Source organism: Calypte anna, chromosome 6 (assembly GCF_003957555.1).
Source record: "Calypte anna isolate BGI_N300 chromosome 6, bCalAnn1_v1.p, whole genome shotgun sequence".
NCBI classification, from domain to species: domain Eukaryota; kingdom Metazoa; phylum Chordata; class Aves; order Apodiformes; family Trochilidae; genus Calypte; species Calypte anna.
In genome coordinates, this window is record NC_044252.1 from 18652501 (window position 1) to 18775814 (window position 123314).

General features: G+C 38.2%; 3 protein-coding genes and 2 long non-coding RNA genes across 7 annotated transcripts in view; 3 read left to right on the top strand and 2 right to left on the bottom strand.

Moving 5' to 3' along the window:
• Positions 1-26848, top strand: part of HECTD2 (HECT domain E3 ubiquitin protein ligase 2) — a 38521-nt gene extending 11673 nt beyond the window's left edge. Inside the window, exons 3-21 of one of the 3 annotated variants that reach the window (XM_030453522.1) lie at positions 813-951; positions 2158-2260; positions 3105-3194; positions 3796-3860; positions 5275-5320; positions 6358-6467; positions 7825-7973; positions 9446-9569; positions 11742-11838; positions 12492-12599; positions 14054-14186; positions 17600-17688; positions 18619-18777; positions 19226-19300; positions 20414-20501; positions 20755-20861; positions 21939-22054; positions 22673-22816; positions 24999-26848. In XM_030453522.1, the coding sequence (XP_030309382.1) occupies positions 813-951; positions 2158-2260; positions 3105-3194; positions 3796-3860; positions 5275-5320; positions 6358-6467; positions 7825-7973; positions 9446-9569; positions 11742-11838; positions 12492-12599; positions 14054-14186; positions 17600-17688; positions 18619-18777; positions 19226-19300; positions 20414-20501; positions 20755-20861; positions 21939-22054; positions 22673-22816; positions 24999-25119 (2063 nt within the window). In that variant the 3' untranslated portion in view covers positions 25120-26848. Of the gene's footprint in view, positions 1-812; positions 952-2157; positions 2261-3104; positions 3195-3795; positions 3861-5274; positions 5321-6357; positions 6468-7824; positions 7974-9445; positions 9570-11741; positions 11839-12491; positions 12600-14053; positions 14187-17599; positions 17689-18618; positions 18778-19225; positions 19301-20413; positions 20502-20754; positions 20862-21938; positions 22055-22672; positions 22819-24998 lie in introns of those variants that run through there. The other 2 variants (XM_030453524.1, XM_030453523.1) reach the window with 2 other exon arrangements.
• Positions 26849-55287: 28439 nt separating this feature from the next.
• On the bottom strand, positions 55288-67621 carry LOC115598511. Its single transcript, XR_003987706.1, has 3 exons — positions 67611-67621; positions 62978-62984; positions 55288-55402 (listed from the first exon to the last, which is right to left on the bottom strand). It is a non-coding gene; the product is annotated as an uncharacterized LOC115598511 (long non-coding RNA).
• LOC115598512 lies at positions 55392-60696 on the top strand. Its single transcript, XR_003987707.1, has 3 exons — positions 55392-55629; positions 58045-58053; positions 60683-60696. It is a non-coding gene; the product is annotated as an uncharacterized LOC115598512 (long non-coding RNA).
• On the bottom strand, positions 62218-66443 carry PPP1R3C (protein phosphatase 1 regulatory subunit 3C). The gene is given in 3 exon segments (XM_030453091.1): positions 62218-64237; positions 64240-64766; positions 66168-66443. Coding segments are annotated over 2 exon segments (942 nt in total). The 5' UTR covers position 64766; positions 66168-66443; the 3' UTR covers positions 62218-63821.
• Positions 67622-86006: 18385 nt separating the features above from the next.
• On the top strand, positions 86007-114997 carry TNKS2 (tankyrase 2). Its single transcript, XM_030453300.1, has 27 exons — positions 86007-86354; positions 92252-92476; positions 93416-93511; positions 93815-93851; positions 94182-94257; positions 95359-95453; positions 96635-96701; positions 98269-98455; positions 99393-99514; positions 100019-100110; positions 100202-100280; positions 101385-101556; positions 102173-102252; positions 102652-102797; positions 103185-103350; positions 103626-103845; positions 104249-104358; positions 105075-105263; positions 106031-106283; positions 106918-107000; positions 107569-107689; positions 108833-108930; positions 109172-109246; positions 110289-110394; positions 111486-111672; positions 112206-112362; positions 112637-114997. Exons 1-27 carry the CDS (start codon positions 86153-86155, stop codon positions 112697-112699), a joined length of 3504 nt encoding a protein of 1167 aa, XP_030309160.1. The 5' UTR covers positions 86007-86152; the 3' UTR covers positions 112700-114997.
• Positions 114998-123314: the final 8317 nt, after the last annotated feature.

The following is a 123314-nucleotide window of genomic DNA, read 5'->3' on the forward strand; positions in this document are numbered from 1 at the left end:
TGCTTAGCTTGAGTTCCTCATAGGTTGAAGTGGATGTGAGGTCCAGAACAGGCACTTCCATTATGAATCTAACTTTAGAAGGCACTTGGCTTAACATTCAGAAGTTTGATCATCTATGGCTACAAATAGATTTAATGAAAATTCTGCAGCATGAGTTATGAACTTGAGTTTTTTTCATATGCTGTGAATGCTGCTATGGTACTGTGTATAACCGTGTAGTGTTAATGATGTACTACCAGTGCATCTTAACTACATACATTATCTTGCTACTGTCCCTAATAATCATTTGGAAAAGAGATCACCAATGGCTTTTTTTTTTTTTTTTTTTTTAGTGCCATCATTATGCCAACAATTCAGTTGTGAAAATTTGTCTTGTTTTTCTTCGTTTTTGTAATAGACAAATATTGTTTGCAACTTTGTCCAGCAGCTCAAGTTAATGTATAAAATAGTAGACACTCCCCATCTCTCAGAAAGCCTTACATAGGAGAGAGAAGGGCCAATTTGCCTCCCTTGGCAGAGGAGTACATTTTGGTCACAAAGACTCCCTTACAAGCTAGGGACAGTTTTTTTGTTTATAGGGTTTTAGTTCTGTTAAATCAGTGGAAGTTTCCATCTTTCCTGGGATGAGCACAATGGAAAGAAAAGTAATTGGATGAATAGACTTTAAAGGTATAGAATCAGGCAGTGAGGGGTTGGTTTTTTTCCTCATATATATCTATATATATTCTAACTCTATGTCTGAATTTTAGTAGTTATCTATTTGTTATTATTGCATTGCATGGATTTTTTGATGGTTTTTTTTTTTTAATAAGTGAGAGACCTACCACCTATTTGCCTGGATGTACGACAAAAGCAGCGCATCTCTATAGATACCCTACCCCAGGAACTGAAAGCACCAATTCCTTCTGAACCTTCCCTCCCCATCCGAACCAAAACTGAGAAAGATTTTCAGTAAGTTACACTGGTGTTTCCAAAAGTGTACTTTATTTTCTTCATTTACCTTCATTCCTTCATTCATACATTTGATTTTTTTTTTTAATCTCAAAAGAAGAATTCGGTAAGACTGAGAAGTAGTAGTAGAACTTTGCCTGGTTGTGATGGTGGGGTTGATACGTCTTACTGTGAACAACAGCAAAATACTTTCTCTAGCTTCAAGTGTTCTGGTCAAGAAATAGCAAAGCTTGCATTTCAGAGATAGAAATTCGGTTCCTAACACTCAGTGGATGTTTAGTTTTGAGAAAAACTGTGTATGGATTATTGCAGGCTGGAAAATCCCTCTCAGTCCTAGGTATTTTGTTTGTACTGCCAATTATGGTGTGCCTTGTCCATTGAGGTACTGGGCATGTTTCCCAAAATTGCTATATTTAGACTATCTTTTGAGGAAATGGCATAATCTGGAGTGGTGATTATGTGGACTGCACTATTGCTAACTTTTAGAAAAAGTGCAGATGACATTTCTTCGTGCATTACGTTAAAAAGAATTAATTTTCAGTGTTAATTTTATTGCAAAAACTTACTAGTGGGATGTGTGTCAGCAGTATTGTAGTTAGCTAAAATAAAACTTTGTATCAAAGGTTGACTAGGGTTTGTTGTTCTTGTTTTTCCTTAAGGTTTGATATTATACAAAATTTCATATACAGATATTTACTTTAAGGTCCAGTACCTAGAATAATTTGAAGAGTAAATCCATAGATTTTGTTGTCCTTTTATAGAATGTATATACACATTCTTTTATATGTAATGACATGTGTCTTTACATATAAAGATTAAATATTATCTTAAAAATGTCATGAGAAATACAATTTTGTACAAATTGTAATAAATTTTGCTGGTTTAGGAGCCTGAATACTTAAATTAGTCTTAGAAAATTTATCATGTCAGTGTATCTGCAGTGTAATTCTGTCCTGCTAATTACTTGTATTAACATACTGAACTATGACACAAAGAATTAATGTTTTGAATAACAGATATTGTTAAGGTGTATCAAAGACAAACTGTGCTTTTGCTCTCTTGCCATGATCTTAAAATTACAAGGAAGGTGTTAGAAAGGCACTGATACTATACTTGTCTGTCTAAGTCTGCTGTATTTGTCTAAGTCCTAAGTGGTTGGGAAGACTGAACTAATATATTAGCAATATTTTAATATATTCTTTCTAGGGATGATGTGGAAAAGGCTAAGTCATCAGGAGATTGGAAAGCTGTACATGATTTTTATTCTACAACATTTGATTCATTCCTGGAGATAAATGCTGCATTTAAGGTAGAAAATTCAAAATACTTAAGTATTTTAGTAAATATTAAGTACTCTAGTACTTAAGCTGCTTTGTGTCTTTGAAGTGTCAAGGCCACCAAGATCATTTTGATATTATCTCACCTGCCTTTCATAGACAATATTATTGCTTTGATTTATTCATTTCAGTTTAGGAAACTACATTCCAAGTGTATGTACTTCATGTTACTGTGTAGATACTTTTTACACAAACCACAGTTTAAAAACATGCAAGCTAATGTACAGGCCCGGGTAAATCTGGAAACAGGAATTCCTTGTCCCTAAAAAAAGTGCAATATATGCTTAAGTAATATAACTGTTCTTGTGTTGTGATGGCATACTCCATTTTCTGTGTAAAGGATCAAATTTGTCTGTGGAAACTTTCTGAATTCATGTTAAGTCAGTATTTCCTTCCTATTCCAGAAATGTGCATGTGATATTTAATATGGACACTAAGGCCTGAACTGAGACAAAATAACCTGTGACTTCTAGTAACTTAAATATTGAATGCTTATGATTTTGTTGCTCTGATGATGGATCAACAGCAAAGACAGAAAATGAGAATTCAGTGTAATTTATAATTTGAAACCCTCTCACATGTTTAAAATAAAACAAGGTAATGTGTGAATATTGACAACATGCAGGATTATTATTGTTTAGTTGAATCACCTATTAATAAAAACAACTTAGATTCTTATGTTTTGATAAGGAAAATAAATAATTGTATCTGTATATGTTTTGTTTAAACTTAGTGCAAAAATTTTATGTTCAAAGATAGCAAATATATTGAAAACATTTCAAAACCAAAATGTTTAATTTTATATCTAACTTACAGAAAGATATCAGTTCTCCATTTAATACCATTGAGGACTCTGGAATCAATGCAAAATTTGTGAATGTTGTCTATGATGCCTTATTAAATACTGTAAGTAAAAAAAGAATCAATGTTTTAAAGCATTGTAACAATTATTTCAGCAAAGACATATGCTAAGAAACAATTTAACCCAAAAGTTTTTCTCAGAGAGCAGTGAATTCTGAAGAATCTCTCAAAACATACTTAAAATGGTCCCATGAGAATTTCAGTAGAATCCTGACAGCTGCTCTAGTAAAAGAGGAGAAAATATTTTCTGTTAGTAATGCTCAGTTTATGCTTTGGTAGATCTCAAAAGACTGCTTGCAAGTTATGACATTGCTGTGATTGGACACTGAATGGTGGAAAATAAGGAAAATGTGAAGATGGGTGTAGGAAAAAGTAGGTACTGTGCCTGGTAAACAAAGGGAGGGAATAATCTAGAAATTATATTCACAGTTTTTAAGTTGTGAAGTTGAAAGCCACCATTGGAATAACTCCAGGCCTCAGCTAAGAGTCTGTGAGGAGAGGTACTTAGGAGCTCAGCATCATAGCAACAAGATATTTTAGCTGGCTTGAATCACAAGCAAATCAAACTTCGTTGTTTGCACAGTATTTTGTATAGAATATATGTAACAACATCAGGTTTGTTTTTTTTCCTCTCCTTTTCCCATAGCCTCAAGATGTTCAGAAGTCAGTCTTAAAAGGAATAATTAATGGTCTGCTACAAGAATGGAAAGGGTAATTATAATAAACATTTTCATTAGTGCTGTGCCAACACTTAAAGCTGGTATATTTTTTGTCTTTATTGTTGTCATAGTATAACATTGGACTGGCAATTAAACTAATGAGAGGTGCTCTCTATTAATCTCTATTAATTTTTCTCTACCACTCCCTGGTAGAGAAAGGAGAGATGCTTACGGGTTGGAAGCTAAACTACACAGCTTTAATGAAACAGTAATGAAGAAAAGGAAAAGTGATTCAATATATGCAAATATATGCAAAAGCGATACCCATTCCTCTTCTGTTTTCCCCAATAACTCTCAGGTCCCCACCAAGGCTGCAGGACAGGCCCTGGAAAAGTCCCAGGCTGGGCTGCTGGAATCAGCAGCAGATGGGAGCTGGATGCAGAAACACACAGATAAAGGAGGGCATGGACTGGGATCAAAGGCAGACAAAGGGACAGAATCCTTCCAGGATGCTGGCCATGAATGAAGAGGGCTTGACCCTCATGATCCCTCAAATTTATTCTGAGTATGATGCATATGAGTACTTCATTTGGTCAGTTCTGGCCACCTGTGAGCTCCACTCCTCCCTAAAGGAGGGTTGCTTTCCACAGCATAAGATGTTTCTCGGAACCAAGCAGTGGCCTTGGTTCTGCAGACCATTCTCTAGCCATACCTATAAAAATCAAGTGTTACCAGTCCTAGAAGCAGACACTGACTGAGAAACTTGCTGTTAACTTCAGCAAGTACTGCTGCTTAGAAGAGGCATAGCTGAAAGTAAAATAACAATAAAATTAGGATATTTGTTTTAGCCAAAGAAACAAAATGTTCTGGTACAACTTATTTGACTTATAAGAACTTGTGTCCTTTTGGCAGGCAAATCTGCTGAAGTGTATCTTAAACTTTATAAGCTGACAACTTCTGAGAAGCAGACCCAGACCCAACTATATGTTCCTCCACAAAATCTCAGCTGCTTGTTGCCAGGGTAATCTTTCAGGCATCTGAAGTTTTACGTGTATTAAGGATTTTCTCTACAGTAAACATACTCTCTCTGCCCTCACCTCAAGACCAACTAGGGTGTTCTAACCTAAAAAAATTCCCTGATCCAAAGTTTACTTCACATCTGTGGCAATGGCATCAAAAGGGCAATGCAGGATGTAGAAAGGAATAGCCCAAATGCTTTATTTTTTTTCCTTCTCTTTTGTATTATGCCACAAAATACAGATGCTAAAATAGCCTACTACCTTTAGAGAGTAGTCAGATTCTTTAAGCGACCTTTGCAATTCCTGAGAGCCCTGAAGGAAGGACCTTAAGTACGATATTCAACACACACTGGCTAAGCAAAGTTAAATCATAGGGTGCATGATTTCATGACTCTTAAAGTGTGTGAATGGTGCCTACATGTGGTTCTGCTTATTATTTTTTCATAGACCACGAACAAAAGATGATCTTAGAGCATACTGTATACTTTTACAGGTAAGAAAAATGCAGTCTTTTTATTTAGGTGTATGTGCTTAACACATAAAATATTAACCAGTATACTGTGTAAAGAAGATACTTTGTGTACCAGAGATACTTGACATATAATTTCCTATTATAAGAATGTATTAAAATATGGAAGAAGTGGAGGATATGCATGATGGGGATGGGAGCTTAATAGAAGATAGTTGGTGGGAAAAGGTTGCATAGATTAAAACTATGAACTACCAGTTAGACATGTAATTGTTTCCCATCGTTCTGTGGGTGAAAGAAAAAATGTTTCAGTAGATTATTATTCTTTATTTCTTCCTTATTTCAGGATTTTTTTTATTGCTATGTTCAGCTGATTTTTCCAGAAAGTTTTGGTATATGAATTTTCATATGTTGTTGTACCTTTCTCCAGTGCTGCATTTTGTCCATCAGACACTCTCCAGTCTGTCTGGCTGGCTACATTATCTGATTTCTGTCTATGGTAACCTGTTACCTTTAGAACTGCAGTTGATTTGCATTTGTAGAAATTAAATTTTGGCAGTGTAGAAAAAGCCTCTCCACACAAGGAGAGATTTCCACTGTTAATGAAAAGATGATTTAATTTTTTGAGAAAATATTTTTCTTCTCTGGGGTGGTATGATAGCTGTGAATTGTAAGGAATATATCCTGCTGAAAATTCAGGAAGATAGGTGCTATGAAAATCCTTATTACTGGTATGGAAAGAATATGACTCCGAGGAGTATCATTTATGGGCTACACAGTAAATGATAATCCAGAAAAACATATTAAATCCTGCCTTAATTACCTATGAGCTTTCCTTTAAAACAAAAAATAACTCACTTTTACAATATGGAAGTTATGTGTTCTTTAAGTTGCAAATCTTTGTTTTATTTTTTTTCATAGTTTCACCATTGTCACAGCAACTTTGTGAATTCCTTTCCTATGTAATTGTACTGGCAATAACAAATATAAGAAAAAATACTAATGACTTTTTTCCTTTTATGCAGCATGTTAACCTAACACATCTTTTTAATCTTTTTCAGAATCCTCAATTTAGTAACACTTCTACTTACGTCATCTATGCTCACTTGTTAAGACAGATAGCAGCCTTAACAGAAGCTGACCATCATTTCCTAGTGCACTGGTCTAAAAAGTAAAAAAAATTAGAAAATTTAAAATTCCATTATTAGGATTACAACTGTTACTGTATTTTTGTTGATACTGACTGTTTTATAAATTCTATGAAAGTGTATTAAGTTGACTAAAGAGATTGTATTTGTTATTTTCAAAGCACATTTGGACATAGTCTGCTACGTGATACTGATTTATAGATGCAAACTGTATATAGTATAAAAAATTAATGTCTTAAAGCAAACAAAACCTTAATTGTAAAATAACATATTACTTTACTACAACACAGGCAAAACAACTTATGCATGTAAAATTTTTAGGTAAATGTTAAACAGTATTATTAATGCAAGAATCTTTATGATCTTTGTTTAAATAAAGGTTTCTTGCATAATTTGCAAAGATACTTTACGGTATTGTATGCAAACCACATCTGAAATTGGGTCCCTGCTTTCTACTGTAATAGAGGTGGTGAGAGAGCATAGTTAGATGCCTAATTAATTAAAATAATTCTAATAGTACCTCACTAGTAAAGTCATACTGGGGGTGCTTACCCAAAGAGCAACTTCTAAGTTGGTGTGCAGGTTGCTTCCTTATAACAACTGTACAAAAATGTTCAGTCTGAGGTAAAAAAGAAGTTTTACTGTCCATATTCACAATTACCTTATCTCCTATACAATATGTTAGTAAAGAATCTTATTCTCTGCAAGGATAGAAATTATGTTTTCCTCCCATGACCCCATAGTATGTCTAGATATACAAATAAGATTTACCCTCTTGGTTAAGGATGCAAAAGCCATATTGATAGTTTTATTCCTAAAAAATGTATTAGCAATCTAAACCATTAAAACAGGAGCAGTCTTATTTAGAAAAGGGTGCTTTAATATATCTACACATATGTGTGTACTGTTGTGATATTGTGAAAGTGGTGCAGCATGTAATTTAAAATATGTACCTGTCACAAGCTTATGAAATAGTTGCTACTCTTTATTCAATAGAATCAAGTATCTCAAAATAAAAAATGGTAATTCCTCAGTATTCAGAATTTGGAGTGAAATAGTTTTTATTTACTAAAAGGGCAGAACAAGTAATGGTTAAATTGCAGCATTTTTAAAATCACAGAGATTAAAAAGCATAGCTAAGGGTGCACTGAAGGACATTGCTGAGGGCTAATATTTAAAAGCATCCTTCTCAAAGTTTTTATTTGGAGTTTTATTTACATATAGGGAAAAAAAAGCATGTTTTTTAAAAAGTCTGATATATATAAACTTTAGTTTATGATACTGAAATTATAATTAAATATTAATTTTATAATCTTGAAATCTGATTATATAAACTGTAGCATGCAGTCATGAGAGTAACTGCAGCTTTTTTTGGTTTAGGATTTCACAGAGGAGGTTCAAGCAGCTGGTGGACAGGTTGCTACAATTTATTTCTTTACGCCTGTTTCCTGCAAAACCTGAAGAATTTCCACCTATGGTGAAATGTACCTGGTGGATTCCATCAGCAACCAAAGTCCTGGCTTTATTTAGTAGGTATTCTTGAGCTATGGATGCATATACATATGTGTGTGTGTGTGTGTGTGTATATGTACGTATAGAGGGATATTTTATACATCTCCTCTTCTAGGGGAGACTGACAAAGATGGTACCATATTATGAACTCAAGGACATGGCAAAAAGCAGTAAGCAACAAAAAATACCTTTTATTGGCAAGTCTTTGTACTTGCTTTCCAGTAGAGAATAATTATTAGGAGTCTTTTTCCTGCAAGAACAACTGAAGATCATTTAAACTAAAATCCATAGAAGTAACCAATGGTTCAAATTTCCCTTGGATTTATAAAATAAACTCTTTCAAATGTGTTATTGCTTGAATTTCTTCTGTTAACTGGCTTACCTTCACAGAAGCATTTAGCATTGAATAGAATTTAGGAAATGCATATGCCTCTTAAATCCAAAACTACAGCTTAAACAAAAAGTAGATCCCTGTCCAGTTCACCACAGAGCACAGCAAATCTGACTGTTGGAATTGCAAACCTTCTCCTTCATTCAGCCTCATTAGCTTAGTGAGTAAAGCATTTCCTTTGGAAATAGGAGGCTGAAGATCATTCCTCTTTTCTTGAGGGGTAAAAACCCATTTTCCTTTCTAGCAGAAAATGAAGCCATCAAGTAAAAACTAATTTCAATGTGAGAATTTTCTTTTTGCAGTCAGCTTTACACTTTTATTTAAAAGCATTCTAGAGCAACAGTTTAGACCCATAAGCTCAGCTGAATCTAAACCCAAGTTATGTGTCATTAGTCATCTCTGAAAGAGTTGCTCATCCTTAATTCTGGAAAACATGGTACTTAGTAATTCACTAACTTTGACTGTTCAAAATTGTTATGTTTAAGTGCAAACACAATAGCTGTTTGACATTATATGAATGTTACATAAGGAAACAGCCTAAATGTGAATTGATTTTGTTCTTTTGGTCAAGTAATTTTTGTACTGGAAAGTCTAGATTGTACAGTAGCTACCTGGGTAAATAAGCATATCTTTGCATACTCTCCCTTTTCATTCCTTTCGCAAGCAGGCATCAAACACCACTGGATAACTGTTAAATTATTAATTAAGTCTGTGTAGATTTTATGACCATAGCTATGCTTGAAATTAAATGAAGGTGTTTAAAAATCCATCTGTCAAACTGCTTTTTCATTGATTTCAGCAGAACATAACATTCTTTATTCATGAAACCTTAACTTAATGTATGTCATTAAGTGAGTTCGCATCAAATGGAAATTCTCTTACCATAACTGGGCTGAACTAGACAACAATTAACATAATGTTGTATTAATATTATGTTATAATATATGTAATATATTACAGCTGTAATTATGTGGCTAAGACTGAGACAAAGTTACTAATAGATGATTTGGCTTAAAGTTTCTGAGCTCACTGGTGACTAGAGAGCAGATGCAGTGAATACAGGCAGTGTTTTAAAAGGCTTCTGTGTTTTCTTTGTAGATGCTGCAAACAGTCTGATCAGTCCTCCCATTATTTCATATACAGAGTTCTATAATTCTACACTTGATCATATTGATCTTATGGAAGAATATCATAATTGGCGATGTTATGGAAATTCTCACAGGTAAGAGGAATAACTTGGTTGTTAAGCAGTGTATCAAAGCACTGTATCTACACTATGTATATCTACCATATATAGGTCTATAGGGAGTGTATATTTGGTAAACGTGTCCTTTATATGTGTGTATATATAGCCACATTAGGTGCTGTATTTTCTTGGAAAACCTTAGTATAGGTACTGTTTGTTATACTTGCTATGCATGGGTACTAGATTGACTGTAATAAATCCCATTCTGCCTTCGCAAATAGAGAAAAATATGGATGATAATAACATGGGTTTATTATTCATTAACATATTTTGTCTTTCTAATTTTGTCTTTCTGCCAACATATTTAAACCTCCAGTATATTCAAAAAAAGTTGTGTTGTGTGCATACTTACCACTTAAACTTGAAAATGTATCTAAATTACCTTATGTATTTGTGGCTCCAGTCATATTTGGTCCAGTGAAAGGAATTGTGCTGTTTCTCCTAGATGAAACACAGAAGTTAAATATTTACAGACTCAAAGCTTGCAAAGGTATTTCTTTTCTTGTGAGAGGCAGCCAGCAGTATGATTTAGAAACATCTAGAGAAACAGGCATTTCATCTTTCTGCTGAAGTTTAAAGTCTTATTAATATTCTGTTAATAAAAATGTTACTTGTATAGATGTATTTTTGGCATGTCACTATGTATCATTTAGTCTTTACAACTTCAACCATAAGCTTAATTAAAATTTTGCCATATTCCAAAACTTTCAGACTAATTTAAGGTATCAGACATTCAAATGTAGGATTTTAGTTTGTTGCATGTGCAGTTTTCCTTGCCTGCAGCAGCAGGAAAACTTGGAGACTATAATTTTCTCCACCAAAGCAGATATTCTAGGCTAGGCTTCTGTCTGATACCTGATACTCTGTTTGGGGAAAGAAGAGAAAAAACAAACAAAAAAGCTGCCAAAACCCATGACATACAATAAATGTATAGTAGGCTTTGTATAGCCTCAGTCAAAGCACTGAAACCTGAATACTGCTGGGCTTTAAAAGCTTTTTATTTTTTTGCCCTTGGCACCATCTGGCTGTTTTGGCACCTGCATCCAAACTTAAGAAGCGTTGTGAGATTTCCACTTCTTTGCACTTAGCTGGGACACTGGGAATTCAATATATATCAAAACAAAGTTTGCTTGATACATAATTTCTGAAGCAGCTGAAGTGCAGTCTATCTGTATTACTCCTAAAGTAAATTAAATTCTTTTACTTTGTCACAACCACATTTTGTTTCCAGTTTTACATCTTTTAATTCTTTTTTGTTGGACTTTAAAAAGAAAAGAACCAACGGAGAATCACAATCAAGACTAAATGCTTAAAAATAAGGAGACCAAGTAGGAGAAAATCCTGGTTTTCCTTCCATAGGAAATACTTTGAAATACATAATTCTTCAAACTAAGTCAACACGTCTTGGTAAAACATTTTTAATTAGGTTTTCTAGGAAACCAAAGGAGAATATTTTCCCTCATTTTCTTTCTTAAAGTCATTAGAATCCAGAGCTTCTCACAGGCAAGATTTAGGTCTGTGTTGAAGAAAAAGTCTGAAGGTACAGGTATTTAGATATTAACTTCTGCCAGCTGATACATAACCTAAATTGACAAAAAACTTAGCAGAATAACCAGTAATCTTTTACCTTGATTATTTCCAAGGGTTTTCAAAAGTATTTGTATTACTTGATTTCAGTGTCATGCAGCTGTGATCTAATGCAAGTCTTAAACAATTGCAAACCTGAGTGAAATCTAAGGACCTGTGGAAAATCAGTTCTCTTGCAAATCAGTTCTTCAGCAAATAAGCCAAACCAGAAATATTTCTACAGTGTGCCTAAGAATTCTGCACTGATAGCTGCTCTTCTTGTATTTAATTAGATATTTTTGGTTTCTTTAATTCAGTGTAGCAATTAATATTTAATACTTAAAGCAGATGATTACTGGTTTTTATTAGCTCTATTGGTAAAAAAGAGCTTTCCTGAGGATAAGTATTATTACTAATTACAGTTTCTAGTAGTATTTGCAAATAACATTTTTTTCTGCTGATTTGAGGATGTGTGCATACAACAGGTAGCTACTGAATAATAATGCAAATATTCACTCTCGTATTCTCTAAAGAAAATACTATGCTAGAAAGGAAATAATTTATCTTCTTTTCTCTTGTTAGGTTCTCTTTCTGTCAATACCCATTTATTATTTCCATAGCAGCAAAAAAAGTTATTATTCAAAGGGACTCGGAACAACAGATGATTAGCATTGCACGGGTAAGTCATTTTGTGGTAAAAATTTGTCTCATCCATTGGTATTTTATAAGTCTTGGTTAGATTGATATTAAATACACTCTTTCATCACAACATCTGGTATTTTGGACTAATCTGAAAGAGAACTTGAACAATTTTGCTATCACAAGTCTACAGATGTCCACAAGGGATTCTCTTGCTATGCTTGATTTCAAGATGTTTTTAAATACCAGTGTTGTGGAGAAAGACTTAGAGTTTTTTTGTTTGTTTGTTATTTTGAGAAACTAGCAAAATGTGCTAGCATGTTAAATTGGCAAGGTAATTAAGGAAGAAAAATTCCATGAGAATTTTGGAATGATCCCTGTTTTATTCCATGAAGATTGTTGTCATGGAAGACCAGGTTACAACTGTATGTTCATGTCACGGTACTTGGAGATTTTAAAAGGTCAGTGCACAATTGCTACCTTCTTCCTAAACTTCCTGCTAAGTTTGACTGTGGTATAAATGCTGTCTGCAGCAGGAAAGAAATTGCTCTCTATCTCTTAGAAGATACTGAAGCCAATTTCTTACTAATGTCTTAATGCAAGACAATAAGGACTTTTTGAATTTAACAAGTGTGGTGCTTGGTTTTGCAAATGAAGGTATTTATATGTTATGTTTCTCTTTCATTTAAATAGCAAAGCCTTGTGGATAAAGTCTCTCGCAGACAGAAACCTGACATGAATATGTTGTTTCTAAATGTGAAAGTGAGGAGGACTCACCTTGTTAGTGATTCACTTGATGAGGTAACAAAAAATGTAATTAAATGCTGTGTTGATGCTAAGTAGATTTCAGCTTCCTGAGTCCTATTTAAATCTTTCTGCACTAAGAGATGGGGAATATATAACTGTATAATATGAAAAACATAAATGACTGAATTACTGTCATAATAGCAGTGCAACAGCAGTGCTGCAGAATAGATTAGATGTTCTGAACTTTATTTTCTGTCTTCAGATCTCTGTAACTAAGTCCATAATGAAGATGTATGCTTGCATGTGATGCAGTATATATGTGTTTGCAATTTTTGTCTTATGAATGCAGTGCATAATTATCAGGTTATGTAGGACTTTGTTCCATGAGAGGAGCATGAATAGTAAGTGACTAATCACTAATGAGTTTGTTCTGTTCTAATTCTTGGAATATTTTTATTCTTTTGCTTCACTAACTTCTCTATCCTATGACAATTACTTTAGGCTTTTTTTTCTTAACTTCTTATTTTATTTTAAGTTGTACTCTTGAATGTCATTTTTCCTTTTTAAAAAATGAAACAGGTGTGTCCTTTAAAATCAACACTTCCACGGTATCCAATGAACCCTGCTAATAAACATTCTCAACACCAAAACCAGCCTATTGGTATTGAATAATAAGTCCAAGTGGTGAAAGCAAAACAAGAATAAATAACTTCTGATTGCTCATGTTAACAAAACAGAAGCTTATACTTTATTTCCTAGATTAAAGTCTGCTTCTTTTGGCTTTTTCTCCTAGGATATAATAAATATTAGTGGTCATACTGTTTTCTATCAGGCATTGTAGGTTTTTATTTGCCACACTTAAATAACCGAGAACAACTTCAAGGTTTCTGAAAACCAAAATATATTTGTTCCTGAAGTTTTCTTCTCATCTAAGAGAAAAATAAGAATGTATTATAATCTCAAAAGTGTGGGGAGCAGATGGTGAGAGAAAGATGTCTTAATTGTATTTCAAATCTGAGACAGTAATTTGCAAATGAGAAATCACTTCAGCAAGTAGTTTATGTCAAATAATAGAAATACCTATAGTTATAAAATCTGTGCAAAAGAAATTCACTTTACTATTTCCTTATTCCTAAATATCTCCAAGGGATGTCCAAATTATTTTTTTATTATTATTATTTTGTCTTGGCAGAATGTCTTCTATGTTGGTAAAAAATTTAATAGACCCAAAGTCTTGTGGACAGACTCAGTTCACTGGATCTAGTAGCTGTTTGCATACCACTTCTGTTCAAGTGTAGAGACAGGCACCATGTGCCAGGTAGTTGATTTTCAAGTAGTCATCACCATCTTGCTTTTGCAGTTCAATTGTTGTTTTAATACAGTTTTGAGCTATTAGCTGTAGATGATACAAATTACTACTTTAAAGAAAGCAAGATTGGTGAGACAGATGTGTCCAGAGGTATTGATAAAATGTTACAACCTCCTTAATCTTCTTTGTTTTGCAATAGCTAGCAAGGAAGAGAGCAGATCTGAAAAAGAAGTTGAAAGTCACATTTGTTGGGGAAGCTGGACTTGATATGGGTGGCCTGACAAAAGAATGGTTTCTTCTTCTGATTCGCCAGATTTTTCACCCAGATTATGGTGAGTCCTCACAAATATTCTGGAGTACAATGTGAAAATTTGCTCATTTTAAATTATCAAAACAGTGATGGATAAGAATTCTTCATTGTTATATTAGATACTAACTGATGTAAGAACAAAAGTGGGCAAATCAGAACTATATAAAGATGAGAAGTTTTGGTTTAGAGAAAGGTGGAAGAGAGTGGAGAGTACTTAAAGTGTTTTGAAGATCTCAACTTTCAACACGAAGTCTTAAGCATTGCTGAGAAGCAGATTTTGCTTTGCTGATATGACAAAATTAGACAGTGAACAAATCTCATTAACAGAAAGTTTTATAGGATTCAGATTTTTAAGACTTCAGTAATGCTAAATCTTTCCTCAGAAACTGGAGGCTCAATGTTTATGGTTGTTAGTATCCCAAGGCTAGTGAGGATATTGGATACAAAGCAGAGTGATTCAAGACTAGCAGTGGATTTTCCTTGATTTTATGGAGTAGGACAAGGATAATTTAAAACTTAAAAATGGAATCAGGTCTTTGAAAGAGTTGTTTCCATTTCTCTTCTGAGTAGAGAATTCTTAAGAGCTTTTTCTGAGTGTTAGTGAATTGCTGGAGTTTCTAACAAGCTAAGAAGAATAAGCAAAACTGTGCAAACTGTTGAAGCACTGACACTTGCATGCTCTTGGAAATGTTTGAGAATCCTCACAATATATGTGATTTAAGAATAAGTTTCTTCCATTTATCTTAATATATTGTTTGGTTGCAATTGGAATATCATATTCCTGTTCCAGAATAGGAAGAGATACAAAACAGCCTCTGAATAGATGTCATAGCAAACAGTCAAAAGGAGATGAAGTCAAATGTATTTGTTTGTCACCTACCATCCTTGCCTTTTTCTTGCCATGCTGCATTTCCTGTTTTCACACTGCACTCTGCTGGTTTCACTATTAGTTTAGGGAGTTACTTAGTTTAGGGAGTTTTCCTGGGTTTTTTGTATGTAGCTACAGCTGAACGCTGTTACTGTGCTCAGCTCTGGCAGACTGCTGACTCTGTCCTCCCATATATCAGTAGTTCCCATTTGCTCTAACAGTTGCACTGATAGTGTCTGCAAGGTCTAGCACTGTGTATTCTCTTTGGAGTGTCTCTGTGAGCAGTATTCTTAAAGCAGTCTGAAGTGCTCTCAGGAGGGGGAAAGTCCTTCATTCAGGTGCAGAGACAGCATAGGCAGATGTGAGACTGAATGAAATAGCCTACAGGCCTGTGAGCCCATAATGATATTTTCAGGCTCAAGGGGAAGAAATAAGATTATTTAAATAAATAGAAAGCTGGAAGGCATTAATGAGCATTCATAAACAAGCAAATCAATCTGCTTTTATATTGCTGTAGGTGGATCTGGGTGGGGATTTTTTCTCCCATTCTAGTATTTATCAAATGAGTCACATTGCTTCAGCTGTGCATGGATATATTACTGATGTTATAATGGGCTAAAATGTACCCAGGCTGGCTTTTAAATTAGAAATACTGATTTCCTGGGACTTTAGCAAAGCACCTTATTGATAGAATGCAAGAACTTGTCTGTCTTCTAGAAGTGTTCATGTCCCTTAGATGCATGGTTCTCTGTTGTTTATAGGACCCCTCCTAGAGGTGCAGAGTTATAAGATATAAATATGTCATTAAATCTATGGAGATTATTTGCATATAGCCCTTTCTCTAGTAAAAAGAGGTCGGTGTGGAGAGATGACATTTGGTGGTAACAACCTTAATAGGTAACAATTTATCCTTGAGAAAGTGTTCCCTAAGTTTGACAGTTCTAATAGATGTTTTGTCAACAGAGCTTGGTAACTGAGGAGTTTAGAAACGTTTGAGAGTAGATTTTTATTCATCAGCTCTGGCAGGCTTCCTTGCTTTAAAGTATAAATGCTTTCATTTATATGACCATCAGCAAAGTGTCAGAAGAGTTCAGAAAGTGGCTGCATTCTCTGCTGTCTGTAAGTTGCAAATAAGGAATGTCAGAAGCTTGGAAGGAAAAACAGGAAAGCATCACTGTCATGACCCATTTCAGGTTAGCTGATGCTGCAGGTCTAACCTGTGAAGCTAAAGAACTCAGAATTAACTCTGCCCTCCTGTGTATGTTACGATGCTTTCTTCATCTCTGTGCAGTTAATTGATTAATGGGGTTGGAGACCACTTTGTTCCAGCACCACTGACATTTTTCAGTATGTGAACCTTGCTCTGCCTTACACACAAGTCTTCTGTTGCTTCTGGTAAAAGCACTGTCAGCATCTCTTGTGATGAGCACCTTTTTGAGCTATAGTTCAAAAGATAAAGCCAGATTGTTCTGGAGAGTAGCAGGGAGGATATGAAGGCAGATTTTTACATGTATTTTTTCATAAGAACTAGGTGTCCTTGAGACATCAATTGGCTTTTTATTTTTTTAATCAGAAGGAGTTTGATTCTTTGTTTACATCTTACTTTTCTTCAAATTCATCTTCGTCTTCAAATGTGGTGAGCTACTGCATACAAGAACTTCTTAGATCTAATCAGTGCTTTGTACACGAACAAAATCAGTCATCATGTTTTATCCAATTTGCTTTCGCAGTACTGAAGTTAATTTCACTGTTAGTGCACACTTACCTAAAGTGTGCCTTGCTTCTCTCATCAATACTTCCTAGGCATCTTAAAGCTGTTATGGAGTTTCTCTACGTAGGCTTCTACTTTCTGTTACTCTTAAAAAGAATACTCTGTATCTGATGCAAATAGCAGTCAAATTAGTCTCTGGTTAAATTAGCTATAGGATTTACCTTGTCATTTAGACCAATGTGTACCTACTTGTATTTAGTATTTGTGGTTTGGATTTGTTGGGGTTTGTGTGTTTTGTTTTCTTTATCTTCTCTGATACATTTTTTTGACAGAAAATACAAACCAGATCCCTTTGTGACTAGTAAGAGTACACCATAAACCCTTTGTGGGTTTCTAAGGTAAAGCTCATGATATTTGTATCATGGAATTCATGCCAGTATTTTTAAAGATTGATCATAAAATCTGCTATTGACCCAGAAAGGGAGGCAGAAATGGGTTTCTGTTGCAGCAAAGAATATATTTAGTAAGACAGTTAATGTTTCTGGCTGTACAGATGATGAAGTACAGTGAGGAAACAAACTGCAGAATATCTGTGAGGAGAGGCACAGAAGGATGCATCACATCAGCATGCAAGAAGTGGTGAGCTTAGACCTGTTTTGCCCTTGGTGGTCCTTGCCCAAGCACCTCCAGGTGCTGCTGTGGATGAGAAGACAGGGCTGAGAACAAGGATGTTCTCACATGAGTTAGGAGCACTGCTAGGAGCACTTCTAAGGGTGTGTATGTTAGAATGAGGAGATTTTGTATGACTTTTAATTGACGATCAGGCTTTGTAAAGGCCACCATTCCTCTTCCTCAGGCATGTTCACCTACCACAAAGACTCCCACTGCCATTGGTTCAGCAGTTTTAAGTGTGATAACTATTCTGAATTCCGATTGGTTGGAGCTGTATCCTTTTATGTCTGCTAGACAGTATTAAATGAGCAGCCATTTAATGAGTTGGTATGGGGTTGAAATAAGGCATGGATTAAAACTCATTCAGGTGTTGTGTATACAAGTGCATTCTATCTTAAATGTATAAAAAGGAAGTAAATTAAAAATAGGAAGAAAAATGTTGTATGTGTGTACATGGTATGTTTTACTATCAGAAATAAGTTGAGTTAAGATGACACATGCAATTTTTCTGTGTATAAGTTGTGATTTTTTTACATACATAACACCTCTGAATTTCACTTAGTAAGCATAAGCAAGCCTATATGCACTATTATTTCATTTAAGTCCTTCCCCCTTAATCAGTGTGTGGCCTTTATTTATTATTTGGTTGTTGATTTTTATTGAATGAAAACCACGTGCTGTTTTGAGCATTTCCTAGGTTTTCTCTTTTGCTGACTTAGTAAGTCTTCAGACAAATGACTAATGATAATATATGCTAATAAGCCCACTAAGATGAGGTGATGGTACCCCCATTCTACTGATTGAAGTGGGACCAGATGATTGTTCCTGGAGCCTTCCAATTGAACTGTTCTACTGTAGTGAGAAGCTGAATCACAAGCTGAAATCTTTTAATTATTGGTGTGATTTCAGATTTGTTTCACCAGATACTAAAGTGTGATTGCATAGAATGTTATGATGAAGATTCTTGAATGTTCTGTCACTTGATCACAACATGCATAATTTTTACCATTTTGCTGCTTGTTATACAAAACTACATTTGAAATCATCAATCCAAAAAAATAAAATAAATTTGATTTCTTCTGTTTGTTTAGCATGTATTAGAGTATTCTCAGTAAAATTTTTAAATACTTTTTACAAGTTACTTAAAATATTAACTATATAGAAGGATGTCTGGAGTTGGCCCTTAACATTTGGCACGTATAGCTTATGGGACTTGCTGTATATAATAGCATCACCTTGGATATTCGGTTCCCACTTTGCTGCTACAAGAAATTACTGAGTCCTCCAATTGTTCCGTGCAATCATAACACCCTTGTAGGCATCTGTGATGTCACATTAGATGACTTGTTTCAGATTATGCCTGTAAGTATTATGGTTTTTTAAGATGCTAAATTACTGATTTAAGACCTGTTTTATTTATATTTAATGCTTGAATTACAAACTGTTTGAAAGCAGCTTTTTTCAGGGCAGGCTGATAAAGTGTTCTTTTCTTCTGTTGAAAACAGAAATTTTCCATGCTTTCCAGCATAGGGGAATTTTTGTTGATCTGCTTAAAGTTAGAGTAATGAAATCTGAAATAAGCATTTAGGGACATTTTCCATAGTAAAATAAGAAATTTAACAGTTTACACTGAAATAACAATAATTTATGCACACACATTAACTAAGAAATGAGTTTTCCTTTGTGTATGTGTTTTGCATATCTACAGCCTTTTCTAAGGTACTCTCTGTATTAATGATGTTGGCACATCCTTGCAAAAAACATCACTTCATTTTGTAGATTTACTAAAGAGTTTTTACTCATGTGGTAGGAACTGGCCCATGGACTAAGTGAACTTCTCTCCTATGAAGGCAACGTTGAAGAGGATTTTTACTCAACCTTTCAGGTCTTTAAATACACATTTATAAGTGATTTTTAACTCAGTAATTTTTACCAGTGTTTCTCCAATGGAGTAGCCTAATGCTGATCATTTGGGATGTAATTGCATGGATGTTAATGCTTGCTTCAAGAATCAGTCTGGTCAGGGGGGCTCAGGGCATGAGAGGCTGTTCCTTTATTGAGTTTTAAGTGTTTGTCCTCTGGCAGTGAGGGTGGATCTGAGTATAGGCTGCCAGGGTGGCATGGCCAACTGCTGGTGTATTTCCAGCTCTTATGAAAGGTGATGGTGTCAAAGCAAACGATCAGTGACCTGCTTTTTGGAATTCATCTGGCTGCAAAAACAGTATCCATTCTGTCTAACCCAAATGCTACTCAAAGCTCACTCTGGTGATTTTATATGCTTTTTCCAAGAAATCTCACTTGAAAAGCTATTGTTCAAGTGACAGTTTTGCCATACCCATATGTCTAACTGCTATTTCAGTCATTAAATTCTTTATAATTTATTCATTTTCTTAGAACGTGTACTAATCAGTTAAATTTCATGCTGGTTTATGGATCACAAAATCACAGAAAGTTAGGGGATGGAAGAGACCTCCAAAAATCACGAAGTCCAACCCCTGTGCCAGAGCAGGGTCACCTGCAGGGGGTCCAGGTGGGCTTTGAATGTCTCCAGAGAAGGAGACTCCACAACCTCCCTGGGCAGCCTGACTGGGACCAGTATTGACCTTTTTTTCTCAGTTTTGAATTACATTATTGTCAGAGCAGATGAGAATTTTTGTGAAGTGGGTAATTTTAAATTCCTAGTGAGCTACAATGGAACCAAAACCTTCTTAATTGTATTTGATGCTCATAAATTTTTCTTTCTACATGAAAAACTGTGGCTCCAGAACCCACAGGTCTGGGTGGCTCCAGAACCACTGTGTAACATTTTTTCTACCATTTGTTTGAACAATTTGTTGAGAATTGTAATATTTAAGTTCTTAACACCCCACAACCCCCAGAATTACAGCGTGGGCTAAAGAGATAGGGGAAGTACATGAAATAATTAATACAAGCTTTGTAATTTGTAAGTATATGAATGTATTTTCAAGTACTGACTTCGGCTCCTCTTTTTCTCCAGGTTTTTCAAGAAGAATTTGGTGTTATAAAATCTTATAACTTAAAGCCAAATGGAGATAAAATTCCAGTCACAAATCAGAATAGAAAAGGTACTTCAACATATACTAGCCACACATATTTGGCAGATTTAAGTATATCCTTTTCTTCCTTCTCATAAACTTAGGTTCTCTTTAGCAAAGTGTGAAACTGAAATTACTATAATCCCACCTAGTTTGCCTACCAATTTTATTGCATCTAAGATTGCATGTATTAATTTTTCTTAATAAGGTATATATAGTTTGGGAGTGCAGCAAATTATTGTCTAAAATGATTATGATGAAACAAAATGTTTTTCTTCTTTAGAGTATGTGAAGCTCTATGTTGATTTTCTTCTCAACAAAACAATCTACAAACAATTTTCAGCTTTCTATTATGGATTTCATAGTGTCTGTGCTTCATATGCATTACTGGTAAGAATAAAATGAAACAACTCATTACTTATGTTCAAATATCTGACATCTAAATTAAACACGTTCCACTGCATGATTGTAGAATTTGTGAGGAGTATTAATTAGTCAGTGTAGTTGATTAATCCAACACAAGAAGAAGAAATTAAGAGAGTAATCAACTATTCTCTGTAGTGTTCCATTGAAGCTCCACAGGTTAGCTGTGTCAGAATGCATTCACCCACGCTTCACGGGCTCTGGTGTGAACGTGAAGGATTCTGGTGTGAAGGATTCTGTGCAATCCCTGCAATTGTGAGCAGCAGAGCAAATGTGCCCATCTGTTCCTGACTGACCCCTCTGAAAACAGCTATGACTTTTTGCAGGAAGAACACTTGGTGAACTTGAGTTTAAACATTCTCCTGTATCCAGTTCTGTGTGTCTGTTGGAAATCCTTTTATAATTTACACCATCTTTTTTTTTAATGAGATTTCCTTCATTCCTCTGAAATTAATCAAGTGTGACACACTTGCAGTCAAGTGAGAAGTTACTACTTACACGTAGTTTAATGTTGTAGTACATGAACAAGTAGCTTCTTGTTAAGTGTATTTGCTTTGCACAGCACTGTGTACAAGTCAAGTTTTCTCTGCCACTGCTGCTCATCAACCTGCATTGGGACTTCCCAGTGTAAATGAAATCTAAGTTGTAACTAAAATTGAGATCAAGACCCTACCTCTGAATTCCCTGTGTAGTAGCATAATTTTCTTCCTGACCCATTTGTAATTTAATCAGATGACCAGCAAGTCAGTGTAATAATTTCAAGAACAAAAAAGATGAAAAAGAAGTGAGGAACAAAATAAATACACTAAAACACGTTGTGTGTGATAACACATTGTTATCCAATAATTTGCTTTTACTACATACAGTAGGACAAAATTCTTCAAAACAATGAGGAATTCATTAGTATGTATCTAAGTAATAGATTTCTATCAAATTTTATTCCAATAATTTTTCTAAAATGCCAAAAGAAAAAAATCATCTCAATCTAGTAGCATAATTTCACATCTTAAAAGAAAATTAAAAATTATCCTTAATTTCTGACAGCTACTTCGTCCAGAAGAGGTTGAAATTCTTGTCTGTGGCAGTCCTGAGCTGGACATGTCTGCTTTACAACGAAGTACCCAATATGAGGGCTACCAAAAAACTGATCTGACTATACGGTAGGCTCAATTTTTTTCATTCAAATTACTGAATGTAAAACCATAATAGAACAGTAGACTGGTGGGAATAATCTCTCCAAGGATAATACAAGAATGACTGAAATTAAAAATATTTATTTTCAAATAAGACAAGGACACTCTTTAAATTTTCTATAAGTAGGAAGAGTTAGGTCCTTAATGGCATAATGTATTGCTGAATACTTCTGAAAGGTTGTGATCAGGTTAAAATGGAGATAGTTTAAAAAGAGTGGCTTCAAATCCTGTATACTGAAATCTGAGTCTTCATTATCCAGTCTTCTTAAAATGCTTTAAAACTTCCAACTCTATTTGATACTAAGGACATTTATATTAGTGAGTGAAAGCATTTATATTTTTATAGAAAAGTGGGTTTGTGCATCATTTGACAAGACATCATTCCACAACTCCTATAACTTGTCAAGTCCTTAAGAATTTATTTAACCTTGCTTATTAGCATACTATTGATGGTTTCTGTGTTACGTTAATTAAATTGTCAGTAAATTACATTCATTATATTGTACATTTGGTTATTATCCTTACACTGTTTTGTCATGATATTGGGTGTTATATAGTTTTCTGCTCCCTCTGCCCTGAACATAGATACTTTTGGGATGTAGTACTTGGATTTTCTCTTGACCTTCAAAAGAAGCTGCTACATTTTGCTACAGGAAGTGACAGAGTCCCTGTGGGAGGAATGGCTGATTTGAATTTCAAGATTTCGAAGAGTGAGACATCCACTAGTTGGTAAGTACTTTTCTGGGTTTTTCAAAATGTTGTCAGTCATTTCCTGAAAGCCCTTGCCACAATTGAATGTCTTACTAAAGGCAGAGCAAGCTAAAGTGTAAGGAAGAAGCTGCATGGACTCCTTCAGTTTGTCTTTAAAATGTTGTTATACCCATTTATTGATTGCATAAGTTTTACATGTGACCCTCTAATAAAAAATTTATTATCTGGTAAATATTTACATTTAAAGCTAATAATTGCTTATTTATAGAGGCTTCTTACATGTTTTCAATTCAAATAAATTATTTCTTCAGTTTTTCTTCCCATGACAGCTGAGCTAATGAAATTTATGGATTAATTCATTAATATTTCATTAATGGAATTAATGGAAAAATTAATTACTATGAGTTCTGAATTCATTGAGTCTGTTTGTCATTATATATTAAATATAGCATCCCCTGCAGTTGTAGAAAATGCTTATATTCTTTCTTGATGAGTAAGTATTTTAACATGTGTGGCTGAAGATGTAGCACTCCTTTAGGGTCTTGGTGAGTGAGTGTATGGCAGATACTTATGCCAAATTATTATGTTTCTGGTAGTGCTTTATTTTCTATTGAGTTGACTTGAGAAATTCCACATACTTTCCAGCTAATATTTTCCTTCTCAAGACTGGAGCAAGTAAACATAACACATTTTGAATACTTTTTAAATTGGGTTTATCTCATTACTATGGGATTTGTAATGCTTTATTCAATGAGCTAATAACTGATCCTTGTAACGTTAAAGGAACCAAAGGATCTGATAAAAAAAGAAAAATAGTCAATGCTGATTCTTTAAGTTGTTAATTGTTCTTTTTCTTAAAAATGGAAAAGTGTATTTTGAAATAGTGTGCCTTTTAACATTATGCAGGGGTTTGTTTTGTAAGATAATTACTGCCAGTCAGACTGCCAGTGCAGGGATGAGCAAAGACATGCTGGCATTACATGGCTCACAGAGTAGGATCAAAGATTGGAACAGCAATAAGAATTGCAGTATTAATATGCAGTTTCCCAGCTTTCCAAATCCTGATGCATGTCTCCATTCTGTGTAAGAGACATCTTCTTGCTTGTTTGGAGTTTCCAGATCTAGGAGGACTCCACCCCCTCTCAGAAACATTTGCAAGTAACCGATGGCCAAAATGCTGCCGCTTAAAAGGCTCTAAAGGCTGCAGTGAAAACAGACCTAGAGAGTTTTTCAGTCATGTATTAGAATGTAACTTTTACATTCTAATTGCTTTTAGAAATTTTTCAGTGTGTTGGGTTAGTTCCAGATGTCAAGCTGAGCTTCAGCTCCTTGTCTCTCTCCTCTCTCACCCCAAGTAATCAGTTGTGGAGCAACATCCTCAGTGCTGTCCTGCATGTCCTTTGAGGATATGAAGGGCAAGAAGATCCCATAGCCTCTTATTGCCTGTGGCTGTGAGACAAGATGTCAGTGGCATCTCATACTGATGGCAAAACAAATGCTTCTGCTACTGAAAAACAATTTTCATCAAACTAATCCATTCCTGTGAGCAGCAGTTTCCAATATTGCAATCGGGCAACCCCAAGAGATACCTGAAATACATACTCAAACTCAGCTCTCAGAAGAAACTCAACTGGAAGTGTTGTCATGGCTAAGACCAAAATTTGTGAACTACTTTTTTTCCAAGGCTTTGCCAGCTCCTCAGTGCCCTGCACTGAGACAAATCTCTGTAAGGATGAATTCTACCAGGCTGAACTTTTTGTTCTCTATCCTTACTGTGGGTAACTTTGGAACTGTGGTTCACCTAGCTGTCCCTATACCTAATCCAGGACCCACCTTCCCTCTTCATGTTATAGATTCTGTTTATACCCAGATTTTTTATTTAGAGAAAAACTGATTCTGAAGACATGTGGTAGCTGGAGTTTGCACTATCTGGAAAGAGATGTTTCCAATTTAACAAAAAAAGAAAGAGGGCAGGAAGGAGTTGCAGGCAAACAAATTTACCTGAGGTGTGGATGGCCAAAAGTGGTGGCATTTATGTTCAACACAACTTGAATCAGCAACATTAAGATAAATGTTGCTTTTACGGGGTTTCTCATTTAAGTAATGTATTTACTGAAAATATGTAGGCAGTTGGCAGTGTCCTGCTTCTGTTGTATAATTATTCAATGCATTTTATTGTGGGGTTTTTTAATCACTTTAGGTTGCCTGTGGCCCATACCTGCTTCAACCAGCTTTGTCTCCCTCCTTACAAGAACAAGAAGGAACTGAAGCAGAAGTTAATCATTGGAATTTCAAATGCAGAGGGGTTTGGTTTAGAATAAAAATTCTTCAAGAACAGCATTTTTATGTAGCATTCACTCTCTTCTAATTGTGCCTTTAAGCTTTTTGTTATGTCTCTTAGTACCGTGCCAGTCTTACACAACTTAGATATATATTTTTTTTCAAAGTAAATATGAAGGGTATGGGGTTTTTTCTGAATGGCAATACATTTACTGCTTGCTTTGTCACAAAAATTAGCTTTCTACATTAAAAAGGTAGTCTATTTGCTAAGTACCATCTAAGACAAGTTCTCAATTACAGTTTGTTTCTGTTTTTCTTTAATAGCACTTTATCATTATCATAATTCCTTTACATCACAGGTATCCCACTGGGAGATAATATACAGAATTTTTCTTTATTAGCCAATCCCAATGGTAGAATGTTTTCAACTAATATGAATAACAGAAAAAAATCTAATGTGCAGCTTGTAGCCATATTTTCACAAAGTCAAGTATGAATTTTAGTCTTTATAAAATATATGAAGTTTTAATATTCTGATTTTTCCTTCTCAATTAAACAGGCTATCTAAGCTACAGATTTTTCTTTCAGCTGAATGAGGCCCAGATCATTCTTGTCTCCTCAGCATCTAATTCACAGTTTTACCCTTTTAATTCTGCAGGGGCATGGATGCTTAGTGTCTTCTTGTGTCTATACTCAGTTACTTTTTGCAATAAGAGTAAAATGTTATTCTTGTTTTCCCTCTCTGTATATTTTGCATACAGCCAACAGATTTACACTATGAACATATTAATCTGTCCTATAGTTTCAAAGCTGTTGCAGATATTCTTCAACAGCTAAGTGTAAATTTATTCTATTTCCTAAAGAAAGTACTAGTGATTTCACTTTTATTAAAGCAGAGATAAATAGAAGGATATTTTAAAATACGGGGCCGTGTAAGGTCTCCTTGGAATCAGTAATGAAATGTCCATAAACAAGATAGGTTACCACAGAGAGTGTTGAAAGCAGCACTTCAAACTTGTGAATTTTACAATGTTTCTCCCAAAAGGAGAATTTAAAATTTTGATTTACAGTATTTCAGATGTTTAGAAATAAATGGGACTTTCACCATTGCACTGAATGGACTACTTAGTTTCAACTGATGTTGAATTTCTGGCAGCTGAATGTGGATAGGAAGTAAAAAATCTGAAACACCTTTCCCCTTCCCCTCTCAGTAGAACTGAATTCATGGAAGGTTGGCTGATTAATAAATAGCTATAAAATTTATCTTAAAAACATGGCAAATTAGCCAAAATATTTTTTTATGGCTTAAGCCCACTTTTAATAACTACTTAGCTATTATTTTTAAAAGAAAAGCTTTATCTCCTTATTTTCACTGAATTGCACTTTGCCTTTTAGTTTTATTTATTGACGCTTTTTTGATTTACTGTGTAATATTACCTCAGAATTCTAAAAAGGCTATTGTATTTGCATCAGTTTTTAAATAGGATGGTCATTTAATGACATTTTATATATTTCCTGATGTTGATAAATTAAATAGTAAATTTTGTATTTGTTAAATGAAAGCATTGCACTGTATTTATGAAATAAGCCTCTGAACATTCTATAACTCTTCCTCAGTGATGTTTTGTTGTTCTTTCGTCTTGCCCTGTAATAGAGGAATTTTTTTTAATCTCTATCATTGTTTTGTACTGTACAAAAAAAATCTGCTTTGTTTAAAATTGTTCATTACTAAGTATCTATTTTTAGGTATTAAAATTGTGAAGTCATTAAATCAGATACTTAAAATTCTGGCCTCATTTGTTTCATTTCAGAAATCCCAAACTGATCATAATGGGTCCCAAAATATTATTAATATATCTGGCTTTGTCTTATTTTTCTTTTGAAGAGTTTCCTTTACAGTAACATCTTTGTTAAACCATTGCTTGGCTTTCTGAGTTTCATCTATCAGACACATACACCCAGAGGTATATTCCATATTAATAGTCAAAATCAGTGTAAAGTAGCACGGGCCCTCCATCTTCCTTTTTAAAATATTATTTAGTTTCCTCTGCTGCACGATTACTTTGAGGTACAAGGAGAGACAAAGCCAAGATGTTACATATTTTAGATTTTTCTGCCTGATTTTAACATTAAAAGCAAGTAAGAAGAACATTATGCTTTCTCATGGGCACAGGTCCTGATCTCAGGGCTGATCTCTGGCCGGATTCAAACCTTCTCCTCTGTATCACTGAAGTTACCTACAGATGGCAGCAAAGATGAGGATTGAAACCACTTAAATGTCAGACTTTCCTCTTCAATAACCTAGATACTCCAAATAAAAATAATGGAAAAAATTATATATTATAAATGTACGTCGTACATAGTTTCAATTCACAAAATCAGGGAATATAGAGGAGGGAGAAGCAGTTGCATCTGTCTAGGGCTGTGCTTTGAAAATACCTTCTTTTTTCCCAAATCTTTCTGGATGGAAGAGTATCCTGGTGAGATTTTAAAATTCCCTGACTCGGCATCCTCTGTGACAGTAACTAAATCACATTCATTGTTAAACATTTCACTTCATTAATAAAAATATTGATTAGTCATGGCAGATAAATGTATGTATGTATGTATGTATCTATGTAAAACAGAGATGAGCACAGTAAAAATTTGGTTAGTGAAAGAGAAAAATCTGCTCTCCTATACAGTAGATTTATAGAACTGCTTTAAATTGCAAACATCTAAATTTATTCCCTTAGCTGATAAAATTTAATTTTTCCAATGATTAATCTCTTGGACAGTATTAGAACTGAAATTCCTTTTCTTTAATTGAATCATTTATGTTAGAGCTAAAACTTGTGTAATATTTTCCCATGTGCACAGCTGTACCAGTGCTTACTGCATTGTCTCCTACTGAAATCAATAGATTTCTTCATCACTTTTCTTTCAGAATTCTAACTTTTTTTACAGTGAAAGAAAAACCTTGATCAAGCATTGAAAGCACTTGCTGTTCATTGCAGTTTGGTTTGAGTGGTTTTGGTTTAGGCTTCAGAATGTATTCAGTATCATATTACTGCATATTGATTGAAATGTTTTAAGCTATTATATCAAATGGCACATTCCAGAGGACTCTTTCTGGAACTTCCAGTGCTTCTGGAGGTTACCGTAAATATGTGAAAAGGATTCAAAGTTAATTATTTCTTCCTTTGCTCTGTTAGTTGCCAGACAGGGAATGAAATCTCCTGGGGTAAAACAACCAAGCTGTGTTTGAATTACCTAGGAGGTGTTTGCTTTCATCCTATTGATCATCTCCTAGCTCATGCTCGTCCACTTTCTATTGGTGATGTGTTTCACAAGCTTACAGATTCTTTAAATGTATTTCTTAAACAGAAATATTCAATACCCATTAATTCTTCCTTTAAAAAGTGAATTCCATTTCTTCAATAGTCTATGATCTTGCTTAAGAACTCTGTGGAACAGAACTGAAATCTCAGCGAAATTAGTTTAGAAGACCTGGTTTGATTTTCCTGTTCTTGATTTAAGAATGTTTAAGAATTAAACCTCATCCTTTAATCAAAGCTATTCAGGCAGCATCAACCTAACTATGCTGAGGTGTGTGCTGTGTTCCTCCTTCCCTGCCCGCTGTACTTGGGGGTGGTTTTCACTTGTCACTGTGTTGCAAGTTACTGCGATTTTAAATCTGAAGATGTTGCTGGTGTCATTTTTCACATCATTAGATGTTCAAAAGAAAAAGCTAACTTCCTGGGTTCACCTTCCTTGCCTCTGCACAAAGTGATGCATCAAGTCTCTTATATTTTGTGGAGCAAAGGTATTCTTAGTCTATCCTTTTGCCCTTGAAGTTTTCCTCAGTTTATTTGTTGCTGACTTTATTGGTAGAGCTTATTAATTATATATGACCTAAGCATGGATGTGATGCTTAATCATACATTTGGTTACCATTGTAATACTTGCAGGTGTACTATGAAGGAGAAATTACTACTTTGATGCAGCACAACCAACCCCTGATTAATTTCTTTTATCATTACTTGTAGCAACAACCTGCATCCTTTGCATAGTAGTATTGTATTTCACAATGTTCAAAAAAATCCACTGTCATTGATAATAGAACAGATAAATAATTGCAGAAAGATAAAGAAACAGAAACTTCTGCTTTGAATTAAGAAATTATCCCCCGGGCCATTTGTGACAAAATTTTTCTCCTTATTTGTTTGTTTGTTTTTTAATAGAGACTGCAGATTTTATTTTGTATTTTCTCAAAACACACGGTAACTTAGATTTTAACAAACTTTTTAGAATCAAGATGTCACTTGCATAAATAGTTTGACTAGCTCTCTTGTCAGTCCTTCTCTAGCTACACACAGTGTATATCCTTTTTTGCCACACATTTTCATAAATCAAAGTGATTATAGTATTAATGAACATGTATAAAGCTGCTGGGGAGGGTTAAAGAGATACCGTGTGTCTGGGGTGCAACTTGTAAAAGTGTCTTTGTCTCTTCAGAAAAAAAATACACTAGTCAAAAGCAATGGTTCAGACAGGGGGAGGGAGTAACTATGCTCCATCTGTCATTTCAGAGGAGCTACACAGAGACTATATATTAAAGACAACCTGTCCGGAGGAAAAATCCCCACAGGATAACACTGGGAGTTTCAGATCGGTCACTGGAATTTGATCACCTTTTCCTTTTTCTCACATTTAGCTTATTGTTTGAACTACCTTGAGTATGTTTGCTTTTTTCCTATTGATCTTGTCATAGCCTATGCTTACCTGATTCCTACATGTGATGGGTTTCATCTGCTTTCATATGGTCAGAATTCAGATTTAAATTGAGCAATTGAACTTGTGAAAAAGAAGCCAAGACTTGCCTTGGACCATATGAAATCTTTCCCTATTTTGACAGTATTTAGAAAGCTGAAGAGTTGATGACACACATCTCAAGTCTGTCTAAACAGACCCATTGTTACCCAAGCCTGATTCCAATGCTACAGGGAGGTGCTGTGTTTGCTCAACTGGTGCCACAGGCACTGCTGCCTGGCAGCATCCTTGGGGTGGCAGCAGCATCCTTGGGGTGGCAGCACTGTGCCAGGGGCCTCTCACTGGCTGCAGAGGCGGCAGCCCTGTACTTAAAGCTCTGTAAATGCTTCTCAGTTTTTCACTTTGCAGTCACTGCCTCTTGTTAATGTCAGCCAGTGAAGGCTTGATCCCAGATGAAGTTCCCTGAATATCTTGGCCCTGTACTCCACAGTTGATTTCTCAGCCTTGTTCAAACAAGTTTTTCTAGAAATTGATAAATAGAGGTGAACAAAGAAATTTAAAATGTAGGTTTATTAGTAGGAATTAGTAGGCCAAGTGCCAGTCAATTTTTTTAAAGAAAATAATTATGGGGGAAAAAAATCTGGCTCTTTTTAGGGTTCAGTTACTCACTCTTTTAGCATTCAGACATACAGCTGTCCTGACAATGTCATAAATGCTAAATCCTGATGTGTTAAGTTTCTGCAATGGTATTTCTTCTTTAATTAGTAGCATGTAGATATATCTGTGATAACCTCACTTGATTTGCACCCCAGTGTCTTCAACTCAGGCATCAAAGGAGCAAAACAAGAAGGAGGAGATACTTGTATTCTGTATGGATCACATAATGCTACCAAGCTGTAAGCCCAAGTGGTTGGTGGAATCAAGGCAGTTCTGGAAATGTGCAATGTTGGCATCATACTGTCACTTGTTTTAATAACAGCAGATTAGAAGACAAAAATCTGCCACAAACACTATCTGAGAGCTTTTGTTAGTAAATAATAGAATTGTGTTCCCTAGCTTATCAAACCTAAAAACAGTGGCATAAAAAGAATGTGGAAATGTACCACTTAGATCAGAGCTTCATCACAGTTATTGGATATTACTAATGCAAAGAAGCTCAATAAAGATGTCTCGTGTTATCATATAAAGAACATTAGCATAAGTGGCTTGTAAGGAGACAACCACAGAAATTGAACCACACATTGGCAACTTGCATATAATGAAAAGAATTATATTTATCTTTGCATTAAAAAGAGTGAGGTTTTTTTGATTTTTTGTTTGCTTATTATGGTGGGGTTCCCAGACTGCCAACAAGTAGAGCACAGGATAGCTTTGGCTGAAGGGAATTAAAAAATAAGTGGTAATTTTAGGGCAACCTTCTAGTTTTCAACCAGTCCCTAACCTCAGTTTTAGATGTATCAGTTGTGAACACTGTATTGAGCTCTAGCTTTTAACTTCTGTGGTTGCTCTTGCTAAACATCTCTGAGTGGAATAAAAGCCTTGTTTCTAATCCAGAGTGAATCAGGTCCTTCTGCTTCCTCACCTCAGTAAAATAAAATAGTCCCCACTTGTCACATCCCATGACCCGACCCAGATGGGATATTATTTGACAAATGACACAAGCAAAGTGATTTAACCCAGTGAAGATGTGGCAGATGTGTGAGGCAAAAAAAGAGAGAGAGTACAAAATGTGTTGATGAAGTTAAAGGTGATGAGTTAGTTACACAAGCCCATGTTGAGATGCCAATGCAAACCCATACCTTCAGAAACTGCATGTTCTGGCCACTGATTTACTTTATTAATGCAATCTGATTGATTCAAAACTGAATATCCAAAGGTAGACAAGAGTTTTGAAAGACAGCACTCATATGGAAGGTATTACCTGCAGATTATTGATGGGGTCTGTACACTCTGCATCAGATGCATCCTTAGGATCATTACACAGGAGACAGTGCTGTTCATATTAGGAAATTATCAAACACCTTGGGGAGAATCTACTCTGGAGCTAGGGAAATTACAGCAGGAAGTGATTAGGCACAGTTTGAACCCAAACACAGAACTGGAATAGCTGATTTATGGTACTATTAATTCTTACCAAATAGGATGTATGGTAAAAAGTTTAAATATGTGCTGCATAAATAGCAATGGGAAATAGGTGCACAGTTGCTTATGCAGGGTTTTTTTCTTTTTTTTTTTTTCTTTTTTTTTTTCTTTTTTTTCTTTTTTTTTTTTTTTTTTTTTGGTTTTTTTTTTTTTTTGTTTTTTTTGTTTTGATGATTTTTCTCCTTAGTTTAATCAGCTCATAGTGATCCATCCCCACAGACTGGAGAGTTATAAGAGCATTTCAGTCTTTTTCATTGCTTGTCTTGAAAATAATCGGTTCATCTAAGAATGAGAGGCCTCTTGAAAAAGAGACCTAATATTCAGTGAAATAATACTTCAAGTCAGGGGGAGAAACCTGCAGGAACACTATTTAACTTCTAATACACAAAACCAAACACGTCCTTAATTAAAACAGTATTTGTGTTTCAAGGGTATTCTAAGAAGAAACTTAATAATAAGGCAATTTAGGACTATTCAGAAAGGATAATGGCTTTATGTGTTTCTGATGTGCTCTATTCACACTCACAAAATAGCCAGTCTTGATAAAGGGGGAAAACATCATAAATTAAAGCTTCAGAACTGCTTTTTCATTGCGCAGATTGCAATCCTTGACACAAAGTTATGTTTTTCATAAATAAGGAAAGAATTAATGATCAAAGTGTTAAGGGAACATATTTTGTACACTAGTGAGCAGATAAATAGTTGTATTAAAGCCTTTGCCAATCATGTTGACAAATGGAAATTTTTAGCAAAACTTGAGTTCTACATTGATAGCATTTTTACAAGTTGGCAAATATGGGGTTCATCCAAAGCCTGCTGAAATTAGAGTTTTCAAGGGCTTGAATAAGGACTTTAACATTTGCTTCATAAGGTGAACAACACAATGTTTAAGGTTTTTTGGGGGGTTTTTTTGGTTTGTTTTTTTTTTTTTTCTGGTTCTTGTTTTCTGTTGACAGACATACAGAGTAAGTGTGAGCAACTTGATGAGAAATTAATGGGTTTTCTGAGGAAGGCAAGCTAGAGCTCTGGACTCAACATCTGGGTCTGAACTGTGGTTTCTGTGTGACCCAGAGCAGGCAGCAGCTGGCACAGCCCTGCAGGGCATGGGGAGCAGAGGGGACATGTGAGGAGCTTTCCTCTGGGCAGGGCTTGGTGGCTCCACAGTTCCCCTCCCTCAGAGCCAGGAGACCCAGCAGCAGCCCACCCGAGCCTGGGGGCACTGAGCTGCTCCTGGCAGACCCACACCTCAGGCAGTCTCAGCAGCATCCCCTGACCTGGCCCAGCTCCTCACACAGGTGTCACCTGCAGAACCCACACACCACCCACCCACTCTTGGTAGAGTGTGGGGGGCCTGCCCCTTCCCCAGGGATTCATCTCAGGTGTAACAATTTTCCACTCATTCTCCCACAGCTTTTTCTAAAGCCTAGTGAGGATCTTTTCATCTCAAAGCCCCTCTCATTGCAGCTCCCAGGTAACTCGCTGCACAAATGGAGGCAGCCGTGGATCCCTTTCTAATAAGGTAAATGTGATTATTCTGTTTTTTAGTTCAGTACAGCCAACTCATTCCCTGAGCTATGGAATTTCTGTGTGGCTTTGCTTTTGTAAACATCTGTGGGCTTCCTTGTTGTCCTGTTTTGAAAGCGAATGGCCTTGGCCTGGGAAGCATGGTGTGTTGTAAATTTTTTCAAGTGAGATTCCAACAAGACTGGCATTATTGACCTTACAGTAAATCTGACAATCTATTCAGTTTCCCAGTATGAAAAAGGAGAGCAATTAAGAGTTGTAGGAATAGCTCTGGATACTGAGGGACACCGGACGGTGAAGAGCTGCAGAAATTGCCCTGTTGCTTGCAGAGCAGTCAGGTAACTTCATCAGAATCTACAAAGACACCAACCCTAGGCACAAATGATTATTTGTGTTAAGGCTACATGTATGTCTGAAAGGAATGATAGTACACTGAGTGAAATGAAGATAATTCTGCACTTAGCACAATGATAGCTGAGTTTCAGCTGGGTTGAAGGTGTCTTCATGTCAGAATAAACACACCCTCATTTTTCTTTGGCCTGTCTGTGGAAAATCTAGCTGTGTACACGTAGCTGCCAACTTCTGTTAGCTGAGCTGGCATGGTTCTAACAAATACAGGTTTAACTCAGCTGGCGACTACAAGAGACTTTCTTTGCCTTTATATGGTTGTTTCATATTTTTCTCCATCTGTATCTAAGCCTACTCCCAGTTATTACTTCATAAAGTAAGAAACAGGCTTTGTATTTCTGGGAATCCTTTGTAATTTCTTAAAATGGTGTGGCACTGGTGCTTTTTTTACTTAAGGCCTGACCTCTAATAAGTTGTTGAAACCTGATGACATCAATAAAGAATAGTTATGCCAAATTGTTATTGGAAGAAGCTCCCTTTTCACCCCAAAAATATGTTGTTCTTGATCATTCCTCCTTAATGTTAATACATAATCAGCTTTTTAAAGTGTTCTTAAATAAGCAGCAGATTTTGTTTATACATGGAATAGTTCTTTGTCTAAATCTCCACCACATTTAAGCAGTTAGGTGTTCATATTCCCTAAAAAAAGGGCTTTTTCCAGAACATGGCTTATCAGCTTGGCATTAGCAGAACAAGTCTGGAAGCTGAAACATCCATCTCTGTGCTACTGACCTCTCTTTACCTGGAATGAATAGATGTGCAAAATAGTATCTGACTATTGAGCCATACTCAATGTCTCCCCACGGCCCTTGATTTCCACTCTCTGCAATGATAAGTACCATTAGACAGTGCTTTTTGTCTCCAGGGTTAGAACTGTCAGAAATTCAGTGGTTACCCCCTCTTTGGCAGCTGCAATAGATGGAAGGGGAGACACAGCCCAGCAGAAGATGCAACAAAAGCAGATAACAAGTAGTACTGGGAAATGCTAATAGGATGTAAGCAGTACCAGTGTTTGTCACCAGCATCTTCTTCTTGCAATAATATATTGTTACCTTTTCCATACTGATAATATCAGTGTGGTCCCAGCCCAGTGCCCATGTTACTAATTCCAGTGCACTTATAGAATTAATCTAAACCAGGGTATCACAAGGAAGATACATACCATGCCTATTTGTCTGGCATGTGTTAGATATTTTTTGTTATCAGTTATAAAGACTGCAGTGCTTTCAAAAAATTATTTTTGTGGTATTTTTAAAATTCAGGTATATTTCACACAATAATAACTAAGTTGAAGTCCATTGAAAACCTGGGTGCATTTTTGTAATTCATAGTCACATTTAAAATTCAAGACAAACTAAGGAGGCAAGAGCAAAATAATATATTGGCCAAAGTAAAGAATTGAAGTTCTTTCTCCACATTGGAAACACTTCCTTCCATGGCAAGTACTACCTTGCCCTCTTTTGGTTTAGAGATCAGTACAGACAATTACTTAGTTTGCTAAGTAAGTAGGAAAGTGCATGCAGTCTCTCCATATTTGAGTGGTTTTCTGCTCTAAGCCAGCATTATCTCAGGAGACTTATTTCTTCATGGGAAGCTTTGCAAAGAGCAAATAAGATAATGCCCTGAGCCTGCAGTAGTCAGCACAATAATATCACAGATTTCCAGTCAGCCTCAGTCTTTGCTATTCTTGTGTCAAAGCGATGTGCTGGGTGCCAAAAGTGTTGCTCTCCTTTTGCTTTACGAAGTTGCCTTTGTTTACTGCCACTTTTTTACTGCAGTAGCCCTTTTTTCTCTTAAATAATAGGTGGAAAGGTGCAGTCATGTTTGCACTGTCTGGCATCCCACTTGCTGCATCCCTGGCACAGCTGATAGGAGCACTAATACCACCAAAATTCCTTCTTTGTAGTCCCAAAATTCCTTTAAGAGGGTTAAACAGAACCAGAAAACAATGTTGATGAAGACAGCAAAGGGCAGACAGGCTTGGGGCTGTCTAGGGACAAAAATCCTGAAGCTGCTTTAAGATGGGAATGCTGTGTCCAGGGAAGACTCCAGCTCCTGTTTACTGAGCAAGAGTTCACCTGGACTTTCTACATTGGCAATTTGCTCCAGATTTTTATGCTTTCAGTACCCTAGGTGACTAGGGAAAAGGTAAAAGAGCCAGAAGTGACATGTGACCAGGCTGGCCCAGCCCACAGTCAGGCTTATCCACACACAGAACAGGACATTTTGATCCCAGAAGCATGGGATGGGTGCTCCCAGCTAGCTTTTCTACACCTACAGAGGCTGAGTATTTGCACTAGCTCTGTCTTTTTCTTTCTTTCAGCAATATCAATATACCTCACATTAAAGTATGCAAATAGCTCACTTAGATAACATAAGCTTTATCAGCATGTTATCTTCTCAACATAGTAAGTAAATGCCAGTCAGAGATACCAAGTCCACTACTGGAATAAGACATGGAAATTTCTAACTATACAAATTATGCAGAATTATGATTATGTCACTGGAAAATATATTACCTGTGAGGATTATACGTTTTCCTACTTTTGCTATGAATGTTGTAAACTACAGGCACAGAGTTTTGCTTAAAAATAATGTCTTTTTTTTTGGTTTGGGGTTTTTAAAAATATTATTAACAGATTCTTGTGGGATTGTAATGACAATAGGACTGCCTGGCAATTAATGAGTCCCAGGATATTTCTATATTTAATTACTAGTAGGTATGAAGATAGAATGAAAGCCCCTGATTTCATTTTTTGAAATATTGCCTTTGAATTTTTTATGTTTGCTTAGAGGCCAATTGAAATGCTTGCTTGGAGAGGCCAGAGAGAAAGGAAAGACCTCTAATTTATGACATGATTTTAGTTTGTTAAACTGCAGTGTGTTCTACATTTTTGTTTGCTAAACATAGAAACAGCCCCTGCTTCAGCTGAGAGTAGCATCTGGGAAAGTGTCTTGAAATCTCAGAAGTGCAGAGCAAAGTAATGCCTATATAGCTGCAGCAGGGCTGATGTTTCTGGAAGACATTCATGGGAGAATGGGTTCTAAAATATATTAAGAAGAATCTGGCATTTCATAAATGCTTCACATTGTTCCTGGCAACATTAATTTTGGCAAGAGTTGTGTTTCTCCCATGAGTGAGCTCTGCATTCTGGTGGAGCATGAATTGAGCAGAGGCCACAACAAAGGGTTATGGCTTTGTTATTACTTCCTTACCTTACTTTGATTTGGTGATATGACACTTAAACAATTAATCTAAGTGTACAGATGCTACTGAACAGGGCGGATGGAATTCAGGTTCTCTGTATCTGCTGGGACACTTGGTTAGTCAGGGACCATTTTACTGAAAACAGAGGCTCTTAAGCCCGCTGGAAGTTTGCTTCATGGCATCCCCAAATATGGACCAGAGGCTGAAATTCACTGCAGGGCTTCAGAGTAACACCTTGGTGATGCCTGTGGGCCCTGTACCTGAGCTAGAGGGCAGAGTTCATACTTTCAGTTCTGGGAATAAAATCAGCACTAAATTATTGTAAAAACAAACTGAGAGGAAGACCTTTGATATCTATACTCTAGCCTCTAAAAACATGGAAAAGCTGTCCACTGCCAGCTGTTTTCTGAATTGATAATGACCGGATTTACATGTGAAAAGACTTCTCTAACAGGATAACAGGAGAAATCTGTGTGGTACACAAGGATGGGGTGAATATTGACATTAACAATGGCAACAAGTAACCACTTCAAATATTTGCGTTAAAGGGACACTGACACTTAGGTGCTTCCATTGTTTGAAAGGAAAACTTGAGGTGGTGTTTTTTGCAAAAACTAAGCACAAAGCAGCAGTGATGTGTCTCAGGATTATCCAAAGTAGGCTGGGGATGCGGAGGAAGCATGCAGGGCTTCAGCAGCACACACCAAAATTGCCAAGTGCCAGGACCTTGCTCCTTTCCCTGAAGCAGGAGAAGCAACCTTCAGAAGTTTAGAAAAGAGTGCTACAAAAGAAGGTACATGGCTGTCCTGAGCTCCCAAATGAAACCTCAGATCTGTGCACTGGCACAAACTGAACTGAGGAAAATGGCCAAAAATGATGCTCCTAGTGCTCCCCTTCACTTTCCCAGCAGCGAAGAAAGGTATGGACAGTGCACAGTCTGACTCCCATTTGAAAAAAGTAGTATCTATACCAGACATTTAGAGATCACTAAAATTCTCTGTTGCACAGTTGTATCCATCTACATCTGGGCATTGTGGAACTTTCAGCACAAGCTGCATACCTAAAAAAAATTGGACTGTCGCATGTGGGGAAGGAGGGATAAAAAGGGAATGAGAATGCCAGTGCCTTTACACCCCAGGTCCAAGCCAGCAAATCTAACAACCTTTATAAACTATCTTCAACACTCTAAATTCATCAAAATGGAGCTGAAGAAGGTCTGGAAGACTGATTTCAGCAGCAATGGCAGACTTAAAGAAAAAAGATTCTGCTTTTGATTGTTTGGTCCCATTTTGATGTCTCCAACTTAGCCCATCAGACAGTTATTTATTAATACCATGCTAGAGTAAAGCATAAAAAGGACTTGTGCAATCTCCGTTTTAGGTCTAGACTTATCACTAGGGTAAACTTCACTGAAATTCTGTGTTGGTTTTTTGTTTTGTTTTTTGGGTTGTGGGTTATTTTTTTTATTGACTTGGAAGGTGCTCAAAGAGCAGATCCAAGAGATATTTCACCATGCTCAAGGCAGATGTGATCAAAAAGTATCATTTGTACTGGCAGTCCTACAGAGTTTACCTTCTAATCATGCACAAATCAGGTCAGTCCCATGGAGAACTCCTGCTTTATTTGGGCATGGTTTCAAAGTCTCCAGACACAGGTTAGATGACTGTTAAATTTTAACTGACACTGAAGTTTCTTTCTGATCTATTAAACTCTGGGAACCTGTAATAGGTAAATGCATATTTTTGTACATCTGCATGTTAGTAAACACATGGTAGCTGATCAAGAAAGCTCGACTCCTCTGGGTTTTGAATGCAACTTTATTAGGAAAAATTTGGAATGGTTTCATCTTTAATGGATTGTGAGATTTTTTTTCTCCATTGGGAGTTAAGTTTTTTATGCTGGTGCATTTTAGAAAACTAGCAGACTTTTTAGGTTAGCAGTATTTTTTACTTTCTTTTATTTTCTTCTGTTCACCCAAAAATGGGAGGAATTAAAAATAATAATAAAAATTGTTTTTCACACTTGTAAGTTAATCTCCTAACTCTGTGTTGGGCAGACACATTTATCAGCCTGTGAAACTGGTCCAGGCTTCTGCCAGTCAACAGATTTGTATTTTAAAAAAAATAAAAATGGCAGTGCTTGCTTGTTTGCACTTTAACAAAACTCTGTCAGAGGATCACATAATTTTATAGGGCTGGTGGTTTGTTTAAGTTGGGCTTTTATTTGCCCTCACCGGTTGTTTAGGAAGTTTCTTACGTAAGAGAGAAAGTTATGCCCTTTCTCCACTCTTATGCCAAGTTTCTGCAGCTTCCACAGCACTTTTTGCCTGGGGACTAGGGAGTCTGAGGTGAGGGAATCTGAGACTTTCATTGCAATTTTAACCATGAGAAATGTTACTTATGTTTAATTTCTCTTTTTTCTTTTTTTGTGTGTGTGATTTCTTTTTTCTGTTAGTGAAAGTTGAGTGAAAGGTTCAGGGGGAGGCTGGTGGGATGCACTAGTAATTTCTGGGTCCTGATTCATGCAGATTGAGGGTTCTATTCTAGGATGCTCCATAGCAGTAGCAATGTTGCTTCAGTGAGATGGATCTGCCCTTCAGTCCCATCTAGGGGCAGGTCTCTGGCCATGTCAGTTAGGGTGGAAGACTGGAACCAGGTGCATTACAAATGTCATCGTCCCCATCTCTAGAAAGGGATAATATACCACAGGGAATAAGTTCTTTTTATATTCTTTTCACACGAGGGAAACCTCAGCTCAAGCCTAAGATTTTGCTTTCAGGGGAAAAATCTAAAAGGTAGTTGTTGGTTTCAGCCAGTTAAATGTTTCTTCTCTTTTTGGAAAGGTTTAGCACACATTTTACATGGCTGCGTAAAGCTGAGAATGCTCTTTCCCTGCTATCACTTGTCTGCCTTCCTGAGCAGCAATTTTCTGAAACCCATCCCTTTGGCATGTCACTGATTGAACACTACTTATTCTAAAAATGCCCTCTTTGTGTCTAAAGGGATTTGGCCTGGCTGCCTGAAAGCAGGCTGCAAAAAACAGCTCCCGGTGCTCTGTCTGCCACATGCCAGTGTGGAACCCAGGCTGGCACCACCCAGGCATTTACAGTGCCTTCACTTTGAAAAGTGCTGGAGTTGAAAGGAGGAATGGGAAGAATATTCTGCTTCTCATAGAAGCAAGACACTGCTGGGCACTGTGCCCTGAAGGGTGGCAGCAAGATACAGATGGATAAAGAGGCTGCACAAACAATGTACGATCTACAAAATATCTGAACTGAAGCAGGCCTCTCAAGGCACTCTTTTCACGTGCAGCACGTTTCATGCACTGACTGCTGTCCCAGTGACACAGTAAACTAGAACAGGCACCATGCAGAGGCACATGCCCTCATGTTTCAAGCTAGCTTAAATTCCAAAAGGTCTTTGAAATCTTCAGTTCTGTGCCCATGATACCTGATCATCCTCTGTGGTCAAATGGAGTTGGGGCACATTTTCTATATTTTACAAGTACTGAAATTTGGCTTCATGGTTACAGTTGTACATTAAGAGACTTCTTAATTCTAAAAAAAAAAAAAAAAAGTAAAATTAAAACAACAGCCTAAAAAAGACACCAATATTTTTATCTCCTATAAAGACCACTACTATAGGGCACCCTAGGGAGAAATATGGGTGGTGCAGTGTTCTCCTGTGCTATATTTTTATTTTAAAATATATTTTTGTTTATGCAGTAAAAAAATATATCACCATAGGAAAAGACTACAGTGAGATGCTATGCAAAAAAAAAAGTAAAAAAATAAAATACTTTTATATTCCTAATGCCAAAAGAATGTAATGCAAATCATGAACTAAAAGGTTCACCAAGTTATGTCCTAGTTGAATAAAATGGGGTTGCTTAGAATTATATCTAATTTGAGTTCAAAATTTGCATTGATGGAATATCCACCACTGTCTTTAGCTAATTGCTCCTGGAAGTCAAATGGTCAAAACTTTGCAGTTCACTTCCATCATTTAGTATCAACCACTTGTTTCTTGAATGCTGTCACATTAGTAAGTTTCTGGTCCTTCTGTTCCCATATTTGTGATCTTGGTGTAGATACTGAAAAGCCACAGTTGACTTCTCACAGAATGACAGAGAGGTGGATGCTGGCAGGGGTCTCTGGAGGTCATCTTGTCCAATGTCTCTGCTTCAAAGCAGGGCCACCTACACCCAATTGCTCAGGGCTCTGTCCTTTTAGGCTTTGAATATCTCCAAGGATGGAGACTCCAAAACCTCTCTGGGTGACCTGTTTGATTATTCCACAGCAAAAAAAAAATCCTTATGTTTAAGGAGAATTTTCTGTGTTTCATATTTAGCCCATTGCCCCTTGTACTGTCACAGTCCTGTCACTGCAGAGAAAAATCTGGCTTGTTTGTTCCTCCTCACCAGGACCATCAGGTATTTATAAATAATGCTGCAATTGTTTAGAATTGTTTAATTACTCCCTGTGATCTCAAATTCTTTTTAGAATAATTCTCTTCCCCCTTCAGTGACTACAGCTTAGCTTCTTCCATTCTGGACAAATTCATTCCTATTTGAAATGTACATTAATCACACAGCTTGCCAGATCACGCAGACTGAATGGCAGTGGGATGGCTGCTTTACAGTTTGCCAGTTCTGCATCTTTATGGTGAGATCTCACACTTGGATTTAAATTGTTCCTTTGAAATCTGCTAAAGTTGTTCAATGACTCCATGTGAAATTGCTTTTGCTCTTGCTCGGAAGTCTGTGTTCCTACACAAAGCTAACAAGAGAGAAGAGTGGGAACAGAAAGAGGCAGAGGAAGGAACACTGCTTGGATGACCTAATTTGGTCAGGGATTTGGAAGTTCATAATCCACAGTTATATGCTACTCTTACTTGGTATTTCTATACTAAACAGTAGATGTTACTTGCATGATCTGGCAAAGGGAAGATTACTGCTTATTAATACAGCTTTGTTATTCAAAAGAGAGATTAACATAGAAATTAATTGATTCTACCCACAGTTGTACTGCAGTGCATGAGCAGGAACAGTCTATTCTATAAATTTTCTCAGGTTCCACAGATCTATGAATCTTGCATAGACAGGGCAGTGACTCAAGGCAATCCTGCTAAAAGATGCTGTACTCATGGCTCACAAAAGCCCACTAAAGTCACGACCAAAAAGTGTGAGTCATGTCAGTGCACGTACCCTGCCCTTCATCCATGCAATGGGCTTTTATCTGACTGCTCTCCTGTCAGTGGGAACTTGAGACGGGCCTCATCTCCCAGGAAAACTGTAAGCTGCTAATATGCAACCTTAGGTTATTGAACTCAGCCTGGTCCCTATTTATTTTTACCTCTGCAGAGAGGACAAGAATCATCCTTCTGACACCAGATCTGAGTAAGTAGATGCACTCCATGTGATCACATTCTTTCTATTTCAAGAGGTGCTGCACAGTCCTGTGCTTCCTCTCAGAACTCTGTTCCTATATATATTACTGTGTGGCATAGATATGCTTACATGGTCATGTGGGAAAAGGATCCTGTAGCCTAAGAAAAAGTGTGCAGGAAAGAATTGTTCTCAGAGAGAAGAGTCCAAGTAGTTCACAGCTGAGCAAAGCTTCCAGATCTTAGCTGAAAACAATCCACAAGTTGCACACAGTCTCCTGTGCTACATGCAGTAACAACACAAATTATATTTGGTCCCCAAAATGTCCAAAATTTTGATTCAGACAAGTGAAAGGCAGATTTTATACACAGGAGTATCACTCCAATGTAAATAGTGGACTGGTACTGTTTTCAGCCCTTCTTCAAACTTGAATGACATTCTGCTCTCAGTTTTCTAGCTGCAGGAGCTTCTCTCACCCTGTGTTTCCATCATGCCTGGAGGATTCACTAGCAGCTGGGGAGCCTGCTCACTGGGATTTGAGCCTGTCTTGTGTAAATGGTGCCTTGGTTTTAATTTAACAGTAGAGCCTGAGGTAAAGGCAAGGGGCAACTCTTTCCTCCTGAAAGAAGCAATGTAAGACTTACTTCTGGGGTGGTCACTACATCTTCAGCAAACGAAAGAACAGAAACCTTCTTCAGAGGCATTATAAATCCTAACAGAAAGTGATGCAATGTTGCTCATTTAGTCAGCTGTCAGGAAAGCTCTTACTGTCAGATGTGATGTACTTCAATTAGATACTCAGCTTATCAAGAAGAGTGCTCTTCAGATCGCAGGGCTGGTTCCCACAATTTATTGGGGCAGGTCTTGCTGCTAGATTTTACCCAGACAAGCAAATAGACTGTCTTAACCCAGACTGTCTTAACACCTCCCTGAGTAGCTCCTAGCTTTTTGTTTCAGTGGGTTTTTTTATGTCCCAGGAGGGAGATTTCAATTCTGCTGTCAACTCCAGTCATTTCTCAAGATGCTGGACAACAGTCAACCTTCCTCTAATTCTCAACCTGGCTTTCTCTGTCCTTGCAAAATTTTTTGCTGCTGTTCATAAGGGGTTTCCTGATGTTTGTCCCATTTTAAAAAAATAATCCAAGAGAGTTATGTATACAAACTCCAGAAATCTCCAGGTCTTTTGGTGGTCTTGAAACCTGATTCCTTTAGTTCTGCACTGCTGCCGCAAAATAAATAAATTGATGTCTGAAAGGAAGCAAAATGAAACTATTTATTTGGTCAGGATTAAACCTCACTTGTAGCATAATGCAGCCCTTCTATTCAGGGCTGACCACAATTCACAAAATAAGGAGTAGTCTGTGCAGCAGCACAGTGGCAATGGCAAGTCTTGCCAGGGCTTGCTCCCAGCCAAGGGAGAAACATTGGAAATGCACCATGTGGAAAAAGAAAAGCTGCAAGAGAATGGAGGGAAAAGAGATGATGATGAGTATAATCAGAAACACTTGAAAATTGTACAGATTTTATCAAAAGAAGAATTTTTTTAAAATTAAGGCAAGAAGGGGGTGAGGCAGCATGAAAAAAAAAACCAAAACAAAACAGCAGGTTAGCAAAAGGTGGACTGAATTAGCTGTGTACACACAGTGTCTGCCAGAGGAAGAAGGAAGCAGAATGCAATGTTCTTATGAGGCAGCAAATGGTGTATTTACACATAGGTGACACTTGAACAGAAGAGAGAGGTAGAATTTCAACATAATTTTACCACACAAGTGCTGAATTATACAGTCTGCAGGTGCCACATGAGTATGGCAGCAAATTGCATAATTCTGGGTTTTGATAGTTATTTAGGTACACCTTTAGATTTGTACATAAGGATACATGAGCTATTGCTGTCAGAGTATATAAAAAAACCAAACTATGGTTGTTCTTAAATGTTCCAATTTGAGTAGTTATTAAGGACAGACAATCATCTCAGCCAGCCTACAGCTTGCTAATCTGTGGATTGCCATCCAAAAAGAAAATGCAAAAATACCCAGAACTGCACAAAGGGGTAATGTGTTAAAGCGGAGGGAGATGCAAAATGAACTCCATGTTTCAAAATCCTTCAGGGAAAACCCATGTTCTTCTTGTCCCTTTCAGAGAGTTGCTACTATCCTTTTTCATTTACATGGTCATGAAAAAAAATGGAAGGGAAGCACCAGCGTCAAGGTGGTGTTTGCTGGAGTATATTTGGTGGACGCATTACATGGAAACTTACTAATTCCAAGGGAGATGGAATATCTGCTTTGGTTTATCCCCGTAATGCTGATGCCAGGACCCTGCACTGCTAGAACTGAGAATGCCCAGGGGAGGTCCCAACACTCCTCTTAACATTAAACCTAGTCCTAAATGATATTAAGAGTTCTCTCAAGGCAGATCCAGATCAGTTTTAGCCATCGCATCACAGATTGCTGAATTTTAAGGTGTCTGTTGTTTTTTTTTTTTAGAGAGACTATTGTGAAGTTGATCACTCAGCCTAAAGGTTCCATGCAGCAAAACTATTCCCATGTAGCTGGTTTGTTTGGTTTTTGGTTTTGTTTTGTTAATTTACTTGTGCAGTAACACTATTACAGTTAAGGCATAACAGCAGCTCTTTAACTAAAATACACCACCTGAAAGTTTATTTTTTCTCCAAGCACTTGTCATATTCAAGACCAAGTCTGCCCAGTTATAGTTGACTGCAAACAGACTGTGCAGACTTAGTATTAAACAAGAACAACCCCCTGTTGATTAACCACCATTGTCACAGTGTTTACAGTGCCTCTGTTTCTCAGTTAAAAAACTGAAGCTGCATTATTTACCCTAGAAACTGCCATCAGCTACATTAAACAAAAGCGCATTTTAGAAAAGTGTTGCACTGATCATAAATATTTATACCAGACAGACCATAACTAGAAATTTTAATGCTATACCCTGTTTATATAAATCCCTCTTAATTTGGAAAATATTTCTTTGACAGACTGAGATATCCATATCCAACAAATGTACATTGGAGAAAACTGCTATATGGTCTCCACCAAAGTTTTCCCATTTGTACCACATTCAGCTTTTGTTTTAATCAGAAACAAAGTCTTGCTGGAAAGTTTGGTCAGGCCCAGACATTATAGCTGGAAGCGTACACACAGGTCCTTTCAGCTCTGCTCCCATTCCTGCAAAGAGGGTATTCAAGGCATTCAACCTTGACAGGCTTGAGAAGTGGGATTCTGTTGAAGTTTAACAGGGACAAGTGCAAAGTTCTGCACCTGTGTCAAGGCAATCCTGTGCAAAAACACAGGTTGGGAAGAGAAAGGATTGAGGACAGCCCTGAGGAGAAGGAATTGGGGGTGATGGAGGACCAGAAGCTGAACATGAGCCATCAATGTGCACTTGCAGCCCAGAAAGCCAACCAGGTCCTGGGCTGCATCAAAAGCAGCACAGACAGACGGGAGGGAGGTGATTCTCCCCCTCTGCTCTGCTCTTGTGAGACCCCACCCGGAGTATTGTGTCCAGTTCTGGAGTCCCCAGCATAAGGACACAGAGCTCCTGGAATGTGTCCAAAGGAGAACCACTAAAATGATCAGGGCGCTGGAGCACTTCCCCTGGGAAGCCAGGCTGAGGAAATTGGGGTTGTTCAGCCTGGAGAAGAGGAGGCTCTGAGGTGACCTTATGGCAACCTTCCAATATCTGAAGGGGGCCTACAAGAAAGGACAAGAGGCAATGGATTAAAATGAGAAGCAGGGAGATTTAGATTGGACATTTGGAGGAAATTCTTTACTATGAATTTGGGAAGGCACTGGAACAGGTTGTGCAGGGATGTTGTGGGTGCCCAGTCCCTGAAAGTGTTCAAAGCCAAGTTGGATGGGGTCTTGAGCAACCTGGTCTAGTGGGAGGTGTCCCTGTCCATGCATGGGGATTGGAACTAGATGATCTTTAAGGTCCCTTCCAACTCAAACCATTCTATGATTCTAAGAGACCATTGGCAGATGCAGGGCTTCAGGCTGCAATCTGTAGGCACCAGGAACTGTGCATGGCTGTGTAGTTATCACATTGGGATCCCATCCTCTGGAGCTACAAACCAAATATAAACCAAATTATTCATTTACAGCAATAAAAAGTATTTGAATTGTACATGGCTCAAAAGCACTTTTTAAATTAAAACTGTTGGTCTGGGATTATCCCAGCCTGGACTGCTGAAAATGAACCCAGCAAAGAGTGAGTCTGTTTTGCAGGTAGACAGGTGTCCTAATCTGGTCACAGTCTGGTTGCACAGGCCCAAAAGAAGGGAGGAAAAAAAGGGAGCAGGCAAATTTTTTTGTGGCACCTTACAATTGGATTGACGTAGAGCTGTTGAGATGCCATCATCCTAGAAAAGAATCCTCTAAAAGCGTTTTTAAAACTTGATAGTGGTCTCAGGCCATGTAAATCTCATTTTCTGGCCAGGACAGATTATTATCTCTGCAAATACATCTGCCATCCATGGGGGCCATTTTCAGAAGTTCTTAACCCAAAAATATATAATTATATGTTGGTTCTGTGTATAGGCTGTATAGGCAGAAAAGCAATGCTGTTAAAAATCCTTCTACTTCATCTGCAGATTACAAGAGATGGTGCAGCAGTGATGTCCACTTAAAATAATTCTTTATTTTCACAGAGTAGATCCTGTGACTGTCCTTTTCTGATCAAAAGGAGAGGTTACCACACCCCTCACCTGTGAACAGATTCCAACCTGGGGTGTAGGGAATAAGGGAGCAGCTGAGTTTCAGAATCTACACCCAAGCTGCCATCAGTAATGGCACTGGACTTCCCCAGTTATAATGAGGCCACATTCCCTAAAAAAAAAGTATTATTTATCTAATATTTCCTATCCTGCAGCAGAAAACAAGAACCAAGTTGACCAAAAACCTTGCTGATGAAAAGTTATTTGCCAAGTTGCCACGTCACATTAAGATGGCACAGTATTTTATACACTTGGGTTACTGTAATTTTTTCCCCAACCTGAGCCCCGTTTCCTGATATGAAAGAAATTTCATTTAAAATGTCAAGGCATGATGTCAGCAACAGCAGTTGAGGGTTCCAGATGCAAAAATACCAGTACTGCATCTCATTTTTGTGACACAGATTGGTGGAAAGGGCAGCTTTTCCAGAAAGATTCTTAAACTTACATGATGGGGCCAAAAGGTAACTGAGCTACAACAATTTTTTTTTTCTCTCGTGTCCAGACTATGTTGAACTGTCCTTGGCCATGTTCTGTGCTGTAGTATTATAACAGTTTAACAACATTCTTAGCAAATTTACTTAACCCAGATACAGCCAAAATCCCAAGAACATAATGGGGTTGGTGATTTGCTGAATCTGTGTTTTTATCAGAATGTGTATTTTGGTACTTTGCCCATCTGCTAGGGCTCTCTGGTTACTTTTTAACTGTTACTGCTTTGCATTAAATCAATTATGGCATGGTATGGTTTTGACAGCCAACTTTTTCTAAATATGCCTGGTTTATATGGGATAAATTGAAGTCATTGAGTGGAATAATGAATTCTCCAGAGAACTTCCCAGATAGTTTCTGAAGGAGCAATGAGGCTCTGCAGAAGTAGTTCCTTGAATGCTGCTGTCTCACTGGCTTGATTTTCTTTACAAAGGATGGGTGTTTCTTACTGCATAGCACTTGGCTTTCACACATCTTTACTCCTTCATTACTAAAAGCCATAAAACCCCCAGAACTCCAAAACGTTCATCTGGGATTCAAAGGAAGATCAGGGAGGTTTTGGACTTGTATGCATGGAGTTTAGGAATATATAGGGGAATTAGTCAGAAGGGAAGGGTAGTATAAGGGAGGACCAGGGCTTATTTATAAGAGAGGACCATTGTCACTGTCTGCAATGGATCTCAAAATTACCTATTGTATCTTGGGGTTGGAAAATACCCTAATATCATAGGCTCTCACCATTACCCTAACACTACCAAGTCTGCCACTAAACCATGTCCCTAAGTGCTACCTCTACATGTCTTGAAAATACCTCCAGGGATGGTGACTCAGCCATTTCCTGGACAACCAGTTCCAGTGCCTAATAATCACTGCAGTGGAGGAACTTTACTAATACCCAATCTAAACCTCCCGAAGCACAGCTTGAGGCCTGCTGAGCAAGGAAACTTTACTAACCCCTTTCATGTGTTGCCATCTCTTGCAACAAAGCTTTGGCAATCTTTTGGTCTGTGACCCCTATCAATGACTTATTCCCGGATCAGATCCTCTTAATTGACAGTCCTTTAATGCCAGCTATGCAACTCATGCTGGTGAGATGAGTATGTGGGATGGATAGCTTAAATACAACTGTGCTTGCTGCTGTGAAGAAAAGCTGAAGCCTAGAGCATAAGTGCCAGCTCTGAACTCTGAGGTTCTCTACGTAGCACTGTCCCAAGAAACACAAAAAACTTCAGACTCCATGCATAGATATTTGGCCATTTTTGTTTGCTGTTGCTTTTCCCCTGAGAGGATCCTGGCCTGTCTGTGGTTTGCAGGTTGAAATCAAGTCACTTTATTGAGCATAAAAAAGCACCTTCTGGCAGTGGGAATATGAGCTTGGGGTCTAGCTTTGACATGGGCATGTTGAATCTTCCTCATGGAAATCATGCCCAGGACAGAATGTTTTTAATACAGCTCCAGCAAGGAAAACTTACCACTGCATTTCTCCTCAGCTCTTAAACTGCTTTTTTCTTTAAAGGTACATTTAGGACTTCTGAGAAATTCTGACCATTTTGACCACTAGATCCCAGAAGCACCCAAAGTACAAAATACAGACTTGCAAAGCCCCATACCCTTTGTTTTCCAAAGATTTAAAGCCAGACACACATCTGTCTTCTGAATCTGCAAGAAGTTAAAATTATGGTTAAAATTTTGGTTCCTTTTTCATGCTCTTCATATCTATGCTTTTAAAGTCACAACCTGATGCTGCATTTTTGGGGGAAGTTTTTCTGCTATATAGGGGCCTGACAGAGGACTCACATGCTCCCTTCCCTCCTCTGCTTGTGCAACCTTATGTAGCCATGGTGCCTAACAGCCTGCCCTTCTGCTTTGGCCCTCTAGTCCCACACGTGAAGCTGTGAATCAGGCTGACCTCAGCAAAGGTCTGGAACACAAGCTGAATAGTCAGAAACGTGGCCCCACAACATCCGAGCAGTCCACTCTGTGGGTCAAGGCCACAATTCATGAGAGCAGCTCCTCGCCTTGCTTACAGTAGAGCCAGATCCAGAAGCTGTAAACCTGGCTTAGTGCACTCTTAGCTCTCTTCAGTCTCCCTGAAAGTCCCTGGGAAGCTACCTGGGGTAAAATCTTTGCCCAAGATACAATTTCTTCTTCATTACCTGATCCTGATATAGGCTCACCTCTCAATTACCCGGGAAAAGGATGAGGTGAGATAATGTAGATAAAGCAAGGCTAATGATATAAAACATATGTGAATGGGGCTATAAGAACATGCTGAGTGTGTTCATCCTTGCCATCAGCTTTCTAAAGGGAAGGGCTTTCACTAAAAGTAGGCAAAGATGTGTCTGAGGTGAGCATAAAATATTCTCTGTTATGAGCTCTGTAACAGAGGCATCAGCTGAAGCTGAATTGATTAATTAACAGGGTAAGTGTATGTACCTTTGAGATTATGTCCCGTTTTTAAATTAAAAAAAAACCACTGCTCATTCAACATGAAGCCAGAACATTATTTAATACAGGATCTGTTGTGGGATCTCCTTGGAAACACAGTAATTGTTCTCCTTATGGTACTTTCTGGTAAGGTGAATTTATGAATACATATTTTGCTACAGCAGCATTACTGAAATCAGAAATACATGAATACCCTTTGTCTCTTATAAGGGAAAATATTTTGTGGCATCTCAGCCATGTTTGTAACATAGTTACATGTTCTGTTTTTAATCAACAGAATTAGGATAAATGTTTCTGTGTAGACTGTTCCTAGCCATTGTAAAATGCTCAATAAATGTATACATACTTGGAAAAAATACATTTCACACTGAAGAACTGTTTAAGAACTTAGTAACACCATTTAAAGAAATAAGCTGTAATTTTTTTTTTTTTTTTTTTGGAAAGGCAAATACTGTATACATTTCAGAGAGGGATTCTGACATTTCCTCCCTGAAAATCAATTTCCTCCGAGTATATACAAGCTATCCACGAATCCCCTTTACCTCTTCAGCTGCTCTTTCAAGCATTATCAGGTGAATATGATAATGGTGGATAAGGTGAATATGATAATCCTATTATACATCTACCTTTATTCTGAAAGTGAAGGGAGGATCAGAGGTCAAATAACAGACCCTTTGTTGAAAGCCAGTGGAGGCTTCATTACAGTGAGATCCAGATCTGGAAAGGAATTTTGGCATCCAAACCCTTTTGCCTCCCCCAACTCCATTTAGCTGTTGCTTAAGCCTGCAAGGAGATGCAGCCTATAAAATCTTCAGGTTCTGTTGTTAATGTTTCCCAATTTCCTAGTTCTGTGACTGTGTGCATCAAAGGTACTTCAGCTGTGAGAAACTCCAGCAACTGAGGACCTACGTTGAGCTGATTTCTAGTGCAGATACATTACTTCCTGGATGGATTCAGGAACTGTTTGTTCATTTTATTCAATGGCAATTTAAAAATAATTCAGTGTACATAGGGAAAGGCATGGCAGATTAATATTTTAAACAGTAAAGGCTGTTAAGATATATCCAGTTTTTATTATATGCAAGGAAGTTTGGTGTCTATGGAGTACAACAGAACACCTTAAAAAAGATGTTTCCAAGGACCGCTTCTCAGGTCCAGAGGAACCAGCTCATGGGCTGAACACTCTTCTACAAGACATTACTTTTATTTTTTTAGATGTAAGAGGGAATCCAAATGTATGTTGAGGTAGCTAGTGATAATCTTGCACAGAAAGAAGGGTCCAAGACATCAGTGGCTGCAAGAACTCCCGCAGCCTGTGCACCACTGGCAGAATTGTCACCTGAATTATTCACTGTTCTGTGTGGTCTCAGTGGAGTATCACAGCCATTTCCTTTTAATCTTAGTGTGTATCTCTCTCTGCTCTCTTTCTGATTCTATTCTTTAACAGAAATTGGAACCTTGAAAGGAGATAGGTAGACCTTGATTCAGACTTTTAAGAAAGGAATTAAAAGGGAGTTTACCAAAACTCTATACCAAAAGTATAGAGGCATTTGGCAGTACTGGATTAAGTGAAATTTAAAAATTAGAATTAAATGAAGTGCAAAATAAATTACTGAGAAGAACAAGGGGTGACACACACTTTCATATTGGCTGACTTGAATGGTTTCCATAATCAGGTAGCTTTTATGAAAATATTTTTTTTTAAATGCCTTGTTTCCCCTTAGGAAGAGTACAAGCAGACTCAGTTCTGAGCTCAGGGAAAATCTGTTGCATGATTAACACCCAGCTACAGACTTAGGAGCCTTTGTGTCTGCTCTCAGATGTGACTTCACCAGCATGGCCACAGCACTCTCAGTCCACTCGCAGCTTTCGCTGCTTGGCATTCAGATGTTCTCTTCTGCTTACATTAAAACCCCAGCACTTCCATTCTAATATACCTTCAAAATATTGTCAGCCTTAAAGAAAATATTTTCAGAATGCATCATCTTTATACTGTGTAAACAAAAAATGTAATTTTGTAAAATAGAACATTCATAGAAAATACAGGGGTTTTTAGCAGCTGCAAATGCTTTCCAGGGTATTACAGATAACATAGTTAGCAGATAAGGAAAGATTATCCACTTGGCCATATAAAGCACAAAGAGGACAGCATGTCATTGCTGTAAAATACTTATATGTTAAGCTTTGCATTCCTTAAGCCATAAACCAGGAGTTTCTTGGTCTCATGCTGACTTCTACAGATACATCTTTTACAAAATATCACATAACAAGTAGGCTTTGTTTGGAAAGGTAGACAGAAGGGGAAGTTATCAAATAACTGGGTCAGTGTGCTGGCAGGGCTGCCAAGGAAGCTTGCAGATGTACACATCCTGCAAAACAGTCTGTGTGCTCACTCCAGTGATGGTTCATCTTTAGCCTTATAAATGGCTACCCCAAGCTGTATATTTTTTAAAAGAAATTATAATTTGTTAAATTTTGGAAGAAATGTCTTTGACTTTAGTTTGCGTTGCCAATTGCTGTGATTTAGAGCAAATGCTAACCCAGGCAATCACACAATTAACTGCTGGTTCCTTTTATGATATTGGTATCCAGTGCTGTTTTCCTCTTCTTTCAGTAGATGCTGGGATATAACCACATGGTGGATTCATTATATAAATCCAATCTTTTTTGTTCAGAACATAGATTTTAACTCTACAGTTAGCCTTGTATCAGTATGGCACAACCCTGTGATACCTGATAGACCATCTGCCTCCAGCTCCTTCAGAGCAAGTAAGCCAGCAACACATGAGAACTGGCAGTGAATGAAAAGACAGAACAACTGGAGTATAAGGTTTAATTGCTAGTGCTTCAGTTGTGCCAGGATAATACTATTAGTTCTGACTCATCAGAATAAACTCATTTCTAACTAAAGTACTATGTTTTTTGAGAGTCAAGACAACAGCTGACAGGGTAGACTTATGCAGAATTGCTCATGGCTTTTAGGTGCCATCCCTGACCTTTCACAGTGCTTTAATTTGCAGTCTGTAGGTATAATGGGATAGAATATTTCAGGATGCTAAAAAAAGCCTTTAGGTTAACTATCTATTTCACAATTGCCTTTGTGAAGGTTGGATCTGACTCAAGTATGATGACATCCAGTGTGATATTGCTAATTAAGTGTTCTGCTGAATCACCTTCAACTCCTTCACCACTATACTTCCTAAAGATGTAATTACTGCTGTCACACACCAGCACACACTGCCTGTGGATTTCAGGCAGGGCAGAAGGTGAGAATAGAAAGTTTAAGGCTTAAGGATGCATGAGAGGAAAAATTGCAGGGAGTCCAAGAAGGGAAGCAAGCACAATGGCAGAATAACTGGGAGAAATCCTAACTACTTGCAGGGTGGAAAATTTAGCAGGTTTGCAGTAACATGAAAATGGGCAAATTGGTTTGGATCAGCCACACCTTCACACCTCCATCTTCTACTCCACTCACTGCTAAATTAAATTCAAATTTGGTTTCTAGCTCTAGCTTTTACTGAATGAAAGGAGTAAAACCCCAGTGAAAATAGAGAGGACTGAAATATAAGCATTTCTCAGCTACATTTCCAAATCAGTTAAATTAGCCAGAGGCTTTCAGGACTCATCTCCCCATCACTGCTCCATCTGTCAAATGTGTGAGTAAACAGACATTCAAGAGGAAACAGATGCTAGCAGTAATACTGTTTCAGTGTCTTCTTGAAGCCAAGGAGTATTTCCCCCAGCATGACTGAGCTGCAGCTCAGCCCTTGCTCACCCAGCCTCTAAGCTGGCTGGGCTCTTCTTGGCAGCTCAGCATGGGAAGGGAGGAACTCTGGCAAGCAGTAAGGACCGGATGGTGGAAAATATCCAGGGACTCCAGACCATGGTCTGTCCTTTTCACTTTCAGAGTGTTTTGCCAGTTTGAGAGGCAGTCACACAGGTCCCACATTTGCTGAGGGATAGAGACACTTAATTTGCACCATTATGTGAAACTAAATCTGTGCTGTCCAGGAAACCACATGGGCTCAGGGTGCTGAAAAGGAATGCCCTTCGGAGAAAAAAAGATGCTTGAGTATAATGGGCCAAAGGCACTGTGGAAGGACTGGCATTAATTTAAGAGCAATTGTCCTACAGATACTTCTCCCACACCAGTGTTGTCAAATTGTGCCTGTTGTGTAGTCACAAAAGCAGCAAACTTGTGGTAACATCAAAGATCAATTGCAGGAAGCGGGAATTTAAAATCAGTTGGGAAAAAAACACATTAAAAACCACTGTGCAGATTTGTCTATATAAAGGCACACAAATAAATCCTTTCATAAAATACTCCAGGGGCTCCCATGCTTTTCTGCACAAACTTGTGACTCAGAGCAGGAAAGGCACAAAGTTGCTCTGACAAAAATCAAAACCGTGGATGAAAAAAAGGCCCAGCACAGTCTCAAGACTATTTTAAACCCGTCACAAATGTCCCTATGGCACTTAAACCACAGGCTGTGTGTATATGAATTACACTGGTCTCTTTCCCAAAAGAACAAATATAAAGACACATTATTAGAAATTAATTCTGGTTTCTGGTCTTGCCAGAGTGGTGGTAATCCTGGTGTCTGAGAAGATGCTTCAAAAGTATTGAGAGAGGCTATTTTTCTAGGTATTGCTTTAATAGCTATGCTATGCCTTGAGGGTTTAAAAAATACTCAGTAAATGAGACAACTTGGAAAACAGGTAGAACGGTATCTGGAAAATGTCAGTAGGCCATTTTGGAAAGCAAATGCTAGAGCAGTTATTAACATTTCATTAGGAGTGAGGAAAACACATTTCCCATTCTCTGTATTGTTTTTAATAAAAGCTTTTTCATTTTGTATATCAAGACTGTCAAGGTAAAAGAAGTTTTTTTACTGCCTTTCATCAAACTACTTCAGCTGCTAACAGCTACAGCTATCAAGTAACTTTTAACCCACTCCTTTACCCGGCCAAAGGGCAATAGACAAAAACATTTTCATCTTGTCTCTTGCAATAACTCTTCAACAGGTTTCTGTGCCAGAAATGTGCCATAGCAATGAGCATTTGACAGAGCTTTTATCCACAGATTCCCTCTCCGCTGGCTGCTCCTGTAGCTCCAGAGAGACTTTTGCCTCCTTCCCTCTGCCCTCTGTGGAGCAGAAGGGCAAAAGCTCGCTTGATCTTGATTTTCAGTACGAATACAGACCATGAAAGCGGGGCCTCATGATCCTTCTGGCTTTTTGGGTTTTAGGCAGGAGGTGTCAGAAAAGTTACCACAGGGATAACTGGCTTGTGGCAGCCAAGCGTTCATAGCGACGTCGCTTTTTGATCCTCCAATGTCAGCTCTTCCTATCATTGTGAAGCAGAATTCACCAAGCGTTGGATTGTTCACCCACATGAGCTGGGTTTAGACCGTTGTGAGACATGTTAGTTTTACCCTACTGATGCTGTGTTGTTGCAATAGTAAACAACACATCATCTGTGCCCCCCCCCCCCCCCCCCCCCTTGCTGGGCTTTCCTCTCCCCCCTCTGGAGCACTGCAGTTGTCTTCTTTGGGTTTCCTGGCTTTATGTCCAGGCCACGGACTATATTCTCTGTTGGTAGTCTAAAAACAGAAGGTGGCAAATATGCCTTAAATTTTTAATTCCACACATCAGCAGTGCCGGGCACCAAATCCAAGAGTTGAAAAAGCTTTGGAAAGGCTCCCAAGAGAGACAAGTAAACACCAGAGGGGCTGATATAATCCACACAGAAAAGGAAAGAGGGGTGGTACTTTGGATTTGGAATTCACTGTAGTCTGCTTTTGCTGCCCTAACATGATAGTTAGCTTTAAACATATGTGTCTGTCTAAAGGTTCCTTGTAATGGCAATGTTGCCATAAACTCACCAGTGGCTGAGGAAGCTGCTAGTACATACCTGTGGACCACAGGTTCTGAAAGGTAAAATTTTGTCCTGAGGAGCTTTAAACCCAGGAATAGAGGCTGATTATTTTAAATAGCTGCATGGGGCTCTCTTTTTGCATCATTGCCATGTCAACAGAAAGAAATTCTTTTCCCATATTATCACAAGAGACAAGAAAGATCACACCTGCTAGGACAAATGGCTTCACAGCCACTGTGACCTGAACTCAGCTCAATCCTATGCTCTGGGCAGCCTCTTGGAGCCAGCAGGAGCGAGATGTGAGCTCAGAAACAGACTTCATTTATCTTTTTTCCTGAAGCACGAGGAGAAACCCAGCCTGGCCCCCACAGTCAACTTGAGGCTGCGACTACATGATACTTTAACCTGCGTCTTTCCAGAAAGCAAACTTGTAGCATTTGTGTAATGTTTTATTCTTAAGAAGTAGGATATTTATCACTGAACAGAACAAAATGCAACTGTGCTTGAGAATGCAAGCGTAATATTTGACATTTGCAGCCTACTGAAAATACCAAAATACTTTGGTTTTACTGGTTAGAATTAATATCAGAGTTGAGTTCTTTAGTTTTCAGCTTCTCACAGATTTTGAAATAGAGGGGCATGCATCATCTTCACTCATGCTCATCACGGAGTGTATTGTCCCACCACTCTTCCAGCTGAGTAGAAACAACTTGTATCCACCGTTTCTCTCTTACTCTAGCAATGTCCATACTGTTTACAGGGTGGTCCCAAGTTTTAATTCAGTGGTATCTTAGACTTGCACTTTCACATGAGACCATATAGAGAGGGTTTGCTATGGTGCTCGGAGCCAAGCCAAAGATGTCTGTGCTCCACCATAATACTCTTGACCTGATCGACGTTATGGACATGCAGTATGTAATTAGCTTTTAAATTGAGGAATAGAACTGGGGGTTTTGCTGGTTTGCTTCTTGGTTTGTTGGTGTTTGAGAGCTGTGTTGTTGTTTTGTTTTGGTTTTTTTTTTTTAATTCTATAAATTCTACTGTAACTGTGGGGTTGAAGCAAGGCAGCTGGGTGCTTTTGGAACCAATCTATCTCCTGGATAGATGCAGAATTCTCTCTAGGCAAACCAGAGTGAGATTGTGAGTGGGAAGGCAGGAGACAAAAGCAAAGCCTAGCAAGTAAAAGTCTTTGACAAACAACCACAAAACATCTCAACTTTGCCTGGCTTCAGTTAATGGTACTTGCTGCATACTGAATTAATTTATTAGAACTATAGTTTCACAAAGAATTATTCTGGGGAAAAAAAACTTCAGATATTTGCTTCTGAAGTTATGATTTTACAGATTTTATTTCATGACTTGAAGTTGTATGTGTGATTGGGGGAAGAGGGGACTATTTGGGAAGGAGTTGTGCTGTGTGCTTTTTTGTTTTGTTTTTACCATTTCTTCAAGAGAGAGAAATTGCCATATCAGTCTCATTGCCATCTAGTCAAGTGTGTAGCAGCAGCCACTTTGATGTCACTCCTAAAAGCAAGGTGCAAGATGTTGCAAGTCCAAAAGCATATCAAATACTATGATGAGCAAACATATGAAGAGATAGCAGAGGTATTTCCCCCATAACACCTGTGAAGCAAGCAATTTTTATTGTATTCTTCCCCATTTGTTTCTTCTACAGTATAGTAAATAGTAAATCAATTTCTTGTCTTATAGATTTCCAGTTTCTACATTTGCCTGCTTGTTCAATATTCTGCTCCTTTCACCTGACTGTGTTCTGCTTGCTAATTTCTTGCTAATTTATTGTAATCACAATCTTACTTCTGTCAGAAAGCACACTCTTTACCTGTTGAGCAGCCTTGGTTTTTTCCCCTGCACTCAAAGGAAGCTGAGGATGTTAACACATGTACACAATGACTATACCTTCAGTGCACTGCAATGCCTACAGCATCTTACAGAATTACCAACAACTGAGTAGACCCACAGCACTGCATCTTGTCTGAGCTAATCCTGGTATTTTCTACCTCACTGTTTGAGAGGCACTTAGCAAGAGCAGCACAGGACTGCTTGCAGTAAACACTGCAAAGACAAAAGGCAGTCTGCCTTTTCTACATGAATCCTATTCTATCAAGCTTGCATGAATTTTGTGGGAAACAGTTCTTCACATGGAAGAAATGAAAGCTGTCCAATGTAAAGACAGGTTTAGGAAGTAGATAAATAAGGATGGAATGTTAGAAGCTGATTGAAATGTAGGGAGCAGGAGCAGGAAAAAAGATGTTTTTAGCAGAGGAAATGCCATCCTTAGAAGTAATTGCTCAGTGCAATGCAGCACTGATTCAATCTGCCTAGCTGTCATAAGATTCAAAAACAGTCTACCAAGCACTACAGAAATTATATGTACATTTCCAAGGCTTTATTGTATGAGACAGATGAAGCCAGTTCAGCAGTGAAAGAGCTGTACTATGTTTTCACTGGTGAATTTGAGGACCACACTGCAAGGCTTTCAGCAGAGCAAGCTGAGAGTGACATTTCTGCCTTAAGGAAAAATCCAAAGGTCTGACGGGTTCCTTTCCAAACAACCTGAAATACTAATTTTTCATTCAGCCAAGTATTACATAGCCTACAGAAGGGATGGGGGAAGAGAAGGGAAAGCTACTTCTTTGCTCGCAAGCACTTACAGGCTACTGCAAAAAGAAAGATATAGTTTTCCCTTCTTGTCTATGCAGAATAAAGCAAGTAATTAGGAGCTTAATTTTAATTTACTTAAGACTTCAGAAGCCTCTTTTAAGGTAAGAAGAGGAAAGAATAACTGAAAAGTTTGTGAGGCCTTTATCATGAGAGGGATATAAGAACAGGTTGGGCAAATGCCAGTCAGGAATGGCTGACATGTAGGTAATTATTGAAACAGGAGTAGAGGCATCTCAAGATAAGATTTAGCACAGCTTTATTTTCCATTATTTCAGCCTCAGTGAAACAATTTGTTCTTGATTACATTTCACTTTAAAGCTAAATAGTATCTGAGATGGTTGGGGGTTGTTGCTTTATGTATATGTAAGTACATTTACCATATTATCACTAACTTACCAATTTGCCATTATAAATTGTGGTAATTTGTTTATATATATATATGTAATTACAGAAACAGATATTACTGGTTGCCCGTGAATATTCTAATTATGTTCTCAGGAAACATTCAGATGCTAATACGAAACACCAGCGAACTTCAATTTAATTTGGCATGGTAGAACTAGGCCTAGCTTCACAAAAGTCAGAAAAGTTATTAGGAACCGAAGCTGAAACACTTAAATCTGAAGTACAAAGTCTCTGAGTACTGTGCCACCCATAGGCTATAGCTGAAAGTTAGACACCTTAGAGCTACAGAGCTAGGGGGATGAATCCAGTCATCCACTCTGTCACTGTAGTGGTAGAAATACACATCTACGGTGCAGCTGGAATGGTGACTTCTTGAGGGAATGAGATGATGTTTCCAAGCTGTTTCAAGGATTGCATTGGTTTTATGCCTTCATCTTTTGACTAGGCTGTTTCTGAAATAACAGCATCTAAGATGCATGTTTCAATTCCAAGTTTTCCAAGGGTGTCAGTTTCTAAATATATTTGTAAGACTAATTTTTTTTCAGTTAATCTACCATAGTGTTGCTAATACCTTCCTCCAGGAGCCTGAAACATTTTGATGGATGTGAGCAGGGTGGGCAGAGTGATACAGATATTGATATATATGTATATACATATATATCATTTATTTTATTGGGGGAGATGCTGGTAGTTGGATGCAGTGATCTCTGAAGCCTTTTCCAACTGTGGCAACTCTGTGATTCTGTGAGCTTTAGTATTACATACAAGTTGTTTTAAAAGAGGAAGAAGTGAAACTGCATCGCTTTGGTATAGTGAGGAGAATGGAGAAGTCTTTTGCTCTCTCAGTTAAGGAAGGGTTTTGGAGCTGTTGAGCATCACTGCAGCACTGCACTGCCTCACAGCTGGGCAAAGATCTTAGAGGCAGCTCCTTCATCATTTCTTTGTAAGCAGCCAGAGTCATGGCATGGAGATCCTCAGGTGTCTGCCCCAAGACTGTTCCTGGAGCCCCACCACTGGTGCTTGAGCTGCTTCTCACTGCTTTCCAGGCTGGCAAGGCATCGTAGTAAAGAAACTGGCTTAAAGCTAAATCTTGGTCAAAGGAACCTGTCTTCTAGTATTTTTAAGTGATTTATGTCTTGAACAGAAGTACAAGTAAGCATTTTCAGTTGTAATGGCTGGCCACAAAATCAGGCTGGAGGATAAGGAATGCTACTTTTCCTCACAGTGGGAGTCTTCTGCTTATTTTGTTGGAGCAACACCTCACCATAAGGCAGAGAAATCTTCAGTATATTTCAGTTACAAATCTCTTCTCAGTTCACTTCTCTGTCTAGAGCAGGCAGTTGGTGTTGCACTGTCATCATGACTGAAGAGCGCCTGCGCATAAGACACCAAATTACCTACCAAAAAGCAGTGTAGTTATTTCCATAACATCCTCATGGAAAAGTTGGCTGCCCATGGCTTGGATGGGCAGGTTCTCTGCTGGGTCAGACACTGCCTGGGTGGCTGGGCCCAAAGACTTGTGGTCAATGGAGTTAAATCCAGTTGGCAGCTCAGTCACGAGTGGTGTCAAGCAGGGCCCAGTGCTGGGGCCACTCCTGTTTAACACTTTATCAATGATCTGGATGAGGGGATTGAATGCACCCTCAGTAAGTTTCCAAATGAAACCAAGTTGGGAGGGAGTGTTGATCTTCTGCATGGTAGAAAGGCTTTACAGAGGGACCTGGACAGACTGGATCTTTGGGCTGAGACCAACCATATGAAATTCAATAAGGCTGAGTGTTGGGTTCTGCATTTTGGTCACAACAACCCCAGGCAGCACTAGAGGCTTGGAGAAGAGCAGCTGGAGAGCTGCCTGGCAGAAAAGGGCCTCAGTGAATTGATTGATAGTCAGCTGAATATGAGCCAGCAATGTGGCCAAGAAGGCCAATGGCATTCTGGTTTGTATCAGAAATGGTGTGACCATCAGGACTAGTGAAGTGATCCTGCCCCTGTACTTGGCACTGGGGAGGCCACACCTCAAGTACTGTGTTCAGTTTTGGGCACCTCAGTCCAAAAAGGACATTGAGGTGTTGGAGCAGGTCCAAAGAAGGGAAACAAAGATGGTGAAGGGTTTGGAAAATATCTCTTATGAGGAGTGACTGAGGTTGTTGGGGCTGTTTAGTCTGGGGAAACAGAGGCTGAAGGGAGACCCTATCACTCTTTACAAATATCTGAAAGGAGGTTGTAGTGAGAGTGGGGTTGGTCTCACTGGTAACAGAAGACAGGTCAAGAGGAAATGGCTTCAAGTTGCATCAGGGAAGATTTAGGTTGGATATTAGGAGAAACTTCTTTACAGAAAGGGTTGTTAAGCACTGGAACAGGCTCCCTGGGAAGGTGATTGAGTCTTCCTCCCTGAATGTGTTTAAAAATAATCTGGATGTGGTGCTTGAGGTCATGTCATTTCTGCCTTAAGGAAAGAAATCAGGAATAGGGTCATCAGGAATAGGGTAATAGGGTTAGGACAAAACTAATTCAATGATCTTGAAGGTCTTTTCCAGCCTGGACAATTCTATGATTTTTCCAGCTCAGAGACACACTGTCAGCACCATATTGCCCTTTTCCATTTTTGGAATTGATTTTTCATAACTAAAACTCAATTTCACACCTCTGACGTTGCGTGCAACAGACTGAACCACACTGGATCTTGTCACTGAATTTTCTTAATGTGTTAAGAGATGCCATACATAATATCTGCTATCTGGTGCTCACAGCTTGCCTGTTCTGTTGCTGTGATGGTCTATATTGCCACGTAGAAGGGGTGATCCAAACCCTTCTGCCTGCCAGGGACTAAGCCCTTACCACACTGTTTTTTCCATTCTAAGTAACTGCAAGGGTAGGTCCATGCTGCAATGTCAAAATTAAACAACTGTCTCAAAGGACAGGCATTTTATTTTTCAAGGAGCAGTTTGGTACTGATAGCAGTTCAGTTGGATTCCTGTGTGTAAAAGGAGAAAACCCAATCTCCCAATGCCCCAAACAGCAGTGTATATAATGAGCTAACACAGTATAATGTGTATATAATGAGCTGACACAGAAAGAAACAGGTATATCAAAATACAATTTATTCTTAAAATGGCCTGTTTACACTTAACAGCAAGGGTTACATTGGGAAAAATAGCAATTAGTGAAGCAGGCTTATTTTACCTTAGCATTTGTTGTCTCACTACACTGCAAGTAGCTTTAGACTCAGAATATCATACTTTTTATCAATGGGTGAAAATGTGATTTTTATTTTGATGTCAACACTTCTGTCCAGCTAAAAGGTATGCCTGTATTCACATCTTCCAAGTATGTATTGGACAACAAGTCTTGCATGAAACACAGATCACTTTTACAGTTTGACAGCTCAGAAAGCTAAATTATGAGCACACAGATACAAAATATATATTAGATTACTTAGGTCTAAAAAAAGTCTTTAAAGAATGAGGTACAATAAAACAGCAAGTTTTTTTGCTTTATGTGCAAACTTATATTCAGTTTAGAAAAAAATAGTAGCAACCCTGCTCTTTTAAGGAAATCAACTTTCACAAAGTGTAGCTACCTCACTGTCTTCAATATGAAGGACTTGGCCAATGTTACTCACTTGCGAAAAGTCATCATTAACCTTGTAGCAGGGAGCAGGATACTGGACCACCAGATGCTGTAAAACTGGATCAGATAATGAGTCAAATAATCAAATGCTGCTACAGGCTAGAAGGTTACTAATCACTTGGTCTGTTCTGCCACCTAACCCCGCCTTTGGTATGCAGGATGGTTTAAAAACTTTTTTAAAAGGCACATTTTTCTTTTAACATTAGAAGGTAACCATCTCCCTGCTAAGTGGGTAGAAAATGAAGTCAACTTTAGATTTGTTCTCAAATGCAGGATATTTATTATTCATAAAGCCAAGAAGGACAGAGATGTCTTCTCAAAGCAGCAGTCGTTTCCTCCACTGCACAGAATTTTCTGTATTCTCCTTTTAATCCCACAGAACTTTATCTAGGATGTAGAAGAGCAGCGACGGAGAGAAAAAACTATAACACTGTACAGCTCCAAGTTACAGAGCACATCCTATCTCTTTACCTTCTCCCACTTTTCCATTAACCTCTCCAAGTTTCTTGCCCTGTACTGAAGCCACAGGTTCCAGGTATGCATTCCTACCCATCTCTGCTACACACACACAGAGTGATAGCAAACCTCCATCCTCACAGCATCACCTCAACTGCAGTAACAGCTGCAAAATTAATTGTGATGTTCTCTTCATGCAACGTCCCTGTACACACATGCATACTCACACATGCAGTCACTAGAGCTTGCTAAGCTACCACTCCTTACTGCCTCACAAGAGTCTCTCACCCAGTGACTCAGGAGAGCCTACAGCAGAAAGCAAGCAGTGCATACTAAAGACACAGGCATTCTATTTCTGCAGTAGATGGCATACACACGGGTTTGATCTTTTCTTTCCTCCCAAGGATAAGTTTTGGCTAAGAACTTCAGTAGCATAGTATGGTTTAACAAGTCTCACAGACTAGTGAATTTGGATTTGTTCAGCCAGCCAACAAAACCTGGCAGGTGGTTACATTACATAGTATGTCAACCAGAAAACTAACACTGTTTTGCTGTTGAATGGAAGAATACTTCTTTGCAAGTACTGATCACCAATTACCACATTACCAATATGGTAATGAATTTTCAGTCTGATCCAGTCTCTGCCACTGGGAAAAGAAGCCACTGTACAGCCTTGGACTGCCTAGTTGATCAGGCTCTCTCTCTTGTTGCCTCCTTGAAGCCTGCAGATCTACACAGTCTTTCTTGGCAGATGGTATCTGAACACCATCAGGCTTCCACTCTGCATGAAGAATCTTGTAATTCTGACCCTCGTTATTATCCCAGAAGGTTTGTTCTCCACTTTGGTAGGAAATGCAAAATTCTATCTTCTCTTCAGAGGGAATTGAAGGAGGCAAGTCTATGGTAAACGAGAAGGTATCATTTTCAGATTCATTGTAAACATTGTTCATGTATACACACTCAACGTCCATGTAGGTCTTCCAGGTATCAAAGGTAATTCGAACCTGAACCTTTTTTCGAAGCTCACATTTTTCACTTTCACAGTGCCAGACAGCAACTTCTCTTGCAGGGTGCAGTTCTCCAGGCTGACCAAGTTCTTCTGCAGGCGGTTCCTAAAGTCCAAGTAGTCAGCTGAGGGCCGAGCGAAACCCAGAATCAAGTTTTTCTCCTCATGTAGCTTTAAGCTAGATGTTATATTTTCAAGGCTTAAGAAGTCAAACTGAGGATCCCACTCAGACTGCTCCTGGGCCTCAGAGAATGTGTGTATTGCTGTCAGGGACAGCCCCTTCGAGTCTGCAAACACAACTCGCTTCTTGGCTCGGGCTGCTGAGTGGTTCCAGTCACTCTTCTGAGCTTCGGAGTCACGTCTCACATGAAGACATGGTCTGAGAGGTTTGAGTCTGTTCACAAAGTTGCTTCTTTGACAGTCCTCAAGGGGGCTGAGAAAACTCTTCAGTGGTGGAGAGTGGGCTAAGCAAATTCTCATGGCCACGTCCACAGGCATGATGGAGCTTGGCAAGGGTCTTGGGTCCAAGATCTGTATCATCCTGAAAGCAGCAGAAATACAGGATACTGTTATTTTTTTTACATCAGATAAGAAACTTCTTACGAATGCATATTTGCTTCAGTGGCTGTCTTAATTATTCATGGTCTCATCTTTGCATGGCTTTAGAAAATGCTGCCTAAATGAAAATCGATGGTTCAAACCAAGGAACTAGGGTGAAGACTATTCCGTCATTTCTTGCTAATTCTGAATTGTTTCAATTCAAATGTAGTTTCATATGCTTTTTCTGAACCTCTGAAAAACAAATTTTATTGACAGCTAATTGAACACATTTCCTTTAGAAGACAGAAGACATCATCTTAGTAAACAGATAGATAACAGATACAGAGGCAGTTTTCATCCCCTTGAGCTTCCTTCTAAAGACTTTGAGCCAGGTCTTAAAACCCCACCAAGATGGATCAGCTGCTTCATCTCTGAGCAGAGACAGCACTATGCTGAGCAAGACACCTATCCCACCAGAGCATCAAATGGGGTGCTCTGTACCTTGACGCAGAACCACCATGCACAACTCTTAACAACTATAAATGCATAGTAAAGTACTCTGGTTTAGGTTCATTAAGATTAATAAAAACACTTAAGTACCTTCGGAAATATTTTCTATGAGCTACTAACCTAGGTCCAGTTAACAGAGCTCTTGTATTGTTAATACTGACAGCTGACTGAACAATAGAAATTTAAAAAGGGCAGGGGAGAAAGGGAACACTGATTTCACATCATCATGCTTCAAGAACTGGTTTTAAAAAAATCTTATAATCCCCACAGTCCATTCTGAAAGCCTTCTGCAAATATTAATGAAGAATGCTTTATTTGTAAAGACTTATTCATAACCCTTCCTCTCAGATGATGAAAATCACAATTTCTATGCAAGAACATGGCCCATTCAAAGCCAGTTAACTTGAGTATTTGTAAAATTGGGGCTTCATCTGCAGCACGTCCCTTCTGAGAAGGCTGCAGTCCTCACTGGAAATGCAGGGTTTTGTTGAGTCATGGGAAAGCAGAGTATTTGCTTAGTCAGTTAAATAAATGGCTTTCTCGTTCCCAGAGTTCTCACTGATATTACAGAACCCTGGAAAACAAACAAGCAGAATTTGTGCTAGCCTCTTAAGTCTTCTTGCTTTTTTTGTTTTGTTTTGTTTTTACGGTGGCAGTGTTTGTCATAATAAGAAGGACGAGGAGCATGCTACCATCAAATAATCAAGTTTTGCTTTGACTTAATAGGAAAAGCCTTAAGGCTTCAAAAATACTCTCTGCAACTTTCGTAACCAGTTCTTGAGGCAATTGCTCTTGAGCTTTTGCAGTATCAAAGACAGTGGGGGGGGGGGGAAGAGGGGAAACGCAACAACAAAAAAAAAACACCCAAGAAGAAAAAACCCAACACCGCAACCTGCAAGAGGCAGGCTGCCGGGAGAGGTACAGATGAGCTGCAGCACCAGACGACGCGGGTTCAGCAGCATTAACAGGCGCTGCCCAAGCCCCGGGACGCTGCTGCAGGACCTCTGTGTGCAACCGCAGGAGGGGAGAAGAGCAGAGCAATTTTCTGAGTTTTATTGCCCAAAATGCAAAGCCTGATGGCCGCTGTTTCCGCGGAGCTGGACTGCACACCCACAAGGAGAGGAGCAGAAGCCCGCAGGACGGGCACGGCGGGGTCTGGGGGGGGTGCGGGGCTTACCTGCTGCAGTGCATGGGCCAGGCACACAACCTGCTGCAACTGGAGCCCCTGCGCGCCTCCCCAGCCCCGACCCCTCCTTTAAGGGGCCCTCTCTGCGTCGGGCGGCCAAGGGGCGGCCCCGGCCCCTCGGGGGTGCGGTCAGGTCCGGTTCGGTCCGGTTCAGTCCGGCGCGGTGGGGCTCTGTGGGCGGGCGCGCTCCCTTCTGGCGCGGAGGGGGAGCGGGTGCCGCCGCCTCACGTGTCCCGGAGGAGCGGGGGCGGGTCCGCTGCTCCCCGTACTGGGAGAAAGGGACACCGGAACACCCACCCTTTTTTTTTTCTTTTCCCTCTTTTGTTTTTTTTCTCTCCTCTCTCCTGCTTTTCTTTCCCCCTCCCCCCTTTTTTTTGTCTTTCTCCTCTTTCTTTGCCCCCACTGCTCTTTTTTTTTCTTCCCCCCTTCCACCACCGCAGGGGCTCGGTGCCACATCATATTGCCTACTTACGGCCAAGGGCATTTACTGTTCTAATTTTCAGGGTTACTACGTCTTACTGAAAGCAAGATGTGATGTGGAGCCTGTGAACTGTAATTTCCTGAGGTTGTAGTTTTAGCAGTAGATGAGACCATGTGCAAATGAACAGCAGGGAGCCTTGTGCTCTGTGAAGTAAAGGGGGCTAGCAGTGATGAGCAGGTGATAATACAGTTTTTCTGGCTCATGTAAATTATTTTTCCGTTCTTAGTTTGTGAGAAAAAAAGAGAAAAAGCTCCATTGCTATGTGTGAGAGTAATATTAGGAGATAGTGTCTGAGCATATGATCATGGTGGGTAGTGATAAGGACACCTCCATTTCAGATTCAAGTTGTATAGAAGCTGAAAGAACAGTCATGAAAGGACTCGAGAGAAGACTTACAGTGACTGACATGCAGCACACCAATCAGAACACCGTCTCTTTATGTATAATGAAAGTATTCATAGGACAGTAAGACTTCTGTTTCTTAGCTTGGACCCCTGGTGACTGAAATTCCTGCTTTTTATGCCAGTATGTGAGACTTAAGTTTCACACAGATGAAACCTGAAGCACTAAGTGGCAATGCAGACAAGGTCTGGGAAAGTACTGTTCTGTTCTCTGGCACCAGTTTTCAGGATGAGCTCCGGTCCTCCGCTTCTCCAGTCTCTACCCACTGCTTAAATCCACTTCCTCTCCTTTCCCCTCTCCATGCTCCTTATCTCTTGTTGACTGCCAGTTCTTCTCCAAGGCAGATGATAGGTTCTCGTCGTTTGCCTAGGAAAAGTGCTACAAAACAGCACCCATGCTTGGAAGCCTTTCTACTTGCAAGGGGTTTATTTCTCTTTAGGGAGAGCTACAAATACTTCCAGCCCAGCTGCTTGCCTGACAGCAGTGAGCAGGGCATAAGGGAGGGTTTGGAACCTGGGTGGCACTTAGCAGATCTCCTCTATTTCCCCATTATAAAAAAAATGAGTGAATAACTGGAGAGATCTTACAAGCCTGTGCTACCTGAATCTTTGTCCACAGCTTTCCTAATAGCATGGCTCAGCTGGGCTGCTGCCATATCAGGGAGCACACAACATCAAGGGTTGCTATATTACACTACGTAGCTGCAGGCATTAAATAAGACCTAGAAAATTATTTTAGTCCTTGCTTGAGGTTTGCACAAAAGGAATCACTTCAAGGCTTTTCCACACATATTACTCCTACTGAGTTGTAGCTCACTGCGATGTATGCTACTCTAAAACATTTTGTTCTTGTCATGTAAAAATATTTGTTTTGCCTGACTTTGAAAACATTATGAATCATTAATTAAGGCGATATGATTAGCGAAAAAAAAAAAAATAGTACGATCATTGCTCAATTCAGCAAATATGGACTGGATACAGAAACTTTGTGCCTACTTGGTAACTTGGAGTGCATTCATGGCCATGGTGGTGCAGTTTCCAGCTGCCAATACAAGCAGACAGTGTAGTGCAGAGCCAGCGTGACTCTTTCTTCATCCAAGGAGATATCACTGCACAAGCAAAACCAACTGGGTTACCCAAGGCAGCACACCAGTTTCCACTGTCAGTAATAGTTCACAAGATGTGCATTTTATGGAGGACTCAGGTTGCGGGTTATTTTAGTTTGTCAGCTCTCCTGTCATCAGCTTAAGATAAAGATCTGTATTACCTTTCAAATAGGGCTGCTGAAATGAGAGCACCAGAGGAAAAAAATAATTGTCTTACTGTGCATTTGGCAAAACTGTGCAGCGTACCATCTTTCCTTACATAAATGCACATAAATATTTAGATAGACAGATTTAGGAAGAAGCAGGGTTGATTATAAAAATCAAGCCCCATCATGAGGAGTTGTACCTCCAACTGCTCCTGGAAACACAAACTGACCACCTATACAAGTCCTTTTTCTGAAAACGTTGCACTTGAAATGTAAGAACGCCAACAAGTTAGCTGTAGTAAATATAGTTTTGGTATTGTATTGTATATATAATTGTATACATTCCATTATAATGCTAAACTTTAAATGTATGTTTTTAAAAATAGCAGTCTAGATGTTCCAGAGGCAATGTAAGACAGGCTGACATTGCAAGAAGTCCAGTGAGGTTGCTTGGTGACAAGCATGCAGTTGGGTTCAAGCTGTTCTGTTCAGATACAAGTATATGATATTAGCTCCACAGTGAATGTTTTTATATGCAGACAGCCCTCAGGTCTCCCTGTTCTTTACCTGTCTGAACTAACCAAAGCTTTTCAACCTGCAGCTCTTAGTACAGGTAATGAATGATTGTGCCTTTCTTTTCTGTGCTGGTACAGATCTACTTATACACTCAGCCCACATTGTTGTACCTGCTGGAATTTAGGGTTTGCTTTGTTTTTCTCTTTTTAACCTGTTTCTCCCTAAGAGGTTTTTATATTCTCCTGGTAATTGTGAACTGGAAGGTAAAGCTGCGGCTCCAAAAGCCATATAAATGTTGTCAGCTATAGAGATGCTCTTTTTTCTGGTGTTTACACCCTGCCCTGTGTCTGTGTTCTGAAACTGAGTAATTAAACAAGGTTTTTATGGTTTACTCTGCCTTTATTACTTTCAGGTCTTTGTGCTTCTCTGCTATCCTCCCCCACATCTCCAGGAAGGAGTAAAGGAGCTATATTGCCAGTGAGGGTATCTAAAGAGTTGAGCAGACTTTGGCTTTTAACTGAAGCCTTTTCAAGCACAGATAAGCAAGCATATCCTCAGTGCAAAGTAAAGTCACAACCACATCTATAGGAAAAAAGTACAGAGAGAAGTAATACATATCCCGAGACAGTTGCATAGTAATGCAACTTGAGAAATTGTTGCTGTTCACAGGGTGGGAGAGCAATGCTAGCTCGATGCAGTCATAATAGGCAGTTTAACAGGACAGGATTTTATTTTATTTTCAGCTTGAGACTAGAATCAATTAATTGGTAGGCCAAATAAGTCCAAAACACCTGGATCAATAGAAAACAGAAAGCACCCATCTTCTTTTGTCTAGCACATATTTGGTTACTGACGCATAACTCAACATGTTGTGAATGAAGCAGAGCTTAAACAAAAGGGTATCTGTGATAACAGACAGATTTGGCCCATTAGGTCAGGGGACAGAGATGCCACAAAAGGTTTACAACAGCTTTTTTTTTTTTTTTCTTGATATGAGCTCTTCTGTTTGGTGTTCACTCTCGGCCACTCAAATTAATCTTTGTAAATGTGTATTATTTATGAAGCTGGGTAGCAGGTTTCTATGAATGTGTGATGCAAATAGTAACTATTCAGGTACATAACAAGGCTAGGGAAGTCCAAACTGAGTTGAGCCTCTGAGCCTTTGAAAATTTAAAATCAGTGATTTTTCCAATGAAATACAGTGAACAGGAGTCTTCTTCAGTCTGAACAGAAGATTATTTTCTTTACTTCTCAGAGCCCTCTGGTGAACTTTCAAAATTCCTAATGGTTACAAATATAAACAGAGGAAATGTGTCCTGGGAAACTCTATTTTTTTAGGGTTTTATTCAGCAATGGCATAGTCCATATGAAGAATAAATATTTTTTCATGTTTTTGGACTTCTTATTACCCCATTCCTCCTGTTTAACCAGACCTAACATGCCTTTGGAATCTCCTCTCCAAGAGAACACCAGAAACTTTTCTATATACTGAATTACTAGACAATATAAGAAAACTCTGGCTTTGGCAGTACAGCAAATCAATTTTCAATTCAGTTGCAGCTTGCTTTACAAATCTTTTGCAGATCTGCCTGACAGAATACACCCATCCCCTAGAACAGAACAAGGAGAGTGCAGCCAAACACATGGAGAATTTATGCAAAGATGGATGAGCTTTATGCTTTCTTAGAACAACTATAAACATAATCAAACTCACTAGAATTTGATGTACACCTAACTCTTAAAGCACTGGCAGGGGGTCTAGGTCTTGTTCTTGTTAATAGCAAAAGTTCTTGCCAGTACTGGGTCTCAGAACTTTGTAGGGTGAAATTCAAAGGCATTTAAGTTTCAGGTATTTAAATTCCTAGACACCGAAAGCTTTGTACTACATTAGAAGCTAGAAATTGATTTAAAATCTCTCGTCTTGTTAAGACTGATTAATGACAAATTAGTCAATGGCAGATGAGTCATCACTTTGGAAATGTATAGTGCAAGAGAAGTGTATTGCTTTCTGAAACAACTGACACAGAAAAAGCAAGAAAATGTATCTCAGGCTGCTTGAATGTTTTCTGTAATGTGATATTAAGTTTAACATGTTTCAAGCAAGATTCCCTTAAACAGCTTTTATGCAAAATGCAGCTTACTAAAAGTACAATGGCTTCAGCTGTAATTAGTAAGCAACAGACAATGCCATGTTACTTATGAATTGCTGCTACTTTGAATAAAAAGGGAAAGCAAAACTGGAATAAGGAATAAGATGAATGTAAGTATTTATTCTTGGAATAATCTGAATTTCCAATGAAAGATTCACAAGAGTGCAGGAAAAAACACATACATATATTATATGTGTGAATATAAATCTGGCTTATAACTACAGAACAGTTTTTGAGAATGTAGAGACCCTCCCAAACATTTGAAAGAAATGTGGTATTTCAGTATTTTCTGAAACTACATTTCTTTTCTCATTTTTTTGTGGTGGATTTTTTTCTGATATGTTTTCTTAAGCACACACCCAAGAAGGTTGAACCTTGAGATTTTTTTGCCAAATCTTTCATAAATATAAATTATAGAATCATAGAATGGCTAAATTTGGAAGGGACCCTCAAGATCATCTGGTTCCAACCCCTCTGCATGGGCAGGGACACCTCTCGCTAAATCAGGTGGCTCAAAGCCCCATCCAGCCTGGCCCTGAACACTTCCAGGGAGGGGGCATCCACAACATCTCTGGGCAACCTGTTCCAGTGTCTCACCACCCTCACAGGAAAGAATTTCTTCTTACTTTCTAGCTTAAATCTCCCTTCTTCAGGTATTAAACTACTTCCCCTTGTCCTCTCAGTGCACACCAATGTAAAAATCCCTACCCCAGCTTCTTTGTAGGCCCCTTCAGATATTGGAAGGTTGCTATAAGGTCACCTCAGAGCCTCCTCTTCTCTAGACAGAACAACCCCAATTTCCTCAGCCTGGCTTCATAGTGGAGGTGCTCCAGCCCCCTGATCATTTTAGTGGCTCTCCTCTGGACACATTCCAGGACCTCTATGTCCTTCTTATGCTGGGGACTCTGGAACTGGACACAATACTCCAGGTGGGGTCTCACAAGAGCAGAGCAGAGGGGGAGAATCACCTCCCTCCCCTGTCTGTCTGTGCTGCTTTTGATGCAGCCCAGGACCTGTTTGGCTTTCTGGGCTGCAAGTGCACATTGTTGGCTCATGTTCAGCTTCTGGTCCTCCATCACCCCCAATTCCTTCTCCTCATAGCCGTCCTCAATCCTTTCTCTTCCCAACCTGCGTTTTTGCACAGGATTGCCTTGACACAGGTGCATTTGACACTTTGCACTTGTCTTTGTTGAACTTCATCGCCAAGTGATGGCCATCATGTTGCTGTGAACAGATAATCAGTGTTCATTGTCTATAATTCTTCCTAGCCCCTGGTGGAGAAATTACTGCTGCTGGTCAGTAGTCTTTTCCAAAGGAAATAGCACGTGAAATGCTGCTTTGTTTAATTTGGTTTATGCTTAATCCTGTGTGACCAAGCAAACGATAGACACTATGTGATAGACACATCAGCTATGTGGGAAGTATTCTCATTCTTTGAAAACTTTCATGGAAAAATGTGATTTATTTATCCATATGTGAACAATTCCTTACAGTCTTGCAGGAGGCACATGATTTTTCAATATGATTACTGTTCTCAAAGCGTTACATTGAATGAAAACCTTCATCCTGAATGAGCATTGATATATCTGACAGCAGCCCAGCTAACATCTGCAATATGTTCACCCAGAGCATTTGTAAGCCTTTGAAGTGTCTGGATAATATTCCTTTTCTTGTTCTCCCACTTGAGAAACATGATCCATTCCTGTATTTTAGGTTCTCTTCCAAGTATCTTTTTGCCTTGTGTATCCTAAGGGAAGAGCAAGGCTTGGAAATCAGGACAGCCAAATTCTGTGTGAAGTTTTTCTTGGATTAGCTATGTGGGGGGGAAAAGCTCCCCCATGGCATAGGTCTAAGAAATGAATGATTTTTTTCTCTTTCAGATTCAATCTAATTTCTAACCACCCCAGCCACAAAACTCGAGTTCCTAGGATATGACCAATTATCTTTTTTGGACATACAACACATATATATACATGTGTGTACATATATTTATATTCCTCAGTTTCATAAGGATCAAATTTCAATCAGAGATTAATTTAATTTTAAAATCTGATGGAAAGAATGAAGGTCTTAAATCCACATGCTTGTAACAGCATCAGTCTTGTTTCATCCCACAGTGGGAGGGGAAGTAGTTAGGGCCTTGGAGTGTAGAAAGATCTGTGTTCTAAATAATGTATTTGCAATAAATTGGTTTCCTTTAGTTATTCTTGGATGCTGCTTCTCCGAACACAGAGAGTTTACTGTCAAAATGTGTTTGCTCCATATATGCAGTTATGCTGGAGTAGGTTTTGCAATCTTTAAAATGGATTTAATCAGTAAGAAAAAATTGCATGCTTCCCTGGAGAATTACAAGCACAGAATAACAGAAGTTGCAAGGGACCCTTTGAGGTCATCTAACCCAGTCTCCTCTTCCAAACACGACTAGCTGCAAAGTTAGATCTGGCTGCTCAGGCTGCTTGTCAGCTTAGCATGTGATACCTCCGAGGACAGAGAGTCCACAGCTTCTCTAGGGAACCTGTGCCAGTGCTTAACCACTCTTGTAATTTTTTCCATTTATCTATCTGTAATCCCTTTTCTGAAACACATGACTGATGCCTCTTTTCCGTTTGCAGTACATCCTGGGGGGAAGTCTGGCTCCATTTTCTCTCTACTTCATCTTTCAGTAGTGGGATACTGCCCACTGACCCACTGTTACTCAGCCTTTTCTTCTGCAAGATTAGCCAGATCAACTCCCTCAGCCTCCCCTTGTGCAGCATGTTTCAGTCCTCTAACTCTTGGTCACCCTTGACTCCTTTCCACCTAGTTAGTCCATGAGGCTTTAATGTTGTGGGACACAAGACTGGACAAAATTCTCCAGATGCAATATCACAAACACCCCAGGACAGGAAATAATCACTTCCCTTGGTCTTTATTTCAGGATTTTAAACAAGATCTATGGTGTTCTCATACATGAAATACAAGCAGAACTTTGTTTGCTGTGGGAAAGCTTGTCTACAGGTTGGTTTGTGCAATGTCTTCATGGCTGTTTGGCTGGCAAACAGCGACTATTTCATTGGTATTTTGGCATACAATAAGTTACATTTTATTTTTGGATTGCAGGATTCTGTTTTTAGCACTCCTTGTTCTAAGTATGGCAGTTTTGGAAATCAATCTCTCTTGTATTTGATTTCAGTCATCTATGGAAGGGATATTGCACTTCTGTAAATAGATTATTCCAGTCTTTCTCTCAGGCCTTTGGGATATTTGATTTAACATCTGCCTTCATTTTCAAATGACATCTGTTCACATTTATCTGTAAAACTGAAAAGAAGTTTTCCCCAAAATGCTGATACAAATCATTTGCTTTACTTGCTGTCATGGGTAGGCCAACTTCAGACTTCTTTGGAGACCTTACGTCTGACACTACAGCTTAAGATCTTCCATGTCTTTTTCCATGCACGTTCCTGCTCCACATCTCTCCCTGTCTCTTCCTCTTATTCATTTTGGTCATCTGACTTCTTACGCTGTTGATGTACATTTCATCTTCTCATCCCTTCCAGCTCCAAGTCTACTAAACTGATTCACCACATTTCCACTTTATCTCCCTTAACCTTTTACCCAAGGCTTAGCAAAAGCCACTAAGATTTTCAAAGCTACTTTACCTTACCTCACTTAAGTATTCAAGCTGGCAGCTTTTCCATTTTTCTTTCTGAAGCCCATTTCACCATGTTGTTCCTATGTTATTTCAACAAAAATTTGCTTCAAACCACTTAAAGTTGCTATGGTGTCTTACACCTCAAAGAGGAACCAAAAAAGAGCACTGACAGTTCACTTTAGTCATTTTCTCCTATCATACATGTCATAATTTCAATTTAACATGTGCCAAGATAGAACTAAGCAAAACTGGGGTTTTTAGATATATTATCTAAATATGAAGGGAAACATTTAACCCTCATAAATTCTGTCTTTTCTCTGTATTTTACAGGTACATTTTATTGTATCCTAACATCTGGCAAAAATTCCCACTAAGGACTTTTTAAAAAAGATTTTCAGTGTCCTTGAGCAGTGCTAAGCACAAAGGCCCTAATTCAGAGGTGCTGTTGGCCACTGCCCTTCCTTTGTTCTGCTCCCTTTGTCTTGTGCCTTAAGCGATGCAACACAAATGTTAGGAAAAGGTGAGAGCTAAAATGGTGTATGACATTTTAAGAGGCACATTTTCCTGCCATCCCATTTCTCCTACTACTGGTGTGTTTTGGGTTTTTTTTCCTGCAGTTAGAGGATCAGTGCCAGTCCTAAGCTTGTCCAGCTACTGTGTGTGCCAGCCTCAGGGCTGGGCTCACACATCCACACAACACTCCCCAATGGGAAAGGCATCACTGAGTTGCTGCAGGGACTGCAACAGGGGTTCAACCTGCAAGTTTTTCCTTAAGGACATGAGGGGAAGGAATTAGATCCATCCTTGCCCTCTCTCATCTGTAGCTAACAGGGGCCAGACCAGTCTTTCTAATTAATTCTGGGGTCATGCCATAGAGGCCACAGCAGCACTTTAGCTGAACTTCTTGCCCTGAAAAATTACTAAGAGAATTAGTAATTCATTATAACTGAGAGGCAGCTCAAAAAGTTTGCAGCCTGTCAGCTCCAAAGTGGTGCCTTGCTCTGAGTGTGCTACTAGATATTCAATATGCAAAACCAGAGTCTGCATGTCAGTGGGTCTGCTATGAACAAGCTCCATTTCAGCAGCTCAAATGAAAGGCTCTAGATCAAATTCAGAAGTAATTTAAAAACAGGAGGGTGATGGTTTCATACAGATAAATGTAGGAAGGTGATATAAGGTGGTAAAAGGCACATAGCAAAGGAAGAGAACATATAAGTTCCTGAAGGCATGGTGGCCTCATGTTGGAATTCCTTCTGAATTTAGCATGGAGTGTCAAGGCACATGAGAAGCTGCCGTTTGAACACTGCACAACACAACCTGACCAAACTAAGCTGTGAACATAAGAACCAGTTCCCCTATCTCTGATGTGTCTATCCTTGTTAATCACCTGATATTTAAAGCCTTCCAATAGCTGATAGAAAAATTGGATTTAGTAAGTTGTGTAGAGATCTTGAGACTGAAAGACAAGATGTGAAATGAACACCAGTCATGACACCAAGAAATTGTGCATATTTCTTCTGTGATCAAGCCCAGGAAAAGGTGTTATTGTTCACCTTTTCACATACTTTGTCTTTTAAGAGAAGCCATATAAATTTTCCTATCAGGCAGACCTAAAGGGCAGATAATTGTCAACCCTGGTGAAAATATTTCCCGTCCACCCTGGAATTCCAAGACATTTTTTGTATGTTCACGGTTTTTTCTTATTTAGTATTCTTAGTTAATATTTATGCTAATTTTTCCATCCTTTAATTTTAAGTACCTGAGTGTTTTGCAAAATATCAAGGTACAAAATAGCCTGCATGCAGTATCACAAGGCAATTTCTTACCCATATTTCTAAGGCAGATGTTATCAAATGAAAGCACCACATTGACCTGAAAAATCAAGGTCTTTCATTGATTATAAGTTTCTGATTCAAAACCTTTTGCTATATAAAGTACATCATGTTTGTGTTGGTTTCTCTACTCAATTTCTTTTTCCATGAGCAGTGGGCAGATGGCAGGGTTTCCAAATGGTACAGACTGTGTTTTTAGATAGATGAGAGTGCTTGCCATCAGAAGTAAAAAAAAGCAGCAGAATTTGCCAGTACTCACAGTAACCACATACCTAGTTGCTTCACACAACTCTTCCCAATATAGATACAGAGGTGCTATATTGAGCTTTTGCACAATATAAGTTTGGAAGCACTCTCTGGGGGGTATGAAGTTCCCTAAGCTTCCACATTTGCATTGGGATCAGCTGGAGCAGAAGCAGGGGTTTAAAAGAGGACACTGGCACTTTGCCTAAGGAAAAAATAACTGCCAATAAATCCTCTGTCAAAAGTATTTGGATAAAGCATAACTGAGAAATTTTAAAAATCTGTAACCAGGCAATTTCAAAATACAAATATAGACAATCTTAAATTCCTTATTTCTTCATAAAGAAGAAATATATTTCTGAATTAGTTCAGTAACTAAAGGTCACATCTGGTTCCTTAGGCTTCTCTTTCCTAAAAGATGAGTGTCAGTGTTGCCCCAAGCTGACTTCTCTCCATACATACAGATCTGAAGCTTGAATAACACTGTGAGCTTGGCCTGTGGGAGCAGAACTTCGAGCTCATGCATTTCTGATACTCTGACGAATATTAACAGCAATTGTGCCAATAACACCACTTAGGTGGATCTAATACTGCTTTGCAGCACATCCACTTTTACTTAACTCCTCTTACATTATTGAGTTAACTCATTTACCATATCTACAGTAAACTCTTCTACCATCTCTACCGGTGAATTACCATAAGAAAGAAGAGAACTGTATATATGCTGCTTTGAGAGAGTCCACAGAGCAGTGTCAAATTCCCTCTCCATCTTCAATCCATCTTGGTGCCTCACAAGTTGCTTGCAGCCTGCAGACTTTGTGGCCCCAGGTGCTGGACTCTGAGCACTGTGAGGAAAGAGTTCACACCATCTCTTAACCTGTGCTTCCAAGCTGGCATCTGACTGACAAGATTGTTGCTTCAGAGAGTGGATAATTGAGATTTAGCTGGTATGGTTTCCCATGGCTTTTGTCAGCGATATAAGCTGCATGAATTTATTTAATTTCTTCTGTACTGAAGCATAATGTCTCCAATTTCATACAAGAACAGGTTCTTCTCTTCAGGGGCTTACTAAATATGCATTTTAAGAATGTTATGACCTCAGCATCAAAGTACATTATAACTCTGTAGATAAATGAAACATGATTTAATAATGCTAGCTAAGAGAATCTCTAGTAAGATTTATTTATTTCTCTTCTGCCAGTGCAGAACTTTGGGCCTCCCCCAGTGGAACTGCCTGGCCCAGAAGCAAAGCCTTGAGTTGCCTTTCCTATCCTGGAGGGACTGGCTGTCAGCCAGCTTGTTTAGCAGAACATTGAGGTGGGTTTCTGAACTTCCCCCATGTGGGTATCTCTATGTAAGTCAACATGGCTATTCAGAATGCCATGCTACTTTCCTAACCAGAGCTTGGCAGTCTGGGAAATAAAATCATTGATTCAGCTCTTACCCAAGGTAGGCTACAGTTGCAGGACTCCATGAGATCTCCACTTCAAGCAAAGCAGTTTTTCCCCAGAAGCTGGTGTTGCTGTGCTTTTAGATGCAAAGGGCAGATTTTATTTCCTACTCTCCATAAGGTGAATCCATCTTTCCAGAGCTGCCCTCTCTGAGTTACCTGATTTGCTTCCAATTTAGAACAGCTCAGAAAAAGTATTATTTTATTTTTTCCAACTTAATTTTACTAAAGGCTATTTTGGCTAACTTGACGGACTTCCAATGCTTTTTTACTGTCTTCATTCTGTCTTGGATAGAATGGCAGTAGCATGGGGTTAGGCAGGTATCAGTTGTTTTCATAAGAATAGTTTGCACTTTGGTTATTCAAATTTTTGCTAAAGCAAGCAGACTTTTTTCAGATGACTCAAGCTAGCTATAAAATGTGAAAGTGATGTTCCTAATAAAATTAAGTGTCTGAAAAAAGAAAAAATTCCCTGAGCCATTTGTGTATTCTCCTGCATAGGCTGTCTACTGTGCTTTGCACCACTCTGAATACATGGCTCACACCGGTTAATTCAAATTAAAATATAGAAAATATTTGTTTACTTGAAATTAAAGAACCCTAGGAACTAACAGGTATTCCATATATATTTTTCAGTGAACATCATTTATCTTGGAAACAATATAAAGGAGGCTGACTTATGTCCAGTGCTTATCTGTTGCAGAAGGCTTTTGTTCACAAGCTGAGAGAGACAAAAGACAAGCTGGGTGCAATATCATCATGGGAACTCCAATAGCTATTCTGGGCCACACTGAAGAGTTTCTGTACATGGACAATTTCAAGAAAGACAGCATTAGCTGTGCTGCATTATATGTCCAGACAATAAAGAAAAGATCATTGGTGCAATTATTTCTGCAGTGAAACAGTTACTGGCCTACTGGGAAAAAGCTATTTTACTGTTACATGTCTATGGGGCATTTATTTTGCCTGCATGTATATTGCATGTAGTGATAGCATTTCAGATGTCCTTAAGGTTTTAAGATCTTAATCATGCCTTCTTCTGCCACTCCAATCTAATTTTTCATCCAGATGTTCTGTTTCCAGTTTTGAAATTGTTTGGGTTATGAAGTAGATCTGGAAAGTAAAATAGGCTCCCACTGGGCACATACTGGTGAAGTGAAGCAGGAAGCTCCTTCAGCTAAGTACTTTGATATCTCATCTTGAAGACCAAAAGGCCAGGTCAGATGAGGAAATATGAAAAGGAAAGAGGGAAGAATCACCAGTCACTCTCTTGGAGGAACTCCAGAGTGATAGAACCTGAGATGTGTTTAGTTTTAACCCTAAATAACCTCACTGAAATAGCATCCTGTGTAACTTCATCTTTACAGCTGTAGTTAGTGTTTGTCGAACTCCATAAAGTGAGAAGGGCCTATTTTTTAATTTTCTGGGAATATATTCAGTCATCTCTAAGATACAAAAAGGGCAACTTTTAAATATATTTCTCTGATAGCAAAAAACCCATGAAATTAAGGATTACTCTATACACTCAAAAGTGTTAAGATCTAAAGAGAAATTTATCAGGTGTTAGGCACTGGCTGTACTGGCCAAGTACACAGTGAGTACATCGTATACAAAATTATCACAGTCCCAGGTGAAACACAAGCACTACTATTTCCTGTTTTTAGGCACCATCTAACTGTGATCTTGAGAGTAACCATAAGGTAACATTTCAACAGGCAACCTATGTTCAGTCTGAAAAAAAATCATCAGTTTCCTGGAACAAATTGGTTTTTTCCATGGATCAATAAAGACATAAATTACTGTTATAAGAAGTAGATCAGAGAAATAATATTATAATAAACTGCTTCAATAAAGTTCTCAAATTTTCCCCTCCTTTGCTACAAAACAGAAAATCCAGAAAAAGATTTTTTTTATGTACCCAGGTGAATGGTACATTGCCATTCATTTACATCACTCTACTGCAAACAAAACTCTACAAAGCAACAAAACTAAATTTTACTATTATTTTCCCATCCTTAAAATGTATCATACTGGTAATAAACAAAGCCTGTCAATATAGTAACTCTTCTTTCAACTAAAAAGCAATTTTTAAATTGCTTTACACATGGGTTTTGTGTATGTGCCACTGATATCCAAGACATTTTATTTTTTAAATGTTTTATCAGCTGTTTTGAAAGGAAAACAATTCACTTTACTTAATAGTTCCATGAACCAGCATGTAAAAGGTAAATAATATGTAAATTGCAGCAGTTAAGCAGTTTGAACATTAGTAATATAGCAACACTTACAGGTTATGATCTCTGACAGCATATCTTTAGTAACCTGTCATTGAATTAATAGAACCTATGTAGATGTAAGACAAAAAACATGCTATAGATCAGGAATTAGAGCCCTACATGGCAGAGTCTCAAAATGAAGCCAACTTAATTAAATTTTGCAGTTTATTTGGCTCTTAATACAGTTCAAGCATAGAAATATTTTAGAACTTTTGATCACCTAGGGTTTTCTGTTAGGCCCAATTCTACATTAAATTTAAGATACATCCAGCTGTTGTGTTACTATATTTCAGACTGAAAGGACTATAAACAGATGTTCAATCTACTCACAGAACAAAATAAATGAAATAGAAGATGTCCCTTAAGAAGAAATTAGTCCCTTAGATGCAGGGTGGCTGCTTACCCTGCAGTCAGGTAGGAATGCAAATATGTTTACCTGGTAAATGACTGAGTCTTTTGATGTTTACCTGTTATGTGCAAAATTATCTTCAAATGTAGATGTTAATCTTGCATGCAGGAACAGAAGAATTTTTTAATGGGTGACAAAACCTTTTATTCTCCAAGAATATACTTGGCACAACATACTTTACCCTTCTTGAGGTATTACTACTGGTTGCAGGAAGTGATAAAATGTTGGAAAGATCATCCCAAAGGAGAAGTTTCTAGATGTCAAGTGCTGGTTTATCTCCATAATAGCTTATTCTTAGCAGGACATACAAAATTGTGTTCACTTCTCACAATCCTATGGTTGGGGTTTTTTAGCTGCTATTTATTTTAAGTGTGTTTTACCAACAATTTGTGACTGATTAGAATTTGATTCCAGTAACTTTTTGAATCTGTTTCCTGTTTTCTGTCACTCAGTTAAAAATCTGCATAGATACATACTTAATGGTAAGTCTTAGGATTTTAGTGCTTTCATATCTGATTTTAATACCATTGTAATGACATTGGTTTTTTTCATCACAATTCCTCTTCTGAATCAGTGCCATGGTCTACTTTTCAGTGGCAGCCTTCCACTAGAAATGTTGAAATCCACTGGACTGGATCACCATTACTTCATGATGAAACTATAATTACTTCTCCAATCACATAACTGTGTTGCTTAGGCTTCAGTCAAGAATAGCTACTTTTTTTTTTTTTCCCAGACTCTGGAACTAACTGTTCCAAGAAGCCATCATTTGAATTGTTGAGAAATTGCCTCACAAAGATCTGTACTGAAATAACATTGTGCCAAACTATGTGCAAGTAGTTGGAGTAGTACACTTTTTTAAAAAACTATTACATTTAGTGATTTCTCTGCTTTCCTTGACACTGCATACTGTGTATGGCATTTACATTACATACGATAGGCAATCAATTTAGGTATCTAAATTATATGTATGGGCTTCTTACATCAATGGAAAGAGGTAAAGTGCTTCAGAAGGCAATTAAGATTACATCAGTGAGAAACCTACTTGCTTTCTTGCTTTTCAATTACCTGAAAGACTTGGACATTTTGTTAAGTGCTCCAGAGAGATTGTGAAGATGCCTGAACATCCCCAGAACTTTTTTTCACGTTTTTTTTTTAATTGGGACAGGAAACTAATATGGAAATCTGTTAAAATACTCTCACTTGAACTACATGGAGATTCTCTCACTAGATCTTCCTTCTCTGAATTTTTCTCCCTCTAAAATGAATTTTCTAAGAGAACTGCTGCTTTCCATCTCAGTCAGTTCTAGACAGTGTATAACCTACTTTTTTTTTTTTCTTCAAGCTAATGTCAGAAAAGCTGAATATGTCATGGTTGGATAGACATTCTAGTTTGCTTCAATTTATTTTTAGCTTTTATATGTCATTGTATCAATTGAAGATACCAGTCTGTTCTGCTAACATACCTAGTCAATGCTGATCTTTGGCCCTGCTGCTCCTCTGCTACTTGTGGCTCTCTTCCTAATACCAAAATAAGACTTCCCCAAGTCTCTGTCATATTCCCATGCTGACAGCTCATGTAATTCTGTTTTGCATGTGTGGAGTCAATGCTTGTAAAAAAGCTCTCTATCCTTCCAGACATGTTCCAGACACCAGAAAATAAAACAACAAACCCAACAAACAAATCTTCCCTTTAAGTCCTCCAGACATGTGTCTGCCCAGTTGTCTTTGACAGTGAAAATGGAATAATTTGAAAGAAATCACAAGGGTCCTGACTAAAGGCTTTATTTCTGTGTAGCAGTTTCTGTGAACTCTCATGTACTCATCTGTGTCTGTGGTACGAGGATCACAGGCTTCTCCATAACACTCAAATGTGTGATGTGAAATGTCATCTCCACTGCTGGTCACCAAGCAGCTGAGCAATTCTCTTGGTTGCTGCATACATAGACACTCAATATCGGTAAGTAAATCGCCTATTATTACAGCTTGTCACCAACTCACAGGGTAACCACACCCCCTAGAGGGACTGCTTTGCTCTTGGTTTGTTCCTCTCTACAGTGCTCAGTCTCTCACTACTTCAGAATCCAAGTTGTGGTTTTTTTTTTTAATCTCTCTATTATTCCAGAACAACTTCTTATATTTATTCCACTTTACCCCCATCTGCTGGTATAACAAAGCTGGCACACTTAATATGCTGCTAAGTACAGATGAGTTTACTGGCAAGAACTAGATCCTGCTTAAAATGAGTAGCCAGAAGTACTTGGTAAATAGGATCAGAAGGGGAAGGGAGAAAGTAAATTCCTTTAAAGATCTGTTAGATTCACTGTTGTACAACCTACACAGCCTTGATTTTGCAGTAAGCTCTTTAGATCCATAATAGGAATGTTTTATAGTCATGCTCTTTTTCTAAGTCACTTAAATTGTTTTCCATTAGCATTTGAAAATAGCTTTTGCCAAGGAAAGAAAAATACATTTTATACAGAACTACTGGAAAATTGTTCTAGTTTTAAACTGCTTTAGAAGACCTGGAGAGCAGGACATTTTTGTATGTACAGAGATACACTTTCACAACTACACAATCCCTTCTTCAGTTTTGAAATAGAAGTAGTCAACTTCTAGTTAATGCTTTCACAAATTCTGCTGTAGGCCTGAAGAAGGGTTTTTTCCATCTAATGGGACTAATAAAAGATACGAATAGCAGCACTGCAGATCTTGTTTACAGTCTGTGGAGCCTGTACATAGGACAGTTTTCATCAGGCATACTTTGGAGATGCTGAGATCTGAGGTGGCTGCAGGCCTGAGCCACATATGATGAGAGTTTATGCCAGAGTGTTATGGCCACATGCAAAAGCAGAGGATGAATTATGTATGTGTGACAAAGCTGCCAGAGGGACCCTGTCTGCTGAGCATAGGTTATAATTTAAGTTGTTATGGGGAGAAAAAAAACACAAATTACAGAAAATACACAACCAAGGCATTGTGTGTTTGTCAAAGCACTCCGTTTCTGTTCCTGTCCTGGCTGAATTTTTCTGTCACACTTCCTCTGTGTCTATGTGTAAATCAGAGGACTAAACAGTGCCAGGACATAGACATAGGCATTAGACCTCGACCTGTTACTGTAGCATGGTTTTGTCCTGGGACAGCTAGTTCATTTTACCTAAAATGTTCCTGGGCATAGTTTAGGTATTACCATGGACAAGGCACAGGCAATCCAGATGCATCTGCCTTGTTTTACAGACAAGGATGTTTAACAGAATGGAAGTGACTGAACTGTGGAAATTAGCAGCTGCATCACCACATCTCAAGTACTGTGTGCAGTTTTGGGCACCGCAAGTATAGGAAGGACATGGAGGTGCTGGAGAGGGTGCAGAGAAGGGCAACCAAGCTGATCAGGGATCTGGAGAACAGGGCTTATGAGGAGAGACTGAGGGAACTGGGGCTGTTCAGACTGGAGGAGGCTGACAGGAAAACTCATTGCTCTCTACAGCTTCCCAAAAGGAGGTTGTAGTGAGGCAGGTGTTGGTCCTTTCTCCTTAGTGAACAGCAATAGGACAAGAGGAATTGGGTTCAACTTGCACCAGGAGAGATTCAGATTGGATATTTGGAAAAATGTCTTCACTGAAACGATCATGAAGAATTGGAACATATTGCCCAGGGAGGTGGTGGAGTTGCTGTCCCTGAGGGTACTCAAAACACAGGTAGATATGGTGCTTTAGGAAATTATTTAGTTGTTATGATGTTGTAGGACTGACAGTTGGACTTGATGATCTTGAAGGTGCTTTCCAACTATGATGATTCTATGATTCTGTGCTTCCTTAGAATCATACAACCTGTGGTTATGGTTCTTAGGCTGTTTTATTTTTATTTACTAATGTACCAGTAGCTTAAAAGTTCAGTTGAGTTTGGAGGCACATATCTTTGCTGCCTTTGGAACAGGAAGCTACTGACCTTATTCAACTACTTTTTCTGAAATGTTTTATTATGGCATGAGTGGCAAAATATATTTCAAAAGTACTTAATGAAGCCTCTAGTTAGTTCTATCTAATCTCACACTTCCCAGCCAAGTATGTGAGGCTTACAAGTGGAAGATACTCTCTGTGCCTTTCCAAAACCTTGAATTGTGTTATTTATGTCATATAAATTCTATATATTCCACACCTCCTTTTGAGTAATTTGTATCGCTATGTAAATACCTATGCAATTCTGATTACATTGTTATTAGCATCAAAATGCAGTCTTACACATTTCTGAGAGAAAGAAAAATCCCTCAGAGCCTCCTAATCTATGTTTAATTACTGTAAATAGCAAAGGAACATTTCTGTTCTGGGCTGAATTGCTATCTCGCTCTACAACTCCTTCCCTAGAAAGAAGCAGGCAGCAGGTTCAAGACAAACTACACGAGCAACATTCTTTATCTTGCTTCTTCCTGAATTTTGAAAAAAACTGCACTGAGAAACTCTTTCGCAGTGACATGAATCCTGTTTCCACCTTGGGGCGTGTGGGGGAGGAAGAGAGGAAGCACTCGGAGAGGACAGGAGCTTCGTGAAGCTGAAACGGCCGGAAGACCCTAAGACCCCTCGGTTGAAGCCCCCCCCCGGCTCTAGGCCCCATGATGAGCGTACGTCCCGGCAGAGACTCCCGCCCCGCAGCGGAACCACCACCCCTTGAGCTCAGGGCTGAGCGGTACCGCGCGGCCCACGCCATCCCCAGCACCCGGCGACGCTCAGAGGTGCTCAGAGGCTGCGCTGGAGCCACACTGGCTGGAGCCACACTGCCAGCAGCCCTGATAGCAGCCCTGGAAGCAGCGCCCGGCCACTCTCTGCGCAGGCTCCCTGACACCCCCAGCGCCTGCGCATCGGGCCGGGAGGCGCCCCTGCCTGCCGGGAGGCGGTGGAGTTGCTGCGACCGCTCCGCCCGGATCCCTCCGCCGCGATGCGCTGGGACCATCGCCCCGCCCAGCGGCGCGTGTCGAGGGCCGCTGCCGGGCCGGGTCGCGGACTGTGAGCGGGGCGGCGGGGGCTGCTCGGCCGCCTCGGGCGGCCCCGGCATGGCGGGGCGGCGGTGCGCGGGCGGCGCGGCTGCCTTAGCGGAGGGGCCGGGTTGCGGCGCGGCGGCGGAGCCAGCCCGGGAGCTCTTCGAGGCCTGCAGGAACGGGGACGTGGAGCGTGTCAAGCGGCTGGTGCGGCCCGAGAACGTGAACAGCAGGGACACGGCCGGCAGGAAGTCGAGCCCGCTGCACTTCGCCGCAGGTACCGGCCCGAGGCCGTCGTCACGGCTTCTGTGGGAAAGGGGGGTTCAGCAGAGCAGCCCCGCCGGGCGCTGGGCCTCGCACCTTCCGCCTCCTCTCGGCGAGGGGCCTGGTCAGGGCCGGGCCTGGGCGGGCCGCGGAGCGGTACCGGGAGCGCTGAGCCTCGCATCCCTCGCTGCGGGGGGAAGCGCGGGACGGCGGGGGCTCTGGGCGCTCTCCGGTGCCGTATGCGGCAGGCGGCAGTCCCAAGGCTGTAGCCGAGTCCGACTGCAGGCGCGACGCTCGCTTCGCGTGGCTGCTCAGCTGTCACCGTGCGGTGCTGTGGCTGCGGAGTGATGCAGATGGCGTCTTGTTTCTTTTTTTAAAAAAATAAAGCACCCCTCAGCTGGCGGGGGACACAACAGGTTTAGACTGTGCGTGTTGAGGCATGTGAGCTCTGACGGGTGACATGTGTCCCACATACTGTTTCCATTAATTTTAGCAAACTTTCTCACTTTTAGAAATTAAGCTATTAAGGGTGCCTGTCAGACAATACTGTTTTCTATAGCTTTTGTATTCTTATCTTTAGCAAATTGAGTTTCTTAATTCGGTCTTAGGCAAACAGCTGATATTGCAGAGAATTTGCTTGCACTGGAGACAGGCTGGAAGATTGTGTTGTACCTTTTCAGCCAAGGACCTGAATGTTGTTTTCGTGTTTGTTTTGATTTGATTACAGGGTTAGTTGTGGGACTCTTACGGCTGGCAGGCTGCGTAAGACAGCAGCTTCTTTTCAGCTAAGCAATATGTATATTAATAAAGGTGTTTGTTTGTTGACTGAATTGTTTTGGAAAAGTTTTCTACTCAAGGTGTCCTTTTCTCTCATTCAGTAGACTTAACAGTTCTAAGTTCTGGAAGGCCTCTTTTTAGAACAGCTACATTGCACAGGTTTAAGACACTTGATCAACAAGAGAGCCCAGGAATCAAAATATCTTGTGAGATGAAAACAGTTTTGCAGTCATCTTCTTATATGCAGCAGTCCTGTCTGTTCTCTGGTAAACTGTCAACTTCTGAGTGTATTTGTGTATTTTGCAGCATCTTGAAGAAGTGAGGGGGTTTCTTCTTACTTTCTATGTGAGTTTGTGTGCCTAAGGCATTCCTCGTGCAGTATAGTGAATTAGCTTATCTCTGGACTGGACTGATCTCTCTTGGCTTTAAAAAACAGAACTCCTATTCTATAGAGAGCTTTTCCTTCAAAAAATGTGCATAACAATAAGTTCATGTAGTTTTTAGTCTTCCAGTGTTAAACAGGTTAGTGTGTAACTGGGAGAGGCCATTGCCATGCTTGTATCTTTCAGACTTACAGAGAAATTAATTACTCCTCTTACAAGACTGTAGAAGATGCCAAAAATTTTTTATAATGTGATGTAAAATACTTGAGTAATTCTTGATTTAATGCTCTTCCTATGCTTCAGGTTGAACTCTGTTGTTGTTGTTGTTGTTGTTGTTAGCCTACCAGCAATGGAGTCATTGTGGAAAATGGACACAAGTGACTCCTCAGTTTTTGGATTATAGTTTTCGTTTTGTTTTGCTCATCCCCATTGTTCACAGTTGGAGTAACACTAGCTGCTTTTGTCTTCTGTCTCTGAAGGAATTACGTTGCAGGAAGTAAAGGCAAAAGTCTGCTCTATGCTTGCTTTGTTTAGCCTAGGTATGTGTTCTTAGAAAATGCATTACAAAACTTCTCTGGCTACTTTCAGTCAGTTTCAAGACTTCTTTTATAGAAGAGGTGGAGCTTAAATATGAAGATAGGTTTTCTACTGCCCTTTCTAAATGGCATCCTGGGATCTGAATTTGGATTCTATTTTTTAAGTCTTTTTCCACGTCTTACCTAGCAATTTAAAGAAAGAAAACTAATTCCTCTTTCACCAGTTGTCATTTTGCAAAGGTGGATTTTAAGAGATAGTAAAAAAAAATGCAGGAAAAAAAAAGACTTTATGTAATATATATTGAGATCTTGGTGAATATTGCTCTTTGGGTTTTCTAGTACATAGCTGTGCGTGTGGTACATGAGTTGTACTGAAGCCGAAGTCAAGAGCCACCCTTCGCAACATCCATCCAAGCTGATGGTACTTCCTCAAGTCACTCAATTTCATCGCTGTGTTTGTCAAACTAGAAAGGGACTGGTCAGAAACCAAACTGCCTTTCCTGCAAACTGAAGTTAGTCGCAGTTTGGGGCAGGGAAGAACTGGAGCTCAGTTGTTTCTTTTAGCTTTTCATCGAGTCAAGATTAGGTTGAATGTCAATTATGACAAAACAGTGACTTGAAATAAATTTTTTTGTGACTATATACAATTACAAGTTTCTGTTGAGATTAATATTCAGCATTTGTCAGCTATAAGTTTGTAACATTTAAAGAAGTGAGTGCAGTGCGCCACTCAGCTGTCATAGATTGTTGAAGTGTCAGCTCGAGGCCCTGGATGGCCACTTTACTATGCAAGAAATAAAGTGTTCATGTTTATGAGCCAGTGACCTTACAAGATGTGACACCTTTTTATTGGTATTTTGATAGAAGCTCAAGAGCCAACACATGCATACCCTTAAAAATTACATCTATTTGTGTTTTAAAGTGCTGAAATTTTTTTTCAGCAGTGGACAAATTGTGAAGAGGAACTGTTACAGTAGGTGGTGGCTCCCTTCCCTATGTTAGTCAAAGCTGGCCCTTCTTTCCACTCTCAGTGAAAACAGGAGAGAGGAGGGAGAAACCATTGTAGTTTGGCCACGTCCTCTGTTACATCCTGTAGAAAATAATTAGAAAATACTTCTTTTTCCATATATGGTGCCCTTCTGTAGAGATGTTTCCACAAGGAAGTGCAGAATTCCTGCTGTTCACTCAGTGCTGAAGCAGTTATAAAAATCAGCATTATGCAAATAAGCCTATCTCAAAATAATTGTAGGTAGTTTAGGGGCGTTGCTGCACTTAGGGTATTTTCTGGATGGATGCAGTCTCTGCGCTGAGTGAAGCTATGAGTTGCTCATGGCCTGTATCCCATTAAACCAGTGTACTAAATAGAGGTCATGCAGGTGAATATTCTCCACCTACAGTGAGGTTTACTACATTTGATTTTCAGTTGCAGAATTGCTTCTCAGGTTGCAATTTTGCATTCAGAAAAATGGCTGTACATCAGAGCTTTTGAGGAACAGGAATGCCTTCTATACAAGAATGAGTGATGTTGATCTACCAGATGTGTAACTTTTGGACAGAGAATTTGATCAGGGGCTTTTCTAACATAACTAAGGCAGTTCTGGGAAACATTTTTTGGTTCTGAAAAAAAGATGATGCTAAAGAATCTGTCATTAAATAACAGTTTTGATGACACATTTGCAGGACTCTGGCATTTGGGAGAAGTCTCATCTAGGTAGATCTGTGAAGAGTTAGCAAGTCATGAGCATACATTCAAACAAAAACCATTTTTTTTAATTCAGGAGGGCATATTTAAGTAAAATAACAGTATAGTAGCTGATTATGACAACTAAGTTTATTTTAGAATGAGAAACACGCTTCACATAGTTTGCTGTATAGTGCTCAGCTCCATTTCTCTGTTAGAACAGGCAAGACTGCCTATTAGTAGGTGTAAGATGGGTAACTAATGTTGAGACACAGAAGTGAATTTGATATTCATTATGTGGTTCTGTTGAAGCCAAGTTGCTAGCAAGCTAAGATTTGTATTTTTAATAATGTGCTTTGAAGAATTGAAGGACATCACCACCACAGTCTTGTGACTTACTTGAAAATACTGTGCAGTTCATTCTCAAATTTAAAAGTTTCACGTAAAATTATTTTTATAATAAGCAGGAATATGTGGGGAGTGGGGATCCTTACGAGATGTTTGAGGGAAGAAAGGAAAGAAAGAATTTAGCAAAGGCTTCTATGAATACCTTTCCACTCTCTTTGTCTTTTGCAAATAGAACTTGTATATCAGATTTCCTCTCAGCAAGTAGGATATAGAAATTGTTCAGTGATGATGATGTTTCGGTTTTGAGCTGTGAATAGCAAAGGTAAAAGTGTTTCTTGCTCCAGGGTTTCAATTGTTGTCAGTCTCCAGGATTTCAGTTGTTGCCAGTCGGAGAGAAGGATTTGCTAACTGGTCTGGAAGAGTGGAGTACATGCTATGAAAAAGTTGAGTTGCACCTAAACTAAACTAAAAAGTTAAAGTGTAACTGAAATATTGACACCTCCAAACACAGCGTAGGTATCACAGAATAAAACAAGAGAATATTTTTATTGTTTGTGTGCAAACAAGTTGTATTCTCATCACCAAGGCCGGAAGGTCTAGAGATTTGAAGACCATAATCAAAGAGTTCCAGGAAGGGTGGTCTGAAGCCTAATGGTGTCTGCTGGTGCCAGGACCATCCTGGATCTGACCCTCAATCTGTCAGCCTGGGGATGTTGGGGGAATGTGGGTGTAAACGTAATTTCTGGGTTTTGGTTGCAGTGGCTTACAATGATGTTCCTTTGCTGATTTGTAATAAAGTTTAAATTTGTGACAATCTGAGTATCAATGGTAACTGCCTGACACAAGTGTCTGATGGTGCAGGCTGGGAGGAAAGCCTCAAGGCTTCAGCACCACGCAGTTCTTGGTCTTTCCAGGAAAGGTTTGCAGCACAGGTATTTAAAGCAAGGAAAGACAAATCCTGTACACACGGGTTATTTCTCAGAAGGTCCTTGGCACAAGTCTGATACATACCAAAATATGGTTCTCATTTGCCCTAATAATATCAGAGATCCAAAGAGACTTTCATGAAATTTGTGAGGGAATTTTGCAGGCAGTAGCCTTCAGAACACAACCAGATGGACATAAAAGGTACAAGCAGAAGCCCTAAGTCATTCTGGCCTCTTGTGAAGATATTAGAGAAAACATTGATACAGTTGGTAAGTTTGGTGTCCTGGTTTATTTGCTGTTACATAAATGTGCAAGATACAGCAGTAGTTAAGCAATAGTAGCTATAGAACTGTCTTGGAAGAGCAATTACTTTATGTATGATATGCTTCTAGCCCCAAATGTGCAAGTGGGCTTTTTTTTGTTTGTTTGTTTCTTCTGACTTGAATGACAGAATAGCAAAAAAGGACCTCAGAATGTGTAAGAGCATTTTTTTACTTCAGTCGTATTCAGATATTTACAATCATTTTCATAACATTGATGCCTAATACCTTTAAGTTATACCTTTAAGGTTGCATACACACTCATAATAAATTTCTTCAATTTCTTCTTTTCATGTCCCTAATGGTTTTCTTAAGCAATTGTTTCAAAGATGGAAATACGTGCACATCCTTAGAAAGCAAATATTTATGCTTCTAGTTTTAACCTGAGAGCAGGGCTGCTTGCTTTCTTTTTTTTCAAGAAACAAGCAACTTCTTTCTGTAAAATACCCTCCATGTTCTATGTATGTTTTTCCAAAAGCTTGGAGTATGAGTTATACATACGTTGGCTTATGGCCAGTCTCATCCTTATGGCTTCCAAAACTTCTCTATCTGTCCTTATGCAAACTGGCTGAGGTTTGGCAGAGTATCATACAAAATATTGTTTGGTTTAACAACCATTTACAATCACTAAAAAAGACATTTTCTTGTCAATATTTTGTTCTTTTTGTTATGCTTTCAAAAAGCTGTTGACTGATGGGAGCCCTATCAAGATATTAATTGTTTCAGTAGTCTTGGATATTACTTTTCTACTGATGGGAATCTAATTTTTAGGAGTTCCAAAAATAGCTTCAGTATGTAAATGCTCCTGTAGCAGAGAATGCCAGCTATGATTTTTTTAGGTTGGTAACTATTTAAGTTTGGGTTTTTATTTGGTATATGTGGGACCAAAGCATTATCTTACCTACTCCCAACAACTTTCCTCCCTTTATCTCTTCCAGGGTTTGGTCGGAAGGATGTAGTTGAATATTTACTTCAAAGTGGTGCCAATGTCCATGCACGAGATGATGGAGGCCTAATTCCTCTTCACAATGCTTGTTCTTTTGGTCACGCTGAAGTTGTCAATCTTCTCTTGAGACATGGTGCAGATCCTAATGCTCGAGATAATTGGAATTACACTCCCCTGCATGAAGCTGCCATTAAGGGCAAGACGGATGTTTGCATTGGTAATTTCCTTCCACTTTTCCTGTGACATTTTGAAAAATTAAGAACCTTTTAAAGACCATTTTTAGTCTGTGCAGCTATGTCTGGTGTAAAGATTAAAACTATCTATAAACATAAATTCATATGCCAGTTTTTAAAGAAACACATTTTTAGATTTGTTTTTTTTATAATTACCCAAGTACAAAAGCTCACATTGGCATAATGAGGCAGGAGCTTTAGAGTGACATGATGGAGCTAGATTCTCTTCTTCAGCCTAGATGCTCAGGCTGACCCTGCTGTTCCTCATAGTGCAGTGGAAAGAACAAAACTGGTTTTAATAATGGATTCATTCTGTCTCTGTGTGTAGCAGCCATGTTTAATTAGTTATGCATAGGAGTTAAACTTAATTATATTGACTGCTTCTAACTCTTAAGAACTGTGTAGACAAAAGGAATAGGTAGATGGTTAGATATGTGGTCAAGAAACTAATTTTTTGATAGAGTGGTTTGCTCCCATTTACTTTATTAAAGGAGCACGTCTGGAGAGTCAGTATATGTAACATTGCTTGTTGCATGCATTATCAGTGCAAGACTCATGGCCATCTGCTGCTGTGTACTGTTTGGGGCATAGTCACTTGTGGCTTTGAGGCAGTATGGTCAGAACCTAATAGGAGGTAGCTACTGTTTTTTGTGGTGTGTTAATCAGTCTTTCGACTTAGATTGCCTCTTGCCAGTCTGTTCCATTTCTGCTCCGCTTTCTTTCTCGTACCGTGTGTCTAAACATGTTTCAGTAATTAAACTGTTCAAAGGTGACAGTCTGGAATTCTGTCATTAAAAATTTGAGAGGGAAAGTTAGGATCAGTAACTGGATGTTTCTTTTGTTGCTTGTGGCTTACAGTGATGATAATGTAAGCTTTACCTTGTTAGAGTTGTTTTCCCATGGAAAACTTTGGTGTTTTGTAGTACTCCTGCAGCATGGTGCAGAACCAACCATTCGGAACACAGATGGAAGAACAGCTTTGGATTTAGCAGACCCATCTGCAAAAGCAGTGCTGACTGGTAAGTGATGATCTTTAAATTATGTTATTACCAATAACAGTCAAATTAATGTAATGCAGTATTTTGAATTTATTTTTTTTCTGATATTCCTTTAACTTCTCTCTGTTTTATAATTCTAAATAAGAATTCCCTTACAGTCTTTGTCATCTCAGTCTTGGGATGTTTTCTTGATAAGTAGTTTATTGTGCTAGTTCAGTAATAGACTATCAATTTTTAGCACTTATGGTCTCTAAAATTTTGGAAGAGGAGGATAATATATAGACGTTTAATTAACAACTAAAGAAACTCCCTTTTGTCTTCCAGGTGAATACAAGAAAGATGAGCTCTTAGAAAGTGCCAGGTATGCATGTTTGGAAAATGCCTGAAATTCAGTTATATGTTTAGAATTGTTTGGGGTCTTGTATGTAATTAATATAGATGTGTATATACTTATATGCTTCTGAAGCTGGTATTCCATCTAGATGCTAAGCTTTGGTTGTTATCTGTGAAAAAGCTGCAAAAATAATTATACAAATGCATTTTTTCTTTCCCTTTAATGCTGACAGAACAGCAGTAAAAGTATGATTTCAGAACAGATCTACTAAACATTATAAGAAAAAAATATGAAAACATAATCTACTAAAAATGGAATAAAAAAAATTCTGCCCATTTCATATCTTTTTTTTTTCAGAAGTGGAAATGAAGAAAAGATGATGTCTCTTCTTACACCATTAAATGTTAATTGTCATGCAAGTGATGGCAGAAAGGTATTTTTGTTTAAAACCTGAATTGAAGTTAGTTCACTCTTCCATGTTTCACAGTTATTGTTTGACCAGATTTTCAGAATGTTAAACATAGTATCTATTTTCTTTAGCATGTGTGGGGAAATAAGGTTGTACCTCTGTAGCAGCTGATTTTTGTTTGTTTATTTTTAACCTTAAAAGGACTATGTAGTTATTTCCACCTGGGAGTTATAAACAAACACCTTTTCAATTGAAACTTTTGTTTGATCTTTATATCTGCAGTGAAAAGTTTACCCAAAGGTTCAGATCATTAAATATCAAATTTTGGCATCCTCATTGTTCTCATGAAGTATGTGTACTCTTAAGTTCACTCATTCACTTAGGTTTTGTTCAAATAAACTTTCCTGTCTTAAGTCTTCATGGTAAGATAGTGGGATGTCCAGAATACCCATGCATCTCTATTTTCTCATCTGCTAGTTCTGAGACTCATTCTTCAGAAGCTGTACAAATGCATTTGAGCTATTTGGTTTGTAAGTGAAGAGGGTAAGATTTCTCTTTGCTAATATGTCTCTCTGCCCTCCGTACTGCTGATGTATGTGCTTGAGTGGGTTTGCTAAAAAAGACCCTAGAGCAATTGCTCACTGCTTTGTGAATGGTGCAAATTTAGAAGAGAAAATTAAGTATCTAAACCCAACTGCTCTCACAGATGTGAATAATTTCTAAATTTAATATACAGATTTGCAGGCAGACCTCTATAATTTAGAACTTCGGGGGTTTTTTGATGGCTGTCTTATTTCCTCTTTCACATGGGGTATGGTTGGTTCCTGCAAAGTATTTATAGTTACAGTAGGTTAAAAGGCAGGACTCAGAAATCCATAAGAGGGCCTTCATTGCCAGAAGTGATGGAGTAAATTCAGGATTTGTGTTTATGATGAAGTCAAAAGTAGTCAGTAAACAATGAATATAATTACCAAATGTCTTATTCAAGCACTTTTTTCTTTTAAGTTTGCAACTATTATAAGAACTTCAGTATTTAGTACCTTTAAAAATTCTTTTGAAAAAAAGAAATACAAAATTAACCCTTGGTTTTGTGTTACTGATTACCTCCCTGTTCTGTTGTTTCAGTCTACTCCTTTACATTTAGCAGCTGGCTATAACCGTGTAAAAATAGTCCAGCTTTTACTGCAACATGGGGCTGATGTACATGCTAAGGATAAAGGGTAGGTTCATTTTTCCTTTTTTCAGAATTTGTTAAAAATTTAAGTGAAGTAATTCATAGTAATACTATTTTTAAATAATTTCTGTCTTGAGACTGTTATTCCATCTTTAACTTTTCTGTTATGAAAAAAACAGAAAGTATACAGGCTTAAGACTTGTGAATCAGGAGAGTCTAAATTGAGCTGACCATAGAACATGCTGCCTTTGAGGTATAATTAGCCAAATTACTATCTCTTGTTTAATAAAATACATTCATAACCACTGTGAAGTCATCAATTCTGTTGTTGACTGAATCAATCTTTATTTTCTTTCTGCCTTTAAGTTTCTGTACTTCGTTTTGCAAAGAATGTAATAAAATTTGAAAATCTCCTTTCCAGAGGTTTTATTTGGATTACTTTTTCCATAATTTGCTTATTGAAATATAGACATGCTAAATTTATATAGTTACATGAATTATAATGAAAACCTTATTTTTAAAACCATGTATTTATGTACATTGAAGTTTATGGAAATCAAACTCTTATTCCTCCTTTTTCCTAGAATCACTTCACAGCTATGCAAATAACTACGTAATCACACAGCTTCAACTGTCCACTTGAGGCTGGAATTCACTCTAGTCATGTCTCCCTTACTAGCCCAAAGTGAAATAATTCATTTTGGGTAAATTCTCATTTGCTCCTAAGAGAACTTGGTTTGACAGAGTTTGAAGCTGGGCTTGAAACCTCTGTAGCTTTACTGTTGCTATAGAATATTGTACTGTTACTTAAACATTAGCCAGTAAGTATTTTTTTTAGTTTCCAAGGGCAAAGATTATTTTATAGCAGTGTTCCTGTGAAAAAAAGAAGTAATTACTGTCACTCTGGAAAATCCTCTGTAGATAGTTCTTTCTGCTTAGGGTTCTGAGTCTGAGCAGAACCATTTCATTTGCAGTAAGATGGTGCAATTAATTTCTTATCTTCTGATTATTTTAAAATGTTTATTATTCTTGAAAAATGCTGACAGGATAGTCTGGGTTCTTCTGTAGCTTTTTATTTCCCCTCAACATCATTTAAACATCTGATACTTTTTTTTTTTTTCCAAATGTTCAAGGTGCACTGTAGTACCATTTGCAATGTTCTGGATGCATTTGGAATTGAAATGTGTGGACTAAAATAATTATACTCCCTCTTTTTCTCCTATGTAGAGATTTGGTGCCACTTCACAATGCCTGTTCCTATGGTCATTATGAAGTAACAGAGCTTCTAGTGAAGGTTGGTCTTTAAAGACAGTAGATTGGATAATACTAAATAACAATTTTTAAATAGATTTTTAAAAATTTATGTTAGATTGCTTTTGCTCTCTGTGTTAGTTATTTAATAAGCTGGAGCTACAGAATCTTCTGCTTGCGAGAAAGCTTTTCCCTAATAGGTGTGCTTTTTGTTTTTAACACACTCTGTTCCAAAGCTGAATGTTTTTATTCTCAGTCACCAAAAAAACCAGTCACAATAAAAACCAAAGGGCTAAGCAATAGTGATAATTGGACAATAGAAAAATATTTCAGAAGACTGACTATTAAAAGATTGTTTTTAAACTAATGCAGGTAAATATCACTAATATCTTAACATGAAAGAGTAATCAGTCTGTTGAGGAAATGAACTTCACAGCATCAGTTCTGACCCCGAATTGTAGCTTTCACTCCAAAGAAAGAAAAATGTGTCAATATTCCTAACGTAAGTGAACTCCCAGAACTGAAGTGTCTTATCTGGCTTATAGTTTTCTTGAAGATAAAGTTTTATTAAATTAGTGGGTCAAAGATGTGGTCTGCAAAAATCTATGAGTGTGGTCCACCAAGGGATACTTGCAGTGTGCCCATTTTCAACTGCTATAGCAAATCATGATCTTAATAACAGCTGGGCATATTATATTTGGTAACTCTGATGTTTGGCTGCTCAGAGAATAGCTGTTCTGTATGTTTCAGTCCTCTCTAATTCAATGTGTCTTTCTATTTTTTTAGCAAAAAATTAACTGAAATAATATGTACATATATATATGTGTATATATATGTACATATATATATAAAGTATAAGTTTAAGTAGTCAAGATTTAATTTTATTTTTTTTTTACTTCAGAGACCAAGTCTAAAGTGAATCTTCACAGTTGTGCTACAAGACAAAAACAACACTGTGGCCTAGGTGTTACAGCATGTCTTTAGTATTAAGCTAGAGCTCTGTTTCCTGTTGGATTTCTGCTCCAGTGAACCTTGGATTATTTTTTTTCCAAAGCACTACAATGTCAACAGAAGCAATGGGAAAAGAGCACGTTCTATCTGACTTGCTTTCAGACAGAACTTGAGATGCATACAGAATTACACAGATACTAAATATTACTTGCAGAACCTTGTATGAGATGTTTTGATTTGAAGTCAATTTTAAGTGCCTAGTTTCATTATAGATATCTTGGCACTCATATCTTGGGGGGTATTAACAGAATATATCTTTATCATAGTGCTTGTTCAAAAGTAATTTGGAGTATATGAGCTAGGTTCTTTCTGCAGTTTGACCTGCAGCAGAGCTAATCTTTTAGAGATGTGGGAGAAAGCCTGAGGAAACTACCCTCCATTCAGCTTCGTTTAGTGTACTTGTGAGACACTAGAGGACTAAACTGCAGTGTGCTGACATACTGTGTTGTGTTGAAAATTAATGTCTGGAATATGTCTTGGATACAGTTTGCAGAGAAAAAATTGATTTTTATTTTAACAGTCTACTGCATTGAAACTAATGTCAGAAGTCTTTTCTAATGATCTGGTTTTTATATTGCATCTTTTTTACCCTTTACAAGCATGGAGCATGTGTGAATGCAATGGATCTGTGGCAATTCACCCCTCTGCATGAAGCAGCTTCTAAGAACAGGGTGGAAGTATGTTCTCTTTTGTTAAGTTATGGTGCTGACCCAACACTGTTGAATTGTCACAACAAAAGCACCATTGACTTGGCTCCAACACCCCAGTTAAAAGAACGATTAGCATGTGAGTATAAAGTGAGATCAGTTCTACAGTTACATATTGTAAGATGTGTACTTAGGTTCCCTAGATAGTGATCTGCCATAAATCAGATTTAGAAAATACTGTCACTTTCCAAGCAATTGTGCAATGTTGGACAGTGTATTTCACTGCTTAGAATTTGAGCTTGCTAGATTTTCTTAACATAGGTATTTAAAACAAGTTTATTGTCAGTTTTTTTGTCACATGGTTGTGATGGGTTTTGTAGCTTTTATTCCTGGAATACATGCCTTTCCTCATGACCTTGCCAGTACACTTTCATTATCTGTACTTGCTTCTGTCATTGCATCAAGGCTTTTGAAATACTCATTTTTATTCCACTATATTTTGTTTGAAAAAAAGCATCACTGTTTAGAATGATTTATGTGTTTTGAGTATGCTACAACTGCTGAAATTTCATAGAAAATGCTGAAAGGCATTGGGTTTTGGCATTGTTTTTTTTTTAAGTCCAGCAAATTTAAGAAGTTGAGAAAAATTCCATCAAATTCTGTCCTTCATTGGTCAGTCAATAACTTTCTGCCATAAAATTATATAAAAATTATTGGTAAATACTACATCAGACTTCTGAAATGACTTTCCAAAGACAGGTTAAAAGTAGAGGTTTAAATATGTTCTTGATTGGTACATATGCAAATATTGAAACCTAGAACAGTGGTTTATGAAATACATCTTGTTCAGCCAGTTTGGATGTCTCTGACTTTGGTTTAGAAACAAAGCACATTCCTGTAGTGTTCTGACTTAGCCAACAAGTTCTGTCAAGTGCTGTAAAAGTTTAGTGTGAGCTGGAAATGTCTGCACTGTGGTCTGCTAAACAAACTGAGTATTTTTATCTATCTGGAAAAAAAAATCCTTAATCATTCTTGAGTAAAGGAGTGTAACCTCCTGGTGTGTATTCTTTTTAAAGATGAATTCAAAGGTCACTCACTGCTCCAGGCTGCAAGAGAATCAGATGTAGCTCGAATAAAGAAACATCTTTCTTTGGAGACAGTGAACTTCAAGCATCCTCAGACACATGAGACAGCTCTGGTAATATTAATTATTTTGCCTATATTTTGTCTGACATAAACAAAATAGGAAACGCTTTAGAACTAAAAATTCCATTGTCAAACACTGTAATTCAGAGCCATGTCGAATATGCAGTGTCTAGGTAAATAACATTGAGAAATATTTTTTGTTCTTAATGTTAAAATGAATTTTAATTGCCTGTTTAATTTAGGCTGTCTAATATACCAGTTTTCTTCCTCTGTAGAATAGTCTTGCTTAAGCAACAGCAAGCTTCCTGTATTTGCTTTGTTAGTAAATCTCAAAGATTTCCAGCAATTACTGGAGAGGAAGCTCTGGAAAATACTAGAGTAAATTCAAGAGCCCCTGTGGAATCTCCTGAATTAATAAGCTTCTACATGTTTGTTGTTTGTTTTTTTTTCTGTTGACTGTGCACACAGACAGCTCTTTACTGTCAGCTGATCAGCAAGCAGTAAAACCTGTATATTGCTAGCTAGTTGTTAATGCTACAGTTTCTTATGTTTTTAGCACTGTGCTGCTGCATCTCCATATCCTAAGAGAAAACAAGTATGTGAATTGCTGCTGAGGAAAGGAGCCAACATCAATGAAAAAACAAAAGAGTGAGTGGTTACAAACAAATATTCCTAAGGGTTTGTTTAGAAGGTTTAGCAAAATACACATTTAATTACTTTCTTTTTTTTTTTTTTACAGCTTCTTGACTCCTCTGCATGTGGCATCAGAAAAGGCTCATAATGATGTTGTTGAGGTAGTTGTGAAACATGAAGCTAAGGTATGAGTTACTATTCATATGGGGTTTTCTGTTGAGTTTTGCCTACTATATAGATTTTCACAGTGTGACAATGGACTGATGAGGAGACAGACTTTTTGGAAATAATTTATTTTGGAAGGTTGTAATTTCGTGCACTTAAGACATAGGCCATCAATCCATCAGTACAGCAGTGCATGCATCATTGTTTTGGTCCTATTTTATAAAAAATGCAGATGCAAGTCTTGTTACCTGGAAGCCTGTAGAGTGTCCTCTTCAGTGCCTTGTCCAGCAGTAGTACTGAAATATTAAGGAGAAGAAAAAAAGTAAGGGATGTATATGAACAACAAGAAACTAGACTGAACTGTGAAACAGGTAGATTTTACATGATGTTATGTGCAACAAAAATTACACTGAAGGCAAAAGATAAAATCATAAATCAGTGTTTCTTTCAAATTTCCACAAAAAGAAAAACTGAAGATACTCTCTGTAATACTTGAATCTCCCAGACTAGGAGTTGAGTATCTCTCTTATGGAAATATGATTACACCTTTACTGATGTGAAATGTCCAAAACTATGATCAAAAGTAGAGGAATAGTAGGGAAGACAAACTTTGGGTGCAGATTATTAAGTTGTAAAATAGAATTGACTGAAGCACATAGGAAGTCCTTAAGCTAAAAAAACACAGTAAGTGAATGCAGGTAAAAGCTGTTCTACAAATTCGACTGAGGATTTGTGTTGCCATGAGTGAAATAATGGCTGCCTTCTGTATCTGGTAAAATCACTGTAACTGTATACTCTGGATTATTCACATGCCTCTAAAAGGGGCCTGTTCTTCCTCAGTAACTGTAGTTATAACTTGATGCTTTTGTTTAATTTTTATATTTTAAAATGTCATGACCTTTGGAAATACTCTGAATATGTATTTTTTTTTATGTATATGTATTTTTTTATGTATATGTATTTGTATTTGTATATGTATTTGTATTTTTATGTATATGTATTTATGAATATGTATTTTCTTTTAATTAAAGGAAGAAGAATACTTCTGAAAATCTCCCATTCAGCAATGAAAACAGCTTTTATATTAAGTGCTGATGTTGGTATTTATTGTCTGTTGCTTTTAGGTTAATGCATTAGATCATCTTGGCCAGACCTCTCTTCATAGAGCAGCATATTGTGGTCATCTTCAGACATGCAGATTGCTGTTGAGTTCTGGATGTGATCCTTCCATTGTGTCTCTGCAGGGCTTTACAGCCTTACAAATGGGGACAGAAAGTGTGCAACAGCTCCTACAAGGTACAGCTGATCTATTCAAGATGCACTTGTGAAGTAATGTAGTGCTTCATTTCACTTGCCATTTCAAGTGCTGTCAAAAAATAGCAGCAAACACAAGCACATAACAGAGCTTAGTTTCTACACAGATTGCCAGAGATGCTCAGAATGTTATGTAGTATAGCCACTTGGAATCGTTTTGGAAAAATGCTGACGTAGGAAGAAGAAATCTTGCAAGTAGAGAATAAGTTTCATAAGCAAAAAATGGCTGCTTTGCATTTGTAAGCAGAGGCAGCAGAGTGCATGTATTTTTAAGAGTAAGGTTTGGACATTATACATATAAGTAAGCTTCTTTATATAGTCTTAATTCTAAAACTGAAATAAGAATGTGTAACTGGTTCCACTGTACTTCAAAATGAGTAGGAAATATGCTGCTGAAGACAGCTTTGCAAACACTGTTAGAGTTCATAGCTACCGTTGTAAGATAGTAGTTAAGATAGTAAGAAAAGACAAAACTTGTATATAGTTTGTTACCTTTTTAAGGGAAATTTTTTGAAATACTCAAAATTATTTCCTGTCCCAGCAAATTCCTTCAGCTACATACACTTACCTGTGATGCAACCTCATTTATTTTTTGCAGAAGGTCTTCCATTAGGTAATTCCGATGCAGATCGACAGTTGCTGGAGGCTGCAAAGGCTGGAGATGTGGATACTGTGAAAGTAAGTGTAAAACTAAAAATAAGAGGAAATTACATCCTAAACTGTCAATTTCCCAAAGTAAACTATCAAAGAGCCCTTCGCTGACTGCTTTAGATCTCTATCCTAAAACCTTTGTATTGCATAAATACTACAGATGACAAAATGTAATGTTCACCACCTCCAAAATTTTGTCTTATAATAAAAAGCATAAGTCATAGGTGTGAATTTGGGAAGAAGTATTTAATTACTTTTTTTCTAGGGATACAGCCTGTGAAAAGTAAAGGTATTATGTAAAAATGAAGAAGTAAACTTGAGTTTTTAGAAAAACAGTTTATCAAAATCAGATGTGTATAAGAGCATTACTAAATTAAATATGTACCCAAATATAATGATGTATGTTTTCTTTTGTGAATTTCACAGAAACTATGTACAGTTCAAAGTGTGAACTGCAGAGATATTGAAGGACGTCAGTCTACACCACTTCATTTTGCAGCTGGTTATAATAGGGTATCTGTTGTTGAATATCTTCTTCAGCATGGAGCAGATGTACACGCAAAAGATAAGGGGTAAATACTCAAATGTGTATTTTTCTTGACAATTATAAATGCTGGTATCTGTCAGCTCTTGAACATTGGTAGCTAATAAGCATTTTTTTAATTATTATTATTCTCATGGAAAGTTCTATTAGAAGGAAGATGTTTAGAATATCCACAAAAGCATTTTGCAGTACTTGAAACTAGAGTGTCAAGAATTTCTCTGGCCCTGTGTCACTGCTAATGACATTTTTATCAATTCACCAGTAGATATTCCTACTATATTAGACTATTGTGAATATTTTTTTAAAGAAGTTTCTTATGGATTGATTGTTGAAAGTGAATTGTGTTATTAAGTTTTTATCACTTTGTGAAAGAAGACCCAGTACATAAAGAGAATTTTTCTCTCTTTGTTTCCAGAGGTCTTGTTCCCTTACATAATGCATGCTCATATGGTCACTATGAAGTTGCAGAATTGCTGGTTAAACACGGTGCAGTTGTCAATGTAGCTGACTTGTGGAAATTCACTCCTTTGCATGAAGCTGCAGCAAAAGGAAAATATGAGATTTGCAAACTCCTGTTACAGGTATGGAGAGGTTGCTGGAGAGAGGTTGCTTTCTTTTTTGGACTCTTCTGAGAAATTTATTTGTTTTGTGGTTTCTGGATGATTGAAGTTAAATGTTTATTTTCAGTAAAAGAGATACTACTAGCAACTTGTCCTTTCTTACACAGTAAATGGAAGGCTTTCTCTGAAGGACTCTAATATGTGTCAGAATATTTGCTCAGTAAGGGATAAGATGCCTTAGATACAGTGTGGTTTATTCTACTTTTGTACTTAACATCTGTCTTTGATGTTTCCAGCACGGAGCTGACCCTACAAAGAAAAACAGAGATGGGAATACTCCTCTAGACCTTGTTAAAGATGGTGATACTGATATTCAAGACCTACTTAGAGGCGATGCAGCTCTACTGGATGCTGCAAAGAAAGGTTGTTTGGCCCGAGTCAAAAAGCTGTGCTCACCTGACAATGTCAACTGTCGGGACACGCAGGGACGGCATTCAACACCACTACACTTAGCAGGTCAGTGTTTTAATTAACTACTTTGATCAGATCATTCATTGCTCTGTGGCTGAATTTTTTATGTTTAAGCAAGTGCAGTCTCAAGCTAGAGGATTCCATGTTTTCACTCTTAAAAAATTAATTAGTATTATATGCATATTAATTTTATGTTTCTCTAAACTCATTCACTCTAATGACTTTATTCTCCGTAGGCAAAGAGGATCTTTTATTGTTTATAGGCAGAGGTTTTAAAACCAAATACTCTTAAATAGAGTGAAAAGGTCTTCACTAATAGATAATGCACTGTCTTCACTGAAACTGACAACTTTCAACTAATATAAGTGAATTATTACTTCACTAAAGCCTGTTGAGGATTATTTTTTTTATTATGTTCTATTTATTCTGTACTTCTGCAACCTTCCAGCTGGTTACAACAATTTGGAGGTTGCAGAATACCTGTTACAGCATGGAGCAGATGTGAATGCACAGGATAAAGGAGGCTTGATTCCTCTGCATAACGCAGCATCTTACGGGGTAAATATCTCAAACTTTCTGGGGCTTTATTTTTTTTAAAGATAAATAAAAGTGATACATTTCATTGGCAGCATTTTGAGTCAATACTTTCCAGAAAACTTTTGCCAGTGAGTTATAATGTAATCTTATTTGTAAAATGTAAAAAAAAAAAAAAAAAATTATGATAGTCAGCTTACTGTATAGGTGGAAACACTGGATTTGTAGAGTCATGGTTGGAGTTCACAGAATTGAGTTTTGTGAACATGACTGCTCAGAAAGCCAGCAGCCTGAAAGGTTTTCAAAAATATCCTTACCTGTGTAGGTCCAATTTTATCAGTAAGATCTCATCTTCACTTATTTGGCTGGTGTTGAGACACTGATTGATTGGGTTTGTGGGCTTTCTGGATCTTTGTGCTTGGATCAAGTTTTTAATCAAAATAGTTGGAGTGCTTTCCAATCTGGAAGTTCAAATTCAAGCTGTTTTCCTTCAGTTTCCCCCTGGATTCACAGTTATAGTCTGTGCTTTTTGCACAAGTGAAGCAATATTAATGTTTTACTGGTATGTTAAAGGTGAGGAACAGAACACCGTATTTTAATACTTTTTAAATTCATAATTAGAAAGTAAACTTATTGTTAGAAAATTCATAAGGAGGAGTACAGAGACATAGGAGAAGTAGTTCTTAGTTAGTTTAAGACACTGTGATACCTTGGAAATTAACAGGTATTTTATTTTCCAGCATGTTGATGTAGCAGCTTTACTTATAAAGTATAATGCATGCGTGAATGCTACGGACAAATGGGCTTTCACACCTCTGCATGAAGCAGCCCAGAAAGGAAGGACACAGCTTTGTGCCTTGTTATTGGCACATGGGGCTGATCCTACTCTGAAGAACCAAGAAGGACAAACACCATTGGACCTGGTCACTGTAAGTGATGGAACTTTGCTTGGGGAGTCTGTACTTACCAGCAATTTGTGGCAGCCTGATTAAATACTATGCTTTTTTAAAAATAGAAATATGATAACTTTTGCAACATTTAAGTGTCTTTAGTGTTTATACATGCCTTGTAAGCGAAGCTCATAAAGCTTTTATAACCCTTCTTTAAATATTTCCTTGCTCAAGGTTTCTTTTTTCAAGATAGAGTGAGGGGAAAAAAAAACAACAAAACATCAAACCCAATACTTACAGTTTGCTTACACTAATTTGGTACTAATAGTTAATGAAGACAAAAATTGCTACAATAACATTTAAGCAAAATTTTTGTAGCAACATAAGCATAGGAAAATATCTGGCTGTTAAGTTTTTGGGTGGGTTTTTTCACAGAGTTCTGTATTACAATCCAAAGCTACACTCAGAGTAGTTGTTTTGTTTCATAAAATCTTGCTGTCAGTAGAAGCTTTCATTCATTTTTTGTAGAAAATGAATTCTGCTTAACTGTCCTTGAAGTTTTTTAGAAATACTGAAAGTAATTGAAAATTTATCTAATTATAATTGTTATTAATCAGCATTTTACATTTTTGTATATGCTGTTGGCATAAAAGGCCACTTGTAAACTGCATTGTAAAATGAATATTTTTCCAATGTGCGTTAAGGTGTTTTGCAGTATTCTCAGCAAGTCTGGCATTGTGCTAATGCATTCTAGGAAAAAAAGTTGTGTGAGCTTTCCTCTGTTTAATAAGTTTTCTGCTCTTTAGGCAGATGATGTCAGCGCGTTATTGACAGCAGCAATGCCTCCTTCAGCCTTACCGACCTGCTACAAACCTCAGGTTATAAGTGTGTCTCAGACTACAGGTTCTACAGCTGATTCCCTGTCTTCTGTTCCATCCAGTCCATCCAGTTTGTCTGCTGCAAGTAGTCTTGACAACTTGTCTGGTAGTTTTTCTGAGCTTCCTTCTGTTGTTAGTACAAACAGTACAGAGGGAGCTACTGTTCTGGAGAAAAAAGAAGGTAAGGCTTTTGCAGTTAGGAATTAACAACATTTTCTACTTTATGGTTTAAAAAAAAAAGGCTGTACAAGTGTGAAGTTTTCCACACATGAACACAGTTACTAAGATATATACAGAATCTGTATTCTTTATGATGTCACCAACAAGGAACAGTAGTCTAAAATAGTATTGTAGTGTAAGATTTTAGCACTTTCCTCTTCTAGAATCTTTAACATGTTCATTTTTTTGCTGTACAGAACCCAGATGGTGATTTTTGTTGTAAATGAGGAGTTAAATGAAACTTGACTTGGTAACACAGTATTTTACTTCAAGATTTATCTAATTTCTAAGAGGCTATCAGATACCCTGAAAAGGTTACTTCTGTAATGTTTTAGTTCTCAAAGTATTTCTGTTTGAACATGCATTTCTGGTAGCTAGTTAGTTATTCTGTGAAAATAAAAAGACTGTTTATAGAAATCTCAGAGTAAATTTAAGTAGTAGGTGCCAATGGTTAGTACTACAGATACTAATTCCCCATTTTGAGAAGACTGGGATTTTCTGTCTCTCTTGTTATTGCCACAGACAGTGTGAGATACGTATGCTTTATTTTACAATACATGTATGAATGTTCATTGTGAATTTTTCTTCTTGCCCAGTTTCAGGTGTGGATTTTAGCATAAATCAGTTTGTACGGAACCTTGGCCTTGAACATCTAATTGACATATTTGAGAGAGAACAGGTAAGTAGCTGTATTTGTTTCCAGATACTCAGCTAGAAAGCAAGCTGAGAATAATATTCTATTATTAGAATGACTTAATCAAACAGATTTAAAATTATTGAATGTCAAAATGAGTGGAATAAAGGAAAGGAATATAACTGGATTTTAAAAATTGTTGTTTAAATATTAAAATGCAGGTGTATATATAAAGGAATGGGGGCAATAATGTTTATGTCAGTTTGAGAGTCAAAGCATGTCCCAGTGGTATAGATGGTGGAGTATATAAGTAGTCAGGTTAGATTAGTAATCTCGGGTTTTGCTTCCGTTGGCTTGAATCCATCTAGAAAATTGTATTTCTCCATCAGAGTCATGATCCTTGCAGGCAATACAAGATACATGATTGCAGTTTGTAGCATATTTATTTAAAGAAAAAAGTGTGGAGAAAGCATTTGAGTAAAAGTGTGATGTTTGTAGTCTTTACACACTTGCATTTTATCTCAACGATTGTGAGGAGTATTCTTACTGTAATTGTCATCTGTTCTAGCCTGCTTATGGTGGTGTACAAAAAACGGTGTTGCTTTCATTATAGATAACACTGGATGTATTGGTTGAAATGGGACACAAAGAATTGAAGGAAATCGGAATTAATGCTTATGGCCATAGGCATAAGATCATTAAAGGAGTTGAAAGACTCATTTCTGGACAGCAAGGTATATACTTGTTTCAAATTGTTATGGAACCCTGTAATATTTTTATAATGCGTTATATTATTCCAGAATTTATCTCATTAAAAAGAATTTTTAAAAAAACTTATCCTATAAAATGACACTTCACATGCATTCTGACTTGAGACATGAGTGCTCTTCCTTGTGCTGTGCATTACTGTGACTCTTGCCTTTCAGTTCTCCAATATTATTTTCCTTTGTGATCACTGTTTTGTGTTTACTTAAAGTATAGATCTAGTACAAAACATAAGCTTTTTGAGGTAGGAAATATTTATTTTTATTGGAGCAATGTAGAGAGCAGAGGGCATTTTCCATTGATGGGACAGGGCATGTTAGGTACTGTTCCATTTGATTCTGCAAAAGAATACTGTATTTCTTCTCTCATAAAGCCTGCTGAAATTCTGACATACAGCTTTCTTTTTAGAAATGCAGTTGGCTTCCAGTGAACCAAAATGAGCATAATTGCTTTGTTTAACAGCTTCAGCTTGTTTTGAAGTTTACCCTGAAGCTTCTTTATTCATGCAGCAGTACACTTCATTTAACTATGGATGCATAAGAGACAAAAAAATAGAAACTTTTCTCTCCTTGTCTCACTGAAACATTACTTGCTATTGTTTTGCTGTGTTTCATAGAAACTGAATGAATTTATTGGAATTGGTAGGATTATTTTTTCTCCTCTTGAGACACCGTCTGTGAATTGTCATTCTAAAATCTGAACTCCATAGTAATACGAAAGTCACTATCACAAGCTCTAAAATTACTTTGTGCTGTGTAACACTGTATTAACCAACCCTTAAAATAATCCTTTCTCAAGTATTGAAATATTTAAGCAAATCTTCATAATTTTTTTTTAACTTTCAGATAGTTTTTGACAGGTTCAGTAAGTACTTTGGGTAGAAGGTATTTTCAGAACTCATGTTCTGTTTGCATTTTAAGTTTACACAACCAATAGTAAGACAAAGTAATTGGCAATCACAGTCTTGCTTAGTAGCTAACTTTTTAATCATGTTAACTGAGTTTTGAGAAACTTGTCCTTTGAAAATGTAAAATCATTTACTGGTTATCATTCCTAATCAACAGTCTCAAAGGGGTTTCTGAATCTGTTTGTGTATTTTGTTATATTCATAGGACTTAATCCATACCTGACTCTAAATACATCTGGTAGTGGAACAATTCTTATAGATCTCTCCACTGAAGATAAGGAATTTCAATCTGTAGAAGAAGAGGTATGACTTTCTTTGTAGTCTCTAGTAGATTTGTAGTTTCTCCTAAAGTGGACATTTACTATTATTAGACAATTTAACAATGTAATAATTATTTCAAAGCCTAAGGAAAACTTGGATATGATTTTTTTTTTGTAGGTTTTTTTTTAATTATTTAAAATGGTATTATTTGACTGTGTAAAGGATATGTGTTCTAAATGCCTTCTGAAGCAAAGTGATCCTCCTTAAAATTCTCAATTTTCAGATGCAGAGTACGGTCCGAGAGCACAGAGATGGAGGACATGCTGGTGGAGTCTTCAACAGATACAACATCTTAAAGGTAGCTGTTCCATTTTTATGGTCTATGGTTACGCTTTCAGAATTTTCACTGAAAAGAAAATGTTCTTAAAATGTTCTACATTTGTTTGTTGAGTTCCCTAATGTGATGAGATGTGCCATTCTGAGATACACACAGGAAAAATACTGCCTTTCTGGGAAATAAATACAAATAATGTGATGTGGAAAAAAATGCTCAGGGTTCATAGACATTAAGAATTTTGTGAGAAATTAACACCTCAGAGAAGTGCATAATGTTTGAAGAAAGAGAGAAGGGAAACAAAGGATGATTTCAGTTAAGGGAATGACAGGAGAAAAAATAACAGGAACTGAAAGCAAAACTCTTGAAGCATGGAAGTAAGGGTGTACCTATTTTAAATTCCCATAAGGCCAAAGCTTAAAATACAAGGTAGTAGACAAGCTTGCTGTGAATAATTTAGTGGGGTTTTGGTTTGCATTCATATTTTTTTCACCGTGAAGAAACAATAATTTTGATTAATTTAAAAGATTATTATTTGCAAGTAAGTAATGCTAAATAGTACTAATTATAAACTGAATTACAGTTTCTCTGGTAAAATAGATCTGCTCCATCTAAATACATACATCTTTGCCAATGTTCAGCATACCCCTGGAGAGAGTACATAATTTAATTCAAGTGTTCAGGAATCTTCATGGAAGACCCCAATATATAGATGATCTTTTTACTCATGGTTTGTCATCAAGCTATGTTTGGAGAGATACTTAAGTAGGATTGTGACTAAGCCTGCTGAATTTAATTTAGGAAGTATTGCTTAGGAGATACTTAGAATTATTTGATTCTTAGTTAAGAAATTAATTGTGGTTTACTGACGTTATGCTACAACAGTCAACTTCTGCAGGGTAAATTAGGGAACTGGTGTTTCATTCTGTTTTTAAAAAAATATATTCTTTTAGTGGCAGTTTAGACTAAGTGTACTGTGGTATTATCTTCTATATGTTAAATGTCTGTCAAGTAAAGCAAACTGGTTTTCAGTTTCAGGATGGAACTTTTCATTTTGATATTTCAGATTCAGAAAGTGTGCAACAAAAAACTATGGGAAAGGTACACTCACAGAAGGAAAGAAGTCTCTGAAGAGAATCATAACCATGCTAATGAAAGGATGCTGTTTCATGGTGAGATTGAAATGTACCTTATAAACTTGTTACATCATCAGTGCTTTTTAGTTGAGGGTTTCTACTGGCTCAAAGCAAATTTTCTCAGTGGAAATATGAGGTTTTGTGTGTTTTATATGAACAGGTTTTTGTATGTGTCATGATGGGACATATAACAAACTTCATCTTTCTTCTAAAATTTACGACTTGTCTCTCCCCAGTAGCCTCTTAATGGAATGATTTGTCTTTAAAGAAAAATCTTTTAAATTAGTCAGATAATAAAATTCTCTCTGGAACAAACCAATTGATGATTTATGAGGGTTCTAATTTATGTATTATTTTAGAACTTTTTAAAGCATTTTTATAGGCATTAGCATATGTATTAGTATATGTATGCCAGTGGCAGAAGATGAAGAGCAGTTGTCATAGGTTTTTCTCATTCTCATCTGCAGTGTTCTTCAGCTTCATATAAAGTTTTATCATCTTTGATAAAAGATATGCAATTATTTTCACTAATTCCCAATATAACTGCAATTACATCTCTTAGAGCAGCTTTTATTTAAAGGTGTTTTCATATTTATAGATAAAGTACTGTTACAAAAATGCTTACTAAAAAAACCCTGCATTTTTTGTGGAAATCAGTGGGTACCACGTGCCTCAAGATGCAGAATCCAACCATTTTGAAAAGATTATTCTTTAAGGCTAAATTTTATAACATTACAAAAAAAGAAATACTGGTTTATGTTTCTTGCTTTTGAGATGCAGTCTGCTTAGTGTTAGGAAGAAGATAGGATTTGTGTAGCAATGCATTCAAAGAATATTGGTTAGAAGGAAGCTGTGCCAAAGAGAACGCAGATTCACAGAGCCTTCTCTTGCAGCAACAGTTATCTCAGATAATGTCCTTTGTTAATTTTTGTTTAAAATGTGCACTTACCAGCTGCTGTCCTTTGTATAACATGCCTAGCAAATTTGAGATCACTTTCTGGAGACTGCATTTCTTGTTTGTGTGGAAAAACTGTACAAGAAGTTGAGGAGTTGATGGTTGAATTATGACACACATGAAAATATCCTTATGGTACTGTATTTTCAATATTTTACTTGCTTTATTTTAGGCTCTCCTTTTGTGAATGCAATCATTCACAAAGGCTTTGATGAGAGACATGCCTATATAGGCGGCATGTTTGGAGCTGGAATTTATTTTGCTGAAAACTCTTCCAAAAGCAATCAATATGTGTATGGAATTGGAGGTGGCACTGGATGTCCAATTCACAAAGATAGATCTTGCTATGTTTGCCACAGGTGAGTCAATCAAAAGAACCTGATTTTTGCCTTAGTGTACCTTGTTATAAAACATCAATCAGTAGTCACTGAAGAAAGATATACTTGGCAACCAATCCATCTCAGTGCTGTCTTACTACCTGAGCCTAAGAGACTTTCAGAAAACTTTGATATTTCAGTATGAAGAACCTTGAACTATCTTCAGTGCATTTAACCAAATCTTTGCCCTTAATTTATTGTAAGAAGTTTAGGTTTGGGGGGTTTTTTTGTTTTTTTTAAAGAACAAAAAGGTAGTGACAATCTGAATACATTAAGTATGCTGTTTCAAGTAAATAAGATAAATGTTTTCCATTGTTATTACAAACCCTTTCCTCAGCCTAAAGAGCTTTTCCAAAGGGAGTCTAACTTCTTCAAAATGTAACTTCAGAATTTTGTGAACTACAAAGAGTGACTAAAGTGGCTTCAAAGTTCCACTTTTCTCCTCAACTAAAAGTTTCAAATTACAAATGCTTCACAAGCATTTTGTATTCATGGGCCTTTTTCCTTTGTAACAGGCAACTGCTGTTTTGTCGTGTAACACTGGGCAAGTCTTTCCTGCAGTTCAGTGCTATGAAAATGGCTCATTCTCCCCCAGGACATCACTCAGTTACTGGACGACCCAGTGTAAATGGATTGGCATTGGCAGAATATGTCATCTATAGAGGAGAGCAGGTAAATAACCTTTTGGTTCGGCTCTTCAACTTTTATTTTAAAGGCATGTAATGTGTTGGGGGTTTTTTTGTTACTATTGAGTTGCTAGGACTTGCTTTTGTCTTAAAACTTGCAGGTGAAAGGATCTGTGTTTCCTGGATGCTCCAAGAGTTCTACCTTTGACATTTTCCCCTCTTTTCTTTGGTGCAAATACTTTTTCCTTTCTCTAGCAAATAATTGTGAATTTATCCAGAAAATCAAGTCATACTAAGGAATGTGTGTGTAACTCTTCCAGGCTTATCCCGAATACTTGATTACTTACCAGATCATGAAACCTGAAGCCACCACTGAAGGTTAAGACGAATTACTCGTGGGAAACCATCAGACTTCGGATGCAAAGATACCAGTGACTGCCATCCTGTTAATTAGAAGTTGTTGAAAATCTTTCATCCACAGGTGGTGTGGTAGCAAATGTGAACAAAATATACCAATTTTAACTTTATAAAGCTTTAATATGTACAGTATGTTTTTCTAAAATTTCAGAAATGTCCTCTTTTTCAGCACTTTAACAGATACCATTCCAGGCATAAACTGGGGTTTGGCTGTACTAAATTATAAACAAAAAATTGAAACAATGGTTTTATATAGTACCACATTAAAATTTAACAGAAATTGTAATGCTCTATACAGGAACTCATTTTACTAATATTGTGTTCTTTAAAACACTGCATTTACACTGAAAATGTTTTCATTTGTAAAACTGTAAATAAGAGCTTTTGTACTAGCCTGGTATTTATTTACATTGCTTTGTAATATAAGTGTTTGAGAACTGCAGCCTTGTACAAAATGTTTTTTTCCAGATGTTGGTTTGTTCATCTTTGTTCATCAATCGTGTTTTCTCATTCACAGTAGATTTGAAAAGCCATTTTTTTTCAGGTCTACCACTTACTTGTGAGAGTGAAAGCAAATTTTATCTGAAGAGGTATAGAAATACCAATTTCATATTGAATACACAAATTTTTGTTTTGTGTTTTTAATTTATAAAATGCACATTCCTGAGAATTATGGTCTATGAAAATAGAATGTTCCAGCTGAATCCTAAAGTGTTTTTTGACCTACTTCCTAGAGTTGCATATTTTGTTTCTGTAAAATGTCTTCTGAAGTCTTTTATTTAACTATAGGTATAGTTAACCCGTATCCTCACTTCAAGGCTAGTAAACCTTGCAAGTTACAGTTTTAGTGAATTATTTTCTTTGAATGTAGTTGGAAAATTAACCTCAAGGAGGTCTTTCTTGAGTTCCTCTTGCTTACATTTAAGCCAGGAAGTTAAATAGCTTATTCCTAATATGAGGGCAAACAACTTGGCCTTTTTTTGTATGCTTATTTTGGTAAATAATTCTGCCTGTTGGTGCCCTCAGGATATGAGTATTGTGAGGTGTAAATGTCAAAAAGCATCCTGTCATCTCCTGTGTTTCTTCCACATTAATGTTCAAGCTGTAGTTGAAGCGGGTGTGTAAAAGTGTGGTTATCTGCAGTGCTTTTGGCTGGGTGCAGCTGGTCGGGGTGCAAGGTTTGAGCTGTGCTCAAGCAGTTGAGCAAGGAGTGTGTAAGTGGGATGAGCACCTCTTCCACAGCAGCAGCTGGTCTCAGTAGCCCTGGTGTGGAGGATGAGTACAAAAAGTACAACCTGGTGTTGAAGTTGGAGTCAGAGTTACTGAATGCACCGATCAGGTCAGTCAGCCCTGTTGTAGCTCTTGTGTATTCTGCTTCTCTTCCACCTGCAGTTTTTACCTACATATTTCAAAAGTATGTAAATACAGATTATTGTTCATTTGGGGTTAAAGTGGTTAGGAGTGTATTTTAGTTGTTTTCTATTCTACATACAGGACGCTGTCCTAGAGACAATTTGTTTGCAGGGCATGTTGTCATAGCCATGGTTTTAAATGTAGTAACTGGTCAAGATAATGAAATCGTCTTGCTGATGTGGTGGATATGTGGTGATGCTCTGTGTAAAAATGTATTGAACCTTACCCAGTTATGCAGGGAATCTGAATCACAAGATTGCATAGCTCTTGCAGAAAGTAATATTGGCTATGAATACAAAAAGCTTTGATTTTTAGGTACTTTCTCCCAGCATGTTGCCTGTTCCTTAGGTATAGTAATGCTGGAATTGGTGTTCATGCAAAACCTGTTACATTTGAAACTTTTTTGTTATTGCTAAAATACTTCATTCTGTATGAATGATCACTTAATGTCTTGTAAAGTACTGTGGTATGATAGCATTTAAAGTGGTACCACAATGTTGGTTTTGTCTAGGGACTTTTTGAGCTGTTTTTTTTTTGCATGACATACCTTGCACTCTGAAGATGAAAGCTGTAATGATTTGATAATACTGACTGTTGAGGTGAACCTTTACTCTCTTGTGCAATTAGTCCTGCTTTACTCATCTTGAAGTGTCTTTTACATGTACTGTATAACATTCCATATCCATTTAACACTAAATAAATTTATTTCACTGGTTTTCTGGTAGCATGGGAGTAATTACAGCTGTAGGATGTCAGCCCATTGCTTTAAATGTAGGCATGCACAACACTATTAACAAACTACATCATAAGAGAGGAAATTAATTGCATTAAATAGAAAAGCTTTTAATATGGATGAAAACTGTAAATATTGTGGAAAGTTGTAGTTTGGTATATAGCTAACTACCAGCTGTAGCTACTAGTGAAAACGTTTGAATCGTAAATCTAGAAGTAAGCTTCAATTTATGCATTTAAAACTCCATTGTATGGGTCCAAACTGAAAAAGGAAACTGCCTTACATTCGTTTTGTAAAATGAAGTCTTACCTTTCAGACAGCTGCATATAGGTAGCAGTATGATACATACATGAGCAACAACAAAAGTACTGCTCAGATCACTTCTAATACCACAATAAGTAAGTTATTTTTATCTCTATATGACTACTTACATGGTAGGAGGTTTCCAAACCCAACTTATTTAGATTATTAAGTATATATGAGCACTAGAGGGCAGGAAAGCAAATGTTTAGTTGTCGGAGATTGGTGAGGGAAAACTAAAGCAACCAATATGGTTGATAAACAAGCTTCGACTTTATTGCCAGTAACTTTTACTTATATCTTGTTTCTGTGACCACACCCCAGCCACCACACAACAAGACAGCATCTTATTGGACACCCGGTGTGTTTACCTGTAGCACAATGAATCCCTGGTACAGGTAGCACAAGATTATGGGCTGGTCTAATTGGCCCCTCAAGCATGGGGTTGGGCACGGCAAAGGGGTCCCACCCCCTACCTTTTTGGGAGCATTTGGGAAGATTCTACAACATTTATTAAAATTGAGGGTGATTAGAGTACCTTGGGAGTACAACTAATAGAATTGCTTCTGAAAATTCCAGCTATCTAGGTTCTAGAAAACTAAAATACACACTTTCTATTTTACATTAGTCTTTTCAAAGCTAAGAACAAAAGCATCTACTGCAACAAGAAAATTGAAGATGTTAGGGTTTTTTCCTAAAAAGTTTACTTGTACCTCACACCATAGTTCTCCAGAAACTAAAAAATAATTAATTCAGACTTCTCTGCAATATATAACTGAAAAACTTAATACTATCCATACCATCCATGGTCAAGAGGTATATTGGCACTAATTTTGAATGGAAAGAACACTTGTATAAAAGAGTTGCTGCTGTCTTTTCTACCCTGAATTGCCTGTTGAACGCCATGCCCTGTGTGTATACATGTGTGTGTATAATGAATACACACACACTTGCTCACTCTCTCACTTGCTTTATTCACCCAGAAGCTGAGAGAAAGTTAAAATGTGACTTTTCCAGCAGACCATCATCATCATCAGTGAGAGTGCTGCAGCCTAGGAGGCATTTCCCCTTCTGCCTATCTCCTGAAGATGATGTAATGAAACCCTTTTTTTCTCTTCTGCTGGAAATAACAGCAGAATCCCACAGGCTGCTTGCATTCTGCATATCTGTAAAAGAGTATAAAGGCTTGATTTATCCTCATCAAATGCAACAGTACAGCAAAGATAAGGAGCATGAGGCTGCCTCAGGTCTGCCCCTCTCTGATTCTTGTAGTTGTGCTTTTTGTGCATATGCTGAAGTTGCAGCAGGTGGAGATGGTGTCAGCAGGAGAAATGCTGTAGTTGAGGGTGCGTGCCTCTTTTTGGCACTTTCCAGGAAGCATAAGCAGTGGTACTGCTGTGAGTAGAGGGGCTTCTTCCCTCCTCTTGTAGCTCACTAGGTCAGAAAAAGCTGCAGACAGCTAGGGCAGGATGCAAGTCAAAAAGAAAAAGCATGTAGATGACTGGTTTGATGTTAACAGGTTTTACACTAAAAAGAGGTAATGTTGGTAACTGAGAAAAGTCAGGAGGGGAGAAAGAATAAAACAACTAATAAAAAGCAATGAATAAAGACAAGTTTTGCAAGCACAGAAGAGTTAAGGTAATAATAAATAAAATAATTATCAGGAGTGGCCAAGATAATCTGGTATGTCAACTTCCCAATTTATCACAGAATCATCAGAGTTGGAAGGGACCTCTAGACACATGCTAAATGAACAGCAGTTTCTGTGAGGCGCTCTGTACCCACAGATAGCAGACAGTCCAGTATAATTTGTGCTGCTGGAATTCCCTGATTCTCTATGAATGTTTCTCTACGAATGTTTCTCTACTGCATTGTCTTTTATTTTGCCTGGTTTCTTTTTTCAGCCCAACTCTGTAATACAGCAATGTGACCTGGAGTCCTGTGATAGTCACAATCATTCCAGTTTAGGTAAAAGTGAAGGTTATGCAGCTTGCTCCCAAGAAAGTCACACAAAAATACCTGCTGTGGTGCTTAAATATACACCCTGTAAAACCAAATTATCATAGAATGGTTTGGGTTGAAGGGACCTTTGAAGCTCATCTAGTCCAACCTCCTTGCAATGAGCAGGGAAATCAACTTAGATGAGCCCTGTCCAACCTGACCTCGAGCATTTCCAGGGTTGAGGCATCTATCACCTCTCTAGGCCACCTGGGCCAGGGTTTCACCAACCTCATTGTACAAACCAGGTTAATTCTGGTTGATACTAAAAAACCTAAATTGCAACTGGTAATTTTAAACCCTCTATTTGAGAAGGATAAAATGAGTATGTATCTGTAGAGGTCTTTGATTTAGATAACTTTGCTTGATTTTAAATAGAATATATTCTTAATGTTAAATTATAAAAGAAATCATAGTAAGAGCTGTTTGCCACTTTAAGTAGTTTAAATAAATAAGGAGTATTTCGTGAGAGAAAAGCAACTGTGTCCAGTTTGTATTTCTAAGTTAGGAGTCAATAAATTAATTTGAGAAGACTTTACTGCTAATTGTTAAGATTAATCTGCATACTAACACTATATAAGGCATTTCCATATGTGGAAAGCAGCACAAGAGAGACCACCAGTTCTGCTAATCAGTCATTCACGTTTTCCATTGTTTTCCTCCATTGTAGCAAAATGTGAGAAGCTGCTCTCAGGCCACTCAAACAATGTTTTTTATTGGTCTTTACTGAGGCATGATCAGGCGTCTATGCTGAGACTGCCAGACTCAAAGAAGTGCTACTAGATGACATCTGGCAGCCTGATTTTGCTACAGATAGATTTATGAGCTGTGAAAGATGGTCAAATTAACATCTTCTGCATTCTTGATAGGATTAAGGTTTCTGGGACATGCAGCCATTTGCATATTGCCCTGACTTACCACATTCCTATTGCATTCATGGCTCATTTTAATAGACTGGGGGAAGGGGCTTTCTCCCCTTACATATGATCATTTTTCAGTCCCTCTTGGCAGTGACACAGCTGTGTTGGTTTAACACACCTAGCAGGAATCACACTTCTTGCCCTGACCTTTTCCAGTTACAATCTTAATGCAAATCAAGAGCAGCAGCATTAGCAGTAAGCTCTTCCACTCAGGGCAGGATGCTCTTCGTTAGGGATGAGCTCTCACACACACACAAAGCTGAATGATGAATGCACTTCTGTGAGAGCTCAGAAAAGTTGTCCCTATGACTAAAGGAGAAAAGATTTGACCAAAGCTACCTGTCTACAGCTTTAGGTTTTAGCAGTCCTATTGCTAAACAGAGATGCTTTGGACATACGTGCTGTGCCATCCCTTCCCTGATGATGACATAACCATCTGCAGGAACTGACCCAGCTGAAACCTTCCCTGTCCAGAATGCTTCAATCCAGACTGGTTTCCTGAGTTTGTTTGCAATGTGGCTATATAAACACTTGCACTGACTTGAAAACATGGGCAGTGGCAAAAAGGGAGAAGGACAAGGCTGCCTCTGCCAGCTGCAAGGCCAACTGCAGTGATGTGATGGCCAATGTTCCACAGCCTTGTGGGCCAGCACAAGATAGCTGGGTTAATGTCACAAGCATGCAGTGAACAGGACTTCCAAGATGCATAGAAAAGAGAGAATATCTGACAAATGACCATTTCAAATTTACAGAGAGTACTTACATGTATTTAGTTCTTACACAGATGATGAATAGTAAAAAATAAATGAGCAGCTCTTCTTCAGGAAGGGATGAATTATCTTCCGCACTTTTATCTTTGGATTTTTTTTACATTCACTTTTTGCACTCACTTCCCCTCTGGTTTAATGTTGGGTGGGGCCTTCTCTACAGAGCCAATTACTTTTGCTGCAACTGATGTGTGAGGGAAATATTTTCATTAACCTCCATCAGGAGTTAGCACTGACTTTCCAACAAGAAGCCTTCTCTGCTCCAGCATCTTAGTTTAAATAACTTGAAAGGATTCAGCATCTCTGAGAGTCCCACCACACCACCAGGTTGTGGGCAGAGGAAATACAGAGGCAGGAACACAGATGATCATTGGACTCTCATTTCCTTGGGCAGCAAAGAGCATGGAGAAAGCAATGAAACACCTGCACAAACATGGCAGGTGAGGACCCACATAAAAGGCAGATCAAACTATGATAGATTATATTCTGGTGGCATTGGGTGTGTACTCCCGATCTGTTCCTAAACTATGTTTGTTGCATGGGCACATTCAAAGGAAGAGAGCAGCCAGCACCAGTGATTTGGGTTCTCCCCCTGTCCCGGTGCTGGCAGAAAGGGTCAGCTGTGCCCCAGGGATGTGGTGCCCACACAGGTGCCCCCTGCACACAGCTGACCCCAGCACCAGGGGTGCCTTGTCTCCCAGAAATCAAAATAGGAGCTTTTGCCTCCCTTAGATCTATAGTACCTGCTTAAACCAAACTATTTTTTTCTTTCCTGGCACTGTTTTGCTCCATAACTTTGGCACCATAAGGTTCCTGCCTCAGAGACATCTATTGAAGTGAATTGTCACATTACAGCTGCTATATACCATGGACAAATAAAGCTTTAAAAAGTCCCCAGAAGCTATTAGGATGCCATTGATGTGTACGTGTGTGGTGGAGCCTGGTGCTGGAGGATGTTCATTGGCCCTGTGCTGGGTGGGATGATATCAGGCCCAGCTTTCCATAGGGCCCCCAGCTTGCCCCCAAGTCTGCTGAGAGCTGCAAGAGAATAGAGCTGAGGGAAGAAAACCTCCATGCTGTCTGCTCCAATGAGAACACAGGCAGCTTCAGCTGAGGATAAAAGAACTTTAAAAAAAAAAAGAAACCAGCTAAAACAAAAAGAGACTGTAGTCTTGGAGCTGCTATTAAAGGGAAATAAAAGGAGATGAATTGCAAGAGACCATTTCATGCCGAGGGATGTTACAGAGCAGCATTCCCCAGAGCCCTTAGGTCTCGGTGAGAGTTGTGCCAAAGCCCTTTGCTGTCAGGACAGAAGCATGCATATCAATTTTATACAATTTGTCTTTGATCAGAGACAAAAGATCAGCTATAAATCCTCAACATCTTGTCTCAACTAATGTGAAATAATACTCCCTTGTGTGGCAGTGTTGTCTCCCCTTTCCCATCAAAAGAATACTAGGGATAAATTTATTCATAATTTTGAAAGATTTTGCTCTTAAAAAAACCAAACCAAACCAACCAAACAAATGAACATTATTTTATGAGGACCAAGTATTCCTAGATTTCCTCTTAAAGATGAACATAAAACTTCCCCAGCTGCTCCAACAGCTCTACAAAAATGAGTGCAAAATAAGTGACTGAATTGCACCCCACAGGTGGTAGCATGGGGATGGTGCTGAGTCTCTGGCACTGCCTGAGCAGGCAGCAGAGCCCTCTGCCCAGGTGCTGGCAGCAAGTGCTTGTTAAGTGCATGTGCCATTCCAGGATGGAAGAGCCAACAGCAAGGTCAGAGTTCTGAAATATAGTATGTTTATACATATGTTCATACATATATAATTTTTATACATGAATAATTAATGATTTAAATTTTTCATTACATGTTTTTCTGTCAGTGAAGCATCCATGTGTTTCCCTGGTGCACAGAGACCCCATGGGCAGACCCTCAGCATTTGTTCTTGCTGGTGGGAGCCCAGGGGAGGCCAGGGCTGCTCGGGGTTCGGGGGGGGGGGTCTCTCCCATGTGAAGGTTGAGGCCAACAGTAAAATCCAAGACTGGTGGTCTGGATATGTCCACTATTCAGGCAGTGGGAATGTTGGCTGGGCTCAGACTTTTCCTTGCTGCCCCTCTCACGCCCTCTCCCTGCTCAGAGAAAACATACAGCATTAACCTTCTGAGTGCTTGAAGTAAATTGGGGGAAATATTTGTCTTCCAAGAGGCCAGCACAGACTGGCCTCTAACAACACTTCAGAAAGCTCATCACGTACTGAACAAGATTAAGCCCTAAACACTGAATCGTTTCTAAAGCCATAGATATTTTATACATGCTTGTACTTAACAGATCCCTTCCATGTAAGAAAGAAGTGTCAGAGCTGGGAGAGTTAATTTAACTCTGTAATACTGTATGGTTAAAAGCTTCTTTCTCTATGAATTGAGCTTTGAATTCTTAAAAATCCAAATCATTAAAAAGGAAAGGGTTTGGTGTCTGACAAAATGACAAAGCCTGCCATTCACTCATCTCTTGTGTTGCTTGGCTTTACAGTGGGTCTCAGGCAGGGCTCACAGCACAAAGGAGAGCCTAGAATATGTCAGAGGCATATAAAGAGAGATTCCCGAAGATTTCAGGTTCTGTTACCCAACAGCTCCAGTGTGAATGGTTGGATTTTGTGGGAATTTTTGTTATTTTTGTTCTTCCACCTTATTCTTATTTGTTAATAGCCTTATGGTTTTTACATTGCACCACATGTTTCCAAAAACAGAGCATCCCTTTGAAGGCTCCCCAAGAACAGGTTGGTCTTAAACTCAGGTTAGAAAGCATCAATAATGTAGGAGTGTGAAAGAGCACTCGTGTGCTCTGCTGCAGTAATTAATCCACTGAGGACATACAACAGTCAGTGCCTGCTAAGCCAAAACTATGAGTATTTAAAATTTGCTTATGACAATTCAGTAGCACTCTGTACCTTAAATTGCAATAGGCATACCATGCATGGCAATATCTTAGCATGCACTGGATTATTTTGCATTCAGTTTCCCCTCACAAATGAAGAATGAATGGATTGATGGATGGTGCTTCAGAGGATCCTGCTGTCCAGGACTGAGAACAGTGGCTTTCTGTGGGTACTGGACTTTTCTCTGAACTCAGTCTGACCTAGTATCCTCATCCATTCAGCTGACGGCAGCCCTGTGATGATAACCCCACCTGCAGCTGCCTGGGGGGAAGGTGCCCTCTCATTAATTTAGTCCAGGACCACCTGCCTCTAGGATGAGAGAGCTTATCAGGCCTGCGGGGAAGGCAGCTAGGGCTTGCTGCTGGCAGGCTGGCTATGCTGGCTTTTCTTGCTGAGGATACTGAGGGGCCAGGAGGAGCTGAGGAGGGAAAGATGAGATGACAGAAGCCATCCAAGCCAGGAACCATAAAAGTGGTGAAGGATGACCACAGCTGCAATGGGAGAGCAGAGGTAAGGCTAGCTGTATGGTAAGTGTGTGGGTAGATTTGGTTGGCTGAACTAAATCTCAAGGGCTGACAATTATGTGTTGTGGTGGAGTTGTCATAGGGATGGAAAGGAACAGATTCTGATGGAAGTGAAGATCTTGGCCACACACAAAGCTTCCCTGTGTTTGGCTGACTTGGATGTTTGTGTCAGCTGCCACCTAACCATGGAGAAGGATGAAAATGTCGAGTTAGGAAGCAAGAAGCCACAGTCTTCCCCCCGGTAAAAACAAATCTGGGGATCTGCCTGTGGTTTTCTATCCTTTGGGATCTGCAATAATCAACAGGCAAAAACTGGATATTTGTTGCCATTCACCTCCAGGCACTGGTGTTATTAACCACAGTGGTTTAAGTTAATACAGTCTGGTTTGTTGTGTTTCATTACTTGGTGGTGCTACACAAAAGACTTAGAGCTCTTTTGGAACATCTAGGGAATAATGTGATAAAATGCGGAGCAAGGGATCCTCTTCTTTTTTCTCCCTCTTGGGTAAAACAATGAATTTGTTCAGAGTTCCTAATTTAGTTTCCAAATACAGGGGGATGTGGATAATCAGATCAGTTGCTATGGTGTTCCACCTTTGCATCTGACAGTGTGAAATGCAAGCTCTAACAGCACTGCACAAAGCTACTGGGCCAGTGCCATGGGAATAAAACAAAGCTGCATATTATTGCAAGATGTTGTGCAATGCTGTGGCCAGCAGCCTGCTGTATGGCTGTTTGCATTACACTTGTGGGAAGGAAAGTGAGCTGTAATTTAAAAAAAAAAAAAAAAGTGCAAGCTACATACATTGATAACAAAGCTTTTGCATAGTACAGCTGAGAATCATCCAAGCTACCAGCTCTAAGGGAAAATGCCTTGGCATTAAGAGCTACATGCAATAGCTCAGATCCTCTTGAGAGCTACTGGGCAGATCCTTATTGTCCCTTGGTAGCCTCCTCACAGTTATCCTTAAAACCACATGG

Coding starts and splice junctions, on each gene's coding strand:
- TNKS2 (XM_030453300.1), top strand. CDS start 86,153: ATGGCGGGGCGGCGGTGCGCGGGCGGCGCGGCTGCCTTAGCGGAGGGG. Junction 94,258..95,358: donor ATGCAAGTGATGGCAGAAAG/GTATTTTTGTTT, acceptor CTGTTGTTTCAG/TCTACTCCTTTACATTTAGC. Junction 103,351..103,625: donor TTTGCAAACTCCTGTTACAG/GTATGGAGAGGT, acceptor TGATGTTTCCAG/CACGGAGCTGACCCTACAAA.